Genomic DNA, 144179 nt, shown 5'->3' on the forward strand with positions numbered 1-144179 from the left:
GCCCTGAAGCTGAAGAATCCACTGGTACTGGAGATGCAAAATATGCTATAGTTTTTCCAAGAATCCACCATCTCGCAAAGACAATAAAGATTTCTCCTGCTGTCCAGAGGTGTACACCCAGCCCTGGACAAAGAGTAATTGTGTCTGTACAGCCTGCTTCTTCAAACAGACTCTCAGAGAGGTTAATGAGTGACACAAAGAAAGGCATTCAAAATCAGACTGATACCATACAACGATATCGACCCTTGCAGCTAGTGGAATCGAGATCCAGTATAGGACAAGACTTACAAGCTAATGAAGAGTCACAGAGTTCAGTAACATTCTCAAAACCTAAACTAAGCAAAGAAAATGAAGAACATTTAGTTCAAAGCACTCCAGTAGATGGAACAACATTGACTGATTCGCAGGTGGGATCATCAGTTGTAGACTCTACCCAGGATATTCAGACAGAGGAGGAGGAAGAAGAGCAAAGTCCCTCTTATGAATCAACAACTCACGTTCACTGGGCACACAGTGTACCTGGAAGAAGTGATCCCACGGGCTGGTTAAGTTCAGAAACTCTCCTGCCACGCCTTACAGTAGAAAATCTTAGTAAATGGACAATGTACCAAGATACTCCTCCTACCAAACCTGCACAATCTATACAACCCCAAAAGGATAGATGGGAAGCTGAGGATTATACAGAAGATATGTTGCAAATGGCCATGAACAAAAAGCAGGTACTGTATTTATTTTTGCATATGAATGGGTGGCTGCATGCTATAAATGTTGAGTATTTTAAAGTTTTTGTTGTTTGTTTGTTTGTTTGTTTTATAAAGTAAAGGCAAAAGTAAAGACAATGCCAATGTCAGGGCAGGAGCTGTGGAATGGACAGGCAGGCCTAATGGCAGGGTCACGCACCGACTGACGACAACCACCACCCACAGACCGGAGTCCCTCAGGGCGCGGAGTCTAAGTCCCACGCTGCCCTTCACCAGGGCCCCTGATGGTGGGGATGGACTTGACGCAGCCAGGGACCAGGTCGCGGCCCCCGAGACACCCTAGCTGTGGTAATGGCCGACTCCAATGGCGTGTAGCTGGTAGGAACCAGATAAGACAATAGCGTAGTCGGGCAGGCCGGGTCGATAACAACGGGACAGACAGTACAGAACGATAGACAAGAATTACAGGTCACAAGCCGGGTTCAGCAATGGGAGGTCAGATAAATGGATAACGCAGAGAATAGTCTAGTCAAAAGCCGAGTCAGTTTCCAGGAGAGCAACGAGAGTAGAAGCAGAGCTTATTGCAACACGAACATACAAGACACAAATGCAAAGAGCACGTGCTGACAACAGGCTTATATGTGATCAACCACACCCCTCTGGGGATGGGCCGCAGAGACCTGAAGGCATAAAAGACTCCCACCATGCTCTGCAGAAACCCAAGATGGATGCCAGCACATGGAGCAGCATAACCTCTGGGAAAAGGTAGGACCTTGACAGCCATTAACCATATATTTGGCCATATTAGGACAAGGATGTCAAGGGCATCCTCACTTCCTTGATTAATGCGGCTGTGGGAACGGAAAATGCCCTGGCCATGGCTGATTGGGTGGAGTAACTATTTGCTTCTGGGTTTGGTCTGAACCTAAGTGCAGACCAAACCCATGCTCATTCCTACTGACAGGTTTGAAGTGCAGGTACCTTGAGATGATTCCTCTGAATATGTAGAGTTCACACCAAGCAGCCCAATAAAATGCCTTGTACAATGGTCACCAGCCTGTAGGCATCCAAAAGGCTTACAGTGTTTCTAAGGAAGGCATCCTGCACTTAAATATAGCTATTTCATTGGCATATGAAAAAGCATAAAAAACATAGTATAATGATGATGTGTGAAGTCCAAACCAACTCTTTATTTGCTTGGTATAGAGCTGTTTTAAGCTTGATGTGCGTTACAGTTTGTATGTTGCTGTTTTTTGTTATGGAGATAAAAGCTATTTTTGTTTCACAAACATTTTTATTGAGTTTTTAGAATAATAGACAGCAAACAGTAGCTAAGGACTTTGGCGTGCAAGTGCATCAAACAAAAATGAGATCAAGAAGTACACAACATTAGTACTAAAAGAGCTTTTTATGTGAAAATTTTATTTTTTTTATTTTTTTTTATTTAAGGTACTTATATAGTGCCGTCAGTTTACGCAGCGCTTTACATACATATTGTACATTCACCTCAGTCCCTAACCCTGAAGGGGCAAACAATCTAAGGTCCCTAACTCACATTCATACAAACACATACTAGGGCCAATTTAGACAGGGTCTAATTTACCTACCAGCATGTCTTTGGAGTGTGGGAGGAAACCGGAATACCCGGAGGAAACCCACGCAGGCACAGGGAGAACATACAAACTCCAGGCAGGTGGTGCTGTGGTTGGAATTTGAACCAGCAACCCGAGTACTGCCAGGCGGAAGTGCTAACCATTTAGCCACTGTGCTGCCCATTTATGAAGTCCCCTGTACAGGTTGCATTCCTTGGAAATATTGGCAGCTAGAGATGATACCTACAGCAGCTTTTGGTGCTTCTGCTGTGCATAAATGCTTGCCAATATGCCTGTCAATATCATGTATATATCATGTATATAATTACAGCGAGCTAAACAAAAATGACAACCCCCCTCAATTACCCTCAAGTGCCAAATCTGGAAACTGATTTTGAAGACCGATACCCTTCCATTCGTTAGTCCAAACCTTTGTACAGAGAGTCTCTCATGTACAACCTCCTATATCACAGTTTGGTTCTGATGGCTCCTCATAGACCTCATTTGGAATGTATTAGGGATTTTCCCCTGTCCACTCACACACAAAGTTCTGTTCTTTGTCCCTATGACCTCTACAAGACGTGTGTCTGAGCTGGTGGCCTTATCCTGAAAAGAACCTCTTTTGATTTCACACAAGAATAAAGTAGTAATGAGATCTTGGTTTATGACCTTAAAGTGTCTCTCCAGGCAAACATTAACAAAGGGTTCTTTGGAAAGACTAAATATAATGATTGACAATATATTTTAATTGGAAAAGAGAAAATAAAAATAAAAAGTGAGCGCTCTCTAATTAGCAGCCAATGCACACAAGGTAATCTCAGCAAACCTTCAAAAAGTATACATAAATAGAAAGTGCGGCGCTAGTGAATAAGAAATATAAGAACATATATATATATATATATATCTTCAGATGCTCTGAAAGACACACTGTGGTATATGGCACAAGCTGTGGTATATGGCACAGACAAAGGTGATGGCTAAAACGTCAGATGATAATAATAAAAATGTCCAGACAAGATGTCGCAGGATCCTGCGTAAAAGCTGAATATGCCAGGATCAAATAGTAAAATTGCGCACTCACCGGACGCGCTATGGATATGCGCATTTGATATATAACCACCGGAAATCCCTCATCTAGTGGGGAAGATATCCATCTGGGCGCAGATGATCCTGATGCTCCCTCTTATTGGTATGCAGTAGGCAGTTTCCAGGTCCAGGAATCCCCTTAAGGCTGAATAAACTTTTCTTATGGGTATGATACTCCCTCCGGTGGCAATGGTGGGTAATAGGATATCCTGGAATTTATTAGCTCCAATAGGAGCCAAAAAAGTGCCTCATAGTGTAGTATGTAAAATCAAAGATGCATTGGCACAAAAGGCCTTAGGAGGAGCCAACAGAGCGTGACGTCTTAGCCGCCCGGAGCCACGAGGAGGCCCGGCGGCCATCTTACTTTTGGGTCAGTCACACTTTTATTGTCTGAGTGTTTCCACCCTGTTTATCTGCTATATATATTTATATATTTCTTGAAATAAATCTTTGATTTTACATACTACACTATGAGGCACTTTTTTGGCTCCTATTGGAGCTAATAAATTCCAGGATATCCTATTACCCACCATTGCCACCGGAGGGAGTATCATACCCATAAGAAAAGTTTATTCAGCCTTAAGGGGATTCCTGGACCTGGAAACTGCCTACTGCATACCAATAAGAGGGAGCATCAGGATCATCTGCGCCCAGATGGATATCTTCCCCACTAGATGAGGGATTTCCGGTGGTTATATATCAAATGCGCATATCCATAGTGCGTCCGGTGAGTGCGCAATTTTACTATTTGATCCTGGCATATTCAGCTTTTACGCAGGATCCTGCGACATCTTGTCTGGACATTTTTATTATTATCATCTGATGTTTTAGCCATCACCTTTGTCTGTGCCATATACCACAGCTTGTGCCATATACCACAGTGTGTCTTTCAGATCATCTGAAGATAGATATATATATATATATATATATATATATATATATGTTCTAATATATTTTAATTGAATGTCTTTAGTTAACTTATTTATTTTGCTGTTTTATTCTGCTTTTGACCCAAGTATTCGCTTTCATTCTGAGCCATGCCGAAAGGCATCAGCCACTATTAAAATGGATGAAACCATTAGCATTGTCAGGGATTATAAGCAACACTGTTCAATACACATGCAAAAGTGGCTCTCCACTTTGGATGCTTCCACTCCTCCCTCCCTCCCTTCTGATCTGGCCCTGACTTCAATAATGAGGAGAAAGCTCTCACCTCTGATCAGAGCAGAGGCATAGAATAGCTTCATGTGACTGAAATCTAAAACAACAAAAAAGTTTGAAGCTGTATTAAGAGATTTCATGTAAAAGAGCATCAGAGGGTGATACAACAATTTTATACAGTTAGCCTGAGGGTGATGTGCGAGTTTCCATCAACTTTAAGGACAAAGTTCCATTTTATTTTTCATCAAAGCTTTCATTCAACAAACAACTGTTTTCCAAATTTGCAAGGCTTTCACTTGGTCTTCGATTCAAATGTGTAGCCAAGGAGAGATAAAAGCAGGCAGTTGAGCCATGGTTTTACCAACACTTGACCGCCCACCTGAACAAGGTATTTAGCTGCTCAGGATTATATGCATGCCACAACCATGATGCTTTGCTTTGCAGCCACTTGAAAAATTAAACTCCATTGCAGTACCACCACCGAATACGATCCATTCAAGTTAAAGGACTGTGGGGACTGCTTCCAGTTGCCCTGCTTTCACATGCAATGCATGTGGTTGCAGTGCGGTGGTTCAGTCTTTTGAGGGTTAAAACAGGCAGTGAGTTAGCAACATAATGCCTCCCAACAGCCTGTCAATTGCTCTATGAAAAGCAATGCACCATGATCTGCTTTTCACACTGGACGCAAAGACTTTTAATGATTTTCTGATTCCAGTTGCAGGCATAAAGTTCTTCAGGCAGCTCACTGAGCTGCAGGCTGCCCCCAATTCTGTTTTGATTGTTTTCTCTGTTGCCCTCCCCTAAGTTGGACTGCTTTTCGATGTCTCAGATTAACTGCATCCTGTTTCCCTTAAAAGTTACATATTTCATATGTGTAGAACTACCCTTGTGAGGGCCCCTGTGTTGTGGGCAGGGGCGGACTGACAACTCATGGGGCTCCCGGGCAATAAGGGATCATGGGGTCCCTGTGTCCTTGCCCACACTCAAAGCACACCCAAAAAAGCCTATAAAAGGTACCAGTGCCCGAGTGCTCGAATGGTCAGTCCGCCCCTGGTTGTGGGTACCCCTAAGCTCTCTCTGCTCAGCCAGACAATAAGTATTTCTCACACAGACTTGCATCCACGAGACAGTAACCAGTCCATGGGCTTGTTTTTGTTATTTTATTAGGGGAAATAACTTAGATAGGGAAATAGGTATTATGGGGTGCCCAGTTTGGCTTGAATCAATGAAGGGGGGACACTTCCTTCGTATGTACAAAGACAGATCCTGGACTGTTATGTTCCATAAAAGCCATCAGCTTTCGCGGATCAGTAGCAACAGCCCTTTACAGGCGAGGAACTAGCAGCCCCTCAATAATCAGCTTAGCTTCTTGTAACTACATGCAGAGATATCTTCTCTCCCCCTGTAGAGCTGCCTCCTGCTTCACAACCTGCAAACACCACCAGCCCTCCTGGCTGCTTAGAAGATCTTCCAGGACAAGGATAAAGGATTGAGCCCTGCGCTGTCCTTAGAAAGCTTGCTACATGTGGCAGTCTTTCCCCTTGTAGACCCCAGAGAGTGCTGCTGTACTCACTCTGTCCTCTTTGCTCCCTGCTGCTCCAGGTCTCGATCCCATTCACGCCTCACTGCTAAATGTATCCTAATGAGCCAGCCCAAGTCCAGTCTGGAGGCCGGCCCCCCCTAGACCTAGGGGACCCCTCCCAGGAACCAACAGTCTCCTCAGCACTCCATCTTCCACCTGACTCCCCTGTCAGTCTGACTCTCCCATTTTTATGGACCAGTACACCACTCTACCAGGGCCTCCAACCCTGGGATTGGCCGGAATCCCATAAACATGCAGATTAGGCCTCCACCCCTTCCTCCTTACCGATTTCTGGAAGGTTCTATAGTCCTCCAGAGTAAGGAGGAGGCGATAAAGCAACAACCTGTTAAGTCATTCAAGTGACCTGCAATAATCTGCCCTCAATCACAGACTCACACAGCTACCATGAGTCATACACAATGATTTTAAATACAATACACTACACTATTCTAGTAGCACACTAGAGGGTGCTACATCTGGTTGAAAAAAGTCCATCCAGTTCAGCCAACCTTAACCGCTTTCCTGCTGCCTTATAGCAGAAATACTGCTACAGGGGAGCAGGGGTGCGCAAAATCAAGTATATATACGTGATTTCGCAGTTTCAGGTAGGGGGCACATGCGCACCCTACCCGTGCCATCATTCGCGGCCTCGGCTGTCAATCATCGTGTCCCGGAGTCCCCTTTAAAAGGGGAGTGTCTGGATTAGAGACACATTGGATTTATGAACTTAAATCTTTTTTCCCCTATGGCATGAATGTTGAGTGGGACATTCATTCTTTTATTAGTAATGCTTTAGTTATGTAAATGTATATCACCCATTTGTATATAGCATGTATATTCAGCTATATCCATCCATAGAGGTTTTGAATTAAAACCTAAAATATAATTATGTTTTTAGTTAACTAATTATAAATCTATTTACAATTTGTTTAGGTTCATGTGAGGCGGTTTATTATTTGATTAATCCCTGTGGAAGAGACATAATATAATATGCATGCCACATAAGATAATTAATGACGGCAGTCATGTTGGAGTCTGATCCCTAGACCGAGGCTTGGTGGAATTTTATCCATTGTGACTTCCAGACCAAGGCTTGGTTTAGCCAAGCGGCAGCCATTTTAAATCCACATCGAGGTCTGGTGACCCCCAGACTGAGGCTTGGTGGAATTATATTCATTGTGATATCTAGACCAAGGCTTGGTTTAGCCAAACGGTGCAGCCATTTTAAATCTATATTGAGGTCTGGTGACATATTATATTAAAGACATGTAGTGATCTACTATATGGATCATAACACTGGGACTATTAATTTCTACATGTGGACTCGTTTATGTTATTACTTATATGGTTGTGACAGATTCTGAGTTGTGACATTTGAGAGCGGCAATTTATTTATAATATTCAGGAAAGGACAGCCTGTCAGTAGGGGAAGAAACCAGCCCAGCGTAAGGCCTAAAAGCAGGTTCATCTGTAAAGCTACAGGAACAGGACAGTGTGAGTACCTCTACATCCCCTGGGCCTACAAGGGAAAGGGCAGTCAGGTGCCGTATCCAACTAGTTCTCCCTGGGACAGTATAGTTATGTGACAGCCAGGTGGATGAGGATATTTTAATCTGGGATCTGAAGAGGTTCATTTAAGGAGTCTGAATACTCCTAGTAAGGACTGTGTGCTGATCTGTTGAGAGGCAAGAGCCACTCCAGAGGGAGTAGAAAGTCCAGGATTGAATTCTTGCTTCTTGTACATAGGAAATTTGTCCTCCAAAATGTTTCAGTTTCATTGGGCATCACATATACCACTAGACCTCATCCAAGTTTATCCCTCAATAAAACAACAAAAACAAGCTCATGGACTGATCACTGACTTTGAATACAAAGGTGGAAAATTTGTGTTGTTTGGCTGTGCAGGAAAATAGGGGGACCCAAAACCAGAATCTCTCAAAGTGTAGCACTACAATTAACAAGCAATATTTGATACTTACCTAACCAAAAACAAGTAAGAAAGAAGTTAGACCCAAAACTGGAGATTGCTCCCTCTATCTAAAACCAGTGAAGACAACCACCTGGTTAGCCTATAATGTTAAATAGACACTGTCACTTTGCCCATTCTGGGCAGGTCTGTAAAAAGGCTCTCCACCTGAACCACTCACCTCCCGATCCTTTACCTTAGTTAGTGCATAATAACCCCATGTGTGAGCATGCAAGTGTAGCACTACCCCCTTAGGAGTGGCAACGACATTTGGGGTCCCCCAATAGACCTGCATAGCCAGGCAACTCGCACTTCCACATAGGCATGCATCCCAAGTCAGAAATCAGTGCTTTTGATTTGTTATTTTATTTAGGGGATTTGAACTAGGGTTAGGGGTGTACAAGATGCCCAACTAATGAACTGAGGACAACTTCCTGGAACTATTTACAAGCCTCCATTGCAACACAGTCTTTGTTGGAGAGCTATCCAGCATCTCCTGAATGTGCCACCCCAGATCCTAGATAAACTCCAGTTCCTTCATCCAGCAATCTGGAGGTATGGCTGAACAGGGGATCTGGTGTCTGTTACTTTAAGAAGTGGACAGTCCCAAGTAGGTAGCAAATCTGGTTTCCCACCAGAGTGCTCCTTCCCCTATCCCCCCAGGGGGTGCAGGGGTACTCACTCAGATCCTCTTCTGTATCGCTGATGGGTTGGGGGATGCTACCAGGCCTTTTAGCTCCTTCCCTGCTGTACAGGAGGTCCTCGCTCTGGGGGCCAGTGAAGTCCTGAGCTTTCCTTCTTTCCAGCTCCACTGCTGGTAGGCGAGCCCCTCTCAATCTAGGCCCCCTGCCTGGCTCCTGCCTTTAGCCTCACATCTTCCTCACTGTCTTCCATTCAAAATTTCCTGCAGCTGAGCAGGCTCAGCAACACTTAACGGCTGTCCTGGCCCCTTTCCAAGCTTCCTGTTGGGGATTGGCCAGGATCCTTCAAGAGTTCAGGGTGGCCACTCCTCAGATCTGCCCACTGCTTCTGGGCCTTTCTCCAAAGGTCTAGAACAAGGGAAAATTCCAGAGGGCTGGTCTGCAGAGCCTCTCAGCTGCTGACCCAAATTTGACCTGCTGACTATTACACCCAGGCTGCTACTCAGCCCTTCTCTCTAACAATTCTAGCTCTTCCTAGCTAACTAGGAGGGCACCACACAAGAATGAGCAGTCAACAATTTCAGGTTCTAGTTTTTCTCAGTACAACCAGAAGGTGATCATTGTTGGTTACTGACAAAGTGTGCAAAAGCAGTTATGCTCAGTTATGCGCAGACACTTGCAGAGGCAGTCAGTGGTGTAGAGCATGGCTCTAGTGGTGGTCATCAATGAAGTGCATGATTGTAGTGATGGTCAGCAAACAAATGCATGATTACAATGGTATTCAGCAGTAAAGTGCAACAGTTGTAGTTGCAGTCAGCAGTGAATTCAATAGGTGCAGTGTTGATCAGTATAATAGTGGATAGAATGATCACTGGTGATCAGTGAACTGTATGGGTACAATGATGATCAATAGGGTGATGCATGTGTCAGTTTTTAATTATCTGCAGGTCCAGCAGCACCAAGGTTCTCAGAGGTGTCGCTATCCTGTGACTCCCAGAACTGACAGTGGCATCTGAAGTAATTGAGCATTTTAGGGTGGATCAGTCAGGGTCAATTCACATGCCATTTTTTCATCTGGTTTGTGTCTATATTGCACAAATTTTGCACCTGATTTCCACCTAGCTTGCATCAAATTTTCATCCAGCTTTGTAGTACAATATTACTGTGATTGGGACCAAAAATAGTCTGAATTGTGCAGACTCTAGTGAAAGTGAGGGAAATGCCCTCCTGGACAGTTGTCACCAGAACAAGTGTCCTCATTGGAAGATTTCCCCACTATGTATTTCTGTCCTAGTGACAACTCAATTTTTTGGATTTTCTTCACTTTAAGTCTCAGTTTAAATGGTCACCATACAAATAAAGAGGGTGAACCTCTCTAGAGAAGTTACAGACAGCCATAAAAGCCTGACAGGTGCTCTAACCCTTCCCTACATTATCTAAAACTGAAAAAAAGTTTTGGTTTTACATACACTTGTATGTATTCGATGTATTTTATCAACATTTCAATGTTAATCTGACATATACCTTAAAATTTTTTTTTTTTTTAAATAATGAACTAGAAAAAGTGAAATGGTGTTTGATAGCTATATGTTGAAATGGTGTTCTACAGTACTTAAGTAACCATTGTCTTCTTGTTTGTGTGAAATAGGCCCGGACAGGGGAGCAGTGCCCAGAAGTGGAAGAGCTGTCTGATTTATCATTTTTAGAGTAAGTGCCAGTAAGGACTGGTAAACAGGAGTATACTACATTTTTGGCTCTGGGTTATACAGGATATACTTTAAGGCCCTCCTAAAATAATGCATATGAATATTTTTACCTTATACCAGTAGATGGTATTCTTGGACCCTTTCACATTTTTCAGGCTCTCCCTTGCAGCTCTTCTGAAAAAAAAGTTGTTTACAAAGCTCAGTAGTTCCAGTGGAGGTTTACCCCCAAAACTGTGTATATCAGATTAATGACTCCCTGATCATTCTGTTGGGGCCAGAGAGACAACGTTTGTTGTGTTCTTATAGCGGTCTGTGAATTCTTTGAAAATATATTGCATCTAAAAACATCCAATAAAATTGACCCAAAAAATTAGTTTCTGGGATATTTAAACAATTTTATATTTTATACATTTTCTATTTAATATAATTTTTTACACAAACAAAAGTCACAAGATTTACACATACTATAGGTTTTCTAAAAAGAACTCAGCAGAAAGTTTCCTTTCAGACCTTTCCTTTCCCAATTTGAGGTGGATGTCAATTTCTTGAAAAACTTTTTTCTTGAAGTCAACCCAGCAAATCCTCCAACCACCACTCCTTTTATGTTAGACACTCACCAAACTCTTATGCCTCTCATGTTGCTGATCAGCATATTTATTTATTTATTATTATTATTTATTTATTACAGGTACTTGTATAGCGCCATTAATTTACATAGCACTTTACATATTTATTACACAATCACATTAGTTCCTGCCCTCAAGGAGCTTACCTTACCCTAATTCACATACTCACAGGGCCAATTTAGACAAGAGACAAATAACCAGTATGTCTTTGGAGTGCGAGAGGAAACTGGAATATCCACACGAAACAGGTAGTTCCATTGTTGGGGTTCAAACTGATGACCCTAGTGTTGCTGGGCAGAAGTGCTAACCACTTAGCCACTGTGCTGCCCTGTGTAATGCTTTTATGATTGTGGGTGCACCCACCACTTTTCTAATGTGCAAGCTTCCAATCATTCCCCTTTTTACATCGCTTTTCAACCACATGATAAAGGAAAAGAAGGGACACCCATAGCAGGCTAGGGGAGCATCAGGATAGTCCTTCAGCCTAGTGTGACACAGACCAATGACTATTTGAGAGATACAAAATAAAATTCCTGCAGTTGTTGAGAAAAGTGGATTTGGATGATAAATCTGATATTTTTATGATGACAGCTGATGTTTCATCTTGTACACCATAATTCAACATGATGATACATTACAAGAATTAAATTGGATATTGAGTAAAAGGACTGACATTCCATATGCTCAAAAATGTTTTTAAGGAAAGCTTTAGACTATTGTTGGTCCCATAATTATTTTTGGCATCTTGTCAATTCTACCTACAGAAGAAGGGAATAAGGATTTAATCCCCTGCTGATTTTGAATGTTTGCCCACTCACAAAGAAATGATCAGTCTAAAAATCGATTGGTAGGTGTATTGTAACTCTAAGAGACAGAATAGCAACTAAAAATTCAAAAGAAATGCATGTCTAACAAATTATGCACTGATTTGCATGTTCATGAGGGAAATAAGTATTTGATCTCTTATCATTCAGTAGGATTTCTGACTACCAGGTGTCTTTCATTCAGGTAACAAGCTGAGATTAGAAGCAGTCTCTTAAAGGGGGTGTTGCTAATCTCATTTTGTACCTGTATAAAAGACACCTGTCCACAGGAGCAATCAAACAATCATATTCCAAACTCTCCACTATGGCAAAGATCAAAGAGCTGTCCAAGGATGTCAGGGACAAGATTGTAGACCTACACAAGGCTGGACTGGGCTACCAAACTATCGCTAAGCAGCTTGGTGAGAAGGTGACAACAGTTGGTGCAATCATTCGCAAATGGAAGAAACACAAAACAACTGTCAGTCTCCCTAGGTCCGGTGCACCATGCAAGATCTCACCTCATGGAGTGTCAATGATCATGAGAACAGTGAGGAATCATCCCAAAGCTACACGTGAGGATCTTGTCAATGATCTCCAAGCAGCTGGGACCACAGTCACCAAGAAAACAATTGGTAACACACTACGCCGACAAGGATTGAAATCCTGCAGTGCCCGCAAGGTCCCTCTGCTCAAGAAAGCACATGTCCAGGCCCGTCTGAGTTTGCCACTGAACATCTGAATGATGCAGAGGAGGACTGGTTGAAAGTGTTGTGGTCAGATGAGACCAAAATCGAGCTCTTTGGCATCAACTCAACTCACCGTGTTTGGAGGAGGAGGAATGCTGCCTATGACCCCAAGAACACCATCCCAACTGTCAAACATGGTAGTGGAAACATTCTGCTTTGGGGGTATTTTTCTGCTAAGGGGACAGTACAACTGCACTGCATCAAAGGACGATGGACGGGGCAATGTACCGTCACATCTTGGGTGAGAACCTTCTTCCCTCAGCCAGGGCATTGAAAATGGGTTGTGGATGGTTGTTCCAGCATGATAATGAGCCAAGGCAACAAAGGAGTGGCTCAAGAAGAAGCACATTGAGGTCTTGGAGTGGCCTAGCCAGTCTCCAAACCTTAATCCAATTGAAAATCTGTGGAGGGAGCTGAAAGTTCAAGTTGCCAAACGTCAGCCACCAAACCTTAATGACTTGGAGAGGATCTGCCAAGAGGAGTGGGCCAAAATCCCTTCTGAGATGTGTGCAAATCTGGTGGCCAACTACAGGAAATGTCTGACCTCTGTGATTGCCAGCAAGGGATTTGCCACCAAGTACTAAGTCATGTTTTGTGAATTGGATCAAATACTTATTTCCCTCATGAACATGCAAACCAGTGCATAATTTGTTAGACATGCACTTCTTTTGAAATTTGAGTTGCTATTCTGTCTTTCAGTGTTACAATACACCTACCATTCGATTTTTAGACTGATCATTTCTTTGTGAGTGGGCAAACATTCAAAATCAGCAGGGGATCAAATACATATTTCCTTCACTGTATATAAGAGAGACCCTAATTTTGGGGACTGAGTAGTCAAACGAGTACTTGATCCCCCAGTGAGACATCCTTTTTTTTCCAAAGAGGAAAAGTTTTTTTTTTAATTTCAAAGATGCAAAGCTTGTAAGTTGGTTATGGGTAATGAGAGAAAGCAAGATGAATTTGTCTCTCACAAGGACAATAGAAAAATACCAAATATCTGAGTTAATTACTTGTAACACAACAAACTTGGCCATGGGTGCAAACTTGGCACCCATGGCCACTGTCCTCTTCTGTAGATTGAATTGGCCAGGATACCAAAAATAAATATGGGATAGACACTAGTCTAGGGCTTTCCTCAAAAACAATTTCTAAGCAAATGGAATGTCATCCCTTCTACTCATGCCCAGTTTAATGCTAGTAATGTATCATCATGTTGGATTGGTGCTGGGAACTGGAGAGGAGAGTACTGTGGATGGATGTATAGGCTATTCTGGATGACACCTACCTATGATGACATGCTTGCTACTCATTTTGTGCACATTTTCTGGTGAGTGCTCATTTCATGAGGTGGTGGCTGGTGCTTCTTTACAAAGAGAAGAGTCTGGCAACAATCTGAGTTGTTGGAGGAGGAATTTTAATAAGTGTTTTTTTTTTGTACTATACAGGACTTTTTTTCCACTTATCAGCTCTTTATGTACTGTTATACATACAGTATATACTTTATTTTTATTGTGATATCATCCTGCACTTTAGGATTGATGTATTTATATTAATGTTTTCTAAACTTTACATAGGTATCTGACTAATTGATTGTTGCACTCTGATTCTGTGGTGCTGCAGGTGAACCTTTACGGTCCGTAGTGTTTTTGTATCTCAACCATTCTTCTAGCTGCCTCCTTTATCACAGCACAGACCTTGTATTAGATATTTTAACAGGTATTTTTTGTACTTGTAAAACAGATAAACAAAGTTCTTTCAGAGGCATATTTATCAGATCTAAGAGGAGCAAACAAAAGAAGGGTATTATTAGGGTTTACATACACTTTAATTCTGCTCACTCATTGTTTTACTTGTAAGAGAACATTTAGAGTGCACTGAATACTTTGTTATATAATGTATACCTATACGTTTCCTAGGGAAGTATGTGAAAGTGCTGTCCTGCTATGCCTAAAGAAGAGATTTCACCGGGATGCTATATATGTAAGTCTTTTTTATTACTGATCTGAGTAACGACTTGCTAATTACTATATGTTACTGTCTCACTTAAAGTGGTTCTAATATCAAACTTTTTTTCTTTTTATATTAAAAAAACCTTTCAGTAGCTGCCCCCCCCCCCCTTTCCCTAAATACTTACCTGAGTCCATTCTTGATCCAGTGCTGTTACCATCTGCAGGTCTTTTCTCACAGGCTTGGCTGAGAGCAGCAGGAGCCATTGGTTCCTGCTGCTGTCAGTCAAATCCTGTGAGGAGGGAGTGGCCGTGTCTATGGACGCACACAGCCCATTTTGGGAGCACGCCAGCACATGTGCCACCATAGGAAGCAGCTTCCTGAGCTGGCAGATAGAGAAGAAGCAGAGTGGAGAGCAACGGTTGAGGGCCCCAGAAGAGTTTTGGGGCCACTCTGTGCAATATCCTTGAACAAGGCCAGTAAGTATAATATGTTTATTATATTAGCAAAAGAAAAAAAGTGAACCTTTACAACTACCTTAATACGGTAATTTACTTGCTGCATTAGCTGGTCATATGCAGAAACTAGCTACTATATGATCCATTGCCCTGCAAACATTCAGATACTGTGCTCTGCAGTACTGGATTTCTCCACTTTTCTATTCCTTTTTCCAGTACAGGCATACCTCGGTTAACGTAATTTTCGGTTTATGAATGAAAATCCATTGAAAATAATGGCTTGGTTTACGAATTTTTTTGCAATACGAACAGATTAATTGGTTTTCAATGCATTTACAAATTAATTTTTAATTATGTCCTTGTACAGTATTTATGCCTTTAAAGTGCACTTTATAAAGAGTTTTGAACAGATAAAAGACTTTTTTGTTACTTTTTTCTGACCTTCGGAACGGATTAATTGGTTTTCAGTGCATTCCTATGGGAAACCGCGTTTCGGTTTATGAATGTTTCGCAATACAAAAGGTCCCGCAGAACTAATTAAATTCGTAAACCGAGGTATGCCTGTATTCAAAAGTGGATGCCTTCTATAGATCCATCTGTGTAATAACAGGGGGAGGTACACCTACTTTCCATGTGTATTTTGCATGGCGGGAGACAAGAAAATTCCATCCCAAGAAATACCCCATGGGATGCAGGGGTCCTCATCAATATGGGGACAAGGTGCTTTGGGGGAGAGCCCCCCTGCCCCAGAACACCGCCCCCATGTTGAAGGCATGTAGCCTGGTATGGTTCGGAGGGGGGCATGCTCGTCTCCCCCCTCTTCTGACCTGCTGGGCTGCATTCTCAGATAAGGGTGTGGTATGGATTTTGGGGTGACCCCCAACGTTCCCCTCAAAATCCATAGTAGACCCAAAGGGCTTGGTATGGATGGGGGTGACACCACACCATTTTTTTAAAATTAAATTTATTCATTAACCAATTCAATACCGGGCAATTTTACACCTTCCTGCCCAGGCCAGTTTTCAGGTTTCAGCGCTCTCACACTTTGAATGACAATTGCACGGTCATACAACATTGTACCCAAACTAAAATTTTATCATTTTCTTCACACAACTAGAGCTTTCTTTTGGTGGTATTTAATCACCACTGGGGTTTTTATTTTTTGCTAAATTAACAAAAAAAGACCAAAAATTTTGAAAAAAAAAAGTTTTTCTTTGTTTCTGTTATAAAAGTTTGCAAATAAATAATTGTTCTTCATAAATTTAGGCCGAGATGTATTCTACTACATGTCTTTGGTGAAAATAACCCAAATTAGGATGTATTTTTTAGTTTGTAGGAAAGTTATAGAGTTCACAAACTATGGTATAGATCTGAATATTGATCAGTCCTGAAGTACTGACGGCCAATCTAGTTTCTTGAGGTCCAAGAATATCAGAACAGTACAGATATCCCCCAAACGACCCCTTTTTGCAAAGTAGACAGTCCGACGTACTTCATAAGAGGCATGGCGAGTTTTTTGAAGTTGTATTTTTTTTGTCATATTTTTTTGATAGTTTCACTATTTTTTTTTACATATTGTCACCAGTGCAGTACAGCATCATCATATAACTGGCATGGCGGTGATCAGGAACACTGACTGGTGACAGTATGAAAAAAAAATATATATTTTATTTTTTTTTATTTTTTTTTATTTTTTATTAATTTTGTTTTCTTTTTTTAAGATTTTTTTTTTATATTTCACTATGACCAAAGTAGTACAATGTTACCATAGTAACATTGTACTACTTTGGGGAAGTGATCAGTATTTTTTTTACACAATTTGCTTATAGCAAAGAATTACTTTACTATAAGCAAGCATTTACCTGAATGACATCAATTCATTCAGGGTTTTTTGTTTTTTTGTGCTTAGCTGTGATTTGGCCACAGCTAATAACATGACATGTGCATGTGATTAGCTGTGACCATTCACAGCTAGGCAGTAGTGTACAATGGATGGCATGAATGAAGCCATCCATTGTATACAACTGTCATGTGACCTGCTGTGATTGGTCACATGGTACCGGCAACGGGGCCGATACTCAGATCTGTCATCGGCCGTGTCCGAGGTACACGGCCGGTGACAGATCGCGCCGCTGCGCCGCTCTGCAGGAGCGCAATCTGCGCATGTGCGGGAGGACGCCATATGGCGTCCACCCGGAACGCTGATGACATTTGCCGCCCGCCATTCGGCCATAGGGCGGGTGGCAAATGGTTAATAAATGTAATTTATTTTATTGCTGGACATTCATTTTACATGCAGCTGTCAGCAGGGAACTCCGCTGACAGCTGAAACATGAAAGAATGTTTTCAGTACTAAAATATCATATGATCTAATATTATAACTCAGTATTTCAGTAGCTGTGCAGTATCTTACCACTTAGTGAATTGTCCCTGTTTGAAGTTCACGGTTGAACTTTCGTTATGTTTGAATGTTCGACCACGAACCGAACAGAGGGGTGTTTGGCCCATCACTACTGGCTAACAGTTTTTTTGTTGCCAGTGTTCAATTCTTCTGTAGGTGGTAGTATAACCTATCCATCCCGGAATTCCTTCTGACCCTGTGCTCCTTAAAGCGAAGTTCCAGCTGAAAAAAAATACAAAAACTGTAGCTGCTGACTAAAATACAGGCACTTACCTGTCCCTCGGTCCAGCTGGCATCTTCAGTGTGGGCACCCGGCTGTGACAGCTTGCGGCACATGCGCAAGAAGCACTGCACTTTATGAATGGCCCTGTAGTCTTCTGGGACCTGCCATGTGTCCCAGAAGACTACGGGGAGGGAGGGGGGAGGACAACTTCCGCTTTTGATCGCCTAGGCGATTGCAGCGGAAGTGGGAGCGGGTACCTGTCAAATTTGGATCCTCGCTCTACAAAGGTGCCAATCCTTAATTTGGAGCGGGTCACAAAGGCTTAAAACGGAACACCTTTTGGGTGGAGTTCCGCTTTAATGAATTTCAAGAAAAGGATTTTACAATAAATAAAGAAATCTTGTTTTTTTTTTTTCATTCAGTGTAAGTACAGTAGAAGCAGCACAAGTAGACAATGCAAGAACTCCAGTGCAAGGATCAGGCCGATAGGAGTAGAGAGCAGAGTGAAAGGGAAATTAGCTTAATAGTGTGCTGCTTTTCGTTCCACTGTCCATTCACAGGGTGGGGTTGGAAAGGAAACCTGCTGTCACTAAAATTAAACTAATTGAAGTATGTATTCTTAACTCAAAAAAGTCATAGGGTTGCCATATGGACACAAGGTTATGATAGCATACTTTAATCAGCAAGCCTATTTTCAGGAAAACACAACATAAGGCAATCCACTGTAGCATTCCACTGTAGCAGATGTCTGTATTAGGCACACAATGCCTTACGTTATTATGTTTCCAGCCACTGGCCATACGCCACATAAAATTGTGGCCATTTCATGCTGAATCAGCCACAATTTGCTCCATTGGTGGCCCTGTCAGCAACACCCAGACCATCAATAGTGATTTTCAATCAACTTTTATTGAAGCAAAGTGGTACATTTTTGGCTGAAAGCTGTCTGTAACTGGGATATTCTGACAGGTGATGGCATACTGTGTGCCCAGAACATTCGCTGCACACACTGACTCAATCTGGAACCTTGGTGGACTATTGGAGTTCTTCCCTGCCATATATGCTGCTTTCAACATATATGACAGGGTAGGAACATTACTTTACTTCATTACATTATTATTTTTGGTTTCCTGTCCTCTGGGCAAGCTGATTATATCTGCAGCTCTCTAGCCCAGACACATTGACATAGTGTATACACCACCCTTTCCATGCAAACAGATGACGAAAAGCTCAGAGAACAGAATGGGGTTCACGTTTGTCGCTAACATGTTTGAGGCGAATGAGCCTTGAGCTCCCTGTGAATTTATGTGCAGATTCACCTAGGAGAACTAATTTAAACCATAATGCACTGCATAACATTTGAACTACGGTCATCAGGCTAAGAAGTGGCAATAATTGAGCATTTGGTTAAGGCAACTCTCTCACTATAAAAGGGGGGTGGCACAGTGGCACCATAGTGTCAGTGAATTGGACACTGTTGTAGGAAAAGCTGATAAACTGCCTAGGGAGATTATGGCCAGTTATGAAATTGTACTTCTTTTCTGCTAAAAGGCTTCCCTTTAAAAAAATGGGTTGTAATTTCTGGGGGTGGTATTATAGGATTTTAATAATTTCAGGGATAACTTGTGTAGGGATTTAATATTTTAATAGTTTTCTAATTGATTCTGCAATCACAAAAAAGCACCTAGCTATCCGTTTAACAGAAGTGACCTCTAAGCATGGACAGTACTTTCTCTGCCACTTGTAGCTTGCCCCCTGACCCCTAAAGGAACAGTGGAATCTCCAGAGTCAGGGTGGGCTGACATTTCACCTCAGGGGTAGGTCTGTTAGGCATGGTGGGACAGGTGAACAGATGGGCACCAGTCATTTCTGAAAAAAAAAGAGGAGTTTATTGCTGACACAAAAAACTCCAGGAAGAGATGGATAGGGCACATAACAAGTAGATGTGCAGACTCCAAAAATTTAAAAAAAAATGAGTAGTCACCATCACCACACATGCAGAACATTTAAACTGACCCGGAAATCTGCGATAGCAGCTTGTGACTGTAGAGTATGCAAAGATCAGCCAATAACACCTACTCTATTGAGGTCCAAACTCCACTCCTGAACTTCTTTCAGTCCCTCACAACATCTGGAGGTCCTCCATAGCTGCTCAGGCTTTGCCCCAACTAAAAATACGCATTTTACATCATAGGCATAGGGATAACACGGATCAGGCTCTAGGCTCTCTCACCACCACCTTCACCTATATTAACCACTTGCGGTGTCGTTTTGTGGGATGACGTCCCTTCTTGCTATGCCCGGACGCGGTGTTTAGTCCTCCTGACGTTCTTAAGAGGCACAGCAGGAAGTCCTCATCCCATTCCAGGTGGTTTTTAATAAATAAAAGGTTTTAAAGATTTCACACTATGGTAGTCTCCCTCCATGTCTCCCTACAAGCCAAATCCTATTCATTTCAATGGCCCCTGTTAACATATGAGCGTTCTGTCACCTGAAGCAAAATGTCTTTCGCTCAAAAAAGTGCTTCTTTTTGGCAGAATACAAGTGTTTTGGCCCCATAGACTTCAATAGAAATGCCTGAAAATGTGTGACTTGAGCATTTTACGAGCACATTTTCTGCTCAAACAGCAACTGTCCACCCCTAATTTGCTTCCTTTCTTCTCCCCCTATTGCTTTATACTGGCTAAACAAAAACACCTGAAGCTGTAAAACACTTGTGATATGTTTCTAAAAAACGTGTAATGCACTTCTAATAATGCTCAAAAACTCTCAAATAAAAACAGTAATTCTCTACACATGTAGCCTTAAACTTTCTAAAGTGACTGGCTCCTGTCTTTTGTGCACCCTGAGTAAAGAACCACACCTGAGATTGAACATGCCGGGGATCTTATTCCCATTTAAGAGTGATTAGGACATGCAATGAAGCTGATGGTCATCTCTAAGTCAAAATTTATTGAAGATCAATACTAAATGCGATACATTTTTTTTAAATTTTATGTTATTAGGGCCTGTATTATACATTTAAAAAGTTGGTTATTGTTTTGGGGTGGTATCCTGGGGCTTTCATTTTTTATGTGTGTATTTTTCTATTGTATGTTGATTTTTTTTTTTTTTTCGATTGGGGTTTTCAAAGAGGAGCACTAACATGTTACTGACCATCTGTTTTTGGAGCTGCCTTTTATTTTCAAACCACTACTGCATCATTTGAAAGAACAATAGTGTACATCCTAACCACCCCACATTATATCACTTACATTCACCATACCCTCTCGCCCTCCTCGTGGATAAAATAAAAGTTGGGCATACACCAGTCAGTTATTTCTAATAAAATCTGCCCTACTGCTTGACTGTTTTACACTGTTGTATCATATGCAATAGCTTAATTCTGAGCACAGTCCCAAGCCTGTGTTGTTTGTCTCTAGAAAATTTGTTCTGAGTTTTGCTATTGCAGTTTCTCATCTCTTTTGACAGTAGATTGGTTACTAGCCCTACTATGATCAGAATTTACTAAGGTTTCTCCAGCAGATTTCGATAGGACTTGCCTCTAAGTTCAGGTTTGCATAAATTTGAACAGGTTTTGTCAAACCCTTGGTGAATTGAACCTGGGAAGATTCACCCATTGCTACTCAGTGTTGCCCAAGTGTTGCTGATATACCTAACATGCATTAATATCTGATGAAGGTCCTGTAGTCCAGTGTTGGCTAACTTACTTGTATCATTGCAAGACATTCATAATAAGAACCACATTGAACTAGCGCTCCCTCTAGTGTTCAGCTGTGATCGCAAAATATTGTTCAGAGGCACAGAGAAAAGGAAGGACTCTACAGATGAATTGAGGATTGTGGGATATGTAGTTCAGAAGGCCGGATTTGCAGAGGGACCAATACTGTTGTGAACAGAAGTTCTAGATCTCTGGAAATGGAGGTGGAATTCTGGGAGAGGACAAAAAAATCAGACCCCGAGAGAAGGGCTTCCTCTTGGGACTACAGGCTGAAGCTGTAAGAAGGAACCTGGCTACTGTGAATAGTGGAGTAGGCCACGTGGTCCGGACGGTGTGGAGGATCTTTGGTGGGTGAGCTACAGACCTGGAAGCAGATCATCCATCCTGAGCTTCCTTTCGGCAGAGTGACTAACTGGAGTTGTGCACATCATCACTGCCACCAATTGCTAGGTCGGGTGCCACACACTGGTTGCAAATTCTGCAGGAGCCTTCCAGGACATCCTGGATCCCTTGGGCTGCGGTGTCATCAGGATTGGTTAGCGGGCTGAAGCTCACACTGTGTACACTACTCACTGAGGGTCACTGCATGCAGACACGTTTACTACACATCTGATAGTAAATCGGCCATCTTTACCAGGAGCCATTTACCTACATTATCAGGGATTGTTGGTCGCCATTGCACAGCAGACTCTTTGGGCCCTATTGAGCTAGCTGAAGATTCAGGACGTTCTTTTCATCAAGACTCCCTTTCACCACTCTTCAAGGCAAGGACTCTGTGCCTCACATCTATGCTCATAGTAATGGGTAACTCTATTTAGAATTTGTTTATAGCATCGTTTTCTAGCTCTCCCAAAGTGTGTTATTATTATTTTTGTACCTGTGGCATCAGGATTCTAAGGGAGCAGACTGACACTGGAGAAAAGTCTTTCTTCTCCCTATCTTACCTGGGGTCAAAGGCTCCATTTGAGTATATTTTAAATACTGTTTGACTTATTGTGTTCAATACTGCAGATACATTTGTGTTTCACTTTGAGATTGGTAATCAAGTGACTACCTTAAGAAGTATTTGCTTTAACTTTCTGCAACTAAAGAACCATTAGTAAATATTCACTTGTTTACTTCAATTTGGTGTCTTTGAAATCATCATTTCTTGTGCATGATGTCTGAACCCAGGTTGTCAGAGGTGTCAGGAGTCTCGCAAGGTCAGGGCAACCTTTGGGGACCATCATCTTACAGCATCCCTCACAAGGGTATTGCTACAGTCCAAGCAACTATGACTTGTATCAGAAGAGTTACTTATTCTCCCCTACGTCTCAACAAATTGGCTTGGCAGGATTGGGTCCTCTGGCAACTTCTTTCTAGTGATGTATCACTTTACATTTCTACTGGTGTCTTCTTATGTTGTCTTTTGCTCAACACATGCAGAGCCCATGGTGTACGGTCCAACCTGTAGAGCTTTCCCCATTCATCACTAAGAACAAAGGTGTGCAGTTAGAAAGGGTTTCAAGAAATGCTCCTCTTAAGCCCAGTACACATTACTAACTTTTTTCATTCAACCCAGCGGCTGAAAGAAAGAAAAACTGACCGCTCAGAAGGAGCTGCTGTACTAACTATCCAATGTTAGTACAAGGATCTCCCCTGCTGTGCTATTGTGTTCTGATAGGGGCGAGATCCCCTACCAGAACACTCTGGTCCGAACTCAGCAGCAGAATCGATAGAAGCTGGCTGAATTGCTGGCTTCTGTCAGACCGGCCGCCATAAACACAGACCGAATGTTGGTTCCATTCTGCCCGTGTGTATTAAGCTACTACCTTCTAACTGTAGGTAAAAGAGACACTCTTGCTATACCCTCTGAATTCATGTGTATTTACAGATACCCACTATGGTCAACATCAGCAACCCAAGTACTACTCAAAAAGTGTATATTTTTGAAACATATTACTACATCAGATGTAAAATATGGAATTTATTATGATAAAAAAGACAGAAGTACTTGGTTTTACAATAGAATATTGTCCATTACAAAAGAGGTATCTGTAATAGAGTTTATATAACTAAAACCACTATGACAAAACCACATATTTTCTTTCCTTCAGACATCTGCTGGTCACATGCTGCTGTCAGTAAACCCCTTTAAGACTCTGAACATTTACAGCTTAGATATGGCTCAAATTTATCAGGAGATCGATACTGTGGAGAGACCACCGTAAGTATGAGTACTGATTACTATGTCCAGTTTTCGTTTTTGGTATGTCAAAAACATTCACATTCCTTTTAAAGCAAAACTATAGACAGATATAAAAGGCCCAAATTTTATTCTAGATACTTATATTAAATTTTATTCTAGATGCTTTTAATTAAATCCTTGTATTAATTTTCAAATAATCTATATGATTTCTGTAATCTCTGGTAGAGTGAGATTGGGAAGGAAAGGGTACATTTAGCACTCACCCCCGAAAGGGCCTGCTAAGTAGTCCCAAGATTCCTTTCCCAAACTAGTGTATCAGCAGCCAGGCACACTGCTTCTCTTACTCTTCTGGCTCAATGAACAGTCTAGGGGTATACTTTTTTGACACTTTATTATTGAACTTGGGTAGGGTATAGGGAAGCTGTGGAAGACAGTAAAACAATGCAGAAACCCAAGGACATGTCTCACTTTCTGAAAGATTCTTATAACAGTCCCTGAAGCAGCAACTAAGGAACTGAGCTACACTAAAACACCATAAGAAATACCCAAACTTTATCAGAATCTGGCACTGATGCTCAAGGGACAGCAGCAGCACACAGGTCTGTACTTAAAAACGTCCCTGGATAGTTGGATGCCTCCTTCCAAGGCAGACATTTCTCACGTGAATTTTCCAGAGCGGATCCCCAGTGAAATCCCTCAATCAATTCCAGCAATGTCCAGTAGCATAGGCCCCCCAGCTCTAACACAGCTGAGACATCAATGAGCATTAGAACAGGCCACTCAGCTCTAGCCAAGCTGAGACCATGGTGAGCAAAAGCACAGCTGGCAACTGCCCTTCAAGCTGGGAGCTTCTGCCCCTGGACAAGAATCCAGCTGCACCAGCTCTCAGACTATTTATGCACTCCCTAGTTACCTACTGGGTGCCCTCCCCCAGGGATTGGTTGGTACCATTTATATATATATATATATATATATATATATATATATATATATATATATATGTGGTAATTCTGACTCTCCCAGCATACGAATTCCAGAATCCTCCAGAATACAAGGGGAGTAGTCAAACCTGTAACCAGTGAGACCCAGAAGAGCCCAAAGTAATCACAAGCTGGTCCACGGTCCACTGATTACAGGGGAGCCTAAAGAACCAAATTTACCTAACCTAACTTTCAACCTATCAAGGAGAGTACTACATGTCTAGTTTTTCACAGTGCTGTTAGTCTAACTCAGAAAGTCTGATAATAAAAGGACAGAGCATAAGAGTTACCTAATCGGACTATTGCTGCTAGCTCATAAATTAATCACTAGTTGGCGTAGATCCTTCTGCTTAAGTAGAGCCACCTGGTTATACTGTCTGGCAGGGTTGAGTGAATTTTAAGAATGACTGAAAAGAATCACCAACCCTTTGGTAGGTACCTCCTTTGCACATATTGCTTTCAAGTATTTATCATATATTTATCTATGTGCCTATACATCTGTTTTCAAGTGGACCTCTAGGCTGGTCCACAAAATCAAACATGTGCATATGCAGAATAAAATGCTCCTATGTGCTGGAATGTTGGTGGGACATATGATATTAGTGAGAAGGTTGCATCACAACCAGTGTGCTGACTAGCAAGAAAGGAGGGTTTGAAGACCAGTTAATATAACTGCAGCAGGTGGTGAGGAAGACTGTGGGACTGTGGATTAAGGTAAATAATCCTCTGTATTTAATTAGCTCTTGATAAAACGAACATATTCTGCATATGATGGGGAACGGAGGGGCATTTCATTTCCTGGGTCCTCCATGAAGATTCATTTTTGTTCTGTGAAACGCTGTACTTTTTGCTCCTCTTCTTTCTCCTTTTTATTTCCATAGATGTGTCATATATGAATTTTATTTCTATGTAATGCACACTGAAATATGTTGTGGATAGTCACTGGAAGGATTCACTATGTTTAAATTTCCTTTCAGTCATATTTTTGCCGTGGCAGAGGAAACCTTTATACTATCCCGGAGCTCTGAACATCCACCGAACATCCTTCTCAGGTGATTGTTTGTTGCTGCTTGTATTGCTTAGACGTTTTGACCTCATGCACATTGGATGCCCCTGCATTTTAGCCTATAAATTATTATTCTGGCCAATTAAATTAATTGCCTCCCAAGCATTTGATGTGCCTAACCGCATTTCACTTGTAGACAGGGCATGAAGCCCAAAACACTGCTGCCAGGAGGAAAGGCGTCCAGGAAAGTTGGCCAAACGTCCAAGGTGCATGGGGCCTTTATTTGGTTGTGATCAAAATTTTCATTATTATTTCAGATTTTTTTAAAGTATTGTTTTCCTGCTTACAATTTACATATACAGTATATGTATAAATCTCATTGTGACAAACTATGAAGGCAGCAAAAACACGCTAAATTCACTAAAGCAGATCGCAAGTGGTATTTAGGTGGTCTGCCACATTTTCCCAAAATATCACGTGATGCTGAAAATGTTAATTCACAATCCAGTTATGCAGTATTTACCTCAAAAACCAAAACTTCTTGGTAAATAGCGCATAAAACTATGTTAACCACTTGCCTTCCAGAGGATTTACCCCCTTCCTAACCAGGCCATTTTTTTGTGTTACGCCGCTGCGTTATTTTAACTGACAATTGCGCAGCCATGCAACGCTGCACCCAAATTAAATTTATGTCCTTATTTTCCCTCGAATTGAGCTTTCTTTCGGTGGTATTTGATCATCTGTGCGGTTTTTATTTTTTGCGCTATAAAAGAAAAAAAACGAAAATTTTGAAAAAATAAACAATATTTTTTACTTTTTGCTATTAAACATGTCCAGTAAAAAAAAAGTAACAATTAGTAAATTTAGTTCAAAATGTAATCTGCTACATTTTTTTACTTTGCTAAAATAAATCCCAATATGTGTAAATTAATTGGCTTACGTGAAAGTTATAGTGTTTACAAAAGGTGGTTTAGATACTGGAATTTTTTTTTTCTTTTACTAGTAATGGCGGCGATCAGCGACTTATAACGGGACTTTGGCAGACATTCTGACACTGGGGGGAACTGACTTGGTGTCACTGACATCCCCAGTGACACCAATACAGTGATCAGTGCTAAAATAAAAGTGGCACGGGCAGGAAGGGGTTAACATGAGGTGCGATCAAAGGGTCAACTGTGTGCTGGGTGTGTTTTACTATGGGGTGATGTCTGTTTACTTCACTGTAAGCACACTACTTAGGATGGCTGTGCTGTGCACAGCCATCCAAAGCAGTGTGCCCGAGCTGACAAGGAGAACAGTTAATAAACTGCATTCCAGATATGACATTATGTTTAATTCAGGAACAATAGGTTTGTTATTTGTAATGCATTTATTCAGTGTCCTGAAATCAACTGATAAAGAATATGAATTATCAGCTTTTTTGGCAGGCCAAATACAGTTATTCACCACTGATTGTGCTTTTGTTTTTAATTCCTTACTGGAAAAACTCCTATATAATAGCTGAAATAGGACTAATTAATTCTAATGGCAACTTGTTGGGGCTTAGGGTCCCTACCTTCAATATCAACTTCAAAATCTTTAAGCAAACCTGCATTATTTTTGCTTTGACTCCAAAGATTTTTATGTGATCTAACCAATTGTTCCAATTCGAGATTGGTTCAAGTATGTGGCCATTTATGATCTGAAGACATGTCAGAAATTTCTGTACAAATACTTCCAACATTACTGCACATGGAAGGATCAATTAACATTGATTGTGGCCTAGATGGATCTTTCCATATAGTTGCAGTACATAAATCAACTATCCAATTGAGTTTACTAATCACATCAATACCAAGAATATTCTCTGTACCATGACAAAACCAGATGTCAATGTCAATTTGTAGGAACCCTGGAATCTCAAATGTCACATTAGAAACGTTCTTAGCAACTGACCTACCTTTTCCACAATTTGCAGGTAACTTATGTTTAGGTAAACTGAGTTCAGCACCCGTATCTAATAAAAATGTTATTTTTCTACCATTCAATGAACCCTTTACATATGGTCTTCCACTTTCATCCAATAAAATTGGAGTAACATATTCTAATGGTAAAGGAGATGAATCTCAATCTGATCTGGATTCTAATTTTGTCAATCATAATAAAACATTCCTGTTAATGTCAACATCTCTGTTTGCCATATTGTTTAAGTTGTCGTTAACAGTTAGTGAACAGATCTCTTTGACCTCTGGGGCATAAGGCATCTCAATTAAACTATTGTTTGAACATGGAAGAGTGGATTGCTCAAAAGTTGTTTTTTCATTTTCTAATTGCAAAGTTTATCTTTGTAAATTAAATTAATATTGAAAACATTCTCTTCAAATGACCAAACCTTTTACAACAGAAGCAAATGGTATTTCCTGTCTGCTCTGAAACTCTCGTTCTGCCTGTGACCTGCCTGTCACCATAATTGGGTGTGACCATACACGTGGCCTCTCTCTGGTCTCCATTTTGAACCGCTACAATGTCAATCTTCTGATTGGTTAGTTTAATTTGCCTTCTAACTGTATCTATAATAGAGGCAGTAATATGAAATTCTGGATCTAGATACTTAAACTTTTAACAAGTTTTTACCAAGCAGAGGTCTCATCCTCTAAATCAAATACCATTTTGTATGCTTTGGAAAACCTAACTCTAAAATCACTCATTGATTGTAGCTCTTACTGAGACTAAGATTTCCAGAGAAAGAGTTTCCTCTCCAGTTGTACATGCATAATGAATGGGTAATATTAAGCCATTCATTATGCATGTACCACCAAAGCTCATCATCTTTAACAAATTTAGACTTAAACTCCTTCAGCCATCCTAAAGGGAATCTTTAGCCCTCTACTAACAGAGCTGGGGGGATGAAAGCTAGCTAACATGTTGCTAGAGTGTACCGATAAACCAGGCCTATAGATTTACATACATATTCAGTATATTCACATAGACTATAAAAGTCTGTTTATCTTACTTTTCCCAATTTAGAACAAATAGAAATGTAACAACTCAATTATTCTATTAAGATCCAACACATTCATACATATGTTAGTAATGATAATAAGCAGATATTAGATTAAAAAAGGCTTCTACCACAGACCAAGGCTCTAATCTCGAATTCCAGGTGTTCTCTGAGCTGTGTCACTTGAGTGGGATCTGTAAATCACACACCACTCTGTATTACCCTCAGGGCAATTGGGTTAGTGAATGCTTCACTCGCATGTTATGGAGTATGCTGCAGACTCTTGGACAGGGGCAGCGGGACTGTGGGTCTCAACAAGTAAGGGAACATTGTGTGGTCCTATAATAACATGGTACACCAAGCCACAGGACACACACTGTTCTTCCTAATGTTTGGACATAGCAGGAGGTTGCCCATGGACATACTCTTGGACATCTCAGAATGTATTATTTCCAGCATGCCCAATGAGTGTGTGCTGAAGAGTAGGAAAGATTGAGGAAGGACCAACAGATAATTTTTGTGAACGCCACGTAGACATGGCCAAGGAAGCTGCTCTTGATCTGCCACTGCTGCAAAAGGGGGACCGGGTGTTGGTGAAAAAAAAAAAAAAAACAAGCTATACACAGCAAGCAATGACTCAGGCATTGTTGGGTGTGCTGCCGCTATTTATTTGGGGTCACATCACATGGTTGGGTCTCCAGAGAGCCATGGTTCCCACAGACCTGAGTCTCTATTCCCTGCTTTTTCTTTCCGTCTCCTTATACAGTAAAATAGCTCCACATTGCAAGAGTCATGTGGTATGGAAGGTGTTGACTGGTTGCCAAAAAATTGTAAGGAGCACTCAGCAGCCTTGTTGGGTCCTGGCAGCTGAATGTGGAGTAGGCCCATAGGACATAGCATAATAATCAGCAGCAACTTCTGAATGATGCACCATGTATAGTAATGAGAAGCAGACACTACACCATAACTGTGTCAGTGTGGACCCCTGAGCCAGATAAAATTCAGGTACTTACAATGCTTGCCTTTAAAAATTAATTTTAAGGATATGTTCACCTTTTGTAACATGTTACATCCATATTCAGGGTGTAACATGTAATATGTTACGATTGCACAGACCCCTGCATCCCCCCCCCCCGATCCCCCATTGTGGCAGCTAACAGGGGGATCTTCTCCCCCAACTAGCTGTTGCAATCTGAAAACAGGTGAATTGGAAAACTACAAGTTCTGACAGCCTTTGCAGCTGTCAGCTTGTAGTTCTCCATAAACTATCAGTTCATTCTCTCTGCCTGCCCGTACGAGGTATGAGCAGACAGATATACTGACAAGTCTGAAGAACTTATTTGCAGATCGAGAAGGCAATGCTTTACAGGCTCCAAGTAAAATAAATAAAAAAATGCACATTTTTTTACCTGCAAAATACGAGGGGCGACTGAAAAGTTCTCAGCCTACCCATGAAGCATTTCTCTTAGCCCAGTTTTATTTTTGCTACTCATAATACATATCTTTGCAAGGTTCCATACCAAATTTCTCACAAATAGCTTTTTCTTTGCTTCAGTCAACATTCTCGACACCCATCAACTTGACACCTTGTGCATGTCCAGCACTACTGTTAAAATGTGTCCAGCACGTTCCTGGGATATGCCCACTTTCTCTGCGATGAAACGTTCTGTCACACGCCTGTCTACCATTACAAGATCCTGAATTGCTGTGATATTTTCCTCCCTACAGGCAGTTGCTGGCCTTCCACTGCGAGGGACATCTTGGACAGAGGGGTTCCCCCACTTGAATTCCACCACCCACTTTTTAATGGTGGAATAGGAAGGGGCATTCTCCTCCTAATGTTTCCATCATATCCTTGTGGATGTCCTGTCCGCTCATTCCCTCTTTCAGCAGGTATTGGATAACAGCACGTTTGCTCACTTTCTCCATCTTTCAGACAATGATGACCTGCGCTTCAGTCTTCAATAACTGAAACAAAGAAAAAGCTATTTGTGAGAAATTTAGTATAGCACCTTGCAAAGATATGTACTATGAGTAGCAAAAATAAAATTTGGCTAAGACAAATGCTTCATGGGTAGGCCGAGAACTTTTCAGTCGCCCCTCGTCTTTGTTATATACAATGTGTATTGTTTATTTTTTAAGGTAAACTTATCCTTTATTGATGTATTAATGATTACAGAGCCACGTTTTTATGTGTCTTTTGTATCTACTAGAGATGAGCGAATCGAAGTATCCGAAGTGGAATTCGAGTCGAATATCGGAAAAATTTTGATTCGTGCCGAATCCGAAAAACAGCCTAATTCGGACGCGCGAATCGAAATTTTTCCGAAAATGGCGGCTGACATGTGCGGCGACGGAGCGGGGATGTCGGGGAAGGCGCGCAGACAAGGCGCGCTGCCCCATAATGCATTCCTCAACGACATGTGATCGCATCAGCCAATCAGCAGCCAGCCAGCCAGCACTGTGTAATGGTCGAGGTATATATAGCGGCCATTTTGGAAATCTTCATTTGCCTGCAGTCATTGAACAGAGGCAGACCGCTCTGTACTAGGGACAGGGACAGAGTTAGGGCCACAGAAACGAGAATTGGGGACAGAGAGAAGTTACTTAGGGACAGAGAACCATTACTCAGGGACACAGACTTGTTAATGAGGGCCACAGAATCGTTATTTAGGGACAAAGAAACGCTAGTTAGGGCCACAGAATTCATACTCAGGGACAGACAGAATTTTCACTCAGTGCCAGAGAATTGTTACTTAGGGCCACAGAAACGTTATTAGGGCCACAGAATTTTTACTCAGGGACAGACAGAATTGTTACTGAGTGCCAGAGAATTGTTACTCAGGGACAGACAGAATTGTTACTGAGTGCCAGAGAATTGTTACTCAGGGACAGACAGAATTGTTACTGAGTGCCAGAGAATTGTTACTCAGGGACAGACAGAATTGTTACTGAGTGCCAGAGAATTGTTACTCAGGGACAGACAGAATTGTTACTGAGTGCCAGAGAATTGTTACTCGCACAGACACAAAATTGTTACTTGCACAGACACAGAATTGTTACTCGCACAGACACAGAATTGTTACTCAGGGCCACAGAATTCATACTCAGGGACAGACAGAATTGTTACTGAGTGCCAGAGAATTGTTACTCAGGGACAGACAGAATTGTTACTGAGTGCCAGAGAATTGTTACTCAGGGACAGACAGAATTGTTACTGAGTGCCAGAGAATTGTTACTTGCACAGACACAAAATTGTTACTTGCACAGACACAGAATTGTTACTCGCACAGACACAGAATTGTTACTCAGGGCCACAGAATTCATACTCAGGGACAGACAGAATTGTTACTGAGTGCCAGAGAATTGTTACTCAGGGACAGACAGAATTGTTACTGAGTGCCAGAGAATTGTTACTCAGGGACAGACAGAATTGTTACTGAGTGCCAGAGAATTGTTACTCAGGGACAGACAGAATTGTTACTGAGTGCCAGAGAATTGTTACTCGCACAGACACAAAATTGTTACTTGCACAGACACAGAATTGTTACTCGCACAGACACAGAATTGTTACTCAGGGCCACAGAATTCATACTCAGGGACAGACAGAATTGTTACTGAGTGCCAGAGAATTGTTACTCAGGGACAGACAGAATTGTTACTGAGTGCCAGAGAATTGTTACTCAGGGACAGACAGAATTGTTACTGAGTGCCAGAGAATTGTTACTTGCACAGACACAAAATTGTTACTTGCACAGACACAGAATTGTTACTCGCACAGACACAGAATTGTTACTCAGGGCCACAGAATTCATACTCAGGGACAGACAGAATTGTTACTGAGTGCCAGAGAATTGTTACTCAGGGACAGACAGAATTGTTACTGAGTGCCAGAGAATTGTTACTCAGGGACAGACAGAATTGTTACTGAGTGCCAGAGAATTGTTACTCAGGGACAGACAGAATTGTTACTGAGTGCCAGAGAATTGTTACTCGCACAGACACAAAATTGTTACTTGCACAGACACAGAATTGTTACTCGCACAGACACAGAATTGTTACTGAGTGCCAGAGAATTGTTACTCAGGGACAGACAGAATTGTTACTGAGTGCCAGAGAATTGTTACTCAGGGACAGACAGAATTGTTACTGAGTGCCAGAGAATTGTTACTCAGGGACAGACAGAATTGTTACTGAGTGCCAGAGAATTGTTACTCGCACAGACACAAAATTGTTACTTGCACAGACACAGAATTGTTACTCGCACAGACACAGAATTGTTACTCAGGGCCACAGAATTCATACTCAGGGACAGACAGAATTGTTACTGAGTGTCAGAGAATTGTTACTCAGGGACAGACAGAATTGTTACTGAGTGCCAGAGAATTGTTACTCAGGGACAGACAGAATTGTTACTGAGTGCCAGAGAATTGTTACTTGCACAGACACAAAATTGTTACTTGCACAGACACAGAATTGTTACTCGCACAGACACAGAATTGTTACTCAGGGCCACAGAATTCATACTCAGGGACAGACAGAATTGTTACTGAGTGCCAGAGAATTGTTACTCAGGGACAGACAGAATTGTTACTGAGTGCCAGAGAATTGTTACTCAGGGACAGACAGAATTGTTACTGAGTGCCAGAGAATTGTTACTTGCACAGACACAAAATTGTTACTTGCACAGACACAGAATTGTTACTCGCACAGACACAGAATTGTTACTCAGGGCCACAGAATTCATACTCAGGGACAGACAGAATTGTTACTGAGTGCCAGAGAATTGTTACTCAGGGACAGACAGAATTGTTACTGAGTGCCAGAGAATTGTTACTCGCACAGACACAAAATTGTTACTTGCACAGACACAGAATTGTTACTCGCACAGACACATAATTGTTACTCAGGGCCACAGAATTCATACTCAGGGACAGACAGAATTGTTACTGAGTGCCAGAGAATTGTTACTTAGGGACAGACAGAATTGTTACTGAGTGCCAGAGAATTGTTACTCAGGGACAGACAGAATTGTTACTGAGTGCCAGAGAATTGTTACTCGCACAGACACAAAATTGTTACTTGCACAGACACAGAATTGTTACTCGCACAGACACAGAATTGTTACTCAGGGCCACAGAATTCATACTCAGGGACAGACAGAATTGTTACTGAGTGCCAGAGAATTGTTACTCAGGGACAGACAGAATTGTTACTGAGTGCCAGAGAATTGTTACTCAGGGACAGACAGAATTGTTACTGAGTGCCAGAGAATTGTTACTCAGGGACAGACAGAATTGTTACTGAGTGCCAGAGAATTGTTACTCGCACAGACACAAAATTGTTACTTGCACAGACACAGAATTGTTACTCGCACAGACACAGAATTGTTACTCAGGGCCACAGAATTCATACTCAGGGACAGACAGAATTGTTACTGAGTGCCAGAGAATTGTTACTCAGGGACAGACAGAATTGTTACTGAGTGCCAGAGAATTGTTACTCAGGGACAGACAGAATTGTTACTGAGTGCCAGAGAATTGTTACTCGCACAGACACAAAATTGTTACTTGCACAGACACAGAATTGTTACTCGCACAGACACAGAATTGTTACTGAGTGCCAGAGAATTGTTACTCAGGGACAGACAGAATTGTTACTGAGTGCCAGAGAATTGTTACTCAGGGACAGACAGAATTGTTACTGAGTGCCAGAGAATTGTTACTCAGGGACAGACAGAATTGTTACTGAGTGCCAGAGAATTGTTACTCGCACAGACACAAAATTGTTACTTGCACAGACACAGAATTGTTACTCGCACAGACACAGAATTGTTACTCAGGGCCACAGAATTCATACTCAGGGACAGACAGAATTGTTACTGAGTGCCAGAGAATTGTTACTCAGGGACAGACAGAATTGTTACTGAGTGCCAGAGAATTGTTACTCGCACAGACACAAAATTGTTACTTGCACAGACACAGAATTGTTACTCGCACAGACACAGAATTGTTACTCAGGGCCACAGAATTCATACTCAGGGACAGACAGAATTGTTACTGAGTGCCAGAGAATTGTTACTCAGGGACAGACAGAATTGTTACTGAGTGCCAGAGAATTGTTACTCAGGGACAGACAGAATTGTTACTGAGTGCCAGAGAATTGTTACTCGCACAGACACAAAATTGTTACTTGCACAGACACAGAATTGTTACTCGCACAGACACAGAATTGTTACTCGCACAGACACAGAATTGTTACTCAGGGCCACAGAATTCATACTCAGGGACAGACAGAATTGTTACTGAGTGCCAGAGAATTGTTACTCAGGGACACCTAATCGTTGAATTAAATAGTATGTCAGACAACATGCAGAGGAGTGGCAGAGGAGGCAATGTTTTAGGAGCGAGCAGACGTGGCAGCAGAGGAAGGGGTCGAGGCAGCAGTATTCGCAGCCAGAGGCCAGTGCTCCCGGTGTCATCCAGCGGTCGTGTCTCCACCGACAACCCTGCCGTCATTGATTGGTTGGCTCGGTCGTCTTCCTCTTCCCAGGTCACCTCTGACACCTACAGCCAACGGTCGGTGGGTACGTCAGACACAACCGTTAGTTGGCATGGCCCGGGACCAAGCCCACTGAAATCACGTGTCCTCTACCTGCCCCTGTCCTTTGCTGTTCCCTCACCAAGCGAAGTATCGCATGCTGTGGGCTCAGCCCCACTGTACAGTGAGGAAGAGCTAACAGAGGGCGGTCAGGAACGGGGGGAGACATCGGCCTTTTCAGCAGCCAAGCGAACAAGTACTGGCGAGGAGAGTGGCTCGGTAGCCGGTCTAGAGACAGGTCTGTCTCCTGACCCAGACGCAGCCGAGGGGGCTAGTAGTGAGGCGGAGACCCTACTTGATGATGAGGAGGTTGATCGCACTTGGCAGCCTCGTCGTCATCAGGCAATTTCTTCCGCATCATCAGGAGAAGAGGGTGGCAGCTTGGCAGCGAGCAAAACAGTCGGTGGGTTGCCCAGGAGACAGCAGCAGGGTCGCATCAGTGTCAGTGGAGCCAAACGTCCACGGAGTAGAGCACCAGCTCCACTGCAGCCTACCACCACGGCCAGTAGTGGTGCCGGTGCGCACGGAGGAAGTAGCAGTCAGCCAGTGAAGAGTAGCGGGGGCAAAGTTTCCTACTCGGTGGTGTGGCAATTTTTCCTCAAGCCGCCCGAGGAAGTAAACGTAGCCGTATGTCGACTATGTGGCCAGAAATGCAAGCGTGGCCAGGGGGCCCATGTTGGGACTACAGCGTTGCGTCAGCATATGCAGCGTCACCATTCGGTGGCCTGGGAAAACCGTGATAAACATACGGCGGTTCTGCCTGCCCCAGCCCCCGCTCCATCACCCGCTCCGTTACTTGCTCCGTCACCCGACGTCGTCAATCGCCCTCTATCAGCCAGTCAAGGCTCCAACACCTCTGCTGAGGGGAGTTGTCGCTCATTGGCATCTTCCGCTCGTTCAGATGCTCCTTCTCCTGCTACTCCTCTTCTCGGATTCCGTCAACAGTCTTTCTTGGAATCCGTATCCAAGAGACAACAGTTTGCGAGCACGCACCCGACGGTGCAAAAGCTGAACGTCCTCCTGTCCAAGTTGCTGGTGCTGCAGTCCCTCCCTTTCCAACTGGTGGACTCAGCACCTTTCCGAGAAATGATGGCTTGTGCCGCGCCGCGGTGGAGAGTGCCAAGCCGTCATTTCTTTGCCCAAAAGGCAGTGCCAGCCCTGCATTCACATGTAGAAGAGATGGTGGGCCAGTCTTTGAGCATGTCGGTCTCTGCCAAAGTGCACGGCAGCGCCGACGTGTGGAGCTGTAACTACGGTCAGGGACAGTACATGTCATTTACGGCCCACTGGGTGAACGTGGTGCCGGCACAGCCGCACCAGCAACTTGGACAGGTCACGACGCTTTTGCCTCCACGTTTGCACGTCCTTGGTCCAGCAAGCATGTCCGCCTCTACCACCTCTTTTTCCGCCGTGTCCTCAGCCGCCACCCCCGTGCCAAGTCCCATTACCCGACCGGCATATCACATGTGCAGGGCGCAACGGTGTCACGCTGTGCTGCACCTGGTATGCCTTGGCGAACATAGTCACACAGGGGAGGAACTGCTGAGTGTAATGAACAGAGAAATCGACAGATGGCTGTCTCCGCGCAAACTAAAAATCGGAACCATGTTGACTGACAACGGAAAGAACATGGTGTCTGCTCTGCGTCAAGGAAGGTTGTGCCATGCGCCATGCATGGCTCACGTGTTCAATCTGGTTGTCAAGCGGTTCCTAAAATCCACCATCCCACTGCAAGACATCCTTAAAATGTCACGTAAACTGTGCATGCATTTCAGCCATTCCTACACCGCAAAGAACACCCTCATTGAGCTGCAGCGGCAGAACGGAATTCCACAGCATCGCCTGATCTGCGACGTTGCAACAAGGTGGAATTCAACCCTACACATGTTAGACCGCCTTTACGAGCAGCGAAAGGCCATCACCGATTTCCTGATGTTACAAGTGGATAAAGGTACTCCCCTGTGTAACTTAGATGTCAGCCATTGGCAGCTCATGCGTGACACCTGCCGCTTGCTCAGGCCCTTTGAGGAGGCCACGCTATTCGTGAGTCGGCAGGACTATGGGATGAACGACGTCATTCCTCTGTTGCACGTCCTGGAACAAATGCTGTTAACAATGGCTGGTCAGGGTGCGGTAGACGTGGCGCACAGATCTCAACGCCACATGACCCCTGTGGGGGCAGGACAGGAAGAAGAGGAGGAGGTAGAGGAGGACATTTGTGCTCAGGAATTATTGAGTGAAATGGGTGGTTTTTCCACTCAGCGGACAGGAGTGGAGGAGCAGGAGCATCTGGTAGAGGAGGAGGAGGAGGAGACAGAGGACCCAGACGCACCGTGGCAGTATGCTGTGGAGATGGAGGCAGGGAGTCCCTCGCATTCCTTGGCACAAATGGCCCATAGCATGCTCGGTTGCTTGCGTAGCGACAGCCGAATAATAACCATCAGACAGAGGGATGACTTTTGGCTGTCCACCTTGTTGGACCCTCGCTACAAGTCCAAAATGGTGGCCTTTTTCACACCTGCTGAGAGGGAGGCCAAAATTACGTACTATAAAAACCACCTATGTAGTCAGTTGGTCTCTGCCTTTGTGCGCCAACGTCCATCCTCAGACACTGTGGGCCCTGTGCGCTCGCGTTCCGCTGGCATGGCAGCAGGGGAGGGGTGGGGTGGTAGGAGCAGTGGTACCTCCACCAGCAGTGGCTGCCTCAGTCTGCAGTCGATGATGAGTAGCTTTCTTCACCAGCGCAGTGAGGAAACTACTAACCAGCCGCAGCAGCAGCAGCAGCATCAGGTGGACCTGGAGCAGGAGCTCAAACAACAGGCTTGGGCCTACTTGGACAGCACCCTGCCAACCGAGGTAGACAATCCCCTTGACTACTGGGCAACGAAACTTGACCTTTGGCCCCAACTAGCTGAATTTGCCCTTGAAAGGCTGTCATGCCCGGCCAGTAGCGTGGCATCGGAGCGCGTGTTTAGTGCGGCAGGAGGTATTGTAACTCCGCGGAGGACACGACTGTCCACCCAAAGTGTGGAGAGACTCACGTTTGTGAAAATGAATCAGGCGTGGATTAGTCTGGATTTCAAACCACCAGTTCCTGACACAACTGACTAAATCCGCCATGAATCATGCCTCAAACATGTGCCACTTTCAGGTCTCCTCACACTGCTGGTGTGTTAAATTTTTTGACATAGGGTGCAGGCAGATTACGGGCCTCACATAGCTGCTGCCAGGCCCCTAATCTGCCATGGGCCCCTATATACCGCCTCCTCATGCTGCTGCCAAGTCCAGAGTCTCTCATGGGTCCCTGTACGGCCTCCCATTGCTGCTGTCTCCATCGCCACACTCTGCTGCCATGTGCCACTTTCAGGTCTCTTCACACTGCTGGTGTGTTAAATTTTTTGACATAGGGTGCAGGCAGATTACGGGCCTCACATAGCTGCTGCCAGGCCCCTAATCTGCCATGGGCCCCTATATACTGCCTCCTCATGCTGCTGCCAAGTCTAGAGTCTGTCATGGGTCCCTGTACGGCCTCCCATTGCTGCTGTCTCCATCGCCACACTCTGCCATGTGCCACTTTCAGGTCTCTTCACACTGCTGGTGTGTTAAATTTTTTGACATAGGGTGCAGGCAGATTACGGGCCTCACATAGCTGCTGCCAGGCCCCTAATCTGCCATGGGCCCCTATATACCGCCTCCTCATGCTGCTGCCAAGTCTAGAGTCTCTCATGGGTCCCTGTACGGCCTCCCATTGCTGCTGTCTCCATCGCCACACTCTGCTGCCATGTGCCACTTTCAGGTCTCTTCACACTGCTGGTGTGTTAAATTTTTTGACATAGGGTGCAGGCAGATTACGGGCCTCACATAGCTGCTGCCAGGCCCCTAATCTGCCATGGGCCCCTATATACCGCCTCCTCATGCTGCTGCCAAGTCCAGAGTCTCTCATGGGTCCCTGTACGGCCTCCCATTGCTGCTGTCTCCATCGCCACACTCTGCTGCCATGTGCCACTTTCAGGTCTCTTCACACTGCTGGTGTGTTAAATTTTTTGACATAGGGTGCAGGCAGATTACGGGCCTCACATAGCTGCTGCCAGGCCCCTAATCTGCCATGGGCCCCTATATACCGCCTCCTCATGCTGCTGCCAAGTCCAGAGTCTCTCATGGGTCCCTGTACGGCCTCCCATTGCTGCTGTCTCCATCGCCACACTCTGCTGCCATGTGCCACTTTCAGGTCTCTTCACACTGCTGGTGTGTTAAATTTTTTGACATAGGGTGCAGGCAGATTACGGGCCTCACATAGCTGCTGCCAGGCCCCTAATCTGCCATGGGCCCCTATATACCGCCTCCTCATGCTGCTGCCAAGTCTAGAGTCTGTCATGGGTCCCTGTACGGCCTCCCATTGCTGCTGTCTCCATCGCCACACTCTGCCATGTGCCACTTTCAGGTCTCTTCACACTGCTGGTGTGTTAAATTTTTTGACATAGGGTGCAGGCAGATTACGGGCCTCACATAGCTGCTGCCAGGCCCCTAATCTGCCATGGGCCCCTATATACCGCCTCCTCATGCTGCTGCCAAGTCCAGAGTCTCTCATGGGTCCCTGTACGGCCTCCCATTGCTGCTGTCTCCATCGCCACACTCTGCTGCCATGTGCCACTTTCAGGTCTCTTCACACTGCTGGTGTGTTAAATTTTTTGACATAGGGTGCAGGCAGATTACGGGCCTCACATAGCTGCTGCCAGGCCCCTAATCTGCCATGGGCCCCTATATACCGCCTCCTCATGCTGCTGCCAAGTCTAGAGTCTCTCATGGGTCCCTGTACGGCCTCCCATTGCTGCTGTCTCCATCGCCACACTCTGCTGCCATGTGCCACTTTCAGGTCTCTTCACACTGCTGGTGTGTTAAATTTTTTGACATAGGGTGCAGGCAGATTACGGGCCTCACATAGCTGCTGCCAGGCCCCTAATCTGCCATAGGCCCCTATATACCGCCTCCTCATGCTGCTGCCAAGTCCAGAGTCTCTCATGGGTCCCTGTACGGCCTCCCATTGCTGCTGTCTCCATCGCCACACTCTGCTGCCATGTGCCACTTTCAGGTCTCTTCACACTGCTGGTGTGTTAAATTTTTTGACATAGGGTGCAGGCAGATTACGGGCCTCACATAGCTGCTGCCAGGCCCCTAATCTGCCATGGGCCCCTATATACCGCCTCCTCATGCTGCTGCCAAGTCTAGAGTCTCTCATGGGTCCCTGTACGGCCTCCCATTGCTGCTGTCTCCATCGCCACACTCTGCCATGTGCCACTTTCAGGTCTCTTCACACTGCTGGTGTGTTAAATTTTTTGACATAGGGTGCAGGCAGATTACGGGCCTCACATAGCTGCTGCCAGGCCCCTAATCTGCCATGGGCCCCTATATACCGCCTCCTCATGCTGCTGCCAAGTCCAGAGTCTCTCATGGGTCCCTGTACGGCCTCTTATTGCTGCTGTCTCCATCGCCACACTCTGCTGCCATGTGCCACTTTCAGGTCTCTTCACACTGCTGGTGTGTTTAATTTTTTGACATAGGGTGCAGGCAGATTACGGGCCTCACATAGCTGCTGCCAGGCCCCTAATCTGCCATGGGCCCCTATATACCGCCTCCTCATGCTGCTGCCAAGTCTAGAGTCTGTCATGGGTCCCTGTACGGCCTCCCATTGCTGCTGTCTCCATCGCCACACTCTGCTGCCATGTGCCACTTTCAGGTCTCTTCACACTGCTGGTGTGTTTAATTTTTTGACATAGGGTGCAGGCAGATTACGGGCCTCACATAGCTGCTGCCAGGCCCCTAATCTGCCATGGGCCCCTATATACCGCCTCCTCATGCTGCTGCCAAGTCCAGAGTCTCTCATGGGTCCCTGTACGGCCTCCCATTGCTGCTGTCTCCATCGCCACACTCTGCTGCCATGTGCCACTTTCAGGTCTCTTCACACTGCTGGTGTGTTAAATTTTTTGACATAGGGTGCAGGCAGATTACGGGCCTCACATAGCTGCTGCCAGGCCCCTAATCTGCCATGGGCCCCTATATACCGCCTCCTCATGCTGCTGCCAAGTCTAGAGTCTGTCATGGGTCCCTGTACGGCCTCCCATTGCTGCTGTCTCCATCGCCACACTCTGCTGCCATGTGCCACTTTCAGGTCTCTTCACACTGCTGGTGTGTTAAATTTTTTGACATAGGGTGCAGGCAGATTACGGGCCTCACATAGCTGCTGCCAGGCCCCTAATCTGCCATGGGCCCCTATATACCGCCTCCTCATGCTGCTGCCAAGTCTAGAGTCTCTCATGGGTCCCTGTACGGCCTCCCATTGCTGCTGTCTCCATCGCCACACTCTGCTGCCATGTGCCACTTTCAGGTCTCTTCACACTGCTGGTGTGTTAAATTTTTTGACATAGGGTGCAGGCAGATTACGGGCCTCACATAGCTGCTGCCAGGCCCCTAATCTGCCATGGGCCCCTATATACCGCCTCCTCATGCTGCTGCCAAGTCCAGAGTCTCTCATGGGTCCCTGTACGGCCTCCCATTGCTGCTGTCTCCATCGCCACACTCTGCTGCCATGTGCCACTTTCAGGTCTCTTCACACTGCTGGTGTGTTAAATTTTTTGACATAGGGTGCAGGCAGATTACGGGCCTCACATAGCTGCTGCCAGGCCCCTAATCTGCCATGGGCCCCTATATACCGCCTCCTCATGCTGCTGCCAAGTCCAGAGTCTCTCATGGGTCCCTGTACGGCCTCCCATTGCTGCTGTCTCCATCGCCACACTCTGCTGCCATGTGCCACTTTCAGGTCTCTTCACACTGCTGGTGTGTTAAATTTTTTGACATAGGGTGCAGGCAGATTACGGGCCTCACATAGCTGCTGCCAGGCCCCTAATCTGCCATGGGCCCCTATATACCGCCTCCTCATGCTGCTGCCAAGTCTAGAGTCTGTCATGGGTCCCTGTACGGCCTCCCATTGCTGCTGTCTCCATCGCCACACTCTGCCATGTGCCACTTTCAGGTCTCTTCACACTGCTGGTGTGTTAAATTTTTTGACATAGGGTGCAGGCAGATTACGGGCCTCACATAGCTGCTGCCAGGCCCCTAATCTGCCATGGGCCCCTATATACCGCCTCCTCATGCTGCTGCCAAGTCTAGAGTCTCTCATGGGTCCCTGTACGGCCTCCCATTGCTGCTGTCTCCATCGCCACACTCTGCTGCCATGTGCCACTTTCAGGTCTCTTCACACTGCTGGTGTGTTAAATTTTTTGACATAGGGTGCAGGCAGATTACGGGCCTCACATAGCTGCTGCCAGGCCCCTAATCTGCCATAGGCCCCTATATACCGCCTCCTCATGCTGCTGCCAAGTCCAGAGTCTCTCATGGGTCCCTGTACGGCCTCCCATTGCTGCTGTCTCCATCGCCACACTCTGCTGCCATGTGCCACTTTCAGGTCTCTTCACACTGCTGGTGTGTTAAATTTTTTGACATAGGGTGCAGGCAGATTACGGGCCTCACATAGCTGCTGCCAGGCCCCTAATCTGCCATGGGCCCCTATATACCGCCTCCTCATGCTGCTGCCAAGTCTAGAGTCTGTCATGGGTCCCTGTACGGCCTCCCATTGCTGCTGTCTCCATCGCCACACTCTGCCATGTGCCACTTTCAGGTCTCTTCACACTGCTGGTGTGTTAAATTTTTTGACATAGGGTGCAGGCAGATTACGGGCCTCACATAGCTGCTGCCAGGCCCCTAATCTGCCATGGGCCCCTATATACCGCCTCCTCATGCTGCTGCCAAGTCCAGAGTCTCTCATGGGTCCCTGTACGGCCTCCCATTGCTGCTGTCTCCATCGCCACACTCTGCTGCCATGTGCCACTTTCAGGTCTCTTCACACTGCTGGTGTGTTTAATTTTTTGACATAGGGTGCAGGCAGATTACGGGCCTCACATAGCTGCTGCCAGGCCCCTAATCTGCCATGGGCCCCTATATACCGCCTCCTCATGCTGCTGCCAAGTCTAGAGTCTGTCATGGGTCCCTGTACGGCCTCCCATTGCTGCTGTCTCCATCGCCACACTCTGCTGCCATGTGCCACTTTCAGGTCTCTTCACACTGCTGGTGTGTTTAATTTTTTGACATAGGGTGCAGGCAGATTACGGGCCTCACATAGCTGCTGCCAGGCCCCTAATCTGCCATGGGCCCCTATATACCGCCTCCTCATGCTGCTGCCAAGTCCAGAGTCTCTCATGGGTCCCTGTACGGCCTCCCATTGCTGCTGTCTCCATCGCCACACTCTGCTGCCATGTGCCACTTTCAGGTCTCTTCACACTGCTGGTGTGTTAAATTTTTTGACATAGGGTGCAGGCAGATTACGGGCCTCACATAGCTGCTGCCAGGCCCCTAATCTGCCATGGGCCCCTATATACCGCCTCCTCATGCTGCTGCCAAGTCTAGAGTCTGTCATGGGTCCCTGTACGGCCTCCCATTGCTGCTGTCTCCATCGCCACACTCTGCCATGTGCCACTTTCAGGTCTCTTCACACTGCTGGTGTGTTAAATTTTTTGACATAGGGTGCAGGCAGATTACGGGCCTCACATAGCTGCTGCCAGGCCCCTAATCTGCCATGGGCCCCTATATACCGCCTCCTCATGCTGCTGCCAAGTCTAGAGTCTCTCATGGGTCCCTGTACGGCCTCCCATTGCTGCTGTCTCCATCGCCACACTCTGCTGCCATGTGCCACTTTCAGGTCTCTTCACACTGCTGGTGTGTTAAATTTTTTGACATAGGGTGCAGGCAGATTACGGGCCTCACATAGCTGCTGCCAGGCCCCTAATCTGCCATGGGCCCCTATATACCGCCTCCTCATGCTGCTGCCAAGTCCAGAGTCTCTCATGGGTCCCTGTACGGCCTCCCATTGCTGCTGTCTCCATCGCCACACTCTGCTGCCATGTGCCACTTTCAGGTCTCTTCACACTGCTGGTGTGTTAAATTTTTTGACATAGGGTGCAGGCAGATTACGGGCCTCACATAGCTGCTGCCAGGCCCCTAATCTGCCATGGGCCCCTATATACCGCCTCCTCATGCTGCTGCCAAGTCCAGAGTCTCTCATGGGTCCCTGTACGGCCTCCCATTGCTGCTGTCTCCATCGCCACACTCTGCTGCCATGTGCCACTTTCAGGTCTCTTCACACTGCTGGTGTGTTAAATTTTTTGACATAGGGTGCAGGCAGATTACGGGCCTCACATAGCTGCTGCCAGGCCCCTAATCTGCCATGGGCCCCTATATACCGCCTCCTCATGCTGCTGCCAAGTCTAGAGTCTGTCATGGGTCCCTGTACGGCCTCCCATTGCTGCTGTCTCCATCGCCACACTCTGCCATGTGCCACTTTCAGGTCTCTTCACACTGCTGGTGTGTTAAATTTTTTGACATAGGGTGCAGGCAGATTACGGGCCTCACATAGCTGCTGCCAGGCCCCTAATCTGCCATGGGCCCCTATATACCGCCTCCTCATGCTGCTGCCAAGTCTAGAGTCTCTCATGGGTCCCTGTACGGCCTCCCATTGCTGCTGTCTCCATCGCCACACTCTGCTGCCATGTGCCACTTTCAGGTCTCTTCACACTGCTGGTGTGTTAAATTTTTTGACATAGGGTGCAGGCAGATTACGGGCCTCACATAGCTGCTGCCAGGCCCCTAATCTGCCATAGGCCCCTATATACCGCCTCCTCATGCTGCTGCCAAGTCCAGAGTCTCTCATGGGTCCCTGTACGGCCTCCCATTGCTGCTGTCTTCATCGCCACACTCTGCTGCCATGTGCCACTTTCAGGTCTCTTCACACTGCTGGTGTGTTAAATTTTTTGACATAGGGTGCAGGCAGATTACGGGCCTCACATAGCTGCTGCCAGGCCCCTAATCTGCCATGGGCCCCTATATACCGCCTCCTCATGCTGCTGCCAAGTCTAGAGTCTCTCATGGGTCCCTGTACGGCCTCCCATTGCTGCTGTCTCCATCGCCACACTCTGCTGCCATGTGCCACTTTCAGGTCTCTTCACACTGCTGGTGTGTTAAATTTTTTGACATAGGGTGCAGGCAGATTACGGGCCTCACATAGCTGCTGCCAGGCCCCTAATCTGCCATGGGCCCCTATATACCGCCTCCTCATGCTGCTGCCAAGTCTAGAGTCTGTCATGGGTCCCTGTACGGCCTCCCATTGCTGCTGTCTCCATCGCCACACTCTGCTGCCATGTGCCACTTTCAGGTCTCTTCACACTGCTGGTGTGTTAAATTTTTTGACATAGGGTGCAGGCAGATTACGGGCCTCACATAGCTGCTGCCAGGCCCCTAATCTGCCATGGGCCCCTATATACCGCCTCCTCATGCTGCTGCCAAGTCTAGAGTCTGTCATGGGTCCCTGTACGGCCTCCCATTGCTGCTGTCTCCATCGCCACACTCTGCTGCCATGTGCCACTTTCAGGTCTCTTCACACTGCTGGTGTGTTAAATTTTTTGACATAGGGTGCAGGCAGATTACGGGCCTCACATAGCTGCTGCCAGGCCCCTAATCTGCCATGGGCCCCTATATACCGCCTCCTCATGCTGCTGCCAAGTCTAGAGTCTCTCATGGGTCCCTGTACGGCCTCCCATTGCTGCTGTCTCCATCGCCACACTCTGCTGCCATGTGCCACTTTCAGGTCTCTTCACACTGCTGGTGTGTTAAATTTTTTGACATAGGGTGCAGGCAGATTACGGGCCTCACATAGCTGCTGCCAGGCCCCTAATCTGCCATGGGCCCCTATATACCGCCTCCTCATGCTGCTGCCAAGTCTAGAGTCTCTCATGGGTCCCTGTACGGCCTCCCATTGCTGCTGTCTCCATCGCCACACTCTGCTGCCATGTGCCACTTTCAGGTCTCTTCACACTGCTGGTGTGTTAAATTTTTTGACATAGGGTGCAGGCAGATTACGGGCCTCACATAGCTGCTGCCAGGCCCCTAATCTGCCATGGGCCCCTATATACCGCCTCCTCATGCTGCTGCCAAGTCCAGAGTCTCTCATGGGTCCCTGTACGGCCTCCCATTGCTGCTGTCTCCATCGCCACACTCTGCTGCCATGTGCCACTTTCAGGTCTCTTCACACTGCTGGTGTGTTAAATTTTTTGACATAGGGTGCAGGCAGATTACGGGCCTCACATAGCTGCTGCCAGGCCCCTAATCTGCCATGGGCCCCTATATACCGCCTCCTCATGCTGCTGCCAAGTCCAGAGTCTCTCATGGGTCCCTGTACGGCCTCCCATTGCTGCTGTCTCCATCGCCACACTCTGCTGCCATGTGCCACTTTCAGGTCTCTTCACACTGCTGGTGTGTTAAATTTTTTGACATAGGGTGCAGGCAGATTACGGGCCTCACATAGCTGCTGCCAGGCCCCTAATCTGCCATGGGCCCCTATATACCGCCTCCTCATGCTGCTGCCAAGTCTAGAGTCTGTCATGGGTCCCTTTACGGCCTCCCATTGCTGCTGTCTCCATCGCCACACTCTGCCATGTGCCACTTTCAGGTCTCTTCACACTGCTGGTGTGTTTAATTTTTTGACATAGGGTGCAGGCAGATTACGGGCCTCACATAGCTGCTGCCAGGCCCCTAATCTGCCATGGGCCCCTATATACCGCCTCCTCATGCTGCTGCCAAGTCCAGAGTCTCTCATGGGTCCCTGTACGGCCTCCCATTGCTGCTGTCTCCATCGCCACACTCTGCTGCCATGTGCCACTTTCAGGTCTCTTCACACTGCTGGTGTGTTAAATTTTTTGACATAGGGTGCTGGCAGATTACGGGCCTCCCATTGCTGCTGCCAGACATGTAATCTGCCATGGGCCCCCGTACCGACTCCTCATGCTGTGACGTTGCAACAAGGTGTAATTCAACCCTACATATGTTAGACCGCCTTTACGAACAGCTAAAGGCCATCACAGATTTCCTGATGTTAAAAGCGGATAAAGGTACTCCCTGTGTAACTTAGATGTCAGCCATTGTCAGCTCATGTGTGACACCTGCGCTTGCTCAGGCCCTTTGAGGAGGCCACGCTATTCGTGAGTCGGCAGGACTATGGGATGAATGAGGTCAAATCGGCCATGGGCCCCCGTACCGCCTGTTCACGCTGATGCTGGTCCCACAGTGTGACCTGGGTCCCTGTACGGCCTCCCATTGCTTCCACTCTGCCATGTGCCACTTTGAAATCTCCTCACACTCCTGCGGTTGTCCATTTTGTCATAGGTTGCTGGCAGATTACAGGCCTTCCATAGGTGCCACCAAGCCCCATATCGGCCATGGGCCCCCGTACCGCCTGGTCACGCTGCTGCTGGGCCCACAGTGTGACCTGGGTCCCTGTACCGCCTCCCATTGCTCCCACTCTGCCATGTGCCACTTTCAGGTCTCCTCACGCTCCTGCTGGTTTCCATTTTGTCATAGGTTGCTGTATGGCCTCCCATTGCTGCTGCCTCCACCGCCACACTGTGGCTCCAAACACTGGTTTTGGCCCCGTGACTGGCCAAAGGAGTGAAGTGTGCAGTGATTCTAAGATCGACGGCACTCATCTGCATGTCATACTGACAGACAGTATTATTTCTCTTCCCCAGCAGACTCCAAGGGCATTTAAATTAAAGGTACAGTGTTCTGCACTAATATTAAGTCTCTCTGAAGCCTAGAAACACCCTTTTTTAAGTTAAATTCACAGCGAATTTATTCGACTCGAATCGAATATTGTCCACGAATTCGCCGAATCAGTCGAATCGAATTTTTCATTTCTTCGCTCATCTCTAGTATCTACCTAGTGTTCAGAATAAAGTTGATTTTTTTAACCTCCACTATGTAATTGAGGTGAAACTAATATGCATGCACAAATTACTCCATGCAAATATTTTTTTCACATTGACATTTCCATTTGTGTCCCTTTGCTTACAGTGGACATTCAGGTTCTGGTAAGACAGAGGCTGTCAAGCTGTTGTCCCAATATCTTTCTACTCCCCAGAGAAGACAAGGAGACAGGATTTTACAGGTAAGTCATACTCCAAGCTTCACAATGCAGAAGACAGACTTATTGGTAGGTTTATTTCACTCTTTGATAAAGGTACTGTATATATAATCTACATTATGACTTTTTTTAATGTACCTTTTTTGTACTACATAGGTTTTTTTTCTGTTTCGTAGCTTCTGGATTTTTATAAGGTCTTGGAAAGTTTTGGACATGCCAAAACTGTGTTGAATAGAAATTCCTCTCGATTCGGGCAAATTCTTCAGGTGTTTCTTCAAAGGTAAAGACCAATGACACTTCCAAACAAGGACTTAGAAGTGTTAGGTATTGCAGGCACTTTTCTTTTTTGGATAGTTAAAAAAAAATCACAAGTCACACCTACTGGTGAATTGCTAATATCCTCTAGCAAACTGTGCAACTATTCTAAAGACAGAGTACTTTGCTATCCACTGAAGACAGATTGCAGACAGCCACTCATAGACATGTTTGTAGGTGGGTCTTTAATATAACAACTGTGTTTTGCAGCTTCTCTTTGTTTGCTTAAAGGGTTACTAAACCCACAACAGTAAAATCAGCCTGTATTTGCAGTAGAGTATGCTTGTTATGCTCACTGTGGAACCTAAGGTGTTAATCCTCTGCACTGTGTAAAAAGGCTGTTTGATCCTGTCTTCTCTGATCCTCCCCTTCTTCCACAGTCCCCAATCCATCTGCTGACAGTATAGAGCCCTAGGAGGCACTCTGCACATGCTAAGTTTGGTGTGTGTTGCTAGAGAGTTGTTTTTTTTCTTTTGGGATGGTGCATGTAATCAGCACAGGGCCATTCACCACTGTCCAGAAGCAGGGTCAGGGGTCATACAGCCTCATAGCACAGTCAGAGAAGAATGAAAACTCCTCCTACAAGATTAACCAGTGCTCAGTCGGACACTGATAGAAGTCATAAGACTGATATATACTGCTGAGGAGAAAAGGTATGTAGCAGTATATATTTACTGAAATAATTGCATTTCCATATTCTGTGTACTGTGGGAGACCAGATATAGTGAATGCACAGACATAGGTTTAGTAACACTTTATTGTTTCACCAATCAGACTCAAGATAGGTTTGAATTTGATTGATAGCATGACATAATGAGCTTTTGATATACTAAACTATATTTGAGAGACAGAAATTAGTATATTGTGGATGTGTTTGTGAATACCTCTATATTACAAATAGATCATTACAAAGTGTTCACATGTGAACAGATTATTAAAATTGAAAATAAGTAGCATGATACACAACAATATCTGTATGAAACCTATGTAGGATATGTTTCTTGCATGTATTTTAAGGCTCAGTTTTCAGTTTTTTAAATAGAGTATTTTTTGTTTGTCTAACAATAACCATTTGGTTAAATGTTCCGGACACTGATACATGCAATGGAGCCAGGGGTCACAGTAGCATCAATGCAGGGAACAGCTTAGGAAGAACAATGAAAATGCAACTAACAGGGAAAATTAAACCAACTATCTCCAGAGCCTTGTTTCTAATTTGTATTGTTGTGGGTAGAAGTCCTTCCGGGATCAGGAGAAACATACATATTGTAATATGTTAATGAAAAGAAAGTATTGACCCTTCAACAACAACACTTATTCTCAGAGGAGTAATTGACTAATATAGAACGGGCAATTAATTTCCAGGCTATAAATAATATACTAGTTAGGGATGGTCGAATTTGTTGTCGGACTATGTTTTCAGGCAATATGCCCAAGATACCTATTTTGGGGTCAACTGGTAGGAAGAGGAATAACAGTGAGCTAATAATTTGAAATGTCTTCTTGATACCGAAAAGGTTTTGAACATCTCCACATCATATGAATAAGAGTTTCCATGTCGCTGTCACATCTTGGACAGTTGGTAGAGGTTGTATGGGTGAATGTCCACTCTTACATCCTGTTGGCCTACTGTGTGTAATGTTGTCCTGGATGTTCAAGTTGAACATAAGTTGAATTCGAAAATCGGCTGTTTGTGTGTTCGGTGAACACACGAATGGCAAGGGCGTTCGGCGGGCTCTTTGCCCGCTGTGCCCCACAATGCACTGTGCTCTGACAGTACATTTTGATTGGCCAAAGCAATGCACCTGACCACAGGCTAATTACAGCACAATTGGGCAGAGCCAATGGTGACGTCACCACTAGCTCCATCCAATTGTTTACATCTGACTCGCAAATGTCAGATAGCGGCGAGTGCTCAGCAGGTGTAGGGGGATCAGCGGACATCAGTTTTTTTGGAGGGGGGGTTTCGGCGAGTCGGTGTCATCATGACAATGGTGGATGCCATGATTGACGATGGGTACAACGATGGAACAATTATTTTGGCTTTTTTTTTAAATAAAGGACTTGTCAATACTGTTGTATTTTTTATTCACAATTTACACTTTTTTGGTGAATGGGTAGGGGTACTATGTACCCCATACTCATTCATAAGGGTGGGCAGGATCTGGGGCCCCCTTGTCAAAGGGGACTGCCAGATTCCAATAAGTCACCCCCCGCAGGTCCCCACAACCACAGCCCAGAGTTGTGGGGCAGCCCTTGTCCCCATCAACATGGGGACATGGTGCTTTGGGGGTGCTTGCTCATCCCCCCCTTTCCTGATTGCCAGGCCTGTGCTTGGATCAAGGGTCTGGTAGGAATTTTAGGGGGGACCCCACTCACTTTTTTCCCCCATTTTTGGGAGGTGGGGTTCCCCTTAAAAGTCCTATCAGGCCTAAAGGGCCTGGTTTGGCTTTTAGGTGGAACCCCACGCACTTTTTAAAAAAAAATTTTTACAGTGGGTCCCCTCCTAACCTTATAATAAATAACTTTCATACAAGCCTTCAAAATGGGCACTTTTGAAGGTACAAGTTCCAGTCCCATAGATTTGCATTACGTCCGAAGTTTGCAATCGAACTTTCATCAGGTTTGAATGTTCGACCGTGAACTGAATGGGGGGGGTGTCCAGCCCTTCAATACCTGTGTGATAGCAATATTGTGAAGTGTAAAAAAAAAAAAAAAAAAGACCTTTAAAAAACGAAGTAACATAAAACACAAAATGTTTTAAGGCTCCATACATACTACATACTGTAACTCCATCAGCCAAGTCCAGACATCATCCACCTCATAGGCACAGAGGACTGGACACTCCAATTTCACACAGCAATCTCGGTCATGTGCAAAATAGCGTTTAAAAGATGAGAAATAGGAGAAGCCTCATAGTGCAGTAAAGTCCGAATGAAATTAATAATGGGATGATACACTTACATGACAAGCAGCATAACAAGCAGTATGATGGCATGCGTATCAAACAATCTCCAAGCACCGCATGCGTGCATAATGATTTCACAGAAACAGCCCTGCCGATGCATTTCTCCTAAACAGGTGTCATCAGAAAAAGGAGAAATGTGTCAGGTGGAGCTGTTTCTGTGATGTCATTAGGCACACGTGACTGATCCCACAGCGGTGCTTGGAGATTGTTTGATTCACTTGCCATACTGCTTGTTATGCTGCTTGTCATGTAAGTGTATTATCCTATTATTAAATGTGGTTGGAATTTATTGCACTTCTATTTCTTCTATTTCCAATATTTAATCACTATGCTGCACATGACTATGATAATTATCACCAGGACAGATAGAGAGGGTTAATCTCCCTAACAAGGACACCTGTATCAATGAAAACCTGATAGGTTTCCACTCTATCCAATACTAAAAAAAATGTTTGCCTAGTTATACTTGAAGTTTTAAAATGAACTTCAATACTGTATTTATATACTTGTATGGAAATGTTGAATTTAAGATATGTCATCACCAACTATAAATTAGAATAGGACATCTTCTGCCCCATTTGGCCAGTATCTGCCGTCATTATTTTGCTTTGCGTTTTAGAGGTCTTGTGGTTGGCTGCTCAGTGTCTCATTATCTACTGGAGAAGTCCCGTGTTGTGTTCCAGGTTGGTGATTTACCTGATATTAAGGCTCTTATCTGACTGTCAAACAGGTACCAAATCAAGTTAGTATGTGATCCACAAGCCTAATAAAAAAAAAAAACTTTCTTTACCTCTCCCAATAAAACCACATCCTCCTTCATTTGTGTCTCACAACCCCCATCTCTCAGAGGCAGTGCTGTCAATCCAGAATGCAGTGGGCAAGGTCAGGTGTGGACCAATATCAATATCGATTATGAATTACCCTTGACAAAGCTGATAGCCAAGCCTGCAACATTCTCTAATCTCACAGCATACAAGGAGGTGTCTGAAATCATAAGTAGCGCAGCGGTATAGTCACTCCAACACAGAAAAATGCATGAAGTGCAGTTCACTGACTGGATCAACAGGTATTTGTAGGAATTTTGCAGGGGGTGCTAACAGAAAATTGTAGGTACAGATGTGTGAGGTGTGAAAGTTTTTGCACTGAAAAAAAAAACCACCTCTGCAGTCTTCAAAACATCGGATGTAATTTGAAGACTACATTCTTTCTGATCTGCCAAGATTCGAGGCACCATCTTTCTCATTCCCATATCTTCTGTTAGAATCTGCCGCACTGTTTCTCTGTTCATGTTCAAATCTTCCACCATAATTCGCACACTCAAGCTTCGATCTTAATGTAGAGGGTTCGCACTCTGTCCACATTTGCATCCATCCTTTGTGTTTTGGGCTCCCCAATTCTTGCATCATCGTGGACATCTTCCCGCTCTCCTTAAACCGCCAATGCCATTCAAAAACACTTGATTTCTTTATGGAATTTTCACCATAAGCCTGTTATAACAGAGCTAAAGTTTCTCTCACATTTTTGGATGAATTCAAGGATGAATTTGCAGAGACATACCATCAAGGAACATAAAGAAGATGACCTCTGCACACCTGTGGGACACCATTTCGCACAACCAGACCACACGTTGGGAGACTTCAATATTTTAGTTCTTAAAGGAAATTTCAAATCCATTCAAGAAAGAAAAACTTTTGAACTAAGAATGATAATTCTATTTGACACAAGAGATAACGGCCTGAATTTGGACATGGGATTCCTCACTCATTATCCAACAGTTTTATGACTATCACCTCAAGCATGACTGCCTCTGTGAGTGTTGTCTCCCCCCCCCCCCAGACTTTGCTTTTGCTGTGTCTTATCTCTGTTCTCTTTTTTTTTCCATCCCCTACATCTCTTCTAACATTCTGCTAAACCTTTGTGTTCAGTACTGCTTGGACCTGAAGAAGGGGACATTCCCCGAACGTTGTCCTCAAAATTGTATGTTAGTGCAAATAAAAAAAGTATCGCGGACAGTACTCAATTGTTTCTGTAGCAAATGCACTAATACGGCTACAGTCACCTCTCACATTTTTGCCAATTTTCACGCAAAATATGATGTTAATCCACTGCTCAAGATTCCTGTCACTCATTTTGCGCCAACAGCGCAATGCACACACATGTTATTTCTTCAACTACTCTGTAAACACTGAGTCAACTGGTCTGCGACCCAGGCGAGTGAAAGTTAGAACATGTCAGAACACGCTCGAGTGTGAATGGTTGTGTGACATCACCTCCATAGTGCTACGTTGCGGGCATTCCATGAATTAAATTGTCACAGCTTGTACTTTAGTTAAGTGCTTCTTTTTAAATAGAGGCCATGCTGACACTTCAAAGGTTCCATGCATTTAGATGCTGATCAGGCCAAAATTAAATTTCATCAATGGTCTTACACTGGGCAGCACAGTGGCTAAGTGGTTAGCACTTCTGGTTTGCAGCACTAGTGTTGTCTGTTTGAATCCCAACCACTGCACTACCTGCCTGGAGTTTGCATGTTCTCCCTGTGCCTGTGTGGGTTTTCTCGAGGTACTTCGGTTTCCTCCAACACTCCAAAGACATGTTGGTAGGTGAATTGGCTCCTTTCTAAATTGGCCCCAGTGTGTCTACTGTGCATGAATGTGAATTAGGGACCTTGTATTGTAAGCTCCTTCAGGGCAAGGACTGATGTGAATGTACAACATATATGTAAAGCGCTGTGTAAATTCACAGCACTATAGTACCTGAAATAAGCATATACTATACTCTGAGCTCCAGATGACTGTGCAATATAATGAGCAAGACCTTATAGCAAAAGAGTCTTCTGATACCTTTCTGTGATACCAGTTTTTCAACAAGTGTGGAAATATGGTCAGATGGAGGGAAAATTGTTTCAAGGCTCAGGCGGTATTTGATGTATTTTCTGTTTAGAATTTGCTGATCATAGATGTTTGGATTTATGGTGATACCATTTAGTAATTAGCTAGATTGTAGTCAGGGGCGGACTGACCATTCGAACACTCGGGCACTGCCCGAGGGCCCTGGATCAGTAGGGGGCCCCATGAAATGCCCCTGGTACCTTTTTTATAGGCTTTTTTGGGTGTGCTTTGAGTGTGGGCAAGGACACAGGAGCCCCATGATCCCCTATTCCCCAGGGGCCCCATGAGTTGTCAGTCCGCCCCGATTGTAGTGCATGCTTTCTTCAGACAATCAATGAACAGGCCAGCATACCTTAAAAACTTGTGCTACAATCTATTTAGTTATCCAATAATGGCATCACCCTAAACCTGAACTTCTACTTTTGCTGATGGTTCAACACTGCAGTATTTGCTGATCGGTATTTACTCTAACTTTTTAGGCTCTGAGTGAGAGAGGATTCCATGTCTTTTATGAACTTCTTGAGGGGCTCCCTGAAAATGAAAAGCAATCACTATATTTACAAGAACCAGAGACATATTATTATCTTAATCAGGTGGGACAGCACAACATAAAATATAATTTAATAAAGACTTAATAAAGATTTTTTACACATTTTCTTCTGTAATTTTTTTTTGTTTTAGTTTTTATTCTGTTTTGTATGTCAAAAAGTGAACATTATTAGAACAAACATATGATCTGATCCAGTTGAAATACAGATTGCAATTGACTTCTTTTAGTGAAATTGTTACTTTGGTGATTTTTGAGGGTCGAGCATGTGATCTTCCAGGAAAAAATGACAAGATAGACTTCCAGTTGCTTAGAAAATGTCTTCGTGGGATTGGCCTTACTGATAGTCAGCTGACATCCATATGGGCTATTCTCAGCGCCATTCTACAACTGGGCAACATCTGCTTTACGTCATTCCATGTAAGTGTTATTACCACAATTATTGGATTGTTGGGGCTACTCTTTTATTCTCTCCCCCTTCCCTTTTCCCTCTAACCTCTCCTTCTTTTCTCCTGTTCATAAGAACGTTAGGACCATTGGAATGTTGTAACTGATTTGCAGAATAAGTTCACAAAAAAAAAATATGTCAAGTGGATCTTTCAGCTACTTTTTCAATAAAATACCAACTGGTCACAGTAGAATTCTAATTATAAAAAAGCTGTACCTTTTATCATTTAATAGCCCTTAAGCTCCAAACAAGTGACAATGCCTAGACTCAGATGAAGTCATCAATCTGCGGCAGGCAGGAGGAAGTGCTTGCTCAATTATCTTTCCCCCAATGATCAAGCTGTACATTGTAACTTTGTAACAAGTCACAAGGTGAAAGCTGTGGCAGGGGATGATCTGTGTCACGTGTCTGTGAACGCAGTCAAGAACTACAAAAACACCAAAATTTTGTTGTAGAAGAATTCGGATCACTGGCTTGTACAGTGAAAAGAAGATAATTAACATTTGACATATTCCTCATCAATACAGTTGTGTCCAAAATTATTCAACCCCCACTGAAATTGAGTGTTTTGGCCAGTTTGACATTGCTTTTGATCATTCAGTCATCTTGCTTACATTTACATTAAAGAGGCACTTGTAGGTCAGACAAATATAACATAACAGTTATAATGAAATAACCACAAATGTCTTTTCTGTGCTCACAGCATTATCAGTTTTATTCAACCCCCAAGTGACATTCAATCTTAGTACTTAGTACAGCATCCTTTTACAGTTATAACAGCTTTTAAACGTGAAGCATAGCTTGACACAAGTGTCTTGCAGCGATCTACGGGTATCTTCGCCCATTCTTCATGGGCAAAGGCCTCCAGTTCAGTCACATTCTTAGGCTTGCGCACTGCAACTGCTTTCTTTAAGTCCCACCAGAGGTTCTCAATCGGATTTAAGTCTGGTGACTGCGATGGCCACTCCAAAATGTTCCAGCCTTTCCTCTGCAACCATGCTCTAGTGGACTTGGAGGTATGCTTGGGATCATTGTCCTGTTGAAAGGTCCAACGTCTCCCAAGCCTCAGGTGTGTGACGGACTGCATCACGTTTCCATCCAATATCTCCTGGTACTGAAGAGAATTCATGGTACCTTGCACACGCTGAAGCTTCCCTGTACCTGCAGAAGCAAAACAGCCCCAAAGCATGATTGACCCTCCACCATGCTTCACAGTAGGCAAGGTGTTCTTTTCATCATAGGCCTTGTTCTTCCTCCTCCAAACATAGCGTTGATCCATGGGCCCAAACAGTTCTAATTTTGTTTCATCAGTCCACAGAACACTATCCCACAACTTTTGTGGTTTGTCCACATGGCTTTTGGCATACTGCAGTCGACTCTTCTTATTCTTTGGAGACAGCAAGGGGGTACGCCTGGGAGTTCTGGCACGGAGGCCTTCATTACGCAGTGTGCGTCTTATTGTCTGGGCTGAAACTTCTGTACCCACATCTGACAAATCTTTTCTCAGTTCCTCAGCAGTCACACGGGGACTTCTCTCCACTCTACGCTTCAGGTAGCGCACAGCAGTCGAAGTCAGCATCTTCTTTCTGCCACGACCAGGTAGCGTTTCAACAGTGCCCTTTGCCTTGAATTTGCGAATGATGCTTCCTAAGGTGTCTCTTGGTATGTTTAACATCTTTGCAATCTTCTTATAGCCATTGCCCTTCCTGTGAAGAGAAATCACCTCTTCTCTTGTCTTCCTGGACCATTCTCTTGCCTTCACCATGTTTGTAACCACACCAGTAAATGTCTAGAAGGAGCTGAGTATCACAGTCATTTTAAAGCTGCCTAATTGGTGCTTATTATGCTTGATTGCTGCTCGGTGACATCCACAGGTGTTTTCAATACCTGATGGAAAGCACCTGTATGAACCTCTGTTCTTCAGAGTGGTAGTCTTTAAGGGGTTGAATAATTGTGGCAATGAAGAAACCACATAAGAACCATTTACTACTGTATTACATAAACAATTGATGTCATTTTAGTTGCATTTGGGTAGTTACAACGTCCTTGTAGGATTTGATTCTGAATACAATTCCAAATGTACACTATAGTCCCTAAACCCCTTTACAGCATTGGGGGTTGAATAATTTTGGACACAACTGTACCTGCCAAATCAAATTATGTAACCTTTTACACCTCCAAAACTCAGTTGATTTTCAGAGATTACTGAAAGTTTAGAGTAGCTGAAGGGAACAAGACCAGAGCCATTAGACCTATAGTCTCACTAGTGCCTATAAAAGTTTTATACTTACACATTATTTATCATACATGTAATTAAAGTGGACCTTCATTCAAAAATGGAAAAACCAATCATTCTCGTCCTCTTGACACAATAACAAATATTTTTATTTTTTTTTGGGGGGGGGGGGGGGGCGCAGGTACCTTTTTTTTGATAGTACTTTGCTTAGTACTTTCCTAGGTAAGAATGACATCCATGTTGCCTGCTTTCCTCCTACCAGCAGCCTTTTGGGACAGATCACACGTCTCAGGTGGCTGCAGGACCAATCTTACATTGTTGTTGTGCCTTGCCCCCCCATAGCGGGGAGCCAGCTGTGAGATATCAGGAAATCACCAAATCCAAGATCTTGGCACCAGAGAGTAGAAGCTCAGAGAGGAATCAACAGCAGGAAAGACCACATTGGACTCTTGTTTTATAAATGTCAGCAGTTTCCTCTTTAACATGTGTAGCAACCCCCTAAAGAGCCACTGATGAAATTGATACTTTTTCCTCCAGATTAGTGCACACACCGTCAGCCACACAAACTTTTCTCCACTTTCACGGGCTTGAATAGAACAATCTAGGGCTGTCTTTTGATTCTTTATTGGAACGTTGAACTTGGATGTATATCAAAAACTTTAGAATTTAACTCTTTGAGAACTTTTGTCTCTCTCTCTAAGCTGTTCAAAAAGTCCCACACGACTCTCTCCTGCTTACAGGTGACTATGTGTTCTTTCCAGAACTACACATGGTCACTAAGGCCCCACACTCAGGTCATTTACTCACAATGTCACAGAATCATCAGTTGCCTCCTTCCAATATCCACTGGGCACTCTTCAGTGAGGGAGACACAGACTCACACTACCATAGGACTCTTTGCCCCAACTTCCTCCTGGTACTCTCTAGTGAGCTCTCTTCTGATCCAAACTGACTCGAAGATGTCTTCTAAATGGCACCTTCAGCGATTCTGTCCAGAGGCAGAGTCCCTGCCCTGAGGTCTCCCCCAGCAGGACTGGACCCAGGAAATCTTCACCCCTGCCTCAGGCCTCATTCCATTTATAGGCTTTCCAGCCACCTACTGGGCACACCTTTCCAGGGATTGGCTAGACCCAGATAAATAATCAGGCTGCCTCTCTGATTTTTTCTCTTATTATATTTCTAGAATCCTCTAGAACAGGGGTGTCAAACTCAGTTTAATTGAGGGCCCCATTATCATTATGGTTGCTCTCAAAGGGTCAGTTGTATCTGTAAGAATATATGTTCAGAGCACCCCCCGTTACATTAGAATTCAAGCATTCCCCACCATCAAGGTCAAGAGTTCCCCAACCTTTCTTATCTTGTGCTGCTGCTGGGAAAAATGTGGGAGCAAAACTGGGAAGCAGAAAGTGCAGGCTCTGAAGGAAGACCAAAGGAGGGCTGGAGTCAGCTGCCAGAGTCTGCTGAATGCCAAGGCCAGGGGAGGTGAAGATGAGAGGGTGCTGTGGTTGCACAGAATCTGTATGAGGAGTTCTGTCCTCTTTTCTGCTGCCGACCGCAGAGGTAAGGTGGGGTCAGAGACAAGGGGGGTGCCAAAATGACAGGAGAGGTGGGAGGACCACACGAAATGGCCTGGTGGGCCAGATTCGGCCCTTGAACCTTGTGTTTGACATGTGCTCTAGAACACAGGAGGAAGCAATCAGGGCAGCAGCCTGCAAGACACTGAGCAGACCAGAATATTCAACCCCAGCTCCACTGACTACAAAGGAGCTGTACTAACTTGTCCTAACAGCCTGCACTAATGAACTAGGAGGGTGCTACACATGAAGATTAAATATGATGCTAGAATACTTAGAATCACCAATTTGGGTCATAGTGCACTTTTCACTTTTGTTTCTGACTGATCATAGTCAGAAACAAAGACATTTCCAGCCCTAAATGATTATCTTTTTTATTCATAGAGGGATGCTTTTGGAGCAGCTGCTGGTTTCAGGATAACGGAGATCAGAATTGTGGCAAGTCTTCTACAAATTTCTCCTGAAGAACTTCAAAAAGCAATAACACAGAGAGTTACTGTAAGTCATTTTCCTGATAATCTGTGAAACATAATCCCTTCAAATCAACTGCAATGTCCCTATTAGTGCACAGATGATTATTTCAAAAGTAAGCACAGGAAACTGCTAAATTCAATCTCCTAATGTTATTTAAAGAATTTTGCTCTAGTAGCAAAATCAGAGAGTCCTCTGCATATGTGTTCTCAATGGTGATAGCAAGGTCCTAGGGCAATATTCCAGAGCCCAAATTGGAATGGGTCAGTCAGGGTGAGATCATTTGTCTGGTTCTCTGATTGACATCAAAGGAGGTGGGAAACAACTAGATAAAGCATGGTGGCACATGGCAGAATATCACTGTGGTCAGCCAATAAAAGCACTGGCATTTGCATGATTGTGTCAGCAATGTTTCAACATCTTTATCCAGGACGTTAATGCTGACCCTGGATGATACCTGAACATTGATATTGTCAAAAAAAATAAAGAAATTATTGGGGGGGGGGGGAATATAATCTCTATGAGAGGTAATAAATACCTATGTTGCACTTACAGTGGGGATCGAAAGTTTGGGTACCCCAGCTAAAAATTTGTATTAATGTGCATAAAGAAGCCAAGGAAAGATGGAAAAATCTCCAAAAGGCATTAAATTACAGATTAGACAATCTTATAATATGTCAACAAAAGTTAGATTTTATTTCCATCATTTACACTTTCAAAATAACAGAAAACAAAAAAATGGCGTCTGCAAAAGTTTGGGCACCCTGCAGAGTTAATATCTTGTACTGCCCCCTTTGGCAAGTATCACAGTTTGTAAACACTTTTTGTAGCCAGCCAAGAGTCTTTCAATTCTTGTTTGAGGTATCTTTGCCCATTCTTCCTTACAAAAGTCTTCCAGTTCTTTGAGATTTCTGGGCTGTCTGTCACGCACTGCTCTTTTAAGGTCTATCCATAGATTTTCAATTATGTTGAGGTCAGGAGATTGTGAAGGCCATGGCAAAACCTTCAGTTTACGCCTCTTGATGTAATCCCCCATGGATTTCGAGGTGTGTTTAGGATCATTATCCATTTGTAGAAGCCATCCTCTCTTTAACTTCAGCTTTTTCACAGATGGCATCAAGTTACCATCCAAAGTTTGCTGAAATTTTATTGAATCCATTTTTCCTTCTACTCGTGAGATGTTCCCTGTGCCACTGGCTGCAACACAACCCCAAAGCATGATTGATCCAACCCCATGCTTAACAGTTGGACAGAGGTTCTTTTCATTAAATTCTGTGCCCCTTCTTCTCCAAACGTACCTTTGCTCATTCCGGCCAAAAAGTTAAATTTTAACCTCATCGGTCCACAGAACTTGTTTCCAAAATCCATCAGGCTTGTCTATAGGTTCATTTACAAAGTTCAAACAATGATTTTTGTGGTGAGGACGTAGAAGAGGTTTTCTTCTGATGACTCTTCCATGAAGACCATATTTGTACAAGTATCTCTTTATAGTGGAATAGTGTACCACAACTCCAGTGTCTGCCAGATCTTTCTGGAGGGATCGTGCAGTCAAATGTGGGTTTTGAATTGTTTTTCTCACAATTCTGCGAGCTGTTCTGTCTGATATTTTTCTTGGTCTTCCAAATGTTGCTTTAACTTCCACTGTTCCTGATGACTGCCATTTCTTAATTACATTCCAAACGGAGGATATTGACATCTGAAAACGCTTTGCTATCTTCTTATAGCCTTCTCCAGCTTTGTGAGCGTCAACTATTTTCAGTTTCAGTTTTCTAGACAACTGCTTAGAAGAACCCATGGTGCTAATTGTTGGGGCAAGATCAGATGAGTCTGGGCATTTAAAACCTTTGAGCTTGACATCACCTGGTCTTCCCAGACGATGACTGAGAACAATCCATGACACTGGCAGGTCTCAGCTTGGCAAAGGGGGCAGTGCATGCTATAAATTCTGCAGGGTGCCCAAACTTTTGCAGACGCCATTTTTTTGTTTTCTGTTATTTTGAAAGTGTAAATGATGGAAATAAAATCTAACTTTTGTTGACATATTATAAGAATGTCTAATCTGTAATTTGATGCCTTTTGGAGATTTTTCCACCTTTCCTTGGCTTCTTTATGCACATTAATACAAATGTTTAGCTGGGGTGTCCAAACTTTCGATCCCCACTGTACATATTACATAGTATAGATGCACCTAAAGTATGACTATACCCATAAATAAAAAGGGAATCTAAATAATCAATTACGGTAACTGTAGGCAAGCCCAGGAGAACCCCTAACCCCTCCGACTGCAAGTATTTCTCAGTTTTTTGCTAATGTCCTAGGTCAGATGGACATCTTTTCTTAAGCTTTGCTGCATAAAAGACTAACCTATTATTCCTGCCACCATTTTTTCCCTATTGTTTTTTGGGTTTTTTTTCTTCAATCAAGGCTCTTCTCCACATCACTGTAAGATCTAGCCTCTTTGATTGTAGCCATCCAGGCTGTGCTGGTGGTACAAAGCTCACACTCTACTAATGGCTTTGGAGCCACCTGCAGTGTGTATCCTGATAGGATGAACATCTACTGCTGGGTTTAGCTGGTTCCTCTATGTTTTTGGCATAGAGTTTCACCATAGTCATACCTTCTACTTCTGCTGCGGAGTCTGTATCTATCTGATTTACTCACTATCTTAGTGGCTTTTAAGCTATTGGCCACAAAGACTGATTCTGACTTGTACCAGTCTTTGCCAAATGAGTTTATATTGGGGGAGTGGCAGATGTCTGCTATTACTCCCATATTAAAAGAGACCATTTTGGTTCTTATTGATGCATTGCACACCATTCTGAAACTAGAGGACCAGCCTATTGGTTCTACCAATGCTGTCTCTAATCTTGGGTTTTCTAGAGTCCCCGAGGTTGCAAATTGTACCTGCTGCCCCAACTTTCTCTGTGAAGATTGAAAACACCCTGACAAGCTGTACCCATGTATGGAGGATTTTGTACAAATGTGGGTTATCTCCACTGTGAATCTGATGTGTCCCACCCTAACAAAGTTGCCACCATACCAGTGGAGGATACAACTGTCTTTCAGGACCCAAGCATTAATTGCTTCGAAGCCATTTCTAGATCACTGTTCTTGCTGGCGGCTCTTGCTCTTCACCCTTTCTTGGCTGTGACTTTACTTTGCAGGTATTACACGGACCTGTTCCACCCTCCAGTTCTGGTTCTTTCCCTCCGTGTGCAACTGTCAGCTTCCTTGTGCCCCCCAGCATTTCAACAATGATTCCCAGTGCTCTTCTGTGCTGTTTGTGCCTCCTGTGTCCGCTGGTACACTTCAGTGTATCCTGCTCCTGTACCCTTTGTGCTCCAGCATGCATTCATTGTTTCCATGTAACTCTAGTTTCCAGTATTTCAGTGTGACTTCCTCAGCAACCCAGTGCAGCTAGAACTCTCCTTGTTTTGGTGTCTCCAACACCTCTGCCCGTCTCGGACTGTACTTAACACTGATCCAGTGCAGCAAGAGACTCCATTCTGCATACCTGAACTCAATCCCCAGTAGCTGCCTGCTCAGGGGAGATCCCCAACCTGTGGATTGTCAGCAGCAAAATGACACTGGGTGACCCTGATTATCCAAGACCCTGTTGGTGCTCTGTGTCTCCTCTGTGAGGCAAGTGTCTGAACTGGCAGCCTTACCTTACAAATACCTTTTCTGGTTATGCATAGGGAAATGGTGGTGTTAAGGCCCAGTAATTCCTTCTTGCCTAAGTAGCCTACCACTCACCTCAGCCAGGATATTATTCTTCCAACTATCTGGCTGAAGTTCACCTAATGGAAATTTCACTCCTTTGTCCATTGAATGTTGTTTGGGCTGTGAGAGTCTCTCTCAGCCACTTCTGTTTCAGAATGACATATTTGCTTTGTCTTCCCAGATGGTTCTAACAATTCCTGTCAAGGCATACTTTACTAGATCAGTGAATGCCTCTTTAACTTTTTGGCATCAAGCAACTGTTTCTCAGTTTTTCAAGTATGCCATCTGGTCTTCTGTTCACACAATCACTAAGTTCTTGAAAGTGAGCCTTGTGGCCTCATCTAAAGCTGACTACAAGCATAAGGTCCTTCAGGAGGCTCTTTTAGCTGAAAGCAGTACCCAGTTATTTGCTGCTTTTCTTGTGGCTGTTAGTGGTCATTTGCTGTGTTGCCCCCTTCTCAGTTAGAACGGCGTTCCCGACTGACAGCCCACATTTACACCAGACTCTCGGTTCCTGGGCTCCATGGACTCTATGGACTTTTTATTATGTTTTCTGATATTGCAACCTTATGTTACGGTGTCTATTGTCTTCTCTCAGCGCCAATTATCTGATTTTTATACTCACTGTAAAATCCTTTTCTTGTAGTCTTTTGCGGGACAGAGGTCCCACCCTCCCTGTAAATGATTATGCTCTCAGTACTGCTTTGCTGCAAAGTTGGAGCATGCAGGTAGTGCTTGGGGCTATCCTGCGCTAGCCAACAGATTGTGTTGTTTTCTAGTGTCCAATTTTCCTCTAGGTGGCTGTATAACCCAAAGATGGAGGACTTCCTGTGTCGTGCATTTGACTCCAAGAAAAGGATTTTACAACAGTTAAAAAGTTCCTATTTTATTTTAACCCTTTTCTAAAAATCCTTGGTGATCTTGGCAGTCAAAGGTCTTTTATTTTGCATAAATGCATTGTGATGTATTCCCTGCAGTAATGTCACTTTGCTGCATCCTTATGTACTCTAATGAGGAGGTTATATAGCAATATTGCCACTGTTGATGAATTTCCCCAATCTTGCCAGTCAGTATAAGGTAAGAAAAAAACTGTAAGAAGAATACATTTAAAATTAAATAAAACTTTTGGTCCAAGTTTCTACAAAAAAAAAATCTTGAGTCTAGCTAGACAACAATACAAAAATTGAAATTGAGAGAGGTCCAGATACAATGTTATAACAATAAATGTCAGGGAGGCAATCAAAAGAGTAGCCAATAAGTTTGGGGGTCCATAAATCCCCCCTTTATCAGGGCTTGACTGAAAACAATGTGAATGGACTAGAAGTGAACCGAATTTTTAATGGTATTTCTTCTAGTGTGATTTCTGAAACTCTTTGGATACTCTGGGGTGTAGAAGCCACTTGCCTGGAAACCAGATTTTTTTATATGAACATATAAGATAGCAATACCAATAAGAACCTCATGTGTCCAGTACTATGTTTACACTTTCCTCATCTGTCCACAGTAAATGCAGTGGTTTTTTTTTTTTTTTTTTTGGGGGGGGGACTTTTGTATGAGTGACAGGATATGTATGGCCAGACAGTCGAACAACTCTATAATTCATAGAAGCAAATTATGTTTAGTAGAATTTCTTTTTCAGTACAGTTTTTGGCAAAAAATGCACAGGCTGTAATATATTACCATCCAGTATATTTAGTATGAATAAAATAATTGCATTCTGTTAGTCCTCCTGAATCTACCTTTCTTCTCAGATGACTTCTTATGACCAGGTTCTTTCTCCTCTCACTGTGGAAGCCTCTATTGATGTTCGGTAAGTAAGATCAGTGACAATCCTCAGAAAATAGTATTGTTGTGTATAAAATATTATGCAGTGATGTAGATCAAGTGATAAAAGATAAAAAAAATTACACTTCCCAAGAAATATTTTACCACAATCTGAAACAAGAGAAAGTAAGGGCTCATTAGGACCTGTGTGCTGAGGTAACAATTTTACCAGGTGTGCCCATAATGTATGGCAGTGCACAATCATCGGTGGGCTGCCATTCATTTAGAATGGCATCCCCATGAACAACTACAGTAGCAGGCACACTGCATGCTGTATGTTGTGATGTGCTCCATAAATCATTGGATCAGGTTTGTTTTTTGGATGTTAAGGTGTGCTTCCAGCTCATTGAAAATGAACAAGCAGCCTTAAAGTGATTTATTATACAGTAATTTAATACAAGATAACCCATTGTGCTAACATCCTTTTAACATACTTTGAATGGGCCCTTAAGGAATCCGAGAAACACTATGCCCAACTCCATGTATGAAAAATTCTTCCCTCCCCTCCCTGAACTCCACCCCACCCCACCCCACCCCACCAAATTTTAAAAAAATATTCAGAGTAAATACAGCACCCTAAATCTGGGAGTTCATGTAAATTCCACACAGTCAAATGCCAAATACTTCCATTTCTTGTCTAGTAGTGCATACCACTGCACAGTATGGCACTTACATAGAAATGTATGCAACAGTTAAATGTGACTGTACATTGTGACCCAGGCTATTTGATAATGCACCCCTAGGGGTGTGTCCAAGGCAGCCTGGGTTCACAAGGAGGGATCAAATGATGCTGGTTGTCTTTCAGCCTGGAAGTGTCAGAGAAGAACTTGGAAGGCAGCCCCAGAGCATGGAGTACACAAAAAAACATGGTGGCCAGAAGCAGATTTTAAAAAAAAGTGAAGTTCTGCTTGAATTTTTAGTGTTTTTTCATTGGAAAATGTTTAACATCTAACTCATCATTATTTGTGTCAACCTAGGGATGCAATTGCACAGTCACTCTATGCTCTTCTCTTTGATTGGCTTCTGGAGAAGGGAAATGATTGGCTCAGACCACGGGAAACTGACAGCTCTTTTGGTATTATTGACATCTGTGGCTTTGAGGTACAGTGCTGTCGTTGTAAATCATTAAAGTGCATGTAAAGCCATATTTATTTGTAGTGATATAGTAGAGGAGTGAAAACCTTATCAGGTTCTTCTTTTCTTTGTGTCTTGCTGGAGGGGTTTTCTCTTCACTTCAGGTCATGAAGAAGGAAATGAAATGAAAGGAAATCTCTCTAAAGTGAATTGGATTCCTGTCTTAGAGCGTTGCCATAGGAACAGGCAAGGGGAAGATTTTCCCCTCATGCATTGGTGTGGCGACACCTAAAATTTTGAATTCACTCTTTGTCTCAATGAGAATGGTCACCAGGATTACATATACAGACTGCTCAAAAAAAGGAACACTTTGAAGACACATCAGATCTCAATGGGAAAAATATCATGCTGGATATCTATGCTGATATGGACTAGGTAAACTGTTAGGAATGTAAGGACGTCCCATCGTTTGATGGAAATGAAAATTATCAACCTACAGAAGACTGAATTCAAAGATACCCTGAAAATCAAAGTGAAAAACTGATGCAGCAGGCTAGTCCATTTTGCTGAAATTTCATTGCAGCAACTCAAAATGGTACTCAGTAGTTTGTATGGCCCCCACGTGCTTGTATGCATTCCTGACAATGTCAGGGCATGTTCCTAATGAGACGACGGATGGTGTCCTGGGGTATTTCCTCCCAGATCTGGACCAAGGCATCACTGAGCTCCTGGACAGTCTGAGGTGCAACCTGGTGGCGTCAGATGGACCGAAACATGATATCCCAGAGGTGTTCTATTGGATTTAGGTCAGATGAGCTTTGGGGCCATTCAAGGGTATCAATTCCTTCATCCTCCAGGAACTGCCTGCATACTCTCGCCACATGAGGTCGGGCATTGTCATGCACCAGGAGCAACCCAGGACCCACTGCACCAGCGTAGGGTCTGACAATGGGTCTAAGGATTTCATCCCAATACCGATTGACAGCCAGGGTGCCTGCACTGCCTGTGCAACCTCTGTAGGGTCCAGGTATCACCTCATGCTACCAGTAGTGACATTGGCCCTAGCCAAATGCAAAACTAGTGACAGTCAGAAAAGATGAATAGGGAAAAAAATGTCAGTGACCTCCACCTGTAAAACCATTCCTGTTTTAGGGGTCATCTCATTATTGCACATCTAGTGCACCTGTTGTTAATTCCACCAAAGCAGCTGAAACTGATTAACAACCCCCTCTGCTACTTAACTGACCAGATCAATATCCCAGGAATTTAATTGGCTTGATGCTATACACTGATTAAAATGTGTTCCTTTAATTTTTTTGAGCAGTGTATGTATATGCTCTGTATGCCTGCCATCTCTTCCAAAGGCATTTTGGGTGATGACTTGCATCAAAAAAGACATGTCTGGTATCCCTCTGGATCTGCATGCTTCTGCAAGTTTGCTTACAGTTTTAATGATAGAGGTCACATGGAATAGTATCCAAGAGCAACATAATATTTTTTTTTTTTTTACACAGACACATTTTCCTGTACAGGGAATAAGTAGTGTTTTTTTACATATTTTCTTTTATGTACCTGTATCAGGGGTGTATTTACAACAAGGCAAACAAGGCATTTGCCTAGGGCGGCATGTTTCGGGGGGGCAGCACTGCCCCTTGGAAGAAGGGACACACGCGGCATGGGGACCTGATGGGCTCTGAGAGAGGCTGCGGGTTTCATGACGGTGTATGCACAGCTCGACTCTCATTCCTGGAGATGTCTGGAGCTGTGAAGGTGAGTGTCTTTCTCTCTCTCGCCATGGGGGATGGTGGCTGGTGTATGGGGAGCAGTGGTAGTGGAAGGCTCAGGTGGGGGGCAGGGTGCTCTTGGTCAATGTCAAGCTCTTTCTGCCGGGGGGGTTGGGTGTGCCAATTTTTGTGTTGCCTAGGGCAGCACAAAACCTAAATACACCACTGACCTGTATAGTGACATTTTTAGGTGTGTGTCTGAATATGCTAGTCTTAATGTAAATAACAGTTCACAACATATTTGTCAGCAAAAAAGAAAGGAAACAAGCATTTGCAAAACGTTGATCAACAATACTGTAGCATGACCGGTATATTGGAACACAAACTAGCAAAAGTATACTGTTTGTTAAATGGCAGGAATGTTGGAGAGATGTGCAGCAGTGCCCCCCCCCCCCCCCCCCCGCACACCCACAGTACTAGACTATTTTGCGCCCTAGGCAAGACCAGCTACTTGCACCCCCCACCCCCCCCAGAAAAGAAAATAAAGCAACTTCATCTGTAGTTCTACTTCACCCTTCCTAGCCCATATCCTCTTTCTCCTCCAATGTTCCACCCTAGCACAAATCCTCTCCCCCTAAATCCCACCTCCTACCTCCTAGCACAAATCTCCCTAAATCCCTCCTCCTAGCACAACCCCCTCCAAATTACACTTCCCTGCACAAATCCTTCCTCCCCACCCAAAACCCCCCTCCTAGCACAACCTCTCCTAATCCCCCCTCCTAGTACAATCCCCCCCCCCAATACACCCTCCTAACACAAATCCCCCACATTAACACAAATCCCCCAAAACCCCTCTCCTAACAAATCCCCCCATCTCCTCTCTTAGCACAAATCCCCCCATCCCACCTCCCAGCACCAATCCTCTTCCTTTAATGCCCCCACGTAGGACAAATTCCCCCAAATCCCTCCTTTAGCTAAAACCCCTCCAAATTACTTTTCCGAGCATAAAATCCTCCCACCTTACCTCCATCCCCATTAACCTTCACAATGTAAGGGTGATCCTGTGTCATCTGCTTTATGGAGGATCACTCCACTGACAGGAGAGGAGAGCACAGCCCAAACCTCCTGGCTCTCTTGTCATTTCTCCTTTTCAAGCTTTACTGCTCCAAGCTGGTCTCCCTATGTCCCAGCCGTGAGTGTGGGGATGGAGGAAGTCACTCAGCGACCAGGCACAGCATCCACGGAAACAGCGCCCTGGGGGGGGCACAACTGAAATAAAGTGGGGCGTAGCCCAACCCAGCACCCCCTTAGATCTGGTCTTGTTGGAGAGTAGGGAAACCAACGGCCATTGCTATGCCCTAGGTGGCAGTGCGCCCTAGGCATCTGCCTAGTTCACCTAGTGGTAGTGCTGAAATATGTTAGTATTAGAGATGAGCGAATCGAACATGACGAAGTGGAATTCGTTCCGAAGATTTGGAAAAATTCTATTCGCGACGAATCCGAAGATTAGCAAACTTCGGATGCACGAATCAAATTTTCCCAAAAATGGCGGCGACATGTGTGGCGACGGAGAAAATGGACAGAGAAGATGGGGCGGGGATCTCTGGGAAGGCGCGCAGACAAGGCGCGCTGACCCATAATGCATTCATGACATGTGATCGCATTAGCCAATCAGCAGCCAGCCAGCACTTTGTAATGGTGGAGCTATAAATCGCGGCCATCTTAGAATTCTCCATTAGCCTCCGGTCATTCAAGAGAGACAGACCTGTGTGTATTAAGGGACAGAGTTAGGGCCACAGAGACTTTAGGGCCACAGAATCGTTACTCAGGGACACAGAATCGTTACTCAGGGACACAGAATCGTTACTCAGGGACACAGTGTTCAGTGTTGTGCGCATTAAGCCAGACACCAAAGGGCAGCACAGACCTGTTATTACTCGCTCAAGCATGGCTGAACAAAACCAGTCTCTACCACAAATTGGACCCAGACCTGCCCAGGGTCTCGTAACTAGATTGCACGGAGGAGTAGAGTCCGTTATCGGAATTAAATAGACAAAACGCCACACCAAAAAGAGTGGCCATTTCCAACACTTATTCCAGAAAGAGGAACAACCCGTTTCATATACGGCCCGTAGACGTTTCACGTCTGCCACATTCAGTCGATTTAAGACGCAAACTCCACTTCCTGTGGTCTCTGACCGTCGATATACCTTTAAGTGTCAGCTTTGAAGCTATATTCCCTCCGGAGCACTGACACTGGTGCCCTTCCGTCAACATGCCTTTAAGTTTCAGTTTTCAACCATATTCCCCACAGAAGCCAAACTCTTGGGTATCCCAGAAGCTGCTCAGCGGGTCAGGGCAATAAAGCTCCCGGTTCGCAGGTTGTTCCGTCTTATGGATGGAAGTACGACGGTATATGATCTTCTTCGCACCCACGGCATTACCTCATAAAATTTCTGCATTGCATCTGCAATCACAACGCTGACTTCCCGGATCGCCACTCAGCCATTGGACTCTTGATAGTCGTCTCCCCACACTGCTGCTGGGGGGACTTTTTAACCTAGGCCTGTGTATGGCCTTCAATTGAAGCTGCTTCCCCTCCGCCACTCTGCCATTGGACTCTTGATAGTCGTCTCCCCACGCTGCTGCTGGGGGGACTTTTTAACATAGGCCTCTGTATGGCCTTTAATTGAAGCTGCTTACGCTCCGCCACTCTGCCATGGGCCTCTTGGGTATCCCAGAAGCTGCTCAGCGGGTCAGGGCAATAAAGCTCCCGGTTCGCAGGTTGTTCCGTCTTATGGATGGAAGTACGACGGTATATGATCTTCTTCGCACCCACGGCATCACCTCATAGAATCTCTGCATTGCATCTGCAATCACAACGCTGACTTCCCGGATCGCCACTCAGCCCCTGGACTCTTGATAGTCGTCTCCCCACACTGCTGCTGGGGGGACTTTTTAACCTAGGCCTGTGTATGGCCTTCAATTGAAGCTGCTTCCGCTCCGCCACTCTGCCATTGGACTCTTGATAGTCGTCTCCCCACGCTGCTGCTGGGGGGACTTTTTAACATAGGCCTCTGTATGGCCTTCAATTGAAGCTGCTTACGCTTCGCCACTCTGCCATGGGCCCCTGTACCGCCTCCTCTTGCTGCTGCCAGGTCCAGAGTGTGTCATGGGTCCCTGTACGGCCTCCCATTGCTGCTGACTTCATCGCCAGACTCTGCCATGTGCCACTTTCAGGTCTCCTTACACTGTTGGTGGGTTCCATTTTGTGATAGGGTGCTGTATGGCCTTCCATTGCTGCTGCCTCCACCGCCACCCTGCGCCATGTGCCTCTGTCGTCTGCTCACGCTGCTGACGGCTTCCGCTTTTTAACCGAGGCCTGTGTTTGGCTTCCGAATACTGTTGCATCCACCGCCACCCTGCGCCATGTGTCTCTGTCGTCTGCTCACGCTGCTGACGGCTTCCGCTTTTTAACCTAGGCCTGTGTATGGCTTCAGAATAATGCTGCCTACACCGCCACCCTGCGCCATGTGCCTCTGTCGTCTGCTCACGCTGCTGCCAGGTCCATACTGATTCATGGCCCCCTGTACCGGCTCCTCATGAATGTGGTTCAGCGGGTTTGCATCACTTAACGGCAAATCGTTGACAAACGCTGGGACGTTCAGTGTTGTGCGCATTAAGCCAGACACCAAAGGGCAGCACAGACCTGTTATTACTCGCTCAAGCATGGCTGAACAAAACCAGTCTCTACCACAAATTGGACCCAGACCTGCCCAGGGTCTCGTAAGTAGATTGCACGGAGGAGTAGAGTTCGTTATTGGAATTAACTGTGAGGGACTTTTAAACCTAGGCCTGTGTATGGCCTTCAATTGAAGCTGCTTCTGCTCCGCCACTCTGCCATTGGACTCTTGATAGTCGTCTCCCCACGCTGCTGCTGGGGGGACTTTTTAACATAGGCCTCTGTATGGCCTTCAATTTTAGCTGCTTACGCTCCGCCACTCTGCCATGGGCCCCTGTACGGCCTCCTCATGCTGCTGCCAGGCCCGTAATCTGCCATGGGCCCCCGTACCGACTCCTCATGCTGCTGCCAGGCCCATAATCTGTCATGGGCCCCTGTACCGCCTCCTCATGCTGCTGCCAGGTCCAGAGTGTGTCATGGGTCCCTGTACGGCCTCCCATTGCTGCTGTCTCCATCGCCACACTCTGCCATGTGCCACTTTCAGGTCTCCTCACACTGCTGGTGGGTTCCATTTTGTCATAGGGTGCTGGATGGCCTCCCATTGCTGCTGCCTCCACCGCCACACTGTGGCTCCACACTCTGGTTTTGGCCCCGTGACTGCCCAAATGAGTGAAGTGTGCGGTGATTCTAAGATCGACGGCACTCATCTGCATGTCATACTGACTGACAGTATTATTTCTCTTCCCCAGCAGACTCCAAGGGCATTTAAATTAAAGGTACAGTGTTCTGCACTAATATAAAGGCTCTCTGAAGCCTAGAAACACCCTTTTTATAAGTTAAATTCGCAGCGAATATATTCGGCTCGAAGCGAATTTATTCCGCGAATTCGGCGAATCAGCCGAACCGAATTTTTGAATAATTCGCTCATCTCTAGTTAGTATATCTAACACTCTACTCCCCAGATTAACAATGCTGCTGTCCAAATGTGTTTCTGTTGCTCCTTCATCCAGAGTGAGGGTGCCCTAATAAAAGGAGTTGTGTTACTGGCCAGATCACCAGGTGAAAACAGAGGGGGGAAAAAGCCTAAAAAAATGAATGCAGCCACCACATCTAACAATTGGCAAGCTGAAATATATTACATTCTTGGTTTTGGGTCTAATATTGTTTTAATAGATATATGCAGATCAAAGTGCATCCTTTTGATCTGAAGATGAATTAAACTAAAGGAAAAACAAAAGTAACAAAAATGTTACATTGTATCTCTGAATCATCTTTGAAACAGTTTATAAAAACTGTACTTCAGTTGCTGTCTGTGTGTAGCACGTCCAACAACTGTTGAAATATGTCATAGGTACCGTTTAAGGCTCGGTTCACACTGCTGCAACCCCTTTGTCGTGCGATTTTCAGTGCACCTATTCAGTGTGACTTGCTTGGGACCTGTATGTGACTTGGGGAGTGTGCGGCACTCAATTTTGCATCAAAGTATTGCAGGAATCTTTTTAAAAGTCACTGCAATTTGAGTCACATTGATTGGAACCGACAAAATTTAACCGCCTCCCGCCTGCCATATAAGAAAATGATGGACGGGCGGTGGTTCTCTTGTTCTGGGAGGACGTCATATGACGTCCTCCCACTCTAACAGCACGTGCGCGCCCCCGGGGGAGAGCAGCACGGCGATCGGTAGGACACAGCGAATCACCAATCAGCGAAAAGAGCCGATGACGTCGGCTCTGTCATGTGATCAGCTGTGTCCAATCACAGCTGATCGCATGTAAATAAGGCAGTGCCGGTTATCGGCATTCCTCTCCTCAAGAGTTGTCACACTGACAGCTCGTGAGGACAGGAGAGCTGGTAACGGCATTCCTAAGAGGGGACATCTACACTGATCATCAGTGCTCTGATCATCAGTGCTTTGATGATCAATGTAGCCCCATCAGTGCCACCTGTCAGTGTCCATCAATGCCACCTGTCAGTGTCCATCAATGCCACCTGCCAGTGCCCATGAATGCCACATATCAGTGCCCATCTGAGCTGCTTTCCGGTCCCAACTATCAGTGCCAGTCAGTGCCAACTATCATTGCCACCTGTCAGTGCTGCTTAACAGTGCCAGTCAGTGCCGCCTAACAGTGCCAGTCAGTGCTGCCTATAAGTGCCGCCTATCAGTGTCATATATGAGTTCTGCTTTTCAGTGCCCATCAGTGATGCCTGCCAATGCCCATCAGTGCAACCTGCCAGTGCCTCCTCATTAGTGCCCAGTGCCACCTATCAGTGCCCATTAGTGTAGCCTCATTAGCGCACATCAGTGAAGGAGAAAAATTACTTATTTACAACATTTTATAACAGGAACTAAGAAAAAAATCTTTTTTCCAAAGTTTTCAGTTGTTTTTGGTTTGTTTATCAAAAAATTAAAAACCAGAAGTGATTAAATACCACCAAAAGAAAGCTCTTTCTGTCTCACAAATTTTTAAAAAATTTCATATGGGTACAATGTTGCATGACCGCGCAATTGTCATTCAAAGTGTGACAGCGCTGAAAGCTGAAAATTGGCCTGGGCAGGAAGGGGGTGAAAGTGCCTGGTAGGCAAGTGGTTAAATGAAGAGTTCAATTGCCCTGCAACGTTTGCATCCAAAATAGTAGCAGTGTGAACCAGGGCTAAAGCTGCCATCCTTTAGAACTCTGATTGTTATCTACAGCAAAAAAAAACTAGAGTGTAATGCCCTTTGCTCTGATGATTTTATGTTACAGAACCTGGGAGTTAACAGTTTAGAGCAGCTGTGCAGGAACTTTGCCAATGAACAAATCCAGTGGCACAGCATGGAGAGACTGCTGTCTCAGGAACAGGTACTTGGGGCAAGTATGGGTATGCAGTAAATATTAAGCTCATATCAGTGCAGATCCTTTAATGCTGTTTTCCATGGAAGGCTGAATATGCCAAAGACGGCTTATGCTGGATCCCACTCTCCGCAGAGGGACATGCTTCCTGTTTGGGGGTCCTGACCGATCGCCCCCATGGAATTTTTCACATTTTGGAGGAACAAACTGAATTGACACAGGTAGGTTGTGGAACAAAATATGTGGTTGTGCACTGATCTGTATTTAATAAATCCTTTGAACATAGGAGAACTTACATACTGTTAGGGTCCTTTCACATGGGCGTTCCATTTGTCCCTTTTTTCATTTGTCCATTTACGGATGAAAAAGGGACACCCATGTATTTCTATGGACTAGCGGATGTAAATGGATGATCATCCGTTTACATCCGTTAATGTCAACATCTGTTAACATAATTTTTTTTACCGGAAGAAAATCCTATTTTACTTCCGTAAAAAAAATGAACGGATGTAAATATATGTAAACCAGGGGCGGACTGACCATTTGGAAACTCGGGTACTGCCCGAGGGCCCGGGGACAGTAGGGGGCCCCATGAGATGCCCCTGGTACCTTTTTTTTTTTATAGGCTTTTTTGAGTTTGGGCAAGGACACAGGGGCCCCATGATCCCCTATTGCCCGGGGGCCCCATGAGTTGTCAGTCCACCCCTGATGTAAACAGATCAAAAACGGATGTAAACAGATATGAAAATGGAGGTAAAAGTGAAGTCTTGATCTGTTTAGCTCCGATTTTGAAAAAAGTCACTGAACTGATGAAAAAAACTAAACGCCTGTGTGAAAGGACCGAAATGCAATAGAACATTTTGTGAATTCTGTTAATTAGGTGAAGATTCATCTATAACCATTGTACCCATGCTTGAAAACTGCCTTCTGCTTAATGGAGAACTAAAGACTTTTTAAAACATCAACCTAAAGTAAAGGATCTTACCAGTTTGTGTTACTGTATTTAAAACCTTGTTTCTATGTATGGTTCATGAATACGTAAATAATTCTGTGGGAACCAAGTTTGCTTTTGCATATCATTTCACTGCAAGCCTGCTTGACATGATCTGTGTGACATAGGCTACGTTCACACTAGCTTTGTCAGCAGGCATCAGACAGGCGTTTGGGAAGCGTTTTTAAAATCCTGCACATGGCAGGACACAGTGTTGTTCACACTGAAGCATTAACATCGCGTTGCGGCAAAATTGACGCCTCATGTAGAGTCAGGAGGAGTTGAAGCCTCCCATTCAAGTCTATGGTGATCCTTCTCAAATGTCTTGCAGGCGTTTGCGAGGTGTTTGCGGAGCGGTAATAGAATTAAACTTCATTATAGGCGTTTGTGGTGCGGTTTTAACGCTTTGCAAACGCCTATCAAATGCCTCAAAAACACGCATAGGGCATTTGGAGAACATTTAGCCAAGATATGTAGCAGAATACATTTCGGTCTAAATTTTTGATTTTTTTTTACTGCAAATGGTAAGGGTATGTGAGCGCACTAAAATTGGGAAGAGAACAGCAGCTGTGCACAAAAGGTAACCAAATAAAAACCATAATCAAACAATGTAAAAGGAGAGTGCAGCGTTAAAAATACTATAATGATAAGATTCTATTATAAAAGTATAAAGTCCATATAATGAATAAAAATGACATAAAAGGTATAAATGGTTAGCAGTTCAAAGGTGACTTTCAGTGCTCCAAAAATGCCAGTTTCCTTGATAAGTCGGTGCTTGTGCATTTAATTATGGAAGAAATGCGCACTCACCAGACGCGCAGTATAAATGTGCATATAGATAAATATCCAGATGTCATCAAGGGATCATCCGGAGAAGGCCAGGTGTAGGATTAACTTCACTCTAAGGGTGGATGGATCCTGGGGCTTTAAATGGTGATCCCTGGACAGCCAGAGCTCCCCTTAAGGGATGGATGGGTGCAGCTCACAGGTTGTATAGGAGGCTCCCTCTCTGGATACTGGATGCTGGGTTGATCTGGGCGTCTGAAAATCAATACTCCTGATATAATGTTTCGAAGATCTCACCACATCACACCGTCTGTTATTCAACTATTTCTGGAGAGTCGGAGTTCTGTGGTGAGGCTAAGATTACCATGAGTTTGCATTTTTAGTCATGGTAGTGGTAGCTTCCATATTTTCTGTGATAGTAGAAATCACAAGGGCCCATTTGGATTTGCAAAAATTTCATTCCAATTGATTTGTATTCATATTTTGGTGTATGAATTGATTTTTTTCACATCTGATTATGATTATGTAGCACAGAACTAATTACCATATACACTATTTCAAGAAGTCAAAAATATTGTATTTAGTTTTCAAAATTGTTGGTCTTTTTTTGTTTATAGCACAAAAAATAAAAAATGCACAGGAGATCAAATACCCTCAAAACAAAGCTCCCTTTGTGGGAAAAAAAAGGATGTAAATTTCATTTGGGTGCAGCGTTGTATGACCGCACAGTTGTCAGTTAAAGTAATGCAGCGCCGTATCGCAAAAAATGGCCTGATCGGGGGGGGGGGGGGGGGGTAAATCCTCTGGAGGGCAAGTGGTTAACTCATAATTATGTGAGGTAAATACTGTGAATTTGGTACATGCGTGAGGTAAATACAGCAATTTTGGTAACTATGTGAGGTACTGTTAAATGCGTGAGATAAGTGCAGTAAATTTGGTAAGTATGTGAGCTAAATACATCAAATTTGGTAACTATGGGGTCAATTCACTAAGAGTTAAATAATGACTGAAAAAATGCAGGAAAATAACGCATGTGGTAAATCTTTTGCAAATTTGCAATTCATTATGAATTTTGCTGTAAAAAGTCATGCAGTAAAATATCTTTATTGTGGTAATAACTGCATATTTTCAAGTGGTAATTTATCACACGGTAGCTGGTTGTTAACTGATTCCCGTCCGCCCTATAGCAGAAATACTGCTACAGGGTGGCACAGGTGTGCAAAAATATGTAAATATACGCGCATTTGCATTTCCGGGTAGGTCACAAAGGGGGGTAAATCCTCTGGAGGGCAAGTTGTTAACTCAATGCATCTTTTATATTTGACTATACATTGGGTATTATATTGTTTGCTGTGCAGGGGCGGACTGACAACTCATGGGGCCCCCGGGCAATAGGGGATCATGGGGTCCCTGTGTCCTTGTCCAAACTCAAAAAAGCGTATGAAAAAGGTACCAGGGGCATCTCATGGGGCCCCCTACTGACCACGGGCCCTAGGGCAGTGCCCGAGTTTCCAAATGGTCAGTCTGCCCCTGGTGCTGTGTGTTTTCACCAAATTCATTTTAGTGTATATTTTCTGCCACCATTTAATTCTACATGGCAGGGTTAATATTCCTGTATTATACATGAGGACTTTGAGACCACACCCACATACCATACGTAGCTGAGGGTGGAGGAGGAGTGTGTCAGAGTCAGGCAGAGCAGGGGTGTAATGCAGGCCATACATGGGTCGAAGCCCCGAACGATTTTTCGTCCGAAAATCGAAAACTTTGTTCACCCGGTAATCCGATGGTGCAATCAATGATTTCGAAAATCGGCCAACCAAGTCATAAAGTTCACCCCATATAATGGGTGAAACTTCTGTTCCTTCCAGGTCACGGCTCATACGCATAAATTTTTTTGGGAAAAACGATCGTACGATTTGACCATCATTGAGTTGAAAATCGGTAGTTTTTCATGAATTTTCCAACATGCCCAATCACCGAAAAGGAAAGGAACCACAGAAATTGTCCGGTGCCATTGACCCACTAACAGAGCGAAAATCGGCCAATTATTCTTAGGTCCGATTTTTGGACGAAAAATCGGTCGAATTTCAACCCATGAATGGCCGGCCTAAGTACTACAGTCTGTCATTTAACTCCTAGATATAACTATCTATCTATCTATCTATCTATCTATCTCGGTCCTGAACAGAAACATTTGTTCACCCCTGGTTCACATATATGCGCCCGTGCAGGCCACATTTTGCGCGGGCACGAAAACCCATTCATTTGAATGGACTCTCGTGCCCCAGGACACGCAGGGAAGAAGTCTCTGAACTTCTTCTGAAAACACAGCCCGCACGGGAACCTCGGTTCCCAGTACAGTTGCGTTTTCCAGTTCGGGCAGCATGCCATTAGAAATAATGGCACCCGCCCTCAGGTCCGCATTCCTCTGTGCGAGTGGTGTGGCTGCACGGATTTTCGTGCGGATCCGCAGCCGCATGACCTGCACATATGTAAACCTAGTCTTAGAGAGCAGGGTTGGCTGGAAATTCTGGAAAGCTCCAGGTCTCTGTGTCTGGCAATTGATTCTTCTGAAAAGAGAGCAGCTAGCTGCAGTTGTCCTCTTAGCCAATCCCAGGAGAGCATTCTAGAAGCGGGAACAGCGGTGCGGTGAGCTGAGTGACGCTGGGGGGGGTCAGTTCACTTAGCCCTGGTTCACACTGAACGCGGCTTTGAAATTGCGCTACTTCTCTTGAAGTAGCGTGATTTCAAAGCTGCTGGTCAGTGTGATTTCATGCTTGCCTGACATCTTCATGCACCGTTGTCTATGCAATTCGCACACGATAACGCCAAAAATAGCGCGGGAACCTTTCTTCAAAATCGGTGCCGCACCGCAAAATCTGAATCGCACCGATTTGAACTGTACCATAGTCACAAATAGATTGCGTCTTGCCGTGCGATTCGGAACTATCAAATCGCACGACAAGTTGCACCGATGTGAACCAGGGCTAAGAGATAAATACCACATGAACGTTCGTCTTATAACTCCTGCAGTATTTATTTCAGAATTGGTCAGTTCTCTATACATTGTGCCTGATATAACGAAGGCATTCAATATTTCTGTTTTGAGATATTTTTGTTTACCCCAGGTTCACACCTAAGCGTTTTCCGCAGCATTTTGCAGAAAGACAGTACAGACCCTTTAACATGATTTCCTATGGGACAGGTTCACATCTTCGTGTCTTCATCCAATGCGTTTTTTGGAAAGGGTCAGGGACTTTTTTGACCGCAAAAAGTTGCGTTTTTGATATTGTAGACTTCAATGGAAATGCTGCAGAAAAGCGTGTAGTGCGTTGTTGCTGTATTTTTGATATGTTTTGTGTTTTAATTCTGCCTAGCAAGAAGAAAAATTTTCAAAAATAGAACAAACGCCCCGCAAAACATGTCAAAAACACAGGTACAAAAACGCAACACAAAACGCAAAGCAGAAACGGGTAAAACGCAACCTGCCTAAGTGTTATTTATACCATAATCTATAATTAGTTTTTTCACAGCCTTACCTTGCCACAGAGGGAGATTGTTCTGTGAATGAGGGCACACAAATTGTGAAATATGAAATACTAGTGTGCCTTTATGCACAGAAGCAGGGCCGTGGATAAGGGGGTACCACCAGTCCTCCTGTACAGGGCCCAGGCAGCTGGGTAAATCAGATGTGCATAGGGAGGGTGATTGGCATGGTGGGAGTGCACATCCTGGAACCGATCGCCTGTATGGTCCTCTCTGCAGCAGCTGAAGACTGTCTTCCTCCTCTCCTCCTCTACCCCCTGCTGGCATTCAGCTGCAGACAGAACCATACAGGGGATGGATTCCAGTAATCCTCTGTTGAACCCATCATCCTCCCTGTGCACCATACAGTACCCCATGTTGACCAGGCCCACCAGTGCTCCTTGGTGCCCTTCTCTCTCTCCCATCGCTAACTGCAAACACACAATAGGATCCTTCAGAATGATGAACACAATAAGTGATCGTTGCCAATTACTCAACTGTGTTCATTCATAACTGAAGCATAGTAAGCTGTCTTTTTTTTGGGGGGGGGGGCTGTCAGGTTTGCTGTGAGGGTCCCCATGGTTTCTAACAGCAGACCTGCACAGAACTATCTCCTTCTATACAATGTTACAACTGATTTATATTTCTCAGCTAAGGACATAAGGCCCCATTCACACCTGTATGTTTTAGATGCAGTGCGTTAAAAAAAAAGGCCTGTGGTAAAACACCTAAAACGTGGTATTTACCTCACATATTTACCAAAGTTGCTGTATTTACCTCACATAGGGGTCAATTCACTAAAGGTTACCGCATGCGATGAAACAGTCATGTGACTGACTTGCATAAAGTATTGCATGCGGTAAAAAATGTCCATTTCACAAAAAAGTAACAATTCTGAGGTATTTACGCAAAATTAAAAATGTGTCAGTAAATACCACAAAAAAATGTGCGGTAAGCTGTTAAGTCCAATTCACAAACAGAACAGAAAGTTAAAAAAATGCGATATTTATCACCAGGGTTTTGCTGGTGGTATCACATGCAGTAATTTTTCAGATGCAGCATGGGGGTCCTCCCCCAAACGATACCAGGCCCTAGGGGTCTGGTATGGATTTTACGGGGGAACCCCACTCCAATTTTTTTTTTTAAAAACTGCGTGGGGTCCCCCCCAAATCCATTTCAGACCTAAAATCCTTTAAGGTGAGGGAACCCCTTTGCAGTTTTCTTTTTTAAATTTGTGGTATTTACCTCACATTTACTAAATGTGTGGTATATACCTCACGGATTTTCTAAAATTGCTGTATTTACCTCACATATTTACCAAGTTTGCTGTATTTATCTCATGTATTTACCAAATTTACAGTACTTACCTCACATATTCCCCACGTTTACAGTATTTACCTCACATATTTACCAAATTTACAGTACTTACCTCACATATTCCCCACGTTTACAGTACTTACCTCACATATTTACCAAATTGACAGTACTTACCTCACATATTTACCAGATTTACAGTACTTACCTCACATATTCCCCACGTTTACAGTATTTACCTCACATATTTACCAAATTTGTGGGATTCACCTCACACATGTAGCAGATTTGCAGTATTTACCTGCCATATTTACCACATTTGCAGTATTCATCCCACATATTTTCCATATTTTTGGTGTTCACCTTACATTTTTATGAAATGTATGTTTTTTTACCTCAAATTCAAGTTTATTACTTTGATGAATTGACTCTTTTATTATTGCATGCAATTTTTCTATTTAAAAAATTAATATTCCATGCAATAATCATTAGTGAATTGCCCCCACAGTCTTTTTCTGTGGCAGTTGATTGACGACTCATTTATACTAGCAGCAGCCCTTGCCACCCCTCTGAAAGGTGGCAGATTGCTTTTCAGGGTGTGGTTGCTTTACCCTAAAAACCCTTTATCGCCGCATTGCAGTCATGTGCATTCCACGCAGGGAGGTTCTGGAATGGCCTCATTTGCTTGAGGTTACATTTGGCTGAAGTACTGCCTGCTGAATGTGGCGAGGGGGGTATCATTTTTGCTGCATCATATTTACAAACCACCTCCAGCCATTTTGTTAGGTTAAGGGGGTGGTAAAACCATATCTCAAACTGCCTATTTGTACCATCACCTGTCTGCACGTCTGAATAAGCCTTAGGGCTTCACGCACGCCACCACAAGATGGGCACACAGCGTACATTTGGTGTATCATTCTGCTTGGGAATCAGAGGTGCAGTTCACAGCCCACTGCCAGCAACCTGTAAAAATCAATGACAGGCTGGAATGCGCAGAAACAGACATACGCACATCCAAGTGTACAGAGACGCATGCGCTGTCCCAACCACAGACCGGCTGCTGTCCCAAGTAATGTTTTATACAGAAATGTATATATTTGGTAATGTTTTGTAAAGCAAGCAAGTCATTATGTATTATTTTTTTTATTTTATTGTGAGTTGTAGGATAAGTATAACATAGATATATTTATTTATATATATTTTGCATTAAAAAAATTATTTTCAGGTGAAAGCTTTTTCCAACCAGGTATCTCAGGAAAAGAACAGCCAGCTCGCAAACTTCCTTGTTTTTCATCCATCTAATTGAACACACAAGATAACAGCTACATAAATAGAAGCTCAGGAGGAAGTACACAGCATGTTGCATCCATGACTACCTCTAAAGATTACAAATACTGAAATACGAAAACGTATCACTTTACCATTTAACTACTTCCCTACCGGGTCAACTTCAACATTTCTCACCTACATGTAAAAATCTTTTTTTTTTTGCTAGAAAATTACTTAGAACCCCCAAAACATGATACATTTTTTTGTAAAAGAAGAAAGAAAAAGAGAAAAGAATAATGCAGCACTAAACAACACTAGCTCAAAATATAAATTACCTTATGAGTAAAAAATCATCAAAACATAAAATACAAAAAATTTGTGCAAATATTATATGTGCAGAAAATCACCTCCAATTACTGTTCTATAATTGATGTCCAAAATAAACATCAATCCATATATCATAAATGAACTGAAATTACATAAAGTAAATCATCAAGCAGTGTTGAAAAATAGATATCTCACGTGGAAGAAAAATATATTTGAAATATATTCTTAAAATATTAAAAAAAAAAAATTAAAAAAATATATATATATATATATATATATATATATATATATATATATTATACGCACTGTATGTTGAAATGCGTTTTTATTACAAAATATATGAAAAATATTTTTAAATATACATTTTCATAATATTAATATTTTTAGATATATTTCACAATGACAAAATAGGGTAATAAAGATTGATTAAGTTTATAATGCAGTTTGCCTAGTAAGGTATATATTCAGTAACATATATGACATAGGTTTGTGGTACTGTGTAAGGATATCGAAGTTGATATATAGGATATGGAATACAGCTGATCCGATTAGCAACGTCTGACAGACAGAAAGTTTATACTTACGTGGATACACATGGGTAAACACTGGGTTTAATTACAGATACTAAAAATCACTAAGAAAATGGCCGCGCCCATGTGGTCTTCAATAAAATGGCGGCCGTGATATATATAATAACATAGGCGAGTTGTGATGTCCAATCATTTTCCCCCTGATGAAGTCACGTGACCCTGTGATGCAACGCGTAGGGGGGGGGGGGCTCTGACGTCACGACGTTGCATCGGAGAGGCTCGGCGATTCCAGCAGAGGCAGACAGAGAGGCAGAGGCAGAGTATATTATACCCGCTGCTGATCTGTATTATAAAAGTGCCACATACTGCTGTTTATTACCGCATCTGGCAGCAATAAATTACTATTATACAAAAGGATAAGGCACCATGGTCTTTCTTCTTTTTTTCATTTGATCTATACTCCCCACACTGGTGAAAGGAGGATACGAGGAAGAGGTGTCCCCAGGAGGGGAAATGGGAGATTCTTATAGATCTTGCTAATACTCATTTATGAGCAGTTCACATGGAGAAAGAGGAGAGCACAGGAGGATTCTAATAGATCTACATTCTCTTTTGGAACATCTTACATATGAGTATTATCCCATCAATCCTGGAAAGATTAAAAGTTTATTTGCCTAAATATATTTAGGCAAATATTAAGGTGAGCGCATATTGAGATCACACGGCACCTGGAGAGAGGGAATAAGGAATTCACCTGCACATTGCACATATTTATAAAAGACTTTATTTATGCACTTTATTGATTGTATTTGCACATCCATTAATGAATTTGCACAAATATTGATTGATTGATCACATATGATATGGATCAGCACATATTATGGTTTTGATTCATTTATATTATATTTAATTTTAATTTATTTATAAGTCACAGTAATTAATTTGGTTTAAATTTTTATGTATCAATTAAGGTATTAATTTATGTATTTATAAGCGTGAGATAATTCATGATTAAGGATTTCAAAATAGGAGCACGGCACTATAAATATATATAATTGGATAATAGGAACACAATTAAGTGGGTTTGTGTAAGTGCCAGCGAACCAAGCACATTATACTAGTAGATAATTCTTAATAGTTCACTGAATACCTCATTCATAATAGCTCACAAGTATTCACTTTTTATAATACATTTTCAAATATACTGTATGTCTTTTAAAAATACAAATCTACATTTTTGGAATGCATTTACAAATATATGTAAAAATATATGTTAAAATTACTTTTTTATATGTTAAAAAAAATCTGAAGAATATATTTTAAAAATATATATTTTTTATATTTTTTTAAAATATTTTTTAGATATTTTGTAATATATAAAAAATGCATTTCAGCATTCAGAATATATATGTTCTGCATGTTACATATATTTAGCGCTGCACTATTCTTTTTCTTGTATGATTTTATAAGGTGTGTCACCTTTTTTTGGTGCTAGCAGCTACTTCTTATAAGCGCTCACATATATTTCTTCCCTAATTATATATTTTTTAACAGAGGCTCTAGAGAATAAAATGATGGGTTTTTATGCCACATGGTATTTGTGCAGCAGTTTTTTCGAATGCACAATTTTTTGGAAAAAATACACTTTAATGATTAACCGCCTCCCACCCACCATATAGTAATATGACGGACGCAAGGTGGTTCTCTCGTTCTGGGAGGACGTCATATGATGTCCTCCTATTCTCACCACGCATGCGCGGCTCCCGGAGCGTGCAGCGCGGCAATTGGATCACCGATCCACGGAAAGAGCCAAAGATGTCGGCTCGGTCATGTGATCAGCTGTGTCCAATCACAGCTGATCACATGTAAAAAGGGAAATGCCGGTTATCAGCATTTCTCTCCCCATGAGCTGTCACGCTGACAGCTCGTGAGGAGAGGAGAGCCGGTAATTAGTATTCCTTGGAGGGGACATGTACACAGATCATCAGAGTGCCCTGATGATCTGTGTAGCCCCAGCAGTGCCACCTGTCAGTGTCCATCAGTGCCAGCTCTCAGTGCTCATCCATGCCACCTGCCAGTGCCCATCTGTGCCACATTTCAGTGCCACATCAATGCCACATATCAGTGCCCATCTGAGCTGCCTTTCAGTGTCACCCATCAGTGCCAGTTAGTGCCACCTATCAGTGCTGCCAATCATTGTCACTTATCAGTGCCAGTCAGTGCCCATCAGTGATGCCTGTCAATGCCCATCAGTGTCACCTACCAGTGCCTCATCAATGCCACCTATCAGTGTCCATCAGTGCAGCCTATCAGTGCCCATCACTGCAGCCTCATTAGTGCACATCAGTGAAGGAGAAAAATCACTTATTTACAAAATTTTATAACAAAAACTAAAAAAACATTTTTTTAAAAAAACATTTCAGTGGTTTTTGGTTTGTTTAAGAAAAAATAAAAAACCCAGAGGTGATTAAATACCACTAAAATAAAGCTCTATCTGTCACAAAAAAATGATAAAAATTTCATATGGGTACAGTGTTGCATGACCGCGCAATTGTCAAAGTGTGACAGCGTTGAAAGCTGGAAATTGGCCTGGGCAGGAAGGGGGTATAAGTGCCCTGTAGGCTAGTGGTTAAATGTTGAATTTAATTAACCATTTGCCCTCCAGAGGATTTACCCCCCTTCCTGACCAGGCCGTTTTCTGTGATATGGCGCTGTGTTACTTTAACTGACAATTGCGTGGTCATGCAACGCTGCACCCAAAAGAAATGTGTTCTTTTTTCCCATAAATAGAGCTTTCTTTCGGTGGTATTTGATTGCCTCTGCATTTTTAATTTTGTGTGCTATAAATAAAAAAAGACTGAACATTTTTAAGAAAAACCAATATTTTTCACTTTTTGCTATAAAACATGTCCAGTGAAAAAAAATTAAAAATCTAATTTCGGCATAAAATTTAGGCCAAAATGTATTCTACTCCATGTCTTTGCTAAATAATTGGTTTACATGAAAGTTATAGCATCTACAAATGGTGGTATGGATACTGTAATTTATTTTTTTTAATTCTAGTAATGGCAGCGATCAGCGACTTATAGCGGGACTGCGGCGGGCATTCTGACACGGGGGGGGGGGGGACTGACTGTCAATGACATCTCCAGTGACACCAATACAGTGATCAGTGCTAATAAAAAGCACTGACACTGTACTAATGACACTGGGAAGAAGGGGTTAACATCTGTGGCAATCAAAGGGTTAACTGTGTGCTGTGTGTGTGTTTTACTATGCAAGTACGCTGCTTTCTAGAGCAATACAAAGCAGTGTGCAGGAGCTGACAGGGCAGAGATCTGTATTGTTTACATACAGTAGGTCTCTCCCCCCTCGGTGATACATGGTGATCATTGGGTACCGGCGGAGAATCACTGGCTGGAACCCAATGATTGATAGGTGAGGCCGCTAATGGCGGCGCGGGTAGGGCTTGCGCGCGCCCCCTACCTGGAGATGCAAAATCATGTATATATACGTGATTTTGGGCACCCCTGCCACCCTGTAGCAGTATTTCTGCTATAGGGCGGCAGGAAAGCGGTTAATTGGTCACATTCTCAATCCATCTGTAGCTTTGTTGTGTTTCTCTCAAAAATGCTGGGAATGCCATGTTTGGTGTTGCCCTGCTCATTGAATCTGTGATGCTCTTCGAACCTGCCCACAGGGCACCCCAGATTCCTACTTTGATTTTACATGTGTGTTTGGCTATTGACCTGGAATTCAGCTTTAATACAATACAGACATAAGGTAAGTACGGTTCTATAATTGATTTTACAACGGACAGTTAGGTAAAATGTTATTTTTGTACTTTGTGTTTTTTCTAGCTTTGTCCTCGCCAATTTCTGCATATAGAAAACTTACTGAATGCTGTTATCTTGTTACTCACCTGTCACACTGGCTGCACAATACTGCATTTCCTATTACCATACTGTAGCTACTTTGTTTATATGTTACCATTGTGATGATTTCCAGTTGCTGGGGCTTTTTTGTTCAGATTTGGTCTAAAACTATTACAGTCTAATAATGATGTCTTGGATTTATCCTAAATTCTTTTGATAAAATCGGTATAAAGTTATTTGCGTGGGTTTTAATGTTTGACATGTACAAAAAAAGTGTACTAGTACTCTTAAGTACATTTTTGGTGCAAATGGCTGTAAAAACGAATGGAGTGTACAAGATCTTAAGACTGGGTTCACACTACTGTGGTGCGGGACACCGCATGTAATTCACACAGGAGTCTCACTGCATTCCTGTGCGAATTACATCCAATGTCTGTGTGGTGCGATTTTAGCCATACATTTTGTATGGCTCAAATCGTATCACATCCACACCAAAAAGATGCAGGACCCTTTTTTTTCCCCACATCTGAATCGCATCGCATGGGTGTTCTCACCCTTGTGATGCGATGTCTGGTAATCGCATCACGTTTTGAAATTTGTTTTGGGATGTCATTAATTTAACATTGACACCCGCAGTAGATTGCATGAACACCATGCGACTGCAGTGTGGTGCGGGAAATGCACAGGATTTGCAGCGTTTCCTGCTCCGCATCAGTGTGAACCCGGGCTAAAAGAAAACAAAGCTGTAAATTGATAAAATATTACTTAGTGTTACTAAACCCACAACAGCAAAATCAGTCTGTATATGCAGTGAAGCATGCTGGTTATACTCACTGTGGAACCTAAGGGGTTAATCCCCTGCATTGTGTAAAAAGGCTGTTTGATTCTGTCTTCTCTGATCCTCCCCTTCTTCTTTTGTCCAAATCCATCTGCTGATAGTACAGAGCCATAGGAGTCACTCTGCACATGCTCACTTTGTTGTGTGCTGCTAGAGAGTTTTATTTTTTCTTGGGAGAGTGCATGTGATCAACACAAGGCCAATCAGCACTGTCCAGACAGAGGGTTAGGGGTCATGCAGCCTCATAGGACAGTCAGAGCAGAATGAAAACTCCTCCTACAAGCTTTAACCAGTGCTCTGCTGAACAATGATAGAAGTCACAAGACTGCTCTAACTGCTGATGAGAAAAGGTATTTATATTTACTAAAATAATTGCACTTCCATGTTGTGTGTACTGTGGGAGACCAGAAAACCTAAAATAAATAAAATAATTAAAATAAAATTTAAACCTAAAATAAATTTAAGTAAAAAATGTGTACTTTTTTCAGACTACCATTTTGTAAGGCAATATTATGTAAAATTGAGCTCCATGAGGATATAAAAGACACAAATGAATGCAGCCCTGTATTCCTAAAAGCAATTAAATGTAGTTTTAAAAATGAAAACAGTGTAAGTACCTGAATTTCACTTGGTATCACAGCAGTGCAGCAGTGCTCAGACTGGGACAGGGTGCAGCAGCATAAGGAGCTAATCATTTATGCTGCAGGGCTCATATGTTCTGCCCTGGTACCATATCACCAATTACATCAATCACATGCCCAGTAGTAGTAATTAATGGCTGCCATTCATGAAACCATTGCTTAATACTGTGAGCTCTGTGATTGATCACATGATGCAGGGCCAATCACAGCGGCCTGGTACCATGTGATAGATGTGGCCAATTACAGCTATGACACTATTAAACAATGGCATTATGAATGGATGCCATTATACAGTGTATACAGCAATCATAGTGTAAAGAAAATCACCTCCCCAGAGTAGTAAAGTGTCAGTATGTTGAAACTGCACTACTCTAGTGACAGTATGTAAAAGAATAATTGTTAAAAATATATATATACTTTTTTTTCATATACGGTCACCAGAGTAAGTGCAGTGTCACTATGGTGACATTATACTGCTGTGGCAGTGATCATGGAAAATGACTAACTGCTGTCAGCACTTGTGTCAGGACCTGGTTCACCTGCTGGTGCGAGTGGAACGCACATCCCAGAAGACACCAGTTTCACAAAGACTAAATATACACTAATTTGGGGTTATTTTACCAAAGAAATCTAGCATAATACATTTTGGCCCAAGTTTCTGAAGAAATATTATTAATTTGTAAAACTGTGTAACAGAAACGAAGAAAATATTTTGTTCTTTTAACATTGTTGGTATTTTTTCGCTTACATAAGAAAAAAACAGTGGTGATTAAATACTAGCAAAAGAAAGCTCTGTCTCAAAAAATGATAAAAATGTAATTTGAGTACAGTGTTGTGTGACTGAGTAATTGTCATTCAAAGTGTGACAGCACTGAAAACTGAAAAATAGCTTGGGAAGGAAGCATGTGAAAGTGTCCCGTCTTGAAGTGGTTAAAGGCTAAAAGTTTATTTTGCTTCAAACTTGACCAATTAAAATGCTTAAGCTATTAAAACATGCATATATTTTCTGCACCCTACTCACCCCCATTGAAACTTTCTGGCCCAACAGCACCTCATTCACCACTTATGGAATTATCGCAAACCCAAAATGTAGATTTTATGTTCTTTCCAAACACAAATCTGCTGTCTTTATCACTATTATCATGTCACCCTTCTAAGCCAAGCTAAATATTGGTGGTCTCTTAGCATTAATAAACTTCGGACTACTATAGAAAAACAGAATCTACAATGGGGCAATATAAAATCTTTTTTGTTCACTTATAACCATGGAGCACAGCTCACAACATCTCTTCTTCCTACAATTAAAGCAACTGAACATTTCTTACATTAGTATGTATTCCTATCTCTGTTCGCTGTGGGTGTTTTTGTGGTTTTGTTGTCTTTGCTTTGTGTGGGGTGCTTTTCACACTCTTAGGCTGGCCATATACTATACAGTTTTCTGTCCAATTTAGATTTACCTTCAACTATGTAGTGCAAGGGCTTGCCTAATTGGATACAATTGAAAGTGTTGTTTAGGTTTGACCTCATAATATATGGTTTTTGGTAAATCCAAAGCAAAATTCTCAAGAAAATTGTATAGTGTATGGCCAGCCTTACATTTGTTCACTTTTGGCACATGTGGGGTGTTTGGTCTTGTGTAGTGTTTTATTACTATTTTTTTTAGAGGCTATTTGGTACATTTTTATTTGTTGCTATGCTGTCCTAGCATATCACTTGTTTTATTTGTATGTCATGCTATTAATTATGGGTGGTTCATTTCTGCTTGGTGACTGCCATGTGCAATGGCGGTCATCTTGTGAGTTTGTATTATATGCTTTGTGTTTTCTACTCTTTCTGCATTATTGTGCAGGAGCTATTTCTAGATAACTTTATTGAAGCTAGGATGTAGTATATTTTGCTTCTTTTTTTTTTTTATGGACTGTTGTGATTTGCTCTTTTTTTGATCTTTCCTTTACATCTACCTATATGTCTCTTTTTACCCTTGCACTATATGTTGCCTTCACTAGGAAATGTTGGTGGGTGGGACTTTGGGTTTATTAGTCTGTTCACTTCCATTTTGTAGTGTCTTGAGAAAGATGGATTGAGCTTCATTGAAACGTCAATGATACAAATGCTGTTAATATGATCTATCTCCTCTGCCAGACCCGTGAGTGCTTCTATACCAGTTTTGGATTAAAGCAACTGTAGATACATGGAAATATGCTAATATCTGCCCAGCCTCATCTTCTTCCTTCTAAAAAATATATTTAGGGCCAGTTCACAGTGTGCTTTTTTCTGCATCCAAAATGCACAGAAAGTAGGTTACAGTATAAGGAGCAGGGCCCTCGAACCCCTTGTGTATTGTATTGTTAGTGTACTGTCTCGTGCACTGTCTCCCATTATAATGTACAGCGCTGAGGAAACTATTGGCACTATATAAATACTGTATAATAATAATAATATGGTTGTCAATGTCATACTTCACATCAGTACTTGCAGTTTTAGTGTGTTCTGGATGCAGAAAAAAAAAAGTAGAACAGGCTGCATTTTTCCTGCACAGAACTGTACTGGAATGTGGTAAAATGCATAAAAAATGCACTGGAACACATCGAAATGCACCAAAAATGCACTGGAATGCACATGTACCTATTTAAATTGAAGAAAAAAAGAGAGGAAGAAAATGAACTGGAACGCATCAAAAAAGTACATGCAGAAACTCATCTGGACTGCATTTCTATAGTGTGAACTGGCCCTTAGGGTAGGTTCACACTAGTGCAATTTTTCCCAATTTTCAAGGAGATTATGTAGTGCAGCTTTGTTGTATTTTGATGCATTTTTGACACAACTGCCGTTTGACTCATCCCTGTTGTCAACCACCAGGGATGATCCTCTGGTGTTTTGAAAGAATAAAACAATGTTGAAAATTGTGAAAAAATGAAAACGAGCCAACTGAGAACTGATCTGAGCCTTGCAATCCATGCTGTTGATATTAAAATGGTTTGTCATGGTTGGGCAAGAAGCAAATTGTTTAGGCCCTTAAAGTGAGCAATAAAAGGTTTATACATCTACCCAAGTTTATTTCACTTTAGGAGCATCAAGGAATAATAACCTAATTTAAAAGCCCACTATACGAAAACAGTCAAATGCATAAATCATGTCATAGAACAAGTATTCACCATCTTTACTCTTTGGGACTTGCTTTACTTGCCTCCCATGCTTTTCTTTAACCACTTGACTTCTGAAAGGTTTTACCCCTTCATGACCAGACAATTTGTGGCTATTCAGCACTGTGCTACTTTAACTGGTAATTGCTTGGTCATGCAACACTGTACCCAAATGAAATTTATAATATTTGTTCACACAAATAGAGCTTTCTTTTGCTGGTATTTGATCACCAGTGGGGTTTTTATTTTTTGCTATATAAATAAAAAATTAGCGAACATTTTGAAAAAAAAACATTTTTGATCTTGTTTCTTGAGACCCTAAAATGCCAGGGCAGTACATATACCACCCAAATGACCCCTTTATTGAAAATAGATAGTTCAGGGTATTTAGTAACAGGTACAGCAAGTTTTTTTAAGTAATTTTGTGTCACAATTTTTGGAAAATATTTCTATACATATCTGCATTACATTAACATAAATACATCATATGACTGGTGTGGCAGTGATAAGGGACATTGACTGGTGACAGTATGTGAAAAAAAAAAAAAGGAATTAATTTTTAAGTACATTTTTTTTTTTTTTACATACTGTCAGAGTAGTTTAGTGTCACCATAGTAATACTGCACTACTCTGGGGGTGATAAGGGATTTTTTTTACCACTGTTGTTTATAACCGTGATGATCATTGTTATAAGCGATAGTTAACAGTCATAAATGGCTTTCCATTCATGACAGCTTGCTTACTATTAACATGCTGTGAATGGCTACAGCTAATCACATGGTACAGGGTGCCAGGTACCATGCGATAGCTGTGAGCCAATTGCAGATTCACAACAATAAGCATGTAGTCATGAATGGAAAGCCATTCTTGACTGTTTTGTTTCCACTGCAGTCATGTGATTGCTATGATTGGTCATGGCGATCACATGATAACCCGGTCATTCACAGCAGCCAGGTACCAAGCACTTTAATCTGCTGTGTCCACTGGACACAGTGGTCATAGGATTGCCTCAGGGGGCACGCTAGTGCACATGTGCTAGGTGACGTACAGTAAAAGTACTGTGGGAGGGAGGCTAGTGGTTAAAGAATATTGGCTGTGATGAAATGTTGCTTCATACAGATATGTTTTAGATTTAAATAAAACATCCATTTTACAATAAAAGCCTTTATTTTATATTGGATCTGGGAGGGCAGGACTGGTGAATGGATTAATGAATGGATAGCTGGAGGGATGAATGAATAGACAGGTGACATGAAGATGTGAGTGATAGAGGGAGGATAGGCTAGAGGAGGGAATAATGGAGCGACAATACAATTTTTGGACTTTAAAATACTCTGTAATGTGACGACTCTTAAAAATGTCTTAAATGCAGACCAACACTAATACAAATGCATACAGTAAAAAAAATCAAAGTAGTTGGGACAGATTCATATTGACATCATTATATTTCTTTGTAAACCCCTCACCCCCTTTCCTCACCTACACACACATTTAATTTCACTCATCATTTGTGGTTGTTTCTTTCACATTTTTGTGCCTCATCTAATGCTGATGATTGTCCTTTGTCCACCAGTAACTATTGTGCCTCCAACATTTGTCCCTGTATTTCTTGCCCTTGACTCACCAGCAGCTGCACAGCTCCTGCCTTCTGCCCACCACTAGCAGCTGCATCTCTTGCCGCCTTCTTATTTCCGGATCAATTACCTGGTGCCCTATGGCCACCAACACTGTGTCCATCACCTCTCCCCTCACTATATTCTTGTTTGTGCCATACAATGACACATGAACAACACCAGCAAAGGTGTTAATCTCTTAGCTAAAAGTACCTTGATCTATTTACTGTGACTGCTGCCAGTCAGTGGACCAGCGTAGTCCAATTCGGAGGTATAATTTGCACTAAATTTCAGCAAAAATCTGCACATTTTGGCCAAATGCTTTTTGGGTTTTAAGGTTTCAGTAGGCATTAAATGGCTCCTAAATGGTGTTGAAATTCCTCTCAGCTACCAAGTGTCCATTCTTGTGCCAGTAAATTACCCCTTATTGGCCTAATTATTTTACAATGTGTTCATAGAAAGAAAGACGCAGGACAGGAAAAAGTTAAATAAAAGTATTAAGCAGCAGTACACAAACAACAATCAAATATACACACACATCACAAATGCAAAGAACACTAAATTAAATAGACTGAACTTCCCTGAACACAACCCTCTGTTATCAAACAGCCCTTCTAGTAAAAGGAAAAAAAAGATTTTTTTTTTTTTAAAGCAAATGTAACACCCCCTAGGTTAGCAGGTAGTATTTTTTGGCAGTCGGAGGGTGAGTAGCAGCCTGGGAGTGAGGTAGTGAGGTTACCTCAGGACAGGCTGGGAGGCTCTAAGAGGTCAGGGTTTCTGGAGTTCTCCCACCTCTCCAGAAGCCTATGAGCGGGGTGGAGGAGGGGAGGAGACCCATATCTGCATGTTTGAAGGACTTTGGTAACCAGGGCAACCCTTGAATGGGGCAGAACCAGGGGGGAGTGTGCAGTGTTGAGTGGAAGATGAATTAAGGAAGGCTGGAGTGTGGTGCCTGGGAGGGGAGCCCACCTGCAGGCAGATCGCTGGAAAAGAGGATCTCCACTGCCTCAACGTCTCCCAGGGAGGGCCACCTGTGTAGCAGGGAAGGAGCCAACCCAGCTTAAGGCCTGAATCCACAAAGCTAATAGGAGAGGACATTGTGAGTACTCTTACACCACCTGAACGTGATAAGGCGAGAGGGCAGTCAGGTACAAGACCTAACTAGCTTCTCATCTGAGACTGTTCTAAATTAACAGCTCTCAGGCCCCCTTGCTCAGGGATACCCTCAGGCAGCTGGGTGAAGAGGAAGAATCATCCGGGTTCTGAGAAGGTACATCAAGGAGCCTTTAGTGCTCCCTAAGAAAAGACTGTTGCTATCTGCATTTTTGTACATAGTTGGTAAGGAGTTTGTCCTCACACAAATATCACCTAAGCTACTCCTTGAGCCACAAAGAGAGTACAGATTTAGCCAGTTTACCGAAATCTCCACACTAATCCCTAGCCAACAGCATTAGATTGCTCCAACGTAGCTATTTTGGAGCAATATATTTAATCTTTTAGCAGTTTGGACTAATCGTCATGAGGACATTGCATTTCGCATTGTTTTGTAGCACAATGCGCATTTACAATCTATTCACCTTTCCATGGATAAGAAACCAAAGTTTTGTATATATGGTACCTGCTCTTGTGCATGTCGCAGGATTGAGATCGGGCTCAGATAAGTATTAGGTGGGACTGGGGAATGGGGGGGCTGCAAACTAAAGGCATTTTACCTTCATGGATTCTATTTTAAAGCCAAATAAAAGAATCAAAGCAAGTATGCAAAGAAAGCAATATCCAGTCTTCCTTCAATAAAAAAGCATAATATGTATTGCCAAAAGAGCAACTAGCGTTTACATACGTATTTAGTAAGAAAGTATAAAGAGTGGCAAAGTGAATTAGTGAATAGCATTAAATCAGAATTATTCTATTTACTTGCCTGCAATTATAAATAGATGTTTGCCTTTCCTTTCTTTCACTCTCCACTGTAAGGGATGATAGCTAATCCTTGTCAGGGTACGCTACCTTCAGGAAGCCGCTCAGCGTTGCTCTTTCTGCTGCCTCTTACATAGGAAACATACAGAACATACATTGTATAGGAAACCAAAGGTTATCACATGGGGACATGTGAATGGGACCTAACATATATAGATAAAATTATTTATATCAAGTTGATCTCTTCTGTATGTTTAAAGGAAAAAAATTAAATACTATACAAAACATTACAATGTACTTTTTCCATTTCTCTTTTCTGAGCAGGCTACAGATCACACATTCCTACAGAAGTGTCATTATCATCATGGAGACAGCAGCATCTACATCAAACCCAAATTACCTCTACCAGTGTTCACAGTGCAACATTACGCTGGACCTGTCACATACCAGGTGATCTGTGCCGTGCTCTTTACTGTGTGTGACTAGGAGGAGAATCAAGAATCACACCAATATGGCAATTTTATGTTATAGGTTCATAATTTCTTGAGCAAAAACCAAGACAAACTTCCAGCTGCTGCCAGAGATGTCTTGGCCCAGAGTCGGTTGAGAGTAATAAAGATCTTTTGTTTCATCAATTCTGCTGTGCCTCATGTTTCCAGTTCCTGTTTCTGTGATACTTTTACAATTCTCCCATCCCTGTTGTTTATCTCTGTATCTTTTTAAACTAAAGCATTGCTGATTTCCCTAAAGATCTTTTTGCATGAAAGCATGTTGTCATTTGTACACCACCAATGTAATTTCAGTTTGTATCTCTTGTTATATCTATTGCTTCAGCTTCTCTCAGATCTTTTCAAGAGATCTCCTAACATAGATCAGGCTCAGACAGGAAAGTCTAAAGGCAAAAGCCCAAGATCTACATTAATTGGGAGATTTCAACTGTGTCTACAGGACCTCATTGGCCGCCTGAAAAGGTATGACTAAAGGGGCAATAAATGCTTTGGCTGACCATTTTCTGAAGGGCTTGTCCACCCTACGGTCTATTTGTGGTAGTTTTTGGTGCTCTGCAGGTATTTCTGACCCTGTCAAGTTCCCTGCAAATGCTAATAGTGTATACTGAGCCAAATTGCTCAAATCACTGCTGGGGGAAGGTTTTGTTTTGCCGCAATGGTCCAAATGCAATTGCCATTGTTCACATTGAAGCTGCCAGTATAGGCCTTCACTTGCCATCCTTTTTATCAAAGAGGCCATAGCTGGCCATCCTCTGCATCAAACAGGCCATCACTGAATACCCTCAGCATCAAAATGGTTATCATTGGCCATGCCCAGCATCAAAAAGGCCATCACTAGCCATCCTCTTTATTTAAGAGGCTATCACTGGCCATTAGAAAATCACCATTGTTACGTGACATGACAACACAGAAACCTATTACACTGTTCTGTATGTAACACCCTGCTATTATTCAGACTGCAGAATGTTAAGAGACACAAGGTGGCAAGGTGTCCTGCAATTCAATGACTCTGGTGAAAAGCATTGTGGATTTTGTAGGCTGAACTGTAAGACTTTGTTAGAAGGCAGCTAAAAGGGGGCTACTTTTCCCAAAAAAGCTGGCATGTGGGCGGAGGCATATAAATGTAGAAGCCCGGGAACAGGGGCAGGAAGTAAGCTGGAAGGAAGCTGTGAGGAGAATGCCGGAGGACCAGGTCACAGAGTGAGAGAATGGAGAAAAAGCTGTCGGCCGGTGATCCAGGATGCTGGAGTCATGAATCAACCCTGTAGGAGGAACCGCTGGGGGCCCCCTCATCTACAGGGAGACCACCAGTAATTGGAATGATGCCACTGATCGGGTGAGAGAGTCCCATTCTCCTGCCAAATATGTTGTCACTGACATTCTCCTGAAGTTACACAAGTTGAGGCCTAGTTCACCGGGCCTGTTAATACACACATCTCCAGCATAATCCAGTCATCAGAGCCTACTGCAGTGTCAGCCCTCTGCAGGCCAAGTCACACCACTGTTTCCTCTGTAATTGGTTCATATTCATCAATGGATACTTGTCATAGTTGCCATTTGCTACTGCGGCCTAGAGAGGAATTAACCCTTGTCAATAAGTGCTTTTGCCCACCTCTTAAACCTCATGCTTAAAATCTACATTTCATCTTGTGTATTAAAGGGGTAGTGCTCTTGCTTGCATAAATCCTTTTGAGGGATTCTACGGAATGCAACCAAGGAGATCAGAATTCTTGTAGTGCATCAACTGGGCCCTAACAAGTGCGCAGATTTTCCACTGCAGTTAAAGAGACAATAGCCTTCCTAATTAAAGAGCTCTTTCCTTACCTCAGACTTAAACTTTGTCATCAGCTTTTGAGGGCCCAAGTGAGCTAGCCTTACTCTTTGTAGTTTTCCTTTCCTCACTGGGGACAGAAATATCTCATTGTTTGGGCCCTTGGTTAAGTTCTGAATTGCTGGACTGACTGAGATTTTTGCTGTATGTGTTGACGTTTTCTTAAAGTTACTAAGAGTGATAACTGTTTTTATATGCTATTATTTTGTGCTGCTTTACCATGCTCACATTCAGCCATAGTATAGAAAAAAATATCAGTTCACTCTAATTTGTGTGTAAGTCTATTTTATGGTAATATTGAGAGAGTTTATTCTGGCCAGAAGTGTAAGGTGGTGTCAGCAGGGGTTGGGCTTTTAGTGTGGGGTCAAGAGGATTGTGCTACATGTATATCATCATCTAGAATCAATCAGAAGTCTTCAGTGCACATAAAGGTGCTGTGCTAGAATGTTGTTTTTGAAGACCTTAGTCTAAAGGAGGCTAGCACATAAATCAATATATGCAACTATAGCTCTTACTTTCATATATTTTGGTGTGTAGCCTATAGATATTTTTGTTATAAAGACTTTAACCCTAGATAATCAATGAGTGTAGCTCTCTCCCTCCTATTAGTATACAAATGTGATTCTCATAGAAAACAAAAATTGGTTCAGAAAAACTTTACGCAAAACCCTCTAACCTGTACACTACCAAACTCCTGTAGTGACATTACAAAAGCCTATTGGTAAATTCAATGCGCATATATCCATTAAATAATGTATAGATTTAAACGTGCATTATAAAATTCCAGCAATCATAATAAAACATGTCAGAACACATTTATACAGTACTTGTGAAATATAAGTATAAGAAAAGAAGTCCTAAGTATGTAAAGTTGCAAAAATAGTAAAGAGTTAAAAAAAACAAAAACAAAAAAACAATATTCAGTAGAGTGCACGCCGTAAATTTTTCTTCAGTTTAGTTTCAGATGCATTAGTTCATTGAAGAATTTTGTTTTGTCATATTCCTTTTGTTGACCAGGTTAGTTTTCGGCATTATTTTCATATCTTTAGCATTCGTTTCCTATATTCATTGGTCCGAGTAGATTCAAAAAATGTTGCAGTTTTTTTTTGCAAGATTGCTAAATATTAAAAAATTGGATAGATTTGAATCGGAAGGATTTGATATCTTCAGATGCTAGTCCCACCCACCAAGAGAAATGGCATGAGCTCATTAGGCAATATCAACTGGTGTCATGTGCATTTGAATTAATGAATGGAACAAAATTTGGATCCATTCATTATCCGAATCCAAATTATCTAACACATTTGAACACTGAATTAGTTTCCCCATGGGCACAAACTACTATAGCATCATGTGCCGTCATCCAAATGAAACAAATTCACCCGTTAATTTCATTTTAATTGTGTCCATTCGAAGATTTGTATAATTCCAATAATTATAATAATATAATAATTCTCCTAAAAGAAAATTTTATGCCAAAAAACGAATCAAAAGGAAATGCACATGTCTAGTGAGTATTATGAAATCCAGGTTTTCTCATTGACTCCACCATGTGCTCTGATGAGATGAACCTCATAGGAGGTCATTCTAGCATGCCCAGCCTGTTAGTAGCCACTTCACTTCCTTCTTACTTGAATAGCTTTCTGACTGGGCATAAAATCTCAACACCACTCATGTAAAAGGAATGAGTTGACCATAGTGCTCTCTGTTTGTGTATTTTTGGTGCCAAAAAAGATTAAAATCACTCACATGTCAGAAAGTAAAAAGCTTGGTGTTAAACATATCCTGTGTCTTGGTCTGACAGTAAATCTAGTACAGCCTAGATGCACAGCATCGCCTCTCCATCCGGCTCTGCCTTTGAAACTTTATATATTTGGGACTATATTTTTCTTATGCTTGTTACATATCACAAGTATATATGTGTTCTGACACATTTTATTATGATTGGTGGAATTATGATACACATTTTAAATCTATTTATTAATTATTGGAAGTATGCACATGGAATTTACCAATAGGCTTTTGTATGTAGTGCAGCCCCTGACAGGTTCACTGATTTGTCCCAGGTCTCCTTCCAGTCTGGGTTGCCAGGCACCAACACTTGAACAGTCTCTCCCACAATAACCAAGAATTTGATGTCTTTTTAGACTTTCTAGCTGGTTAAACTTGGACAGAGTGCATGGAAGCTTTGGGATACTCCAGAATTTTGTTCACAAAATATTTGGAGGACTCTCTCTATTCTGCCTACTCTCTTCAGGACCATCCCCCCTCTTGGCAAAAACTAGAGACACAGGCAATTCTGGGATTCACAGCAGGGCAAATCCAACTTTAGCAGCACTAACACAGTCACACAAGGGTTTGGTTTTCTTTTTTGGTTTTTTATTAAATCAAGTAATGTTTTTCCATTTTTCCATGAATATATTTCCAATCATACATACGATATCCAACAATACAAATTGTTTCCTAAACCACTTTATCCAATAAATTCTTACTTTTACTCAGAAATATATATGAAACATATTATTTTTGTACCACCTATATTTTGTATATTATCAAAAGAAAAAGAAAAGAATTCTTACACTATATATCTTCCTTCCTAATTAATTATCTGCTTACTACAATATCCAATGGGAGAAGCCTTGTAGTGTCCATCCATGGGCCTCATAACTTTTGTTTTTCTCTCAGACTTTGTTTACACATCCCCTTTTCGTATGCACATATTTTTATTTTCTTATATCATTCACTGCTTTTACCCATTCCCTGTATGTTGGTGCTGAAGGTGCCAACCACCTCTGTGCAATCAACTTACGAGCCTGAAATAAACATCTAGTCACTGAAATATGTACAGTGAATGGTATTGAAGTTATCCACATCCATATGGCCTGGTTTATATGGGGGTTGATTTACTAAAACTGGAGAATGCAAAATCTGGTGCACCTCTGCATAGAAACCAATCAGGTTTCAAGATTTATTGTCAAAGCTTAAGTGAACAAGCTGAAGTTGATTTGCTACCATGTACAGCTGAACCAGATTTTGCACTCTCTACTTTTAGCAAATTAAACCCCATAGTATAGTATAGTATAGTATAGTATAGTATACACAAAGGGCTAAAAGCAGACAGTCACTAGGATCTCACTTCTAGACCTCTACTCACTGTGTCTCCAGATACTTAGATACTCCCAGTCCAATACTGGATAGACATTGTACTGTGAATCTCCAGGCCAGATCCTCAGTTCGTCCATTTGACTTGGCTGCTTCCAGAAACAATATGCCCTCCAGCTCCTCCTGAGCTGGGACCTCAATGGATTCTCTGCAACAGACCCCCAGCTCCCACTGAGCTGAGACCTTGGTAAGCTCTTTGCAGACTTCAGCTAACCTGCCCAGGAGGGCAGCAACCCTTCAGACTTGGATCTCCTTCTTTGGGACAAGAACCCTGTGCTGCATGCCTCAGACCATCTGCTTCCTTCTCAGCCACTACTGGGCACTCTCACCCATGGATTGGCTGAGACCGCATACATATTCAGGCCCAGGGTCTGCCTACATTTTAGAACCTACTAGAAGGTGGGGAAAGTAGTTAATCCTGCAGCCTGTGAGATTCAGAACAGCCAAAATAATCACACGCTGCTCCAATGTTTACAGAAGTGCCAAAAAGACTACATTTACCTGAACCTCTCTAGTTGCCTATATAGCAGAGTACAGGAGTTTGGTAGTGGAAAGGTTATTAGAGGGTTTTGTTTAAAGTTTTGCTGACTCAATTTTTGCTTTCTTTGAGAATCACACTTGTATATTAATAGATAGGAGGAAGAGCGCTACACTTATTGATTATCCTAATTTACTTAGTGTGTGAAGTGCATTATGGTGATAGCTCTCAGCTAATTGTTTTAGATTGGTTATAGCAGTGCAGGGGTTCGTACTTTTTTTTTTAGCTAAGACCTTAACCTGGCCATACACATGTAAATTTGCAGTAAATTTCAACCACTTTCAAGCCACTGGGATTTTAACCTCCTTGGCGGTATTCCCGAGTGTAGCTTGGGGTAAAGTTTCAGTACCAAAAGCAGTAACCCCGAGCTACACTCGGGCTTACCATGCAGCGTTGCACAGGGATTCCCTACAGCGCTTACCTTGTCCTTCGCTCCCGCGATGCGTCCCCTGCAGCGTCCTCGGCCATCTCCTCCGGCCGATGCCGGCATCTGGCTTCCGTGTTCCGGTCCCTGTGACGTCGGGACGTACGGCGGCAAATTTGAAAATTTAAAAAAAATTAAATTGTTTTTAAAACGATTATTTCATAGCAAAACATTCCTGTATCAAAGCATTTCACATACATTTTGTCCCTACTGCTTTGTCCTGTGCCCTGCCTGCATTTTGACTGTGCTTTCTGCCTGGAAACTTAGAACAGTCCACGGCGCCCAAAAAGCGTCCCTTTAGGTCAAAATCGGTTTTAGACTGGCTAGAGAACAGCGATAGTAAATCAGAACTACTTGCAGAATTGAGTGATGATTCATGGGGGAAATTCGTCATCAGACACTGAAAACGATTTTGTGACGTTGCTCAGTGATGTGCGAACTTGGCGCTATATTTCAAGTTTCAGTGTTTTTGGTTTGATTATATTATTGAATTAAACTTATTATTATTATATTATTATTTTTTATGAGTATTTATTAAGTAATTACTAAGAATTGCAGGCCTACAATACATAACACCAAATTTCCATGCAAAAAAATGGTACCGCTTTTGGTACCAAATTCCTGACATAATCATACCGCCAGGGAGGTTAAATAATGATGGCAAGTAATTACCAGAAAATAGGCAGTCTACCGCCCAGGAGTTTGGTCAATCACTAGAATTTGGTCAATTGTGAAGCAACTAATTGACAGTTTAGACACAGTTTAATAAAACTTTGCAGTTAATTGAAATTTAAAAAGTGAAATAATGGCAACTTCATCAAACTCAATCGGATTACATGGAGTATTTTCTCATCCCCTTACAGTCTACTGAAAACACTATTTTATGTGTTCAATATTTTGGGAATTTTGGAAAAAATGAAATTGAAAGTTCGATGGCTCTATCAAATTGCCATGTGTATGGCCAGCTTAGGAGCAAGGGAAAAAAATAGTAGTCTTGGTAAGCTAAAAACACACCATAACATTATAACACAGTCAAAACAACGCATGTTTAAAGACATTGCTTTATTTTTTTAGTGAATAAGATATTATGAAAGTTATATGTTTGTACTGGCAAAGCTGTAACTTTAGTGTATAAGCAAAGATGGTATTAAAGTTATACGGTTGTACTGGCAAACACACCTTGCTTTATTCTGTATCTATACAGTACATAACTTTTATAGGGTTATTTGACAGAGCAGTGTAAAGCAATGAAGACATGCAAAGAGCAGTAACCCATCTCAAGCAATTTAAAATAATTTATGTGCTTGTATAACTGAAGTATGCTGAAATCTGATTGATTGTTTTTATTACAGCATTTTGCATTTCATGATTTTTTTTTTCCCCAAATAGAAAAGCAAGGCAGACTTAAAACTGAACTCCAGGAATTCAGCCACTTTGTAAAATGTGGAGGAATACTAAGAGTTAAGCTCCACAAGCTGAATGCTGGATTTACATTTGTCTTTTTAACTTACATCTGACAGTTTTATGGAGCTACAGAAGGATAGCTATTGCTACATATCCAGAGATCTGATGCTGGGCCATCTGGTCCCAGCTCCTTCAGCTGCAGAGTCACATGCAACTGCTGTATAATATGAAAAGATCAGTGCATACAGATTCCCCAATCCTATATAACAATGGATACTAAACATAATAGATGTAAATAGGTGTTTAAAGTCCAAAAAAAATGTAAATAAAGTCCAACAAGACTTATGCAATTAATCCATAAAACACTGAGGCAAACTCTTGTGGCTGTAGCAGGCTCTGGATGAAAATAAAGAAGAAAAAGCACCTCTAAGTGTAATATGTAGTACATTTATTGAGCAACATATTAAGAACCACTCATATGATGAAAGAAACAGGCTTAGACACGTGTGATAAACTGAAGAAAAGGCAGCGTCCTCAACATGCGCATCGTGGTCAGCCCTGAAGGAGACTTGGGAAGTGTCACTGAAAGCCGGCCAGCATGTGTGAAAGACAAAGATGGAGTCTGGAGTCCACCCTGGAGTGGAGCATCGGCGTCAACGTGATGATGTGGGAAAGTCCAGCATGCAATGCAACGCGTTTTGGAGCATGCTCAAGGCCAGTGAAAGGTAAAGGCGCGCTCCCTTCTCAGGCATAAGCTGCCTTTTCTTCGTTTTATCACACATGGCTAAGCCTGTTGTTTCCTTCATCATGTGAGTGGTTCTTAATATGTTGCTCAATACTATATTATTACTATTCTTATTATTATTACTAATTTGATTGAAAAGATACTTTTATTACAGAAGCATCAAAAACAACATGATACGTGTAATCGGGGTACATCTCACCCTATACTGCGACGCAGCGCACCACATAGCAATATAGTTCCAAGCATACAATAAATACATTCAGAAATAAATACATTCGCTCAGTGGTATGATGCCTGACGTGATGTGCAGAGAATGAATCCCCCGACCGCCACGTCATGCATAACGCCGCTTACCCCAAAAACTGTAACATTCTAATACACATTACGTTTCCTAATAATACTAGTGCATGCAAAGACGAAAACCGGATATTGCGATCAACAATAGGCATCGGGTGTGTGTGGGAAGGGGAAGGGGGGGGGGGGGGAAAGAAACACAGGCCCGAAGCTTTATTGAAAAGACAAAGACACGCAAGGGGGAGTAGGGGGAAGGGGGAAATCTTCAGACATCCTCTTCCTCCTTAAAGTCCATCAAGGAATAGTCTCTGAGCAGACTGAGGATCAGTCTGCGGCAGTCCTCAATGGACATCCTCTCCCGCTGGTGGATGAGGCGCTTTCTGGCGCACCATAAAGCGCCCGCCAGGCGCCGTCAATGTCCTCCAGAGAAAAGGTTCCACAGAACAGTCCATTCAACACCCCAAAGTGAGTGATGGCTGTCTGTGGTACAAAGCCCTTGAGTTCAGGTTCCAGGGCCCCCAACAGGGCCTGAGCAAATGAGCACTCCCAGAAAACGTGGTAAGACGTTTCCTCGTGGATGATGCAGAAGGGGCAGTGTCTGTATCTGCTCAGGTTCCTGGCATGCATAAATGTCCTGAGAGGCAACCCCCCTTGGATTGCCATCCATGCCAGGTCTTTGTGCCTGTTGGTAAGAATGTTGGAAGAAACATTCCTCCAGACCACCTTGCAGGTGTCTGAAGGCAGGCCTGGAACCGACTCCAAAATGTCGCTGGCTCGGATGAGCTTGTAGATAGTCTTTGGCTTCCACAAGTCAGGCTTGACTCCCTGCAGCCCTTGCTCCCTGATGAACTTGAAGGTATCCAAGTAGTACCAAGGAGTGTCCCAGTTGTAGGGGATGGAACTATCCCAAGTGTCCCACCCCAGGGACCTCCAGAGAGGCAACAGGAAGAAGCGAGACATTGCGTTCCCGCCAGAGTCCATAATCCGTCTGGGCAAAGTTCTGCGGACGCAGTTGCAAGCAAAGAACACCCTCAGCTGGGTGGCGATGTCGGGCACGCCCTTACTGCCCTTGAGGGGTTCCTTGAACATGACTGCCCGCTTCACTCTGTCCATCTTGGAGCCCCAGATGAAGTGAAACACCGCCCTGGTGATGGCCTTACAGGTGTTGACCCGAGGGGGCCAGGCCTGGGCGAGGTACTGCAACACAGGGAGAATCTCGCTGCGGAGTACCAGTGTCTTCCCTTCAATGGTGAGGTCTCTGAGGCTCCAGAGTCCAAACTTTTGACGCATCTTGGCCAGTCTCTCCTCCCAAGACTTCAGGGCTGCGCCCTCGGCACCAAACCAAACTCCCAAAATCTTCATGAAGTCTGTCTTGATGCCAAAGGGCATGGATGCAGAAGAAGGCAGGAACCACTTTCCGAAGAGCATGACTTCCGACTTCCCGCAGTTGACCTTTGCCCCCGAAGCTTGGCCGAAGTCCTCGCAGGTCTGGACGAGCAGGTCGATGGAGCGCTGGTTGGCACAGAACACCGTCACGTCGTCCATGTAGAGCGAGCACTTCACTTCCCGTCTGTCTGGTCCCGGTGCGGTGATTCCCCTGATCTCTGGATTCCGTCTGATGCATTCGGCGAAGAGCTCTATACAGCAAACAAAAAGCAGAGGTGAGAGAGGACAGCCTAGTCTGACCCCGGAGAGGACCGGGAAGGGGTCAGTCTTCCAGCCGTTCACCTGCACGGAACTACAAATGCCGTTGTACATCATATCCACAACCGAACAGAACATTTCCCCAAGACCAAACCTGCGCAGGGCTCTGCACATAAACCCATGGGAGGCACGGTCAATTATTATTATACTATATATAGTACTACATGTTACACTTTTTTCTTCTTTATCTACATGCAACTGCTGTGCCTGCCCTTCCCTTCTTCCTGCCCAATCACAGAGAGCTTTGTGTTATGTGAATTCATTCACAAAATACAAAGGCTTCTGTGAAGTGAAATCACAGTGTCTCTCCTCTCAGAGCCTTGAGCCAGGAGCTGCAATAAACTATCAGATGTAAATAAAGTGGTAAGTCCAGGAGGCATCATGCACATCACTGGATTTGACTCCTTATATCCCTACATATTTTACAAAGTGGCTGAATTCCTGGAGTTCAGCTTTACAAATATCTATTCCACATGTGCATATGATTTTTTTTATAGTATCAAAAGTTTTACAATGCCTATATGCATTTATTTTTAACAGGAGTCATGTATTGTTTGTTCGCTGCATCACCCCCAATCCAAAAAAGGTAATTATAGTCTGATTTATCTGAGTTGATTTCCTTTTTCTTTTATATCAGTTTTACTTTGTATTTCCATCATATGTTGATTCACTGTTATCAAAAGGGATAGTAGAGTCTGTGGAAACAGTGCTGTGAATGTTGTATTTTAAGTATGCCAACAATATTAAAATGGTTGTAAAGGCTCAAGATTTTTTACCTTCATGCATTCTATGCAAAAAAATCAGCCTTTAAGCACTTGCCCTCCAGAGGATATACCCCCTTCCTTACCAGGCCATTTTTTGCAATACGGCACTGTGTTACTTTAACTGAGAATTGCGCGGTCATGCAACACTGCAACCAAAGGAAATTTATGTCCTTTTTTCCCACAAATGGAGATTTCCTTTGGTGGTTTTTGATTGGCTCTGCATTTTTTGAACTATTACAGAAAAAGTCCAACAATTTTGAGAAAAAAAATTTTTTACTTTTTGCTATTAAACATGTCCAGTAAAAAATGTTTAAAAGTCACATTTCATCATAAATTTAGGCCAAAATGTATTCTGCTACATGTCTTTGCTAAAAAAAAAAAAATCCCAATACATGTAAACCATTTTTTTTACGTGAAAGTTAAGGTGTCTACAAATGGCAGTATACATACTGGATTTTTTTTTTATACTAGTAATGGCAGCGATCAGCGACTTATTGTGGGACTGTGGTGGGCATTCACTGGGGGGGAACTGACTGTCACTGACATCTCCAGTGACACTAATACAGCGATCAGTGCTAATAAAAAGCACTGACACTGTACTAATGACACTGGGCTGGAAGGGGTTAACATCTGGGGCAATCAAAGGGTTAACTGTGTGCTGTTTTACTGTGTGTGTTTCACTGTGTAAGCACATTGCTTTGTATTGCTCTGCTATGCAGAGCAATACAAAGCAGTGTGCAGGAGCTGACAGGGGAGAGATCTGTATTGTTTACATACAGACCCCTAACCCGTCAGTGATATTTGGCGATCGCCGGGTATCACTGGCCGGGACCTAGTAATCGACAGCTGAGGCCGCCAATGGTGGCATGGGTAGGGCATGCACACTCCCCCCTACCCAGGAATGCAAATTCATGTATATATACACACACACACACACACACACATGGTTTTACGCAGCCCTGCCACCCTGTAGCAGTATTTCTGCTATAGGTCGGCGGGAAAGCTGTTAATATCACTTTAAAACACATGTATTTCCTTACAGTGCTGTCAAGTAAAACATTAACAGCTAATTAATTTGTAACTGACATATACAGTACAGTAAAACTGTCTTGAGCAACCAAGCAAATATGAAAGTATCGAGTATATATTTAATTTGTTTCTAAATAAATATTAAAAAACAAATTAGTCTGAGGTGTTGCAAATAAAAAATGTAGTTTTCACTGCAATACTCACATGTTCTCTGGTGCTGTCTGCGCCACTGATGGTCACTGGTCCTCTTCCAGGTTGATTGAAAGCCAGTCAACTCACCCCTAAGTGTCCAGACTGTGATGTACACAGTTTTTATTTTTAGATTTGGATACAATAGGGTAAATGGTTAAAACCCCTGACGATTTCTTTCCTTTACTTTTTGTTTTAAAAACACAACAGAAAGTAAGAGGAGAGCTTTCAAAAGTAAGGAAAAAATCTTCTCCTAAACAGTTGTCACCCAAACAATGTTCCTGTTTTGGGTTTTTTTGTTTTTGCATGTGTGCTGAGGAGCTTTTTGTACAATAGTTCATCTCACATTTTGAAACATTTGATGGTCAAAGGATAAGTTCACATTTTTTCTAAATTCCAGCTCCCCTATGAACCAGTGTAGCATTAATGTACAGTACTTCTTTTGCAGAAAAGAAAAATCTTTCTATTTATCCTACACAGCCCTTATCTCAGTGTCCAGCTTGTTGTATACAAAATGTTTTCCATTACTTCCTGGACAGACCTTAGGACATGAAAACTGTTAAGACACAGGAAGGATTTCACCAGCTGACCTGATTAGCACACACCCTGCAGCTACCTTCCCCTTCCTGGAGATGTTTCCCAGCCACTTCCTCAGGTGCATGGTTTTCTAATGCAATTAGTCAGTGATCACTTATGCAGGCCATAGACGGGGAGAAAACCTGCCAGTTTTTTAACAAAAAAACGAAAAATCGGTCGTTCAATAAGCCGACGTTACCACCAACAGTTAAAAAAAAAAAAAATTGGCCGATTTTCTTCCCGTTTACGGCCGGTATTTAATTACTTCTGTCCCTGCAGAGAGCCCCACTATTATATTTGACATTAAAAATTATTGCGGTTGCAACATTGTATCTATTTGTATCCATTTCGGATACAGATTTTTTTTTTTCCGGATACAAATAGATACATTGTTGCAACCACAATACTTTTTAATGTCAAATATAATAGCGGACTGGAATTCTTCTTCTTTCTCTTCTTCTTCTTCTTCTTCCTCTTCTTTCTCTTCTTCTTCCTCTTCTTCTTCCTTCTCTTCTTCCTCTTCTTCTTCCTTCTCTTCTTCTTCTTCTTCTTCCTTCTCCTGCTTCCTTCTCTTCTTCTTCTTCCTTCTCTTCTTCTTCTTCCTCTTCTTTCTCTTCCTTCTCTTCTTCTTCTTCCTCTTCTTTCTCTTCCTTCTCTTCTTCTTCCTCTTCCTCTTCTTCCTTCTCTTCTTCTTCTTCTTCTTCTTTCTCTTCTTCTTCTTCTTTCTCTTCTCCTTCTTCTTCTCCTTTCTCTTCTCCTTCTTCTTCTTCTTTCTCTTCTTCTCTTTCTTATTCCTCTTCTCCTTTCTCTTCTTTCTCTTCTCCTCTTTCTTCTTCCTCTTCTCCTTCTTCTTCTTTCTCTTCTCCTCTTTCTTCTTCCTCTTCTCCTTCTTCTTCTTCTTGCAGGTCACGGCTCATGCACAGATTTTTTATCGGTAAAAAGATCGGTTGATTTGCCCATCATTGCTGTGAAAATTGGCCGATCTGTAAAATCGGCCGATTTTTTTCTAACTTTACCGATCAAAAAAATCTGACAAAATCCAGAAAAACGGCCGACCAATTAAGCCATTAACGGTGCGAAAGTCAGACGATTTTCGACCCATCTATGGCCTGCATTAAAGGATAAGTTCGCCTCTCTATAAAAAATTATAAATTCATATTTTTTTGCAGGTAAAAAATTGCATTTATTATTTTTTTTTGTAGTAGCAGCCTGTAAAGCATTGCACCAGCTATCAGCAGATCGCTGATGCCATGCAGGTCTCCTGCAGACCTGTCAGCTTATCTGCTTGCTCGTACATCCTGTACGGGCAAGCCAATACTTCTGACAGGAGGAGTCAATGAACTACCAAAGTGCTCATAGAGCCGTGGTAGTGTATTGAGAACTACATGCTGACGGCCCCTAAGACTGTTGGGGCTTGTAGTCCATTCATTCACAGAACACTGTGAATGAATGAAGTGGCCGTGCTGTTTTTAAAAAGTGATAGCTATTACGGTGAATGTCTCCCCGAACTGCTCTCACAGGTACGGGGGGGGCTTGGATCGGGCGGCGACTGGAACATGTTACATGTTTCACCATAAAAACGGGTGGAACGTAACATGTTCCCAAAGCTGAACTTATCATTTAACAAACGGGCAAAACATTTTTTTTCCTACCTTAATTTCATCTTGCATAGATCATCCATTTGGCAGGTAACAGCCTATGTGGATAGGTGTAGTTTTGAAAACAGGATAAGTGTGTCCTGGGTTCTGTAAAGCTCACCATACATTTGCTTTGAATCTAGGAGCAAGCTACAAAAGTTAGGAGCCATACTTCAATACTCTATATTTTCTATAGGCGACGCTTGAAAAGCCTCCTATAGGTCATCCGTTTAGTGTTATGGAGGTCTGATGCTAGAAATATTGCTCTTATTCCGGCATGCACGGCAGTATGTAACGTGTATCACAATCAACGTTTCATGCGTAGGTGCCTCAACACGTGCATTTACATTTGTACAGTTGCAAGAAAAAGTATGTGAACCCCTTGGGATTACGTGGAGTTTTGCATGAATTGGGCATAAAATGTGCTCTGAACGTCATCTAAGTCACAACAATAGAAGAACACAGTCTGCTAAACATAATACTACTCAAAGATTAGATGTTGCCATGGTTTAATTGCACATAACATGTAAACATTCACAGTGTAGAGAGGAAAAAGTATGTAAGGCCCTAGCTTAATGACTTCTCGCAGAGCTAATTGGAGCCAGGAGTGAGCCAACCTTGACTCCAATCAGTGTGATGATATTGGATATGTTGCTGACATCTGTCCTGCCCTTAAAAAACACACACCTGTTTTGGGTTTACTGGTTTCAAGAAGCACTGTCTGATGTGAACCATGCCTCACAGAAAAGAGCTCTCAGAAGACCTACGATCAAGAATTGTTGACTTGTATGAAGCTGGAAAGGTTTACAAAAGTATCTCCAAAAGCCTTGATGTTCATGTGTCCACGGTAAGACAGACTGTCTACAAATGGAGAAAGTTTAGCACTGTTGCTACTCTCCCTAGGCGTGGTCGTCCTGTAAAAATGACTGCAAGAGCACAGCGCAGAATGCTGCATGAGGTAAAGAAGAATCCCAGAGTGTCAGCTAAAGACCTACAGAAATCTCTGGCACATGCTAACATTTTTGTTGACACATCTACAATAAGGAAAACATTAAACAAGAATGGAGTACATGGGAGGACACCACGGAGGAAGCCATTGCTGTCCAAAAAGAATATTGCAGCACGTTTGAAGTTTGCAAAAGAGCACCTGGATGTTCCACAGCACTACTGGCAAAATATACTGTGGACAGATGAAACCAAGATTGAGTTGTTTGGGAAGAACACACAACACTATGTGTGGAGAAAAAAAGGCACAGCACACCAACATCAAAACCTCATCCCCACTGTAAAACATGGCGGAGGGAGCATTATGGTTTGGGGCTGCTTTGCTGCCTCAGGGCCTGGACAGATTGTTGTCATTGATGGGAAAATGAATTCCAGAGTTTATCAAGACATTTTGCAGGAAAACGTATGACCATCTGTCCGCAAACTGAAGCTCCGCAGAGGATGAGTGATGCAACAGGACAATGACCCAAAGCATACAAGTAATTCAACAAAACAATGGCTGCAACAGCACAGAATACGCCTTCTGGAGTGGCCCAGTCAGAGTCCTGACCTCAACCCGATTGAAATGCTGTGGCATGACCTTAAGAGAGCGATTCACACCAGACATCCCAAGAATATTGCTACACTGAAACAGTTTTGTGAAGAGGAGTGGTCCAAAATTACTCCAGATCGTTGTGCAGGTCTGATCTGCAACTACAGGAAACGTTTGGTTGAGGTTATTGCTGCCAAAGGAGGGTCAACCAGTTATTAAGTCCAAAGGTTCACATACTTTTTCCTCCCTGCACTGTGAATGTTTACATGTTATGTGCAATTAAACCATGGCAACATCTAATGTTTGTGTAGTATTATGTTCAGCAGACTGTGTTCTTCTATTATTGTGACTTAGATGACGTTCAGAGCACATTTTATGCCCAATTCATGCAAAACTCTACGTAATCCCAAGGGGTTCACATACTTTTTCTTGCAACTGTATGTGCATATATCTGGGGGGGCCTCAACATTTTTTGGGAGGGTGGGATTTTATGTGCTCGGGTATACCTTTAATTTTTTACAATTAAAAAGACTTTTTTTTTACTTAATGTTTTTTATTTATTACATAAGGGACAAAAAATTTCCTATGTGATATTTTTTTTGTGACAGGTTCTTTTTAATGAGACATCCAGGGTCTAAAAGACCCTGCATGTCTCTCCTGTGCTCCACTGAAGGTAATACAGTGGAGATTGCACTGATTTACATTCTTTCCCAACCAAGAACTGTCAATAGGTACCCGAAAATGACATCATACATTTTGCCTCCGGGTATAGCACAAGATGGGCAATAGTGCATTGTGTGTTCGCTCTCCTCTCTCCCATCCACCCATCAGCTAGCCTATGTGTGTCACAGTTAAAACTAGCTAAAAAAATGTGCACTCCCACTGCGCTAGGTGTGAATGAAGCCTGAAAGTGAAATCGGTTTGTTTACAGAACAATGAAGCTCCATTTATATCTGTGCATTTCCAAACGCATGGCAAACCGCACAGAAAATGTGCACTTTGCCTTGCATTTCAGAAACGCACTGCAACCGCACCAAAAAGCAAGGTAAAATGCATCACGCTCAAAAAAAGAAAAAAAGTCTGGAGTTTCTATGTTGTTGCTCAAAGGGCAGCCCAATCAAGTGAATTGGCTGCCCTATGTGTGCTGAGTAAAAATGCTCCAAAATTTAAAAAAAAAAAAACGCATGTTAGTTCTTGCTACAAATGTGAGTTCTTGCTACACGAAGATGTGAACGGGGCCTGACAGCTGAATGCACATGCACTCTGTCCTATGTACTTGTATAATGATAGCCATATACTATGCAATCTGTTTGTACAATATTTGTACAATTTCCTTTATATTTACCAGAATTATGGAATAGGAGGACACACCTGAACAACCTATTCAATATATATCAAATCAGACAGGCCCCTGTATTACATAGCTGATGTAGATCTAAAGGAGATTGTACAATCAGATTGTACAGAAAATGGGTGAAAGGTGGTATAGCAATGAGGGGATGTGGTCCATAGTGATGAACACTCCCTATCACACCCTTTTCTGTGATGCAGAAAGGCAATGCATTCTGGCATCTAATGATCTACAGAAAGTAATGGAAGCAAAAAAAAAAATTTCAAACACAGATGAAATTTTAAATCTTCTGTGAGTGAGCTAAGTGAGAATGAAAACATTGGGATGGCTGTCTAATGTCCTCTTTTCTACCTCTTCTACCGATCCTTAATAACCCTCTGTTCCTAAAAGCGTTGGGACAACCTGGGGCCTTCTCCTGGTGGACCTCGCATGGCTTCATGAGAGTACACCATTTCTTAACCACACGCTTATTCCCATTGTGGGAGGCTCTAAACACTGGATCTTGTCTCTCCAGTGTGTACCTTCACCTACAGCCTTTGTGCACGTCTGCCAACACTCTCTGGGGTCCCCTGGTCTCATTTCCTCACTTTACGCCTCTCTTAACAGTAGATCGTCTCTATCGGCTCTGTCCTCTGTGACTCAATGGGAACGGAATCTGGTGTTGAAGAGGAGGACTGGAGCAAGGCCTAGACAATGATAGCGAAATGTTCACTGATGTCTTCGGGGGGTGTGGACAGTGTGGGAATGTCCTACATACTTGGTGGTCATGCCCGTGTTTGATCAGCTTCTGGTCCAAGGTCTTCGGCCTGTTGCAGACATTATTCCATGTGACCCTCCGCGAGGATGCCTGGTAGGCCCTTCTACATTGCCCCATACCGGGCCTTTTCGCACCTCAGCAGAAATTGGCCTTGTATCTTTTTATATCAGCTAAGCAAACTATTGCCCACACCTGGAAGACCCCGTCTGTTGCTTTCCAGGGGGTAAAAACCAGGATAACCACCTTGATGGTTAATGAGAAAATATCTAGCAATATTGAAGGATTCTCATGAAAAATGTTTGAAAGTCTGGGAACCGTGTATAGGCTACTCCTTCCCATCTCTGCCCCCGACTTGTTATGGTCGATTATAATTCTACCTTATACAGGTCCCTCGTCCGTGGCACCTGCCCTTTTCTGGGGCTTCTTCCTTTTTCTTCTCCCTCTCTATCCTTTTCACCTTCTTTAAATTCCCTCTCTCCTCCATCATGTTATGGAGTTTATTATTACGGACTGCTGTCCTCTAGGGGATGATGCGGTATTGTTTGTGTAATTTGAATTTTTTTTCTTCCATCAGGCCCTCCTATGCTCTGATACTGGTTCATTATTTTGTTACATGTTTATGAACACACTGTATCATGTAAGCTTGTTTGATGTTGCTCCTGTGAGGGCAAACCTTGGCTTGTTAGACCCTTTAAAAATGTTAATAAAAACATTGAAACAGAAAAACATTGGAATGGCTGGGCCAGAAATAACAATAGAAAACGCTTCAATTTATTATGAAAAGGGAAATTCTGTCCGAAAAGGTAAACTTAGCCTTTAAGAACATCAAATACAGCCAATGTGTTTCGGGGGGAATAGCCTCACCCTTTTTCAAGTTTTTTTTTTTGGAAGATTTCCCCTTTATTCCTGGTCCAGGGACAACTTACAATGTTGGACTTTTTCCTCAGTCCCAGTGAGAATGATCATCCGGACACATACAGAGTGTGAACACAGACTGCAATAAAAACATTATAGAGATTCTACTTCTCCCCATTCTATCCAAAACTCAGAAGAAAAATGGCTTTAGAATCTCTGTAATGAGGTTTGTAGAGTCCTAACCTTTGGCAAAGGATGCTATTTATAGGCATGCTTTTATCACTATACCCTGGGACTATTATAGCATTATTTTATTTTAATAAGTTATATTGTATTTACATATTTAATATAATTGTATTGTGTGGTGCGTGCTGGTGATCAATTATTTATCACATTCATAGCATGTCGTGTTGTTTCAGCTTCCAGGTATATTTGATGTGGAGTTTGTAAGCTCCCAACTGAGGAACTCAGGCATGCTAGAAGCTGTGCAGTTAATGAAAGATGGCTATCCGATACGCATCCCTTTTAAAGAATTTGTGAACAGGTATGAAATGCTCACTGTTGTAATTAATGTCTTATTATTTTATTTGCCAGGTATTCTGACTTTTGGACTTATGCTAATGACATCATGTTGTCTGAGTTTAGAATGTTATCTTTCAGATATGGTCATCTGGTGGAGAAAGCCATCTCTTCTCCTGATGACAGAGAATGCTGTGCTGCTGTTCTCAACAAAACATTTGGTGACTCCTCATCGTTATATCAGATTGGCATCTCTAAGGTAATAGAAAACTATGTCGTTTTGGTTTCAGAATGGTCTATAGTTCTTTTGAGTAAAGTTAGGGGACACTGTTCTGGTTTATCAGTTAGTAGGTAAGAAATGTATCCCCTCACATTCATGGTCAGTGTGAAAGAGGAATGCATGTTTACATTGGTGATCAGTGGGAGAAAGAGTACTCAATTAAACTGGTGGTTCGTGGTATGATGCAACCTTTATTCATGGTTAATAGAAGAATGGCCAGTCTGACAGAAATTGTGGGCATGGTGAGTCAGTCTTTACTTGCAACCCCAGTAACTCTCCCCCCCTGCCAGGGCCCCATAGCAGGCATGTGGGCAGATATAGTTGTTAAACTACTGCCATAGAAAATCATACTGATCTCTTGCATATCAATGGTCCTGAGGAGTTTTTTTGTGCCCTGTACAGTAAGGCAGACTATACAGACACTATGTCCTCCTTTTCCAAGAGTTATTACAGAACCCCTACTTATCTGAAGTGCAGTGTGCCTAAACAGTGACCAGGATTAAAAGAGTGTATATTGTGCAGGTGTTTCTGAAGGAGCAAGGAAGGGAAATATTAAGGAAGAAATGGGAAGACGTCCAGAGCTTGGCAGCTCTCACTCTACAGAGAAATCTTCGAGGATTCCTTAACCGCAAAAATTTTCAGGCATATCGGCGCAAGATCACTGTTGTCCAGGCACATGTCAGGGGGCGTCAGGCTAGGTAAGTAGCCCAGGATCATGTAATAGCTAACTCTGATCTTGGAGTAGCTGATGCTGATCACATAGTACATATGCTAAATATAGTTATTCACTAAAATAAAAAATAATTGGATTTTTGTACCCTAAAATCAATTTTTTGTAGTTCACTTTGGGACACAGGAGTCCATAGATTGTTGGTTTATATTTCCTCCTATGGAAGGTACAGGTACATCATATGGACAGTTAACAAGGATGTCACCGATTTACCCCACTTGCCAGAGTGGGTGATGTCTGTCAGCCTTTGTGGCCACCTGCTTCTAGGACATTTCATACTTCAGGGATCAGACTGTGGTAGCTCTACCTCCGGCCCACTTCATGTTGTCAAACCTTCCAACATCCCTACAAAGACTAGCCGACCCCCACTCTCCTCTGAATCACCTCCCCTCTCAAGGGGCCATAGGAGAAGTTCTCACAAAAAAAAAAATGGAAGGTAGACACGTGTGATTCGTTTAGTTACTAATCAAAATTCAGACAAATTGTTCATTATTTGGAGATTTGGATGTATCTGAATCGCTGAAGAACAACATCAACGAATTTCAATGAATTGACTGAATGAAGCAGTTTCACCGCTGAGAGCAGAATGTAAACAAAAGAAGAGCCGGCATAAAAAATGTTTAAAAAAACCAGTGTGAGGGTCCCCCTCAATCCATACCATGCCCTTCAGTTCTGGTATGGAATTTGAGGGGAACTCCATACCAACTTTATTTTAAAAATGGCGTGTGGTCCCCTACAAAATACATACCAAACCCTCATCTGAGCATGCAGCCTGGCAGGCCAGGAAAGGAGGGGTGGGATGCTCCTGAATCATACAAGGCCACATGCCCTCAACATGGTGAGTTGTGGGGGTGCAGGGAGTGACTTAACATCTCAAAGCCCCCCTTTAAGAAGGGGGCTCCCAAAGCTTGCTCCCCCATGTGAATGAGTAGGGGTACATACAAGACTTGAAAGTTCTTGTATGGATCTGTAGGGGACCCCCTTTCTGTTTTTTAATGCCTTGTTTGCTTACATTCTGGTATTATGATTAGCCAAAGTCGCAAGCAAGTCATAACAACATAATAATGAATTAATCCAATATAACTTCCAAAAATAATAAATCAATTCAGAAATAACGAATACATGAAAGAATCTGAATATATGAAACAGAATTATTTACTTAACAAATGATTCTGAAACACATTTTGTTGTTGTGCACATCGCTAATGGAAGACCCACACCAATGCCAAGAGGTCCAGATAAGGCATTATTTTAATAAAACTCAAGGGGACAATCCAAAAGATATTAAACACGATTCAGGAATTCAAAAATGCCTCTAAAACACAATGTGAATGGACTAATAGTGAACTGGACCTTTAATGTTATTTCTTCCATGGTGATTTCAAGTACAGGCCTTGTTAACAGCTGGTTTGGTTGTCAAACCCTGATAAAAGGGGCATTTTTGGAGCCCTGAAACCCATGGGATACTTTCCAAATTGCCCCCCTAAGTTATATTGGAATAACGTTGTATCTGGAATTCTTAATAGTGGTGTGGTGCTTCGATTTCCATTTTTGTTAGACTACAAACCAAGAAGACCATGGAGATCCTATGGGGTGTAGAAGTCACCTATCCAGGAAACAGATTTACCAATAGCAGTATCAAAAAGATAACCCTTAAGGTCTAGCGCTATTTTTCCTCAACTAGAAAGTTCTCATGACAGATCCCAACCCGTTGACTGCAAGGTCACTCAACAAGGAATCTGTTGGACAAAGCTGCAGCAGTGGCTTAGATCAGTCACCAAGGAGGAAACACATTCCAGGGGTGGAAAACTGGCAGGCAGACTTCCTCACTTATTAACCTCTGGACTCTAGAACAGTCTCTTTACCCCAAGGTGTTTCAAGATCTCTGTCACAGCAGGGGGACACAGTAAACTGGCCTCCTGACTTCAAAACGAAGTTTTTCTCCGGGGATCTATCTATCCTCTATGCTTTAGTGACATAAGTTCAGCTAAACCTGATCTGTGTCTTTCCTTCTCTGATAATGCCTTCCTTGACTGTTCTGCAGGATGGAAATGGGGGGGAATTCGGGTGAAACCCATCACACCGATTTGGCCAAGGTGAACGTGGTACTCAGACCTTATCAGACTCCTGGCAGACTCTCTGTAAATCAACCCAGATCATCCAATTTCCTATCTTATGGACCAGTTTACCATCTTGCTTCTTGGTTTCTGGTGTTAACAATTTAGCTGTTGCAGCCCAGCTTCTAAACGATGAAGACATACCTGATTCAGTTGAAAGCTAGAATGGTGACTTCTCGCAAAATCTATCATTGCACCTTGAAAGCATTTTTCCCCTTCTGCAAGGCAAGGAATGTACTTCAGGGGACAAATCCTGTCTTTTATCTAGCCTGGTCTGGATCAATGGCTGGTCAGCAACAGGAAGGTGTTTCCTCAGTGCTTAATGGTTGGAAAAATAGTGTGGAATGCTTGTGACACTTCAACCAGGGAATGTCAGTGCTCCTGCTGCTTAGCCTACATGGTACACTTACAAATTGACTCTTCGAAGACCAGATCACAGCTGGGTCTGTGCCACTGTCTCGACCCAGTAAATGATCAAACACAGAACACTGAGGTCTGGAAAACACCATAATGCAGAGCCTGTTCCAATATATCACATTCCAAGCAAGCCCCTCACTCATCCTATCTGACAGGGTCTGGGTACAGCCTCCAAAGCAAGTGCTGTGGAAACACAGATTCCAATAGCTGCAAAGAGGCTCACTTAAGCATCTTGTAGAGGAATCTTGATAGAAAAAAAAAGGTATGCTTGTGCAGTGCTCACCCCTGAAAAGGCCTGCTGAGTAGTCCCAAGGTTCTTTTCCCAAACAGCAGCCATGCACACAGCTTTAATCACTCTTATGGCTCAATGAACAGTCTAGGGGTATCCTTTTTGGGATTTCTACTGCTGAGGAACTTGCATAGGGCATAGGGAAGCTGTGGGATACTCCAGTAACACAATGCAGAAACCTGAGGACACTTCTCTCACTTTCTTAAAGCTTCTTAGTGCAGTCCTTACAGCATCAACTAAGGGACTGAGCTACACTAGAACACCAAAAGAAATGTCCAAACTTGAGCAAAATCTGGCATAGTAGGGATAGCAGCAGCACTGAGTCACCAAGTCACTATGATTTTACACACAAGTCTGTACTCACAAATACAGTTGCAAGAAAAAGTATGTGAACCCCTTGGGGTTACGTGGAATTTGCATGAATTGGGCATAAAATGTGCTCTGAACGTCATCTAAGTCACAACAATAGAAGAACACAGTCTGCTGAACATAATACTGCACAAACAGATGTTGCCATGGTTTAATTGCACATAACATGTAAACATTCACAGTGCAGGGAGGAAAAAGTATGTGATCCTTTGGACTTAATAACTGGTTGACCCTCCTTTGGCAGCAATAACCTCAACCAAACGTTTCCTGTAGTTGCAGATCAGACCTGCACAACGATCTGGAGTAATTTTGGACCACTCCTCTTCACAAAACTGTTTCAGTGTAGCAATATTCTTGGGATGTCTGGTGTGAATCGCTCTCTTAAGGTCATGCCACAGCATTTCAATCGGGCTGAGGTCAGGACTCTGGCTGGGCCACTCCAGAAGGCGTATTCTGTGCTGTTCCAGCCATTGTTGAATTACTTGTATGCTTTGGGTCATTGTCCTGTTGCATCACCCATTCTCTGCGGAGCTTCAGTCGGCAGACAGATGGTCGTACGTTTTCCTGCAAAATGTCTTGATAAACTCTGAAATTCATTTTCCCATTAATGACAACAATCCGTCCAGGCCCTGAGGCAGCAAAGCAGCCCCAAACCATGATGCTCCCTCCGCCATGTTTTACAGTGGGGATGAGGTTTTGATGTTGGTGTGCTGTGCCTTTTTTTCTCCACACATAGTGTTGTGTGTTCTTCCCAAACAACTCAGTCTTGGTTTCATCTGTCCACAGTATATTTTGCCAGTAATGCTGTGGAACATCCAGGTGCTCTTTTGCAAACTTCAAACGTGCTGCAATATTCTTTTTGGACAGCAATGGCTTCCTCCGTGGTGTCTTCCCATGTACTCCATTCTTGTTTAATGTTTTCCTTATTGTAGATGTGTCAACAAAAATGTTAGCATGTGCCAGAGATTTCTGTAGGTCTTTAGCTGACACTCTGGGATTCTTCTTTACCTCATGCAGCATTCTGCGCTGTGCTCTTGCAGTCATTTTTACAGGACGACCGCGCCTAGGGAGAGTAGCAACAGTGCTAAACTTTCTCCATTTGTAGACAGTCTGTCTTACCGTGGACACATGAACATCAAGGCTTTTGGAGATACTTTTGTAAACCTTTCCAGCTTCATGCAGGTCAACAATTCTTGATCGTAGGTCTTCTGAGAGCTCTTTTCTGTGAGGCATGGTTCACATCAGACAGTGCTTCTTGAAACCAGTAAACCCAAAACAGGTGTGTGTTTTTTAAGGGCAGGACAGCTGTCAGCAACACATCCAATATCATCACACTGATTGGAGTCAAGGTTGGCTCACTCCTGGCTCCAATTAGCTCTGGGAGAAGTCATTAAGCTAGGGCCTCACATACTTTTTCCTCCCTGCACTGTGAATGTTTACATGTTATGTGCAATTAAACCATGGCAACATCTAATGTATGTGTAGTATTATGTTCAGCAGACTGTGTTCTTCTATTGTTGTGACTTAGATGACGTTCAGAGCACATTTTATGCCCAATTCATGCAAAACTCCACGTAATCCCAAGGGGTTCACATACTTTTTCTTGCAACTGTATCCCTGAATACCTAGATGCCTCCTTCCAATATCAGCCAGACATTTCTCCTGTGAACTCTCCAGACCAGAACCTCAGTGAAATCCCTCAATCAGTTCCAGCAAGGTCCAGTAGAATAGGCCTCCCAGCTCTAAAACAACTGGGACCTCAATGAGCATTAGAGCGGGCCCCATGCTCTTGCCAAGCTGTGACCCCTGGTGAGCAAATACAAAAGCACAGATGGACTGCCCAGAAGGGCAGTAGCCCTTCAGGTTGGGAACTTTTCCTCCTGGACAAGAGCCGATCTGCCCAGCTTTCAGATTATGTATGCACTCCCCAGACACCTGCTAGGAATCCTTCAGAAGGCGGGGGGGGGGGGGGCAATCAAGACAATAAGACCCAGAACAACCCAAGGTAATCACAAGCTGCTCCACTGATTAGAGAACTACATTTACCTAACCTAAGCAGCAGCCTATCTAGGAGAGTGCTACATCTGAATGAGGAAAAAAACAGCTAGCAAAAAAAGGTTAGACTTTTCTCAGCAGAGCAGAAAAAAGGCTTCCATGCTCCTGGACAATTGCAAAAAACTAAGGCATGTTAGAAGTAGGAGGGGTTATACTGGGCTGGCACTGTTTGAAGTTTGCCAGTGTCTCCTGTTAATGGCAGCATACTCAACAGTTTAAGAATTCCTGTGTCTTTCAATAAATAATAAAGAAAAAAACATTCTTATGATGTTCCTGACAAGATTGTTGTACTGTATATTCTTTCTTGACTATAGGATAGTACTGGCCTTTATTACTGTTACAGAAAAACTTGTCCCCACAAGTAAGCTTCTATAGTCTTGGATAAAAGTTAAATTGATGGGTTTAGCTCTGCTCTGTGTGTGCTCTGCACACTTCCTACACTCTCCTTTATTCCTGAGTGCTTTGTGATGTCAGAGCCCCTCCCCCACGTGTTACGCCACCGGATCACATGGCATCATCAAGGGGGATAAGCCAGCTCCTTTCCCTGTTACCCCTCCCAGCAGTTAGGAGTCAGCAAGGTCATTTTCAGAAGAAAGACCATACAGTTCCAGGCAGTGGCCCATAGTGAACATTACTGGTATTGGGAGCAACTAGTTAGGGTTTCAATCATAAATAAGTTTTTAACATATACATAGAAATAGAACAAGGTTATAACAGTCGTCAACAAATTAGCAGGTCCATCTTAGAGAACCAGTATATACCAGGTTACAAGGTGTATACGATATCAGATGAATGATTCAAAACAAAATACTCATGTTAATGCATGAGGCCTAAGGATGGCTATAAAGATTGTTCTCCAAACGGAGGGAGTAGAGGGAAAAAAAGGGGGGGGGGGGGAAGAGGAAAGGAAGGAGAGGGAAGGAAAGAGGAAGTTGGGGATGGATATTAGGAGGAAGTGGGTAGGAAAAAAGGAAAAGGAGAAGAAATCCGGTAATGTAAACATATAATCAAAAGAAGTGAATTTTACATATGTACTGTACATTTCGGATATTGTAACTACAGTATGTAGACCATGTGTTGGTAAATTTTGGAAGAAACTATTTAATGCGGAAGATTGCACTCATAGGGGTGGGAGAGTTTTTTAAGGATAAGTTCAGTTTTTGGAGTGGAGTAAAATTATTACTTTATAAAAGACATAATAAATTATTAGTAATTATTAAAAATTAGTATGGGTCTATTCACTTCTCTACATTGTGCTAAAAAACACAATTTAATGTTCTTTACCACAATGCAACTTAATGCACAGAACTAAGGGCAGTCAATTTAATTTTAAATGCGACCCGACACAAGCCAATGTAGCACTCCACAATGCATAGATGTGAACTACAGAATCTGTATGTTATGATTAGAGATGAGCGAATCGAACATGACGAAGTGGAATTCGTTCCGAAGATTTGGAAAAATTCTATTCGCGACGAATCCGAAGATTAGCAAACTTCGGATGCACGAATCGAATTTTCCCAAAAATGGCGACGACATGTGTGGCGACGGAGAAAATGGACAGAGAAGATGGGGCGGGGATCTCTGGGAAGGTGCGCAGACAAGGCGCGCTGACCCATAATGCATTCATGACATGTGATCGCATTAGCCAATCAGCAGCCAGCCAGCACTGTGTAATGGTGGAGCTATAAATCGCGGCCATCTTAGAATTCTCCATTAGCCTCCGGTCATTCAAGAGAGACAGACCTGTGTGTATTAAGGGACAGAGTTAGGGCCACAGAGACTTTAGGGCCACAGAATCGTTACTCAGGGACACAGAATCGTTACTCAGGGACACAGAATCGTTACTCAGGGACACAGTGTTCAGTGTTGTGCGCATTAAGCCAGACACCAAAGGGCAGCACAGACCTGTTATTACTCGCTCAAGCATGGCTGAACAAAACCAGTCTCTACCACAAATTGGACCCAGACCTGCCCAGGGAATCGTAACTAGATTGCACGGAGGAGTAGAGTCCGTTATCGGAATTAAATAGACAAAACGCCACACCAAAAACAGTGGCCATTTCCAACACTTATTCCAGAAAGAGGAACAACCCGTTTCATATACGGCCCGTAGACGTTTCACGTCTGCCACATTCAGTCGATTTAAGACGCAAGCTCCACTTCCTGTGGTCTCTGACCGTCGATATACCTTTAAGTGTCAGCTTTGAAGCTATATTCCCTCCGGAGCACTGACACTGGTGCCCTTCCGTCAACATGCCTTTAAGTTTCAGTTTTCAACCATATTCCCCACAGAAGCCAAACTCTTGGGTATCCCAGAAGCTGCTCAGCGGGTCAGGGCAATAAAGCTCCCGGTTCGCAGGTTGTTCCGTCTTATGGATGGAAGTACGAAGGTATATGATCTTCTTCGCACCCACGGCATCACCTCATAGAATCTCTGCATTGCATCTGCAATCACAACGCTGACTTCCCGGATCGCCACTCAGCCATTGGACTCTTGATAGTCGTCTCCCCACACTGCTGCTGGGGGGACTTTTTAACCTAGGCCTGTGTATGGCCTTCAATTGAAGCTGCTTCCGCTCCGCCACTCTGCCATTGGACTCTTGATAGTCATCTCCCCACGCTGCTGCTGGGGGGACTTTTTAACATAGGCCTCTGTATGGCCTTCAATTTTAGCTGCTTACGCTCCGCCACTCTGCCATGGGCCCCTGTACCGCCTCCTCATGCTGCTGCCAGGCCCGTAATCTGCCATGGGCCCCCGTACCGACTCCTCATGCTGCTGCCAGGCCCGTAATCTGTCATGGGCCCCTGTACCGCCTCCTCATGCTGCTGCCAGGTCCAGAGTGTGTCATGGGTCCCTGTACGGCCTCCCATTGCTGCTGTCTCCATCGCCACACTCTGCCATGTGCCACTTTCAGGTCTCCTCACACTGCTGGTGGGTTCCATTTTGTCATAGGGTGCTGTATGGCCTCCCATTGCTGCTGCCTCCACCGCCACACTGTGGCTCCACACTCTGGTTTTGGCCCCGTGACTGCCCAAATGAGTGAAGTGTGCGGTGATTCTAAGATTGACGGCACTCATCTGCATGTCATACTGACTGACAGTATTATTTCTCTTCCCCAGCAGACTCCAAGGGCATTTAAATTAAAGGTACAGTGTTCTGCACTAATATAAAGGCTCTCTGAAGCCTAGAAACACCTTTTTTATAAGTTAAATTCGCAGCGAATATATTCGGCTCGAAGCGAATTTATTTGGCGAATCAGCCGAACCGAATTTTTGAATAATTCGCTCATCTCTAGTTATGATACGCTGCATTGGGAGAAATGGTGCGGATGCATTGACAGCACTTTTAAGTAAATCAGGCATGCCCTAACTGTATACTTTATTCATTTGGGTTATGTTTGATGCAAAAAAATCTTGCAATAGTTCTTCTTAAAGTGTAACTAAAGACAAAACTTTTTTTCTTTCATTTTGAATAGAGTACAGAAGGGTTATAACCCCTGTCCCATTGGTGAAATTATTCTTCACTTTCTGTCCCATAACCAAAATAGAAAATGAGAGAAAATCCCCCCAAAGTGAGGGAATCCCTGATTATTACAGGGGTCACCAGAAGTAGTGTTCCCATTGGAAGATTCCCCCGCCATTTCTATTCTGGTGACAACCTAAACTTTGTGATTTTCTTTCCATTTCACTGTCAGAGAAAACAGTCACCAGGACATATATAGAGGGTGAATCTCCCTCAGAGACACAGACAGTAAAAACCTGACAGGTGTTCCAAACTCTTGCCACTTTTTTCAAAAACTAAAAAACGTTTTTCCTTTGTTATGAAATAAAGTCTGTGTCTTGCCCAAGGTAGATTAAAACCCCTCTTGGGGATTTTCCTTTACTTCATACCTTGGTTTCAACAGTTTTACCAGACAGCAATTAAGAGAAAATCTCCAACAGCACTACAGACAGAAGTACAGTCTTTTTTTAAGAGTAATGGAAAGCTAGAAACCCTGTCAGCTTTTTGCTGTTTGTGTTGTTGTTGCAGATTTTCTTTTTTGAAACCGCTCTTCCATGGACAGTGATAAGGGAAATTGACCAGTGTTCCAGATGCAGTGCCTTGAAAAAGTATTCATACCCCTTGAAATTGTCCACATTTTGTCATGTTACAACCAAAAACGTAAATGTATTTTATTGGGATTTTATGTGATAGACCAACACAAAGTGGCACATAATTGTGAAGTGGAAGGAAAATTATAAATGGTTTTCAAAATGATTTACAAATAAATATCTGAAAAGTGTGGTGTGCATTTGTATGTGGAAAATTTAAAGGGGTACGAATAATTTTTCAAGGCACTGTAGTAGTTAAAATACAACAAAGGTTCAAGTCCTTCCTCATTTTATCCTCACCTTTAGATCGACATACAATTTAACTCCAAACTGCACACAGCAGTATGCAATACAGAAATTTTATCACATTGAGTTACGGAGCAAATTTGTCATGGATAGTCATAATATTGCAATGTGCGCAATTGCAGGAGACGTTACAGAAGACTGAAATACAACAGAGTCCAGTTTGGGGCTGTGCTGTTAATCTCCAGAATCCCTTCCATACACAGGCGCATCTGCCAGGTGAGTCAATTGGTTATCTTATATCTGCATGGGACATCGCCTATCCTTCTAGTACGTCACTATCCTGCCATAAAAACATATCCTTTATGCACAACGTAATGGCAGCATAGTTCTTCCCTGTATTCTATGTGCTTCTTAATATACACCCATTTGTGTAATCATTATTTTTCCTTCTCTGGGATCTATGATGTACCAAAGTCCATATGAGATACTCTTAAAGCAGTTACTGCTTCTCCTGAGTCCTTCATATCCTCTCTCTCTCTCTCTGATTTTTTCCTCCATTTGGACTTTACCCTTTCCTGCCCTCTGGGTGTGTCACTTAGTGTCACACAGCCACAAGCAATACATGACGCTGGTTGCAGAGGGGCTTCCTTCATCAGAGACTGCAGATAGGTATATTTCTAAGGGATGTATGACCAGGCTTTTATCTGTGTGTTGTGATTGCATGAGATAAACTGTGGAACTGGTGGAAAGGAGGAGGATTTGTGTCTGGTGATGTAGATATTGCCTGATAATATTATAATGTACATCTTATTTCATGTATCAGATTGCATGTTATTTTTTATGTACCCTGTGGGGTTTATTTACTAAAGCTGGCTCACTCAGAATCTCATGAACTTCTGCATAGAAACCAATCAGCTTACAGGTTTTATTGGTAAAGCTTAATTGTACAAGCTGAGGTTAGAAGCTACCATGTACAGGTGCACCAGATTCTGAGTGAACAAGCTTTAGTAGGAAAAAAAAAAAAAACCCTGTATGTTTTAAAGGAGCTTTGTCTTCTTGATATATATGGTAGTGCTTGATCATTTTATGTGTGTACCTTTTTTTTATATAAACCTTTCTGCTTTTATGTATGTAGTGCGTCATTTTCCTGCTAGCAATAATCAGCACATTAATTATGGCTTTTATTTGATTAAGGTGAAGGAAACAAGTCAAGAGTCCCTGTCCAGTATGGTAGGTTCACTTTTTTTTAAGTTTAAGGCAGAATATTTTTTTGCTAAACCAATGAGTTGGACTTGCTAAGAGATTATATAATACACGTAGCAAAAGTAATAGCTTTACAGACCACATTTCTGTATACTTAGGAGTCTATTTAGCAATGTATTCACACATTTTTCCTATTGAATTCAAATGGAAAAATGTGTGAGTCTTGTGTAAAAATATTTTTAAATAGGTGCCTTAAAGTGGACCTATAAAGAATAAACCCTCACCCTGCCCTTCTGCCAACCATGTTTCCTTAACCTGGATTTTAACCCTCAGCCGTCACACATATATGTCTACAGTGGCCTAGGGTTGTGTGCTTAGAGCATGCTCACTGCACACTCCCAGCATTCTGATCAAGCTTTCACTCAGAGCTAATGGTTAAGGCTTCTAATCTAGAGTCAGCAAAATGGCTCCTGATTATGTGACCATTGTGAAAGCCAATCACAGTGGTTTCATGAGACGCCATGCTCCCTCTGGGGCACTGAAGATCACTTAAAGGGACTCTATGGGGCAGTGTTAAGTGGTTAAATGGAATTTGTTAGGTTACCTATTCAGGACAGTGATAGTTTGTGTTGTTGACCCACATCCTCACCCTCTGATACATACTTTAGCCCTATTCTGCCACCTCTCTTCATCAAAGCCACAAGGTATGGGGTGCATGTGACCTTCTCCCCATTCTCCCTTGATTTAGTTTGAGTTGTGAATCCAGTTGCCAGCCTCAAACACGATCTCATGAGGGAGGAAAGCAGGTCATTAAATTTCTGGAAACTCGAACACAGAGCTTAAACCGGCTTTAAGATCCTGGAGAAACAAAACAGCAGGGGAGCATAGGAATGGTAACTATCAGTGGGCAACGGTGTTTGCTGAAAAGTATGGGCAAAGTGATAGGTTCTCTCTAAAAGCCAACTCTAACCACATATGTTTTTTATATATTTTGCTTAACAGTTTGGGGAACAGTTAAAAACTCTGTCTGGATTGTTTTGCTGTCTCTGTCCCTGTTGGAGAGATTTTCCCCTCACTGTTGGCCACAGAGCAGGTCTGGAGAACATCCTACGTTGGGCCAAAATGAGAGAAAACCCTAAAAATAAGTTCTAGCCCTTCATCACTCTGCTAAAAAAAAAAATGGTGATTTTTCTAGTTGAATCCTGTAAAGGTGACCAAGCAGGAAAATAAAGCGATAATAAAGGTTAATTTTATTTTTTTGTAAAATAACAAACATGTCTATACTTACCTGCTGTGTGTAGTGGTTTTGCATAGATCCTCCTCTTCTTGGGTCTCCCACAGGCTCTACTGGCTCCTCCTTTCTGTTGGGTGCCCCCATAGCAAGCAGCTTGTTATGGGGGCATCCGCTGCTCCATGTGTCCATTCACACACGGAGCCGTGGCTTGACGCCATCCCCTCTCTCTCCTCATTGGCTGACTGGCTGTGATTGACAGCAGTGGGAGCCAATGGCTCCCACTTGTTGTCTCAGCACATCGCTGGATCTCGATGGGGCTCAGGTAGGTATTGAGGGGGCTGGGGGAGCTGCTGTACACAAAAGGGTTTTTTGCCTACATGCATAGAATGCATGAAGGTAAAGAAACCTTGAGCCTTTACAACCACTTTAAAGGATAAGTTCACCTTTCATTGCATGTTACACCCATATTCAGGGTGTAACATGTTATGTTCAGACTGCCACCCCCCCCCCCCAATCCCTGCTTTCACAGCTAGCGGGGTATCTTCTTTCCCCTCGCTGGCTGTCAAATTTACAAAAAACGTGGCTGTGTGGCACCAGCCACGCAGCTGCATTACTCATTCACAGTCATATGTGAATGAAAGACTACAAGTCCCGACAACCTTAGCAGCTGTCAGTATATCTACTTGCTCATACATCCCATATAGCAAGCAGATATTCTGACATGTTATAAGCGATCTACTGATCTCTGGTGCAATGCTTTCCAGGTTCCTGCAGACAAAAATAATAAATGCAATCCCCAATTTTTTTTATCTGCAAGAAAGTGTGCATTTATTATTTTTTTCTAAAAGGTGAATTTATCCTTTAAGGAAAATACTTCTAATTGGAACATGGACAGCAATAAAACTTGAAAACACTGAGGAGCAGCCAGAAAAAACTTGAATACAGGCACCTTCCCACTCCTCCCACTGTACACAATGTGCAGGGAAGGAGGAAGGCTTCTACAGTTTTGTGGCCTATTCTTTAATCCCTTAATTGAAAGTTAAAGGATTAAAAGGAGTTAAATTGAAACAAAATATTCACTTGATCCTGGTATAACAGGTATGAGGGCAATAAAGAACTATTCATCCTGTAAAATAGGGAGCAAATAAAATACATATATTTTGTGTAATGATGAGTTTTCTGTGTTTTTGCTATGTTTATTTTATCACATAAGTTATGGTCATAAATTAGTTATACTACATATGTGTCTATAACCTGTGCTTCTACCCCTTCGTCTTTCTTGATGACCTGGAATGTAGAATGTTGTGAAATTTGTCATAAGTACATATAAACTTGGACCTAAGATACATGCAGTTAACCAATCCCACTTTTATGGCTGCTATAAATGTCAAATGCTCATAGGTACAGTATTAGTGGAGCTCCACATGCAAGTCCCTATTATGACCAGAATTCTCAAATAGGTAGATAGAAGAGGCATAGGGTTAATTTACTAAAACTGGCAAGTTCAAAATCTGGCACAGCTGTCCATGGTAATCAATCAGCTTCTAACTTGTTCAATTAAGCTTTGACAAAATAACTGGATGCCGACTTGTATTTAGGTACAGCTGCACCAGATTTTACACTCTCTGGTTTTAGTAAATTAACCCCATTGTCTCTATAGGATTAAAAAATATGCTTGTCGTACATATCAATCTGTGTCAATCTTCTTTAGTGGTGTTTTACTGAAACATGTCTACAAACTTAAAATATACTAGGTAAGCCATAAAGTTGTAAATAGTTTACAGTATAGCTCGTAACACTGTACAGTTCATTAATGGCAAGGTCATCGCTGTAAAGGAAAAGTATAGTGTTTTCTTAGTTGATACAACTTTTGAGTTATTTTAGTGACATGCACCTGAAAAAAGAATTTTGGGAGATTTGTGCAAGCTTCCTGTTCCTTATTTTCTTTGCCAATATTTTTTTTATTATTATTATACAGGATTTATAAAGCGCCAACAGTTTTCTCAGCGCTTTACAATATAACGGGAGACAATACAGCAACAATACAGTTCAATACAAGAGGGAAAGGAGGGCCCTGCTCCTTGGAGCTTACAATCTATTTCTTTTCAGTAGAAAAGTACAAAAGCCAACATAGATGCATTAGGCATAGGGAACACTTTGAATGCGTACAAGTATACATAGTAATATAAAACAATAAACCAAGATTATTTGCATGTACATTACGTGGGAGTGGTACAATGATGTATTGCAGAATTACCATGGCAAGAATGTTCTCTCACCGTGTTAGTGCTGGCATTCCAATCAGACTACACAGTGAGCTGTAATTGTCGGCCAAGTGGCCACGTTGTAGGAACACTTAGAAGACAATTAGCAGGAAAGAAAGGAAGGGATAGAACAAACGGGGGTAAAAGATCCCTAAAGGGAGAAGAGGAGAGACCAAGAGTGCACCCTATCCCATAACATCACATCACTCTCTCTCAGGAGGGAGTGGAAAGGTATCTAATTCAAGGATCCCGACTTGTCATTTAGGAGTGCCAAGAGGCATTCATTAATCATGATCCATGACATCTTGCCTTTCAATAATTCAAATGGGACCGTGGGGCTTTCCAGGACTGTGCAATGGAAATTTGTGTATGAAGATAAATGCAATTAGTCTCTTTGTGTGTCTCGGTACCTGTTCTGTATTTTCATTGCTTTGCTTCTTAAGACATAATTTGCATATCTCTCCTGTTGTGACTCTACATACCAGACATTTCAGTTCCTGGAATCCTTCAGGAACAACTTTACAAAATAGTATAGATTACTAAATAACCCACCCAGAGGTTGCAGGGGATTGTAATCATTATATATACATACAGTTGTGCTCAAAAGTTTGCACACCCTGGCAGAAATCATGTAATTTTGGCATTAATATTGAAAATATTACTGAAATCACCCAAATGGCCCAGATCAAACGTTTACATACCCTGGAATGTTTGGCCTTGGTACAGACACACAAGGTGACACACACGGGTTAAATTGGCAATTCATGGTTAACTTGCCACATCTGTGTCTTTTTAAATTGCAATTAGTGTCTGTGTATAGATAGTCAATGATTTTGTTAGCTCTCACATGGATGCACTGAGTAGGCTAGATACTGAGCCATGGGGAGTATAAAAGAACTGTTAAAAGACCTGGGTAGCAAGGTAATGGAACTTTATAATTATGGAAAAGGATATAAAAAGATGTCCAAAGCCTTGAATATGCATATCAGTACTGGTAAGTCACTTAATAAGAAGTGGAAAATGTAGAGGTCTATTGATATCAAGCCAAGTACAGGTAGAGCAAGAAAGATTGCAGCCACAACTGCCAGAAGAATTGTTCGGGATACAAAGAAAAACCCACAGGTAACCTGAAGATAAATAAAAGCTGCTCTAGAAAACGTTGGTGTGGTTGTTTTGAAGAAGCACAATATGACAATACTTCAACAAAAATGAGTTGCATAAGCTGCCAGAAAGAAGCCTTTGCTGCACCACTGCCATAAAAAGGCAAGTCAAAGTGTTGTCAGGCATATTGTAACTGGGCTTTTTTGTGGCAACTCGTCCATGCAACTAATTTTTGTTAAAGCATTATCATATTTTTTAAATATATTTTGTTATACGGTATCAGTTCTAGAGCTCAGTTGGCATGGGTAAACTTTGCAGACAGGGACATCCAGACACAGTAAAAAAAAAGGTTAGTTAAATTTTGTTAATGCTATCTTTGTTCAATTTTGTGTTTGTTCTGACACTCACTTTCTCTGTTTAGTAAGTTAGTAATGGTAATTCTCTAATAGAAATTGATGCGTTTTTCCATGTGCCTAAAGAAATCAATTATCTGTATAGCAACTTCAGCCCTGAAGATTTTACCCCCTTCATGACCAGCGCAATTTTTGCTGTTTGGCACTGCACTACTTTAACTGGCAATCGTGCGATCATGCAACACTGTACCCGCATGAAAGTTAAATAATTTTTTTTCACACAAATAGAGCTTTTTTTGTTGGTATTTGATCACCACTGGGTTTTGTATTTTGTATTATATAAACAATAAAGACCAAAAATAAAAAAAACCTATATTTTCTATTTTCTGTTATAAAACATAACCGATTAAAAATCAAATTTCTAGTGTAAATGTATCCTGCTACATGTCTTTGGTAATTTGGTAAAACAAAAATCCCAATAAGTGTATAATAATTGGTTTGTGCGAAAGTTATAGCGCCTACAAATGATGGTATAAATACTGGGATTTTTATTTATTTTTTATACTAGTAATGGTAGAGATCAGTGACTTATAGGGGGACTGTGATAGTGTGATGGGTAGTCTGACATTAACTGATGCTGGGTGGGAAATGACACTGACATCACCAGTGACACTATCGGTGCTGGGGATGGGGTTAACATCTGGGGCAATCAAAGGGTTAACTGTGTGCTTAAATACACTAGGGGAGACTCTTATATCTCTCTGCTTTGCAGGGAGAAAAAAACAGCCACATCTCTGCTTTCTGTTCAGAGACCTGTGTTTTTAATAATCAGGGTTCTGAACTGTCATGCGCTAAGCCGATCAGCAGGTCCCGGCTTGTGCAAGCACAGAAGGGGTAGTCTGCCTGGCCAGAAATGCTGGATCACATACATTTACGTGATCTGGCACAGTGGAGTCGCTCTGCTGTAGTAAAACTGTGGTAGATAGTCCTTAACCGCTTGCCTACCGGGCACTTTTACCCCCTTCCTGAGCAGGCCATCTTTCAGCACTTTCATACTTTGAATGACAATTGCGGGGTCATGCATAACTGTCCACAAACAAAATCTTTCCCAATCTTTTCACACAAATAGAGCTTTCTTTTGGTGGTATTTAATCGCCACTGGGTGTTTTATTTTTTGCACTATAAACAAAGAGAGCAAAACGTGTGAAAAAATTTTTTTTATTTGTTTCTATTATAAAATTTTGCAAACAGGTAATTTTTCTCATTCACTGATGTGCATTTATGAGGCTGCACTGATGAGGTGGCACGGATAGGCAGCACTGATGGGCACTGATAGTCTGCACTGATGAGGTGGCACTGGTGGGCATTGATGAGGAGACACTAATGATGCTGCACTAATACACAGCAATGATGGTCACTGATAGGCGACACTGACGGGCGGCGCTGACTGACGGCACTAATTGACATCACTGACTGACAACACTGGTGGGCACTTTTGGGCGGCACTGATGGGCAGCACTGATGGGTGGCACTGATGGGGGGCACTGGTTGGAGGTACTGCTGGGCACTGGTGGGTGGCATTGCTGGGCACTGCTGGGATGTACTGCTGGACACTGCTGGGTGGCACTGCAGGGCACTGATCATCAGTGCCGTGATGATCAGTGCCGATTTGCTCTACAACAGGTGCTGGTTGTGACAGCGTGAAGAAAGTGCAGCTGATAACCGGCAACTGTATTTACTCCGTGATCTGCTGTCACTGGACACAGCTGATCATGTGGTAAAAGGCCAATGTGATTGTCCTTTTACCTCATCACGTGATCAGCTGTGTCCATAGGACACAGCGATCACGGCGATCACTGGATGCGCGCCGCTGGGGGCGCATTCTGGGAGGACGTCATATGAAGCCCTCCCAGAACTGGACAACTCCGCTGTAGCTGTCATTCAGCTATAGCTCGGTTAACACTTCAAACTCAGAATGCAAGTGAGCAACGTGTTTTCTGTCTCCTTTTTGAATACAGATACTGCAGGCTGCATCTTTGCCATACCTGGGCAGCACAGTGGCTAAATGGTTAGCACTTCTGCCTGGCAGTACTAGGGTCGTTGGTTCAAATCCCAGCCATGGCACCACCTGCCTGGAGTTTGCATGTTCTCTCTGTGCCTGTGTGGGTTTCCTCCAGGTACTCCCGGTTTCCTCCCACACGTCAAAAGACATGCTGGTAGGTTAATTGGTTCCTGTCTAAATTGGCCCTAATATGTGTATGTATGAATGTAAGTTAGGGACCTTAGATTGTACACCCCTTGAGAGTTAGGGACTGATGTGAATGTACAATATATATCTAAAGCGCTGCGTAAGTTGACAGCGCTATATAAGTACCTGAAATAAATAAATACCTCGCACTCAGATTACCATTAATCCTGTAACACTTGCAGAAAGAGAAAACACATTGATTTCCCTTCATTATCTAGTCCTGAACTGGGTTCAGTCCCAGGTCAGGCTGAATTGTCTAAATGTTGTGTAGTCTGCAGGGAAGCATATTCAGGGCCTGGCTCAGCTGCCCGGCAGTGGTGTCAGAACTAGAAGACTGGCTAGACAGAATTACATCTTTATTAGGTAAAAAAGGAATTTGCTGTTTGAATTCATATCAATGTCTTATGTAGTGAAAGCACATCTTTATATGTAGGACAATAACTGATTATTGGGTTTACATTATTGGCCGATATACATACAGCCAATGTACTGCAAATGTTCAGGAACAAAAAAAGTGTTCAAAAATAAATGTGTCGCGTGTTATAAGGAAAAGGACTACTGTACACATTTATATGACAGTGTTAATATCTTTATATATTTTCTTGCCTAGGACCTGACTGTGCTGGAAGTGCCAGCTGAATTAGCTGCTCTCTTGAATGCGGCACAGGGTAAGCAATGAAAGGGAAACATTCTCTATTGTTGGGAATTTTGTCAGTTTAAAGGCTAGATTGATGTTTGAAAGAAAAATGAAAGGGGAAAAATGTGCATTTTTTTTTTTTTTTTTTTTGTCACGAGCCTGCAAAGCAGTAGATTGCTGATGCAATGTCAGGTTCCTGTAAACTCTTCCTCAAGCTCTTGTAGAGGTTGTCAGTTGGAGAGATGGAGAAAGATTCAGTGGACTAGGAGTATGCTGATTACCGCATTGAGAATCGAGTATTACGAGGCTGCCTGCTGCAGCCGATTTTGAATGTGACAGCAGCTGCGGGGAGAAGAAGTCCTGCCCATTGTCACGAGGAAGGGGCAGTTTGAGGGTGGAAGGCAAGGCATTTGCATCATATTACATATTACAGCCTGAATACAGGCAACATGGTGCAAAAGGTGAACTTTTTAACTGTTAATGAGCTTGGGTTCTACACTATGATATCCTTCACAGGTCCTTCTGACTATATTCTAACTCTATTCCTGACCATTTTTCTAAGCTGTATCAAACCACTTTTGCATTATGATTGAATTTTGCTGGACGAAAAGAAGTTCTGCTATGATAGAAGTGATAGAATTAGAATATTATGCAATGGCTGTTTATTCTCTTTATCCAAGCCTATGAGATGTTACAGCTCACTTTACTAGTTCAAGTAGGCCAGGTGTGACTGGTTTTCATGGGTAAACATTAGTGAGCTTAGGGCAGAATAACAAAGGATAATGCAACAAATCGTTCTCTGTTGTTCATTTGTGCTTCATTTTCTTACCTTTTCCCTTTCTATGAAAACAATTGCTAAAAAAAAAAAACATTTAGCCCTGGTTCACACTGATGCGGTGCGGAATTTGCAGCATTTTCTGTGCGAATTACGCATTGCCTCAGAATCGCACCCTGTTCATGTGAACCGCTGCGGGTGTGTATGTTATGTTAAGAACACCCAAAATTGGTCTGCAAAACATGGTGCAATGTGCAGAATCGGATTGCATAGGTGTGAATACCCATGCGATTGCATTCTAGTGCGGACCAAAAAAAGGGTCCTGCACCTTTTTGGTGTGGATGCGGTGCGATTTGAGCCATACAACATGTATGACTCCAATTGCACCGCACACAATTCACATGTGATTTGCACAGGAATTCAGTGCGGTTCCTGTGCGCATCACATGCGATATACCGCACATCATATGTGTGAACCCAGCCTTAAGCAGTACTGCATCTTGCATTTGTAACAAAAGTTATTTTTTAAACCATACATGAATTGAAGACAACCCTGCTTTCATTATTGTGTTGTGGGAACAATAGACCATTAGCTAAAATTCAGCCTAAGACAGCAGTGTTTATCCCCTATGGTGGGGCTCTGAAATTCATACAGCTGTTTAAAGGGAAAGTCAAAGTGTATTTCCAATGAGCATATATTCACACATGTGCAATGCAAATTGAAGCTCCGTTTCCCCAGCTAATTGGCAAAGTAGTTGTTCGGTGGTACAGGTCAGGTTTTGATCAGGATCAGGTCAGGTTTACATCAGGATCAGGAGAGAAAACTGACCTGAAATGGTGTTCACAAACTCACAACATGTGCGACTCAGAAACAGTTCCCATAGCAGTCAATGAGCCTGTAATCCACACCTGAACCAGACCACACTGCTCAGAAATCAGACAGGACTTTTTCAATCCGCACTGCCACTGCACCAGATGTAAGTAAACAGGCACCATAGTAAGCAATGTTATTTCACATGTTATGCGGATTGGATGCAGTTCAAACTGCATCCAATCAGCGTTTTTGTGAACTGGTTGCAGACCAAGCAGATCATGTATAAAAAGCAAACATGTCTATCCAATGTACATACATTTGTAATAAAGTAAAACAAAAAACAACAAGGATTAGTTACATTATTTGCTTACATGCCCCTGCTAACCTGGCTTACTGCCAAGCCATTGTCCACACAACCTAAGTCCTAAGGCATCATGGAAGCTAAATGATTTCTAGCTACATTTATTCCTGTCGCATGAGACTATTGAAAATAAGATCTCCAAACTTTTGTGGTTCCATGAATTTTATTTAGGCATCAAACTAAACTGGGAAACCTTTAAAAGCGTATCTGCAAGGCGTTTTTATTGCTAAAATCTCCAGAGTGAAACATAATGCTAGCAACCAGCTGAGTCAGGTTGATCAAACGGTATGCAAATTGGAACAAAGTTACATTATTGATCCCTCAGAACTGAATAGATGGGCTTGGAGGTCAGTTCAGGAGGCTTTGGACCATATGGTTACCTCCTCGGGAGAATGCTAACTTGTTTTAATAAACTAACATTTTACGAAAAAGGGGAAAAAAAAACTAGTCACTTATTCTCCAAAACGGCTTAATCTCATACTATTTCCCAAGCTATAGGGGCTCTAATAACCATAGAGGGTAGACTAGTTAATTCCCCCGATGAGATTATCAGCACCCTTGTTTCATATGTCTCGAATCTGTATAGTTCTAAGGCCCCTTTCACACAAGCGATTAATTAGATCCCCCTGACTATTTTTCAGGTGGACCCAATCAAACCCTCCATTCTCCTTTATGGGCAGTCGGATGTAAGCAGACTTGTATCCGTTTACACCTGGCTACCTCTGATCCGATACAGAGAAAACAAAAGAAAGGGATTCCATTCCCCTCTGCCTGGCCAGATCTGAGAGCAGTCGGGTGTAAACAGACAGCCAGTCTGTTTGCATCCAACTGCCCATAGAGCAGAGCAGGCTGTGTCCGTGTCCACTCTACAGAACCAGAGAGGACACGGACCTGTCATTTGGCCACGCCGCTCAGCTCAGCAGGGCATCAACGGACAGATCCCATGCTGAGCAAAACCAGATCTAGCCTAAGCTGTCCTATAAACTGGATTCATAGCTACTATATAATATTAGCACTAAGATAATGTGATATATATATAAAGAGAGAGAGAGAGCTACCCCCACAGGAGCCGCTGAGTTTGATTGGGTGTTCCTAAGCTCTGCATGGTCAGGCAACACACATTTTCCACATCTTCTCACAGAGAGTCAGTAAAACAGTCCTTGAGCTGTTTTTTTGTAGTTTTTATTGAGGGGTTAACAACTTGGATGGGGCCAAGGGGTATATTGGATGCCCAAGGAACTACAAACTTGAAGACAAACATCTTAGCAAACTGTACACGGTACAAAAATATGGATATAAAAAATAGCACTGTCTCTTTAAAGAGCACTGAAGTCCCCTTGATGTACCTCCTCAGACTCCAGATGAATCCTTCCTGCTTCACCCGGCTGCACTGAGAATATCCCTGGGCAAGGGATTCCAAGATCTGCCAATTATGTAGTCCCGTATGCAGACTGACCATTTGGAAACTCGGGCACTGCTCGAGGTCAGTAGGGGGCCCCATGAGATGCCCCTGGTACCTTTTTCATAGGCTTTTTTGAGTTTGGGCAAGGACACAGGGGCCCCATGATCCCCTATTGCCCGGGGGCCCCATGAGTTGTCAGTCCACCCCTGCCCATTTGAGAACTAGTTTGGGACTTGCACCTGACCATCCTCTCCCTTTATCTGGTCCAGGAGGTTTAGAAGCACTCTCACTGTCCTATCCTGTTTGGTTGGTGGGTTGTAGCTGCTTTCAGGCCTTACTCTGGGCTGGCTCCTTCCCTGCTGACAGGATTATCCTCCCCAGGACACTTGGCACAGTGGAGATCCTTCTTTCCAGCAAGCAGCCTGTAGGTAGGCCTCCTTCCAGGCTCCACTATCCTGCACCATCTATTTGTCCATCTTCCACGACTCCCCTGCTGCGCAGGCTCTGTTATATTTAAGAGTTGCCCTTGGCCACCATGCCTGGCCTGCTGACTGGGGATTGACCACGTTCTCCTAAACATGTAAATTCCAGGTGAGAGCACAACTGGTGTCAGTGTTGGTGGAGGTACACCGTATATGATAAAAGGAAGATTTGTACAGCACAAGTCATTTTTAAATGAAAGAATCACGCTGTGGCAATGGACTATAGTAGTGTATAGTTATTGTGCACATTGTTTATTATATATTTCTTTATTACCCACTTCTCTATGCACTGTTGTTGTGCTAATCTGAAGGCCACATGAAGTTTGGAGGTCTTTAGCTATTGACTCTGCAGGCAGTTGGTGACTTCTGCACACTGCGCTTCAGCATGCGCTGACCACGCTCTGTCATTCTACGTGGCCTACCACTTTGTGGCTGAATTGCTGTTATTCCCAGTTGATACCACTTTGTTACCACAAACAGTTGATCGTGGAATATTTAGTAGCAAGGACATTTCACGAATGGTCTTTTTGCATAGGTGGCAACCTATCACGGTACCACGCTTGAATTCACTGAGCTCCTGGGAGCGACCAGTTCTTTCACAAATGTTTGTAGAAGCAGTCTGCATGCCTAGGTGCTTGATTTTATACACCTGTGACCATGGAGGTGATTGGAACACCTGAATCCAATTATTTGGAGGGGTGTCCTAATACATTTGGCATTATAGTGTGTGTGTATACTAACCACTTCAAGTGCAGACACATTCACCCCTTCCAGCCCAGGCCAATTTTCAGCTTTCAGCACTTTGAGTGACAATTACTCAGTCATGCAACACTGTACCCATATGAAATTTTTATAATTTTTTTTAGACAGATAAAGCTTTCTTTTGGTGGCATTTGATCACTACTGGGTTTTTATTTTTTGCTATATAAATAAAAAATTACAAATTGTGAGAAATAAATTGCAAATAAATTATTTTTCTTCATAAAAATGTAGGCCAAAATGTATTCTGCTACATTTCTGGGCTAAAAATAACCCACAACAGTGTATATTATTTAGTCTGTATGAAAACCATAGAGTAAAAACTATGGGATATATATCTGAAAATTGATCGGTTGAGACCCTAAAATGCTGGATGCTGGTATGATGTATGGCAGTGATCAGGATGCTGGTATGGGGTATGGTGGAGATCAGGACATTAGCATAGGGTATGGAGTGAACAGGATACTGATATGGAGGTGATCAGGGCGCTGGTATGGGGGTCATCAAGACGCTGGTATGGCAGTGATAAGGATGCTTGTATGACAATGATCAGGACACTGGTATGGGATATGGGGGTCATCAGGACACTGGTATAGGGTATGGCAGTGATCAGAATGCTGGTATGGGGTATGGCGGTGATCAGAATGCTGGTATGGGGTATGGCGGTGATCAGAACGCTGATATGGCACATGGTTTTATCAATTTGCTGGTATGCGGCATGGCGGTGATCAGGATGCTTGTATGGCGTATGGGGTGATCAGGATGCTTGTATGGCATATGGGGTGATCAGGATGCTTGTATGGGGTATGGCAGTGATCAGGGTGTTGGTATGGGGTATGATGGTGATCAGGGTGCTGGTGTGGGGCTATGGCAGTGATCAGGACGCTGCTATGGCAGTGATCAAGACATTGGTGTGGTGTATGGTGGTGTTTTTATGTGCACTGGGTCAGATGACAGGGCTGGCTGCATTGTTTATAGTCCCTACACTGGGGCAGTGATCAGGGACACTGGTGTGTCTTGCACTGCAGTCTGTGAGTGTACAAGCAACTTAACAGGCTGTTGTACACTCACAGGCTGCAGGATCACTTCTCTCTGTTCTCAAGAGCAGAGAGACGTGATCTTTAGTTTCACTTTGCTTTGTGTACTATGTGATTGTTGTAATTGGACACAGCAATCACATGGTAAAACACCATGTGATTGCCCGGACACAGCGGTAATGTGATCCTCTGTGTCCAAGCAATATACCAATCACCAGGCTCACAGATGCGTGTTCTGTGAGCCGCACAGGAGCCATCGATGAAGGCTGACGTACAAGTACAATAGCCCATATCAGCAAAGCTTTCTTTCTAGTGACATTACCAGGTGCACAGTGATGTAGACCGAATGCTATGGTAATGGCAGTGGAAGTTCCCACCATGTAGTTAGAGCAACCTATTCACAACAAAGGATTCAGAAGGCAGGAGCAGAGGCAAGTGCTGTCTCCAAATACAGCAAAAATACATTATTAGGTTTTCTGAAAACTCCTGGGAGTCCAAGGGAATCGCCAAACAGCATAATCGCCTAGGTGGTCGGAATGCAGAAGTGCTGCCAAATTACATTAAAATAGGTATTTAGAAATAATTAAAACAACTGAGAATATCCATGTAGCACTGTACTGCAAATGGGCATTGTGATCCAAGGAATATGTAAAAATGGGTGAAGCTCTGCTTTAATATTAATTTTACCTATCCACAAGCCTTTGTATATGTGAGCTGACTGAAGATCACAGCTCGCTTTCTCTGTAGCTCCCTCTCTGCTGTTGGGACCTGTGACTATGTGAAAAGGCTTATGGCTGATGGAACTAAAAAAGGTACAAATGCTGCCTGTTTGCTTGAGGAAACATATTAGGGGTACCTATGAGTCAGGAACTGATCTGAGTTTAGTTAATGTCTCAACTGAGCAGGCTTTTTGTTTGCTTTATGTCGTGGACTTGCTGTACAAAGCCCTCCTGCATTGTAAAATTGAAAATTTGTTTGTTTACGGCCTTGCTGAAACAAAGGTGCAAACTTCCTTGCTCTATTCCTGGGTTTCCCTGTCTTGTGCATAGTTTAATGCTGCCATTATCATTTGAGACTGCTCCCATTGCAACTAGGTGTACTGATATGGGCAGTTCCTTAAACATCTATTGTTTAACAGAATCAAGGAGCTTGTAATATACAGTTAGGTCCATATATGTTTGGAAACAGACACAATTTTAGATTTTTCAGGTATTTACCAAAACATATTCAAGCTATAGTTATATAATTGATATGGACTGAAAGTGCACACTCTCAGGTTTAATTTGAGGGTATGAACATCCAAATTGGAGGAAGGGTTTAGGAATTGCAGCTCCTAAGAGGAGCCATCCCCCCTTTTTCAAGGGACCAAAATTAATTGGACAATTGAATCAAAAGCTGTTTCATGGCCAGGTGTGGGCTACTCCTTCATTATTTCTTCATAAATTAGGCAGGATAAAGGTCTGGAGTTGATTCTAAGTGTGGCATTTGCATTTGGAATCTATTGTTGTGAACAATCATGCATTCAAAGGATCTGTCCATGCAAGTGAAACAGGCCATTGTAAGGCTTCAAAAATGAAACAAATCCATCAGAAAGATAGCAGCAACATTAGGAATGGCCAAATCAACAGTTTGGTACATTCTGAGGAAAGAAAGACGCACTGGTGAGCTCAGCAACATAAAAAGGCATGGACATCCACAGAAGACAACAGTGGTGGATGATCGCGGGATGCTCTCTATGGTAATGAAAAACCCATTCACAACATCCAGACAAGTGAAGGATACTCTCTAAGAGGTGGGCGTATCATTGTCAAAGTCTACAATCAAGAGAAAACTTCATGAGAGCAAATACAGAGGGTTCACCACAAGGTGCAAACCATTCATAAGCCTGAAGAATAGAAAAGCCAGATTAGACTTAAAACATCTACTGTAAAAAATCCAGACCAGTTCTGAAAAAGCATTCTTTGTATGGATGAAACTAAAATTAATCTGTATCAGAATGACAGGAAGAAAAAAAGCTTGGAGAAGGCTTGAGACAGCTCATGATCCAAAGCACACAACATCATCTGTAAATATGGTGGATGCAGTGTGATGGCATGGGCATGCATGGCTTCCAGTGGCACTGGGTCATTGGTGCTTATTGATGTGACAGAAGACAGAAGCAGCCGCATGAATTCTGCAGTGCTTAGAGATATACTGTCGGCCCAGATTCAGCCAAATGCAGCAAAGTTGATTGGATGGCGCTTCATCACAGTACAGATGGACAATGATTCAAAACACAGTGTAAACGTGATCTAGGAGCTTTTGAAGGAAAAGAAGTAGAATATTCTGCAATGGCTGAGTCAATCACCTGATCTCAGCCCAAGTGAGTATGCATTTCACTTGCTGAAGGCAACAATTGAGACTGTCCGTGATACTTTTTTTATTTGCACTAACATACAATTTTGAGAACAAGCTTTCGGGGTATGTCCCCTTCTTCAGGTCTAAGAAGTACTGAAAGAAAGATTTAGCAGAATGATGGAAGAGATGTAGGGGATGGGAAAAAAAAAACAGATAAGACACAGCAAAAGCAAAGTCTGGATGGGGGGGGGGGGGGATAGACAACGCTAGCAGAGGCAGTGCTGCTTGGTTTGAGTTGATAGTCATAAAACTGTTGGATAATGTTCCTGTAGCAAATGCACTAATACAGCTACAATTACCTCATCACTTGCTGAAGGCAAAACTAAAGGTAGAAAGACCCACAGACAAAGAACAACTGAAGACAGCTGCAGTTAGAGCCTGGCAAAGCATCAGAAAGAAGGAAACCCAGTCTTTGGTTATGTCCATGGGTTCCAGACTTCAGGCAGTCATTGCCAGTAAAAGATTCTCAACAAAATATTAAAAATGAACATTTTATTTATGAATATATTAATTTGTCCAATTACATCTGAGCCCCTGAAAATGGAGGGACTGTGTATAAAAATGGTTGCAGTTCCTAAAATTTGTACTTAATATTTACAGTATGTTCAACCCATTGAATTAAAGCTGAAAGTCTGCACTTCAAATTCATTGTTTTTGTTTCATTTTAATTTATTCTGGTGGCATACACAGCCAAAAGTATGAAAATTGTGCCAATGTGTCCAAATATATATGGACCTAACTGTAGTTCATAGTGGCAAATGCTAACCAGCAAGAGACCAACCATCTAACTGCCCGGCAATTGAAACAACTGACTGTAGGGAGGCGCATGCACGGGGCTGCCCAAGATGGCCATGACCTAAGCTAGCTCCGCTCACCCCGGACACTTCTCCTACTTTCCCTCTGGCTAACAAGAGCCCATCGAGTCCCCGCTAGTCTCCACTGGTGTCGGAGTGTGCGGGGGAGCGATCTGTGGCCATGGCCCCTCCGGAATGGGCCAAACCAAGGCAGCAGGCTGATCCTAGGCCACAGCGCAAGCTCCCATCCAAGATGGCGTCGGCTCCCCCTGCTGATGAGACCACACGGCACTCATTAGGAGACTCTGAGGATTCTGTTGACAGCTCTTTGTAGTTCCCCTCTGCCTTGCAGCCACCCTGTATGGATCAGGATTCGGTTCTTTTGGGTAAGATTCGGGGGATTGTTTATGAGGAACTTGGCGAAATCTCTCGTAAATTATCAGCTGATTTACTCAAGGAACTTAGAAATGTGGGTGAGAGGGCTGCTCTTTTATAACACAGAATGGATGATGTTACTACATTTTTGGATGGCCATGAGGGTGATATAGAAAATCTGCAGGCTGAATTACATTCTCTTAAGAATCAGCAAAATAGAGCTCATCACAGTAATATTCGTATCAGGGGCCTACCTGAGACTATTACAGATCTCCATGGCTCTGTGTTATCTCTATTGCAAG

The 144179-nt window shown here is 42.9% G+C and overlaps 2 protein-coding genes across 2 annotated transcripts in view; both read left to right on the top strand.

Moving 5' to 3' along the window:
• The first annotated feature begins 23477 nt into the window (after window positions 1–23477).
• On the top strand, window positions 23478–117718 carry LOC149444134 (unconventional myosin-XVB-like). Its single transcript, XM_089654926.1, has 20 exons — window positions 23478–23572; window positions 25512–25586; window positions 48072–48165; window positions 48318–48421; window positions 52044–52107; window positions 54795–54908; window positions 55121–55282; window positions 59505–59618; window positions 65066–65124; window positions 66116–66239; window positions 74364–74459; window positions 74540–74671; window positions 95544–95669; window positions 95751–95930; window positions 96054–96190; window positions 106371–106416; window positions 114945–115069; window positions 115120–115303; window positions 115847–116022; window positions 117613–117718. Exons 1-20 carry the CDS (start codon window positions 23478–23480, stop codon window positions 117716–117718), a joined length of 2313 nt encoding a protein of 770 aa, XP_089511052.1.
• An 8471-nt stretch (window positions 117719–126189) lies between these two features.
• MYO15B (myosin XVB) overlaps window positions 126190–144179 on the top strand; it is a 205917-nt gene continuing 187927 nt past the window's right edge. The window contains exons 1-3 of the mRNA XM_089654889.1: window positions 126190–126311; window positions 126837–126872; window positions 134656–134713. Of these exons, the coding sequence (XP_089511015.1) occupies window positions 126870–126872; window positions 134656–134713 (61 nt within the window). The 5' untranslated portion in view covers window positions 126190–126311; window positions 126837–126869. The remainder of the gene's footprint in view (window positions 126312–126836; window positions 126873–134655; window positions 134714–144179) is intronic.

This window comes from Staurois parvus, unplaced genomic scaffold (assembly GCF_062004578.1).
Source record: "Staurois parvus isolate SC_StPar_1 unplaced genomic scaffold, SC_StPar_1.0 ptg000813l, whole genome shotgun sequence".
Classification (NCBI taxonomy): Eukaryota; Metazoa; Chordata; class Amphibia; order Anura; family Ranidae; genus Staurois; species Staurois parvus.

Excerpts from the sequence above, each read along its gene's own strand:
- LOC149444134 (XM_089654926.1), top strand. The coding sequence starts at position 23,478 with ATGCTGCTGTCAGTAAACCCCTTTAAGACTCTGAACATTTACAGCTTA. Across the intron at positions 54,909-55,120 it reads CATATTATTATCTTAATCAG|GGTCGAGCATGTGATCTTCC; the intron begins GTGGGACAGCAC and ends GTGATTTTTGAG. Across the intron at positions 115,304-115,846 it reads ATCAGATTGGCATCTCTAAG|GTGTTTCTGAAGGAGCAAGG; the intron begins GTAATAGAAAAC and ends TATATTGTGCAG.